Genomic DNA, 144179 nt, shown 5'->3' with positions numbered 1-144179 from the left:
AAAGAGCTCAGGTAAGAGGAAGGGTCTTCAAAAACTTTGGGTTCGCATTAACACAGAGGTTAATGAACCTGGTACAGTTTCAGCACCAGAAAGTCTTTTTTCAACTGACAGAGGCAACTTGAAAGAACATTAGGTAAGTGCTATGGTCAGGTGCCAAAATAGTTTTAAATGCAACTTGCAATGGACTTCCTGAAAGGGATTATTTAGCAGAAAAAAAGAGGCAGGATTTCATCCTTGCCTTTTTTTTATGGTCCTATTTTAAATGTTTCCATAAAAATACTATAATCTAGGTCTTCAGGCCTGAGAAAAGGTTTTATATCTGCACTGTCCGACTTTCAGAGGCCTTTTAAATATTTTGGCAATTGGAGCCATCATTACAGATTGGAAGTCTGTTGAAAAGATACCTTAGAGACTTCTGGCTTTACTTTACATTCTTACAGAAAGAAACCATTCTGAAGAAAAAAGGGAAATAAAATAAAAAGAACTTTACTGTCCTGCTGAGAGTCACTTTACCTATTTTTCCCCCGACCAGGCATCCTATTGGAAAAGCATTGCAATGGATACCTGGAATCCAATGACACCTTGAGCAGAAAATGGATTTTGGCATTTTCTCATCAAAGTCTTGCTTTTTTCTTTTGACACCTTCTGATAATATCACTATAGAATGGTCCCTCGCTCTGAACAATTGGACACCCAATGGTCCACAGGCTTTCTTTTAGAATTGAGATCATTCTGATGGGGTAAACAAGGAGTTGCTGCTAGATTTACATGGAAGCTTCAGCAGATTGAAACACGGACTGATAACAAGATGAACTCCTTCCAAGTTCCAAAGCTATTCTCAGGAGGTCTGTGCGGCCTGGTAAGCTCTGATGTGATAAAACTCCATACCACTATCAACTCCATAGCAAAAAGTGTAACTCCTTGATTTCTTAGCCAAAGTTGTGGCATAACGTTCCTCTAAACCATGAACAGCCTTTTCTTGTCCTCATGTTCTGCCTGATTTGCTATCTGATGTCACACTGGGACATCCATCAGCATTACCCCTCACTCCCTTCTCCTCATTGATAGCAGACTGCTTTTCCCTAGAGCAGAGGCTCCTGAAGTTTGGATGGCCACCAACTTGGACTTCAGTTAAGAATTGTATAATGACTAATCTGAAAAGCAATACAGTGCAGCAACTTTTAAAAGTCTTCTGTGGTCAGAAGACTCAACGTAAGAGTTGACAAACTTCCAGTTTCCTAGGCTGTGCTATCAGACTATCCTCAGGAGGAATAATATTGCCCACAAGTTGTATAACTCCTTTCATTTGTACAATGTTAACTGCTTTATACTGGTGAGTATCATCATTAGTATGAGAGGTGGAGGGCCTCAGGGTGCCAAGATATGAAGTGATTTGCCCAGGATCACAGAAAGTCTGGAAAAGTCCGGATTTTCCCCTTGGTCTAATAATTGTGCTTCACATATGTGCCTCCTACCTGCTGTTACTTAATACTTTAGAGAACAAGCCTGCCCCAGATCTGCTGATTTTGATGGAATTTTTTTCTATTAACATCAACAAGTATTGGATAAGACTCAGAGTGGGAGTGAGGACAGGACTGCTATGAAGCAGAAAAAGCAGAAAGTCAAAGAATTCAGGAACGCAATATTTTTGACTGAAATATGAAATGACTGAAATGTCAGTTAGGAAACAGAAAACAAAACATGGAGAGATGTCATGGAGGTAATCAAAGAATTACAAAAGACTGTATCCTGAGAATTAAAAAAAAACCCAAATTTATATATATGAGTATATATACATGTGTGTGTATATATATATATATATATATATATATATATATAGGCTTAATTACCTTAAAGTACTTAATCAAGATATCTGGTTACAGAGTATGAACTATACTCTTCACAGCTGCTTGAGAAAGAGCCTGATTTTCCCCAGATCAGCAAATATGCTGGGCTTGCCATCTGTTAGGTAAGAAAGAACCTCAAATCATAATCCACTTATTATTTGTAAATGTTTTGAGATGTTTTTGTTTTAATTCTATGACCTTCTTTTGGAAGCTGGTTTGAGTTTTACAAAATATGTAGATCTCTATTTTGCTGACTTTTATATGGAAAAGTCAGACAGCTGCATCCCAATATTTGGCACCTCTGTCTCTTTCCTTCATCTACACTTCAGTGGTTTGGCTCACACAGAAGCAAGCCAGCCAGCCGAGGGACATGCTCCATGGAGCCCTGTGCTGGAGTTCGTTTTCCTGCTGACTCCAGGAACGGACTTCCCAGACACAACCAAATATTTACACATGAGCAAAACAACTGATGGACTTGGTTAATTCTCCTTGCTCCCCTTCTTTTTGTCCTCCCTTATTTTTAACCTCCTTTTCCTTACTTTCCTCCTCCTCCTTCCTTTAGGCTCAAGTATCTCATAATTTTGCTTTCAAAAAAGCTTGTGTCCCCCTCCAATGCAGAGAGCTCCTTATTAATGTGGGTGACCAAGATGTTAATCTCCACAGGTTAGGGTAATTCTGGAGGTATTGGCTGAAGCACTTACACTGGAACTGGGAAAAGGACCAGTACTTACTTCACTGGGAGCAGTGTTAAATCCACAGGACAGCTAGAGAGGATTTCCATATCTAAATTTTTCCAGCAGCTTTGAAAATTAGAGTGAGATTTGGACAACCAAAACATTTGCAGTAAGATATAATAATACTTCATCCATTCTTCACCCATGAAAATACTCAAATAGAAGGACTCTGATAAAAATATCTATTTGGGTAAAGTTAAAATCTGGAGAATAGAAAGAACAAAACAGATTGTGAAAAATCTTACAATCATAGAATCATAGAATAGTTAGGGTTGGAAAGGACCTTAAGATCATCTAGTTCCAACCACTCTGCCATGGGTAGGGACACCTTACGCTAAATCATATCACCCAAGGCCTCGTCCAACCTGGTCTTGAACACTGCTGGGGATGGAGCATTCACAACCTCCCTGGGCAACCTATTTCAGTGCCTCACCACCCTAACAGGAAAGAACTTCCTCCTTATATCCAATCTAAACTTCCCCTGTGTAAGTTTTAACCTGTTACCCCTTGTCCTGTCACTACAGTCCCTAATGAAGTGTCTCTCTCCAGCATCCCTATAGGCCCCCTTCAGGTACTGGAAGGCTGCTATGAGGTCTCCACGCAGCCTTCTCTTCTCCAGGCTGAACAGCCCCAACTTTCTCAGCCTGTCTTCATATGGGAGGTGCTCCAGTCCCCTGATCATCCTTGTGGCCCTTCTCTGGACTTGTTCCAACAATCTTGGTTAACTTTGAAACCTACAATGTGAAGACATTAAAACCATTGGTCTTTAGAGTATTCCTGGGTTTGGAAATCAGATGGGAAAAAATAGAAAATATATCATTAAAAAGAAAAGTATTTCCCCCAATAATTGCATGCCACAGAAGCAATTTCAAACATGGTATATATATACTTTGGCTGTTGAGACTGTTAAGAACTGGCATTTGTTATAAAACAGGATACTTCGGAGCTATTTCAATTTTAAGTCAATACAGCTTCATCAAGATCTTGCTACTTAAAAAGCAGGTTCTTTAATTTCACAGAAAGATTTTCTCTTGTATGAAACCAAGCACGAACATTTTAATAAGTTATAAAAATATTGAAGCCATCACATACTTTGTGTGAGAAAACAGTGTATTTTTACTTGGAGAAAAGGAAAAAAACAACAATGGTTTTGGGCTTTACTCCATGCAGAATCAAAAACTGAGCTGACGGAATAGAACTCAGATACTGATCATATAATTGCTTAACATTATCATATAAAAATTCCCTGAATAAAAGAATATTTATGGGAAATCCTACCTCTTGTCCCTGGAATTCCTAGGCAGCTGGGCAGTGGGGCAGTGAAAATCCTCAGGTGGATCTAGTTTCAGATCACTGTGTATGTTTAATGAAAGCAATGGAGCATCACTGTATCTAAACTATTCTGCTAGATTTGGTGAGATGGAGATGCGTTACCAAGGTTTCTGCCCTAAACCCCAGCCCAAATTTACCACTCCAGGCCTTGCCCTTCACCATACTATGGCAAAGCCAAGCAAAAAGAGATGTCTTTCTTTTTGATGGCATTTTAATGCAGAAAGGTTACCTAAAGCACAAGATATGAGAGTATACTTTGAAGCAGATTTGTGACACCTATCTCAATCTAAGAAGGGCTTTTATTCAATAAATTATATGAACTTTATATGAAACCTTATATTGCATTGAGTAGGACTAAAAATCTATATACTTCAGTGTCTTCTGTCTCTAAGTGCAAGTTCATCTTGTTCTGGTGATGGAGCAAGGTGTCTTTACTAAACAAATGGCATCATTGTCAGTCATTGCCTGCACTGCTTTCTTCCCTGTCTTGTCTCATCTAATCTTTTATTTAACTTATTCAAAGCTTTCTTTCTAGGTACCAGAGACTGAGAAAACCAAGAAAGATTCTATCCTGCAAAATCTGATAGAAAGAAAAATTCCCTCAAGGAGATCATGTGGTGTTATAGAGGGTTACCACTTCAGCTAGTGGGTCACTCATTAACCTGTGGATCTTGGAAGCCCAGTGGACCTCATCAACTTGCCACACTTGCCACAGTACAGAAACATCTGGGTGAAATAGCATTGAGCTTACTCACTAGGAAAATACAAAGATGAACACTCATATACCTTCTTTCTTATGTCCATGGCTGAAAGCTGAGCTGAAGTGTGAAACAGATTAAACAAACCACTCTGGGGAGCTGTTTTTCACTCCTTCTGCAAGACAAACTCCCTATTGGTTGACTATGAGATGTTTCTCCATTCATATTTAACATGGTCATAAATGTTTTAATACCTTGTTTATGCAGATTTTAATACCTTGGATTAAAAAAACAGGAGTACAAAGAGAATCCATGAAAGGGGCTTCTTCCCCTTCTTTTATTATAAATCATAATTTGAATGTTCCTGAATTATCACTGAATTCCCTAATGCTCACTGTATCATACTGTTACTTGCTCCATGGATGCTGAACTAGAGTTTTATGTACATTACAAAATAATATATTCCTTCATAATCATTATAATCACCTAAGCAAGACCAACAAACATGACCAAAATTTTGGTTTGAATCTCATCTTCTAATCATACATAAAATGGTTAATGCCTAAAATTTTCTATTAAACATTAACAGCATAAAAAATGGCTACACATAATGCAGCTTCACTAAGCTTTTTTACAAGCAATCTGTTTAATTGACAGTACAATCCTTATTTACTAAAGAACACATTTTAGTTATTAAATGGTTTGTTAACCTTGGAATGTAAAATTTGCATAATCTAGGCTATGAATTTTTATACAACCTGGCACTACCTTTCCAGTTATTCACTGGAAACACTTTTATCTCTTCAGTAAATGTTTTAGAGTCTAGTTTGACCATTTTTGACAAACATGACTTTGAGAAAAGGTATATTCTTAACTGCTGCCAGGGTTTTTTTCTGCTCACAAGGAAAGTTTTAAAGGTCTAATTTATACTTTACATTAAAAATTATCACTCTTACATGTATATCGAATGTCCTGAATTATGTTAATAGGAGATGTAATCAAATTATTCAAATTAAAGTATTTTAATTCACAAAAAAACATAATCAGAGTAGAAAAGCAAGGAATTTCATTATATGGGGAAGAGAGCATATAGTTTTGTCAGAAAGAGGAAGAGAAAAGAAATCACCTACTCTGCAAAGAACTCACAAGCTTGTTTAAAACAAGCTGATATTGCTGAGACAATGTTTGGATGAACAATGCTTGCATGGTGCAGTGCACACATTGTTTTTATCCTACACTATGAAACCTCAAGTGCTGAATACATCAGTTTAAGGATGTGGTGCAGAAAATATTTAGCATGCTCATAGATATGACTTCTGCTTCCAGTTTCCATTACTATCCATACATCCTTATGAGGAAACAAGCTTGTTGATTTTATTTATGTTCAGGGCTGTCAGGATTGGGGATTGTGTCTTTTTCTATGTCTGTATTGTGCCTACCACATAATATTCTAGGAATCTACAATGATAACTGTTACAAGAAACACAAGTTATTAATTAATAATAATATGTACAACATCAGTGAATGACTTCTGCCAAAGCACTACTGAACTTGCTAAGATGCCAGTCTAGCCTTCAGTTTTGACAAGACTATTTTTGGAGACCAGGTTTGTATGCCATAACAACCAATTAAAAAGTTGCATTATTAATATAATATATGTCTCTTTCCTGCCTGTATTTCTGCAGTCTCTCTTTTCCTTTCTCCTGGTTTGTCCCTGACCTCCTTTCAGTTCTGTTTCCAGTTTATAAATTTTTTCCTTTCCTCTTGGCAAGAGGAGCAGACTTGCGGCCTAGAGACTTTAAAACATACTTGTGTAGCCATGGGTTTCACATACCCAGCCTGCAGTCTGTGCAGCATTTCAACTGAAAAGCTATACCGAAGCAAATATTTCTGGAAATTTTTATGGACTAAAAGAACATTACAGCCATTTATAATTGCCTGGCATAGGTACTGAAGGACAGACAGGTGCCAGTGAGCAGGACACACCAAAGGTCTTTGCCAGTCTTGTTAACACCTATATGAGCTGCTGCAGAGATGAAAGAGCAGAGCAATCAGAGGAAAGGAAATGGGTCAGCACACAGCTCTGCTTTACTTTACTATCCTCCCTTCCTCTCTCCCCCTTTTAAGGCTGCAGTACAGGAAAATCCAGTTGTGCACAGGTGGCAAGCAGCCTGGAAGAAGGTGCTTTTTATTCCATTAAACAAACAAGTTAATGGCTATTTGCTGACCAAATGCTTCAGTCTTTCTCCCTAGGCAGAGGTTTCTTAACCCTTGGTCATCTGTATTCACAGCATGCTGGTGCTACACTAAGGTAGCACCTAGTAGTAGTAGCTACGCTTGCTCCATGTAAAGATTTCATGTATTGAAGCCTGAGTGTCAGTTGTGAATGCACCCTGTTCTCTGCTGCAACCAAGTACAATACCCTACTAGCATCATCCCTCACTTTTCACCCTTGCAGCTACTAGCTATTGTAATATTTTGGCTTTTATCTAGACTTACGTTTGTTGAAGAACCATCATTCACCAAAGTCAATAGATATTAAGGATAAAGAATCACTGATTAGTGCATCTGAGGTTTTGCGCTTTCTAAGAGTAAGGAATATACATTCAGATTGATGACTACATCCTTATGGTTCAAATTCTAAATTACTATTTTATTGTGGCAGTGGTACAGTACAAAAAAGCAATCACTGACAATCTGATTTGATATATAGGGTATGATTTTCCGTTCTTGGGTCATCTACATTTTAGAGTCCCCTGTTTCTTCCAACAAAACAGGATGTCCTGTACGGTACTTGTCATGGGTCTTTCAGCCCAATCTCACCTATTACAGATGTATGAATTCATCAAATTACTGTCTTGCTAATATTTATTTGGAGATTTGCCCCTTTTTTCCTTGCAATCTAGATTTAGTGATAAGATGGGCATTAAGCAGCCAATCACTGAAATTCACATTGATACTCCAGTTCTGCAGTTTTTGAAGTGTTGTTTTATATTTTGCAGGACTAGACAACAGACCTTTTCAATGTGGCACAGATATGATTGTAGTGCGAATGCCCATGAATACAAATGTATGCGAATCCTATTGCAGGGTGCTCCGGTTCTCTGTAAATTTTCTTGTCAACCCTTCACACAAATGTTCAGAAATCACAAAGCAGGAGGTAATGTGAATGTCAGTAATGAAATCATTTACTACACTATCAGGAATGCTTTTCAATCTACTTCCTCAGCTCTGTAGGCTCTCAGAAGACGTCTGGTAACACTTTGAGCACATTGCAAAATTTACCTCTATATGTAGTAACAATCTAGAAAATTTCACATTTGTATTTGCTGAGCATTTGCTTTTATTTATAGCTATTTGCTACCAAACTCATCAACCAAATGGGATGATGTTCCATTTCAGAAGTGTTGTGTCTTACTCCATGTACCTCTGCAAAAATTTTGTGTTTGGTTATAGTGTTTCAGAACAGTTTTCCATGTCTAGCACTTATTTGGTTAGGCTATCAATTTCTTTCAAGGCTAGAAGTAGTTGCTAAATTCTCCCATGACCCAGCATTATGCGCCAGATCAGCTGGCCTCCACCCCTCCTTTCACCTTGGTAAATTCTTCTGGTACTCTCCGGCTTTGGCAGAAGCAGCAATTTGAAGTTGCTGCTCCCCAGCTGCGCAAGCTATAATGGTGTATGGTACATGCTATTGGGCTGAGCTCTACCAAGGAATGGAGCTTCCCTTTCCTATGATGCAGGACCACTTCTCTTCCAGGAATTTCTGCATCCCCCCCAGATCTCATCTTTGAATAGAAGAGTAGACAGTAATCTCAGATTTTACCTATGGGCTTCTGTATCTTCTGTCCATTCCTTGAATTCAGTAACATTTATAGAGCAAGTGATGACAAGGTTGTGTCACGCTGATCTTGGTGAATATTTGCACTGAGTTTGTTCTCAGTTTAGAAGCATGCATATCAGCAAGCACATGTGTCCCAAGGAGAAAGTATATGGAAAAAAAAAAAAGTTATGTGAATTCATATCCAGCTTCCATTTCCACAAAAGGGAAATCAGAGGGAGTCTGTCCTGGAAGCCTCTTATAGGGACCAAAGAAAGGAAAATGGGAAATGGGAATGAACCATGTTAAAGCACTCTATAAACAAGCCCCTGACTTTGATTTGAAAAAATGGCATGCTGAATTAATAGACTTTTTCTGCTCCATGGATTGCAGTAGGAAAACCTGGACAGAATTTAGAGAAACACAGAAAAAAGCCTGAATGGATTGTTTAGAAGGAATATTGAAAGTATTAAATTATTTGAGCTTGGCTAAACAATGACACAATAACATTTTCAGTCCACAAGTATTTTTAAACTTTATTTTTAAATGCTGTTTTTACAATGAGGCAGCTTATAAGGGAAACAAATATGGGTACCACTCCTTTTTATACAGTATCTCCCTGGCAACCAGACCAGCAAAACCAGAAGAGATTAGATGACCAATCGCTTCTTCCATCTCTCATATCTTCGATTTCTTTGCTTGATGGCTGATAAAGCGCTCGGACTCAGTGACTCCTCTGGATGGGTGAAGCTCAGCTCAGTATGTTTCCTTTGGCATGAGTCAGTACATGCAGTTAGATGGTATGCTGTGCTGATATCATATGGCTGTCTAAAGGAGAAAAAAATCTCCTTGGAGTGCCAGCAGTAAAGGCTTGGCTGTCACAAGAAGCCCAAAATTTCAGTGTTTCCTTATAAGTATTTTTAAGCCCTAACTTAGGGAAACCGCAAGGAGATTTTGTGAAGATCAGATAATTGGTCCAGGAACTATGGACGGGAACTGTTCCTTGGTAGGTCCTCTAGGTTGCCAGCCCCAAATGGGTTACTCATGGACAATGTAGGAACTCAGAACAGATGATGGGGAAAATGCAAATGTACTACTGACTGAGATAAAGGATAGATGCTCAATATCACACATCTGAACTGAAATGAATGGTCTTCAAAATTGTTCCAGCTAGAAGGAGGAACACCTCATGCCAGGCATGTCCCTGATACAACCCTCTATATGTGAGCTCAGTGTCCTTGCCCAACTCACTCTGAAACAGGATGGCTGTCACACACTCTTGAGACCCCTCACAGAGTGCAGCAGCTACACAGTGTGCCAGAGCTTGTTAGGGAGTATTCTTCTGCAGGGAACATACAATTCTTGCACTTCTCTGTCTTTACCAGCTAGTCATTTGCTCTATGAGCAAAAGATAGTTTTAACCTTAAAAACCTTAAATGGTGAAAATTAATTCTGAGACTGCCTCTACACCTGTGGCACTAAGCAGCAGCAGAGATGATAAAAAGTGCTCAAGCTAAGAGAGTTCAACTTAACTGTACGTCATTTGTTTTCCTTGCTGCACATTCTCAGTAGTTTACAGTTTCCAATTCAGAGCTCTCTCAATTCAAAACTTTGAGAACTGCTCAGTCCCAGGAACATTGTAAGTTTTTCTTTATTCTCCCAAGCCTTTTTTTTTTCAGTTATGGCCACAAAAAGAGTACAACAAAAGCATATTGGAAAATAAAATTAAAACTATAAAATATGTTTTCATTACGTATGGCCAGATTATTCAGCACTTGGCAGAGACCAGTGAGATATGGGAAATGGGCACAAAGGACAGCCCTAAATCATGTCATTTGCTAACAACACTTATTTGGAAACATCAGTTCGCTGAATTAGGATCTCATTAGCAATATCCTTTTCTCTAAGACATGGCCTAGGAAAGGCTATTCTTTAGAGAAGGAAAAAAAAAAAGACAAGGAAACCCAACTCTGCTGAACTAACTTTCAGCTTGCAGAACACCCATTTTATCACCATTGGGTTCTTAAAATTGCCAGCCTCTTCTCCCAACCCACACCTACACAGGTATTCTTACTCTCAAAAAGCAACCTGAGAGGCAACCATTTAATAGCTGGTTCGTCAAGGAAGAGCCAAAAAAACAAGTGTTCCACATGACCTATCCATGTATCTTTTACTGAAGCTCTTCAAATAGAAATTAGATGATACAGTCCTCAAGGACCTTACCGGCCCTCTGCACCAAAATGAGTTTCACTCCATGAATGAAGAAAGGAAAATTTCTCCAATCCTGTTTATCCATTATAATCTCATTCAGTAAAATGGACCCAGTTTACAACCTCAGAAATGTGAGCCTGGGAATTTCAGATGCAAAGCACAACTATACATTTAGGGTTAATAAACTTTAAAATGAAATGAAATAAGCAAATAAAGACTACTTCATTTCTTTTTAGTGCAAACATGACTGACCCTTTTCTGGCACAAGCGTCATCCCTTTGCTTCCCAGCTTTGCAGAAATTGGTATGAGAGCACATGAGTACATGTTACTGAATACATGCACCTGCTGCCATCCTGAACAGGAGCAGGCATCCATACCAAATCCCATGGCATGCAACACCTTCAGATTCCTTGTATAAAAACATAATTTTGGTGCACTGCAGCATAGCCCTGTTGTTACTCCAAGATCTTTGTTCATTCATCCTGCCTTCCCCAAAACAACAGTCATGTTTTATGGCCATGTGGGTACAGAGAATCCCAGAGATGAATGCTTGCATTTTTTTAATGCTTGATACATACCTAGACACCTCTGGATAGGAATTGGATCAATGACTAAGAGTTAAGCCAGTTTTATTTGTAACCTCTGGTTCCAGCCTTATAGATCGAGCTTCCTTCAGCGTTTTGATTGTAAAACATACATAACCCATCTGGTGATGTGGAAGTAAACAGGATGGGTGAAAGTGTTACTTCAGTGTTTGTTCCCCTCCATAGCCCCTAGTTAGCCTTTTAGGTACTTACACAGGTTATGGTCCTAATGGTCAGAAATTACAGACTATACTGGCCTTTTTCCTCTTACTGGCTACCAGTACTTTCCTTGCAGCACTTTCCTTGCCTGCGACCTTGGTGCAGGAAAACCTTTAAGCACATCCTTAATCCCTGGACTCTGCTGCTGGACTCTGTTCCTGAGCTTACACCTCTCAGCACAGTTCTTCAAATGTGTCTTCCTGCAGAGCAAAAAGTGGAGGTTAATTTCTTTACATATTAGGAGGGATTACTCTTTGCACCAGCTAGAGCCGAGGCGGCAACCCAAATATTAACTCACTTAAACACAGTTCTTTGAAAAAAGCAAACCCAGAGAAACTAAAATATTTATTTGTACCGACTAATTTTGTACCATGAATAAATGCTATTCATTGCCAGCTGGGCCGGCATGAAGCCTCTCCACCTGATCATGATTTTATTCTATGAGGAGTAACAAAGGGTACTTTCACATGATAAGAAAAGTATGTCACCCTCTAAAAAGTTGCAAACAAGTATAGACAAAAAGGTTCACTGTTAGGAAGATGAAGCAGCATCCTAGAACCAGTAGACCCCAAATCATGCATGCTTTGGAAGGACTGAAATGTCTGGGGAAAGGTATTTGGCCCTACTGTACTGAACTGCAGCATCACCTTATTTTTGTAACTGATATTTTATAACAAACAGGGCCTTAATAAAGTTATTAAATGATGTGAAACAGTTATTTCTTGCAAATTAAGCATGTTGGTAAATATTATTCTAGTTTCTTTGATTGCCTCTGCAGCTTTATATGGTGAAACATTTTTATAGACCAAAAGATATTTAAGAGTGGTATGAAATAATCTAATTGGAAGAGAAGATAAGATAACTTTCAGTGGCTGTGAACGCTCATCAGCACTGAAAACACCAGATTCACACACACAGGGACCAGCAAATCCAGGCCTCGAATGTGTCCCTCTGGCTTACAGCCCTCCTTCTGGGAAATTCCAGGGACAGCCTTGCTTCTCTTTAGCAAATCTTCATGCCTGGCCATGCTGTTCAGAAGCAAGGTACTGCAAAATGTGGATTTGCACTGACTGCCTAAATCAGAGGCAAGTGGCAAAGAAGCAGGGGGGAAAGAAAAAAGAAAAGGAGATAAGGAAGGTGAAATACCTGTAAGGCAGTGGATGACTGAAATAACCTCAAACCCATGTCCAAGCTGCTAATAAGGTTTGAAAAGCCTTATGTTCCCCTTGGCTGCTCTTGCTGTTTGTCAGTGAGAAAACAAAGGGCCAGAACATGACTGGAGAGAATGTGTTTCTGTACCAGTGAAGTGACAGAATGACAGGCTTCTCCAGAAACCCTGCTGCTGCCACTCAGCATCAAGAAAGGAACAGTGACTTTTGCCCAAAACAAAAGTTGTATTTGGTGATTTTTGGTTTTGTGCTGAGTGTTCTTTTGGCATAGGGCTCGAGAAGCCTTGTAAATTCATGTGTACCAGTTGTGTCATGTCTTCAGCTTAGAAGACATCTCGTTTTCACTAGTCTGTCTACAACTTCTGTTTATTTTTCAAACATTTTCTCTTTAACAAGCCACAACAGAATCCAGCACATATTATTTGCCCCAGACAACCAGGGATAGAGAATATCTGTATCCTAGCAAGACACAAAGTCCTGCCTTGGGCAAAAGGCAATTCCTCACAAGTAAGACCTGTTAACAGATTTAGTCTCCCTTATGATTGGCCTAAATCCGTCCAGCACACACAAAAATAACTGCAGAGGACAGAGCACTGGTTCTCCAAAGCACTCCTGAGGCCTGACATGTCAGCTCTGTATCTCCCATGATTGCACATGCCATGGGAGCACTGGGGAATCTGTTACCCTATCAACTCATTGTGCGTACAGAGCATGGAGGGCTCCTTGCACAACTTCTCTTTCCCATCAGCTGATGCACTCACAGCCCCCTGGTAATGAACAGCGCCCATGACTTGAAACTGAAGAGTTTAATGAGGAGCACACTTCACCCCCACAACCCCTTGTCATCACAAGGTCCATTTTCAGCCTCTGTAATGCCCACAAGCTCAGGAGGCCTCACGCCAGGGCCAGAAGCAGTGTAGCCTTGAGAGACGGTTGCGTTTGGGGCAGCCAGTCTCAAATGCCAAGCACTGCCCAACCATACCGGTCGTGCCAGAGGCCGTGGTGTAGCCCCTCAGCAACAGGGGCAGTATCGTGCTTCCCCACAACTGGCCGCCCGGCACCAACAGCTCCCGTGGGAGATGCCTGCAGGCAAACAGGGTGGGTTACGGACTGTAGGGACGGGCTAAGGGCGCATCCCCGTCCGGGGCAGCCCCTCACCTCGGGCGCTCCGCCGGCCCAACCGCACGAAGGGGCCGGCTCTGTCGTCGGGACTCCGGTCCCCTCTCCACATAACGCCTCCGGAGCCTGGTTGGGCAGGGCCGTGAGGGGCTGGGGCGGGGGGAGCGGAGCTCCCGGCCCGGCTCTAACTCCAGCTTCAGCTCCAGCTCCCGCCCCCGGGCCGTGCTGCCCATCGCGGGGGTGGCGGCGGAGGGGGGTCCCCGACGGGCTCCATATAAGCGGCTACAATGGCTCTGCCGGCAGAGCCGAGCGGCGCGGCGGGGAGGCGGCGGCCGGGACCATGGCGACGGGCGCCGGGCAGGGCCTGCCAGCTCTGCTGCTCCTCCTCCTGCTCCGGCCGTCCGAGGCAAGTGCGGGGCGCCTGGCGGGTGTGTGTGGGGGGGAGCCGGCGGCCGGTCGGGCTCCTGTGACCCGGCCCTTGGGGCCACTTTGTCCCCGCAGGTGAGCGCCCGGGAGTCGGCTTGTTCCCGTCCCTGCGTCGGGCGCTGCCCGGCCGAGCCTCCGCGCTGCGCCCCGGGGGTGCCCGCTGTGCTGGACGGCTGCTCCTGCTGTCTGGTGTGCGCCCGGCAGCGCGGCGAGAGCTGCTCCGCGCTGCTGCCCTGCGATGAGAGCAGCGGCCTCTACTGCGACCGCGGCCCCGAGGACGGCGGCGGGGCCGCCGGCATCTGCATGGGTAGGTGGCGGCGGGGCTGGGGGGACCGGCAGCGCGCCTCGGGGCGGCGCGGGGACTCTCTCCGCAGGGGCTGCCGCTGAACCGCTCTTCCTCGCTCTTCCCGGGGGCTGCGTGCGGGCAAGGGCGCTGTGGATGTGCCAAGTGCGGCCCGCTGGCGGGTAGAGTGCCTCTCAGTGAAACGCATTCGCTTTGCTCGCTAGTGCTGGAGGGAGACAACTGCGTGTTCGACGGCATGATTTATCGCAACGGGGAGACCTTCCAGCCCAGCTGCAAGTACCAGTGCACCTGCCGAGACGGACAGATCGGCTGCCTGCCCCGCTGTAACCTGGACCTACTGCTCCCCGGCCCCGACTGCCCTTTCCCCAGGAAAGTCGAAGTCCCTGGAGAGTGCTGTGAGAAGTGGATCTGCGACCCTAAAGATGAAGTGATTTTGGGAGGTTTTGCTATGGCTGGTGAGGAAATGAAAACTAATTGTCATTGTGAGGAGGAGGTGATATCACACTGGAAATATCCATGGGGTTGCCAAATCTAAGACACAGTGCTTTGTGCAGTCTTTTTTTTTATGATCCTTTTTCTCATCTAGAGTCACTAGTAAGTATAACAGTGGTTATGAATAAAGGCAGAGCTTGATAGGTAAAAGGAAATATAAGCAAAGGATGAATGTGCATAGCAGTTTTTAAAGGTAATTAAGTTAGTTCCCAATTCAGAAATTGCTGTTTATGCAAGTAGAATAAAACAGGGATGAGATCATAATCCTCCAAATATTACCCCCTAAATCAAAGCTGCAGTCTTGCCAGTTGCTGGGCAAGAATATCATTACATCATAAATATTATTGTGATGGCTTAGTCTACAAGAGACTTTCCCCACCCCCCTAATTCCCCAGCTCTTACAAGTGGTCAGCATGACAGCTAAAATGCCAACAAATTCCTGCCTGTCTGTGCTAGAGCTCTCGCCATTATTGTTGACATTAAAAGCATTACAAAGTGCTCACAGAAGCAGTGGTTATGAACACAGTGAGGGAATCTGAAAAAAAAATCCCATTCCAAAACACAGACCTCATAAAGTGCTTTTGTAATTGAAAAAAGCTACATTATATTTTTCCCCTGTTTTCTTACTGAATTAGACTGTCAGTAGAACATGAATTTTCATAAGCTACTTTTACTGAGGGTTGAGGGCACTGCATTCTCTTCCAGTCACTGCTCTTAGTGGTTTTAAGTGGTTAGTTATGCTGAAACTCAGCTAATCCATTTGAAAAACAAGTAAGGAAGGATCCAGGAAGAAAAGCCATAATAACTTTTCAGAGGGCTATGAAGTGTTTGTTGTGAGGGACATAAGGTCTAAACAAAAAGCTTGCCACCTTTCTACTGTCTTTCCTTTGATTTATCTGACAGTGACAAGCTAATCCCTAAAATGCCTATGTATGGATTATCTGCGTTCTTTCAAGCAACAGCCATCCCTCTTGAGAGGCCACCCTGGAGCTTTACCATGCAAAAGGCAGAAGTGCTGATATAGAGAAGCTTAACCTCCAGAGCTGTAACTGGCAGCTCAGTTGTGTTGCCTCATTCTCTTTACTCCGCTGATAACTGCTGGATCAAACCATACAGTTAGTAATATTTCCAGAATACAGCTTAACACTGGCATGAGGGCAGGCTGATGATCAGACATGGGTTGGCTTTGAGTAGCTGTTGTGACTCCTGGAAATTACTCCATTCCTCCCACCCATCACCCTGGCTATAGTATGTCAATAATGGAAAGGATCAGGTGACTTTATGACTCTTGGAATGCAAGGCCTTTGTTTCCATGCTGATTATTAGTTCAGAGGATCATTCAACCTCTCTCAAAACACATCTAATTTATATATATTTTTAATGTAGCTTTAGAACAAATTGTGAAGTATTTCCATTTGAAGAATGAGGAAAAGGGAGTTGCTATTAAAGCAAAGTTCTAAACTGGTTAAAAATTTGGCAATGATTTTTCCAGCTGTGGACTTGTGTGAACTGGATCTAAATGCTTTGCTGATTACTGAGTTGTGCACCTTTCTGTTCTTTTTAGATGCAGGAAGTTGCTATCCAGGGTTCCTAAAAAGGCAGCTTTTAAAATTCCTGAATTCTGACAAAAGCATGGATTTGGACCTTTCTTTGTCTCTTTGTTCCTTCCCAGATATTATAAAACTCAATCAGATACTGGGTTTTCACACAAACTTCTAATAAAATTCTGTGGGATTTTGTCTCCAGCCTACAGACAAGAGGCCACACTCGGGATCGGTTTGTCAGATTCAAGTGCCAACTGTATTGAGCAGACCACAGAATGGAGCGCATGTTCCAAAAGCTGTGGAATAGGCTTTTCCACCCGTGTTACCAACAGAAATCAACAGTGTGAGATGGTGAAGCAGACACGACTTTGCATGATAAGACCTTGTGAAAATGAAGAGCCACTTGATAAGGTATGCTGCAAAGAATGGCAATGGAGCAGAGTCTATTCGGCTGTTGATTCCAAGGTTGCAATATTGTGGTCTAGAATGCAACATGTAGTAGATGCCCCATTGCTGGCAACATTTAAGTCCAGGCTGGATGTGATTCTGGGCAAACTGATCTAATTGGAGATGCTCCTTGCAGGGGAGGTTAGAGTAGATGACCTTTAAAGACCCCTTCCAACCCAAATCATTCTATAACAATTTGAGCCATCCCAAACAGATCAGATGTATTGTGTGTGCAGACTATTTCAACAGCTCACGCAGTCTAACTTCTCCCACAAATGCAATTGTGCTACCCTTCCATGTACTTGCTCCAGTCAAGCAGAATGGGTATGTCAGATTTCTAGTCTGTTAAGCATTTGGAGCTGCAAAGAAATGTGTGAAATCCTGAAAAATCTGCTTGGGTAAATTAAGCCTCATCTTAATCCTTTTGATGCTTTTTCCAAAAACAAATCCAACACTGACACTTCAAGTGCAATAAATGTGTATCCAAGGAAGCTGTCTCTTTTGCTGCTTCTACACGTGATATAAATGTTACTGTCAGGGAGAGTAACACAATAAGAGGACCATCACTTCACATAATGTTCTGAGTGTTGGAACCATTGCTAAGGCCTTTGCTGAATAGTATGTGCAGTTTTAAATACTGAGTTTGAAAAGGATTTGAAACATTTGGGAAGATTTAGGTAAACTAGCAAGAATGATCAGAAGTCTAGAAAACATGTCTAGGGAAAAACTGATTAAACTGAACTTCTTCTGAATGTAAGAGAAATGTTCTCATAACTCATCAGATATTGCAGCCTGTTCTGAGTCCATGGGGATACAAGAAATGGTGAGTTTAGACTGCATAAAAATTAAGACATGAGTGAAAACCTTCCAAGCAGTAAGAATAATGAACTGTTAGGTTTGTCTGGGGCAGATGTGGAGTCTTTGTCACTGAAGATTTCCAAGGATAAGTTAGACAACCATCTGTTAAGAATTAACATGGATAAAGCTGGTTCTGCTTTGGTTCACAAGAATGGTCTATGACTCTTGGTGTTAGTTTTAGCTCTCTTTTTATCCCACTGAATCTAGTCCTGTAACTTGCTTATTTGGCTTCCTGACTCTTTGATTCACTAGCCTGAGTTTTCCAGCAGAGTATATTTTCATAATGAATGTTGATTTGACTTGTCTTGCATGACAAGAGTGAGCTTTAATTATTTGTCATCTTTTACTGGTCCAATAACACACTGCTGTCAAAGGGCAGATGCTGCAGGAGCTACCTGTAAGTTACTACTAAAGCAGCTGCAGAGTCTTACTGCTGTTGAATGAGCAAAGACAGCAAATTTAAGTTTTCTAAGTAAACCTATATCCTTGCATGTCAATTTTTAACTGCTTTCTGTTTTCTGCAGTGATATATCTAATATCTCTTAATATTTCTCTTAGAAGGGGAAGAAATGTATCCGAACAAAGAAGTCCCTGAAAGCCATTCGCTTTGAATACAAGAACTGTACTAGTGTGCAGACATACAAGCCTCGGTACTGCGGCCTCTGCAATGATGGGCGATGCTGTACCCCACACAATACCAAAACGATTCAGGTTGAGTTCCGCTGTCCTCAGGGCAAAGTTCTAAAAAAGCCAATGATGTTGATCAACACCTGTGTCTGTCATAACAATTGTCCTCAGAGTAACATTGTTTTCTTCCAGCCATTAGATCCAACGTCTAATGAAGCAAAAATATGAAAAGCACAAATTCGATAGCCCAAAAGATAGAGTTTATACAAAACTTGACCCACAATCAGGTGAATGTAACAGTTGCATACATAAAATACCTGAGATGTTTTTCAAAACAGTCTAGGCTCTTTTGGTTTTCCTGTAGTTTATTAAATACCTCATTTTACATTTTCTCCCTCCAAATGTCTTTTATTGATTTGAAGGAAATGTTGTACCTTGGACAGAGCCTTCTTTTCTTGATGGTGGCATAAAGATTGCAAAACTAACAGCTAGACTTTCTCCTAGAGCTAAGGGGATCATGCCTGGAGTTTCAGTAGCTGTAAAACTGGGCTCTTTAAGAGTAAATGGATTCCTCGGGGAATGCATGATACCATATCACATAAGCTTCCAGGTTTTTAACTTCACTTTGCATAATGCATATAAACACTTATGCAGTGGGGGCTTTTTCCCCCATTCTAATGAAACTCTTTTTCTGATGACAGTAAAAATCTTACTGATGAAAGTGTTGCATGCTTGCATCTTATAAAATACCTTCTATCTATACCTCCAGCTTCCTCTGAGGATTAAGTTTGCACATAGCCCCTGAAACGACACAGCTAAAATTTCTTATCCTTAAGTACAGCAGATTGATAGCTGACAGCAATTTCTCTTTGGTAGCTTTACTAGCAGTCTAATCCAAAACGCACTGAAGTCAGCATTGTAGGAGAACTTGGTTCAAACCAATGTGTGTCTGTAGATATAACTAGATACAAAATTCCTGTAAATTCCTCTAAAATGCTAACTGTATCATATGGTGCTTTGTATCTTAGAAAGGTGTACATGTAAATAGAAACTGTATATATTGTAATATAGCTTTACTAAGTAAATAAACTTTATATGACTAAAAATAATTTTTCCTAAAGTTGTTCTTCTGAAACGACCAACTTTTAACAGCTGAAAACAGTGGGAAGAAAAGGGATCTGCAGACTCCTAAGATAGAAGGCCCTATCTTGTGATGTTCTTAGTGTACCTCATCCTAATCACTGTCCTAACAGGTATGGAGTGTCTTGGTGCAGGAAAGGATGAGTAATTTGTGAGGCACACGTTAGAAGAGAGGTCTCTTTCAGAGTCAGTCTGGGAGATAGGATGATGCAAATAAAGTTAGGTTGGGATGTGGTGTGCCCTGAAACATAGTGGTGGTGGGGAACAATAATTGTGTGACTTGGAGCTTGGGTTTCGGTCTGAAGTACTAACAAAGAATTTGAGTATTTCATCATTTCATGCTCCCCAAAACAGCCTGTGACCCTGCTTGTGCTAGATACTGTATGGCAATAACCCCAGGAGATACGGAGCCTGAGGGGGGCAGTCTCATGTATGCTAAAGTATGGATGTAACGGGATTGTGCAAACAGGTCATAAGCACAGGTGTGCAGACATTCAGCTGCTTAGACTCTGAGACCAAGCTTAGCTCAGTGTGTGTCTATCTTTGTTAGAGAAACCAGAGTAGTACTTATGTCACAACTGTATTTACAACTGTGTGGTAGGAAATAATACTCTCTTAAGAAAAAAAGGCAGAAGGCCAAATCTCACCATATTTGGCCTAGCATCCTTCTTCTCTGGAGGGAGCTAGGAACCTCCAGAGGTTGGCAATACACAACAGGGTATTTAGCTCCAGGTTAAGACTCCTAAATTTGGTGTCTACAGGTAGATATCTAGATGCCCTTTTTAGCCATTGAAGCCTAAAGTAAAATAAACTGTAAGCAAGCATCAGCAGCTGAAGTTTTTTTAGTAACTTAAGTCATCCTTGAAAGCATGAGGCCCTGATGCTAAAACCCATACTGGTTCAGTTAAGGTTAGATAGACCTTGGGTCCTCACCCAGATTCTTGCTTGGCTTCCCCCACTAACGATACCACTGATAAACTTCTTTGTAGCCATTGCAATTGTTTTCAACACATCCCTGCCTACCTTATGCTGTTCAAACAGCTGGAACAAGACTAGTCTTGCCCCTCATCAGGAGTGTGCTCATGCACACATGCACACTCCCTGCCCTTCCACTGGTGAATTCCCAATCATAGAATCATAGAATAGTTTTGGTTAGAAGGGGCCTTTAAAGGTCACCTCGTCCAATCATGCCTGCAATAAGCAGGGACATCTTCAACTAGATCAGGTTTCTCAGAGCCCCATCCAACCTGGCCTTGAATGTTGCCAGGGATGGGGCATCTGCCACTACTTCGGGCAACCTTTGCCAGTGTTTCATCATCCTCTGCATAAAAAATTTATTTTGTAGTTTCAGTCTGAATCTCCCCTCTTTTAGTTTAAAGCCATTACCCTTTGTGCTATTGCTATAGGCCTTACTAAAATGTTTGTCCCCATTTTAATTATAAACCCCTTGAAGCATGGAGAGGTCACAATAAGGTTTTCCCCAGAGCCTCTTTTCTTCTCCAGGCTGAACAACCCAAACTCTCTCAGCCTTTCCTCACAGACAAGGTGTTCCAGCCCTCTGATCATTTTCATTGCCCGCCTCTGGACCCACTCCAACAGGTCTGTGTGTCTCTAATGTAAAGAGTTTGTAATGTTCTTCTTCATTTTGCACCCCAGCACCTGCTGGAAAATGCCGAGTTCTGGAAAGCATGTGGCCAAGACTCCTCTAGGTGGCTGAGGAGTGGTTAAGAGGCAGGTTGAGGGAAGGAAGATTATTTAAAACTACTCTCTCCCCACATCTTTACCTGCCCCCTGAGAACCAGGCTGGTTTGTGCAGTGATTTCCAAATATAACGTTACCTTTATTAACAACAGAATTATTGCAGCTTCAATGTGTTTTTACAATGCTGTAGAACTTTAGCAGGGAAAATATCTTTTGGAAATGAACACCAATGTATCCTCTGGACAAAAGGAGCCAAAGATCTGACACAGTTCTCCACTGTCTTTTAGACTATATGCATAATGCCAATTCTGTGGCTATTTTTACCTCAATTCACTCGATGAAGCTTTTCATCTGGTATCAGTTTTGTTATATACATTTGTATTTGTTTTACTTGAATACGATGGTTACTGTCTTAGTCTTTGGGCTAGTTCCAGTATGTTCCTGCAAAAGGTCATGACACTGATTTAATTAAAACCCAACAGTGGTGAGCCAAGCCTGTGACATTTGCATAAATAAACCCCAGTGATAAAATCCTGAGCATTTATGATTTAAGATTAGTGATGTTCCCAAACAAGCAAAGTTAAATCATTCAGATTGAGAAAAATTAAATCGTTCAAATGTCAGTGATTCATTTTTCATATCTCCAAGGATACCCATCTGAGCATTTCAGGGAACATCACTTGGCATTCACTGCATGGGTCTATACAATGCCATGGTACTTTGATGGAACAAGCACAAAATATGCTGGTTGACTTGTTCATTCCGTGCTCTCTGAACAAATTTACCTTTTCTTTGCTAGTACTGTCCAAAAAAAATAAGCTTGTTAGAAACCTTAACTATCTATCATCTATCTATCTATCTATCTATCTATCTATCTATCTATCTATCTATCTATCATCTATCTATCTATCTATCTATCTATCTATCTATCTATCTATCTGTCATCTATCTATGTATTTAACAGTTTTTGATTGTAGGACCAGGTGGGCTAGGTACCCCTTCAATAAGTTGGTGCTGATGATCACCAGCATCACCCCTTATAGCACATATGCCTAGTAGAGATATTTGTAGCTACTTTCAGCTTCCAGGACCATTTCATTTCTAGGACTTCATTAAAGCAACATGCTTTTTGAGTTTAATCTACCTTAAATTTCTCTAATGCAGCAAATACATTTGCTGCAAATGTGCCTTCACTGACCAAGTAAGAAGACCATCTGTCTTATGCGTGACACTAGAGTGAAAACCTCACAGTGAGTAAAATACTACAGTTGATTTCATTAAGATTATGGGTTCACCCTTTCTGTTTTCCACTCTAATTCTAGGAGTAGTACAATAAAATCTTCAGGAAAAATAGAATTTTTTTCTTTCTAGTCCAAGCTATAATTTGCCTTCATTCTACTTTTATTAATTTATATCTGTGTGGGGAGAGGGACAGGAAGAAATTTAGCCACTGTTGCTAGTCCCAGTATTTATATCTTATGCCAAATCAGAACTTCATGAAGTAACTTTGTATTTCTCTCCTCTGGCAACTTGCTACACTGGAATTTATTTTTCTCTTTTTTTTTTTTTGGAAACAATAATAAAACAATTCTTTTATACCAAAGCTTTCTGTATGAACTCTGGTTTCAAAAAGCTATTCTAGTTATATCTGCCATGTTAAATTTTGTAATATGAGCTTCTAGTGCAGGCACAAAACTTAGCATGACCTGGGGGAAAAATCTGCTCTGATTGTCCCAGTACCAATCCCCAGTTTATGCATCACACGAGTATGAACACTTGTTTTATGATCAGAGATACTATGCTGATATCAGTCAAGATACCTACCATGCAGCTGTGAGAGGAATAATTTACTTGAAAATATCTAGTAAATATGTTTTATATTTATTTAAATCCCTGCAGTTAACAACATTACCCCTATAAATGTGTAAAGTTAGAACTCACATCCTGTTTCTATATGATTGAGCCCATCTTTAAAATCTCATGTTCCCTCCATGGACTGCAGAGGGAGCCCAGTAGATTGCCTGTTAGGGAGCTTGCTGGAGTAGCATGAAATTAATCTCACACTAAGCCTCTCCACTCAGAGAAGCCGTAAGGAATAGCCATTGATAATCAATTTATTTAGTTGAATGATCTGTAGGCTCTTGCAAACAGGAAAAAATACTTATTTATACCACAAGAAATAGATTTGTCAGCCCTGGACATATGGATAGTCACATTAAAATAACGCAGAAAAGTTTCCTACTGACCTAAAAGGCTTCAGTGTTCATGGATGTTGATGTGGTTGTTGTTATTCTCAGTGTTAGAAGAAAATATTGCCACCAGAATATCGTGTTTCAGTTCATACAGGGAGACATGTATATCTCTTCTCCTAGATTGTTTCTCCTCTTCATTCGATCAGCATGAGATGTTTTCCACCCTTTTCCATATTTTTCCTGTATTTTTTTCATAAAATGATTTTTTTTTAACCCCAGTTCTCAAAGTCCACTCCTTGTTATTGATTTCTACAGTGCCCTCATGCAGTAAATTAAACATACATATCCCGTTGCCAGAGGCCTTCTCCATACACCTCATGCACCCTGTGCATCCCGCTTTCTCCCTTTCTCCAAGTCTTGCAGCCTGCAGGGTACATAATATTTGTGTCCATTGTGATTGCAAAAACACTTCCTTGGAGCTAATCAGAGCTTTTTGAAGCATATAAAGTCTGATTTTGCTGGAAGTAAAGAATAAAGGGTATTTTAAAGGATATAAAGAGGATATTCTAAAGAGGGAAAGACGTGTTACGGGGCAGGGGGAGATTTGGTCTTCTGCACTTCTGGGTCTGGCTCATTAGAAACCCAGGCTCAGCACCTCATGTTGCCTGACTCAGAGGAATTCAGAAAGAAAGAATTTATCCATTAGGCCAAACAGAGACTTGAGACTGCACATAAACCAGGGCTGTGCTCTGGCAATCAGGACAGAAAAATAAGCACATGAAGCCCCTGTCAGGATCGCTAGTTTGGGTTATTTTTCATTTTCCTCTCTCTTCCCCCCCCCCCCCCCCCCATTTTTAATTAAAGAATTGCACTTCAATGGAGATCTATTTCTTTTGTGCAAAAAGAAGCAAATCCCAGAAATCCATGCACAGATTGAGGAGAAATTAAATCCTCCGAACTTCCTTTGTAGGCAACTACAGTCATTGCTTGTGCTTGAAAAGTTGCACTACCTTCATCACTTTGCAAAGACTGTGTTTTCAGCCTGTAACATGTTAGGCTGTCTGCCTCACAAACAAAGTGCATCTCTTCGGAGAAAAGGATAAGACCTTAAACATTTCGAAAGCATATACCTTTAGCACTCTGCAGCTGATGTTCTCACTCTGTAGCATATGAGCTTGTGACTGTACATTAACCTCTGCCATTCTCATGCCAGGACCTTGCTAAGGGCCATGCTTTTGCCACCACTGCATTAGAGGGAAGGCGAAAGAGTCCATAACTGGAGGCCAAAATTACAAGCAGCATTTCAATACAAATTTACAATAAATGATGGGTTTCAGTGGGATGCCCCAGATCTCCTCAAACCACGGAGAAGGGGGACACCTTGTGGTTACAGCCGTTTTCTGCTGTCAAGGGTGGTACACTTTGGGGCTGCTCCTGCAAATAGGAAAGCGACTGAAAGGAGAATGCCAACCGATGTTACTTATGACCACTGTGACTGGTTATGGGGACATTAACAGTGGATAACTGTCTGTTTTTTGAGAGTATCCAAATTACTGTTAGCATTGTGGGAGGCCCTTGTTTGCTTGGTGTGAATACACGATGCAAAATAAAGTTTCTCTTCCCAGAGGTTTTCCAGTTAAGAGGCAAAGACACAAGGGATGAGGGGGAGGAGAGGCCCTTTTCTCTGGTCAGCACACAAGGCACTAAAAACTCAGAATATACAAGCAGCTTCTTCCCCACCACATGCAATTAGTGGCAAAACTGGGAAACGAGCCCATTTCTCTTAAGTCACCATCCACAGACTTAACCACAAAGGCTGTGCTCCTTTACCCTTTTGAGTCCATCCTTCACTTCAGAGAATCATGTGGCAGAGGAAATGAAGTAATATGCGTCTCTTTAGAGAACTGGAGGGGTCTCAGACTCCACATGAGAGCTTTACAGAGTAGAAGGACAACAGGCACAGGGAAAATGATGGTCTCAGGAATAGTGACTCTTTAGTCCACCATGAAGAGCCTGTTTGCTGCATATGATACAGGTGTACTTACTTAATTTAATCTTACTTCATCTGAATGCATACTGCCATGTTTTGGGTTTCACATTGCCTGCTGGAGTATGGCTTTACACCTCTCTTCCTTGGGATACTTGTGGAGGAAATGCTCATTTTTCACTTGCACGGACCATTAGTGTGGTTGCTGTAGTGCTGTAGTGTGGTTGCTGTGCAAGCTGTAGCGAACATTCTAGTTTCCGTACCAGCGTGCAAAACCCACAAAGCCCAGGGAGCAGTATTTGCAGCCCATGTAAAGCTGCAGAACCACAACTCTGGAGAGGAAGGGAAGGGAAGGAAAAAGGGAAGGGAAGGGAAGGGAAGGGAAGGGAAGGGAAGGGAAGGGAAGGGAAGGGAAGGGAAGAGAAATTTCTGCTGCAACCTTCAGGCCTGCCTGAAGCAGGAGGGGAGAGGGAAGAGGGAAGGACAAGAGCACAGTTTAAAGAGGTAAAAAAAGCTTCAAGCCACTTGCAGCTGTTACACCAAGTTCTTTGAGGTATCTCGTGGTCTTTTGTTTAAGCTGACTTTGGCTTTTGGTTCCTTGAAAGAGCTGACGTGTTCTTGCCTGAATTCACATTTGTCCTGCATCTTAAAGACCCCCTCCAAAAAGTAAAGAAAAAAAAAAAGAGAAGTAAAAGGAATCTGTTGGAATGCAAGCGCTGAACTGCACCCAGGTTTTAACCTTTCAGTATTTCCATAAGCAGAGGGTTTCCAGATTTACCACAAGGGGGAAGCAGCTGAAAAATTATCAGAAAGCCATTCTTAGAACTCATATTTTTATGAAAAACACAGGGACATCTACAAAAAGAATGCAGCAAATCTGTCTTCAAACTGAACCTGATGAGCCTGTTCATGGCTGTTATCAATACATATCTGTTTAAGTAAAGGTTATTTTTTTAAATGGTATTTATAGCAGTTAGAATAAAATGCAGCATTTCCCCCAGGAAGGAAATCTTCTGATGGAAAAGCTGCTCTTGCTTCTATGTATGGAGTGAAATAGCAGAAACAGTTTCTCCATTATTTAAATCAACCAGCAAATGCATGTTGCATGTTTCATATGAAGTAGATCAAGGAAAAAATCTTTCTGAAGTTCAGATGTGTTATATATTACAGATTGAATGAAAAAATACAAACTTGTACTAAAAAAAAGCATGAGTTTCCCCTTTCTAATAAAATATTCTCCAGACTCCAGATCTGTTCCCTAACCCAATTCATCTTCTGTGTGTCTGAAACAGAATTTTCAAGGACACAGCTACCAAAACCTAACAACACAAAAAGTTTTAGAATGATTTCTAAGGTCACCAAAAACCTTCCACTGCCCCCTGTACCAGCAGTCAAGGCAGACAAAATAGGCAGAGAAAGGTCAGCTCCCTTCCCTGTGCTCTCCAGCAGATCAGTGGTACATCCAAAAATACAAGGTACTAACAAGGTATCTCTTGGGTAACTTCTTTTTTCAATTGATAAAAATAAAGGAGGTTTCTCTTTCAGTGTCTCTGATGACTATGCTCCAAGAAGCTGTGGAGCATTCAATGTTTGAGGTCACTGTGAGTGTAGAGCTATGAAAAGCAGCTGGGGAACCCTTTGGGAACACTAATTATGAGCGTGTGAGAAATGGTCTTCTCCCCTGTGTGAGACATGAGTCTATCAAAGATTGGCATTCAATAGCAGGCTTGCAGAATAGGCCACCTTTGAAAGCTATAATGAATAACCTCGAAAGAAACCCTTATAAAATCTTAAACATGCACAAGATACTAGCCAAGGGCTTCATAAAATACACAAGCCCCACACGCAAAATAACAGACAAAACAAACAGAAACCTATGGCAACTCCAAACATAACAAGATGGACCTCATAAGGAGGAATTAACGGTAAATCTCTCAATAACTTGCCTTTCGTGGCCAGAGGTCTGCTATCTCCCCAGGGCATGGAGCACAGAGAAACCAAATTAAACTGTGGTTATCTGATGTCTCTGGTGAGATTCACTTCGTCCCACGTTAGAGCTCAGTGGGTAGCTAAAGCCCAGGACTGGGAGTCAGAAAGTCTGCTTTTGGTTCCCAGCTCTGCCACAGGCTTGCTGTGTAGCACTGGTCTACTTAGCCCTTGTTTGCCTCAGTTTCCACTGAGCATAGGAAGCCAATTGCAATGGTGCCGCAGTGCAGGATGATGCTGCAAAGCCCAGAGCAGGGCTGCTCTCACACCCACCAGGTCAAGGGGGGTAACCACTGCCGTGCTAGTTTCTAGATGTTCATCATCACATATATTTGAGTTCCCAGGACCCCTGGTAAGGAAGGATGGCTTTCAGACCAGCCTTCTCTATGGATGGTGGATTAAGTGATTGCTGGAAGATGCGGCATCTCTTAATTGCAGGAGGTCGGTGTGCCTGCATGCTGAGCAATGTGGTGACGGGAGACCACACAGTGGCATGTGGTCCAAGAGCCCAAGGCTGTGTAGCATAACACAGGGTTGGACAAGGGGCTCTGCTCCCTCAATACCCTGCTGAGCTGCCTGTGTTTTCCACCTATTAATGACCATGAGTTGCTCAAGGCGCAGCTGTAGGGGCAGCCTGCTGAGCCGCGGAGAACCAGAACCATATCATATGGCAGCTGTGATGGGGACCAACTGTATAACCTTTGTCATATGTCAGCACTGAAAAGGTATCTTCACCCCCACAGATATGTGAAACTGACCGCAACACAGCCAAACCCAGACAATGTGCATTTTATGCCCCCTGTGACCCATGCAGTTTACAGATGGTGTCTCACAGCCTGGGGTAAACTCAACTTCATAGAAAAGAAATCTTGGACGAAATTCTCAGACCCTAGTTCAGATCCATAATGTCACTTGGCAAGGTCTCACCCCATTAGGCGTAGTTGTTTTCCATATTACCACAAAATGAAAATCCCACATCCAGCACAAATTCTGATGGAGGTATACGTAACCACACAGAGAGGAATGTGCAGGAAGCCTGTGGGAAGACAGGGCTGCAGCCAAGGGCAAAGGCTAGGCAGATGGCATGTAGGAACATGGGACAACAGTGAGCTAGATCCTAGCTCACACTGGGACTTATCCCAATTACTTATCCCAATTACTTCAAATCACACAGAGGAAAGTCAACAGAGCCCCTCCAATTAGGCAGTCAGCCTGCAAAAACGACAGCCACAGAAGGAAGTATCTGTATTAAAAGCTAAATCCATTTAAAAGAGAACAATTAAGATTACTGCAAATTCAAGCCCTCCCAATTTAGGAATGCCACTGATAAAGCTGTCCGTGTGAGTGTGATTCAAACAGGTCCTCTCATCAGTCTCACCCTTTATTTGCTTTAAGAGTTGAATCTTGATGTTACGATCCCCACAGCAGAAAGTAACCAGGAATTCACGTTTTACCTGGGATCTGTGATCAGAGCAACTACTGTGAAACCCAAGGCCCCCCCTCTGAATAAACTGGGGGTACTGCATATAGCAGCTGGAGGAGGCTCCATGATGGCAAGCCAAGATGACAGGGAGCAAGGGAGTGGGAACCGGCTTCCCCTTGCAGACAGACAGCGAAGTAAGCTGTATGAGCCAAACAATCTGTGCTATCTCTGAAATTAGGTGAATTCAGGCAGACAGGAGATGGAATAGCTGTAGTGATGTTCTTGACTATAAAGCAGGTATGGGAAAGGTCAGTGGACACCACTGTGATCTTTTAAGTTGTATCTGTAAGATTTAGCAAAAACTAAAGTTCCACAGCATCTCAAAAAAGTGCAAGGAAGTTGCCACCAGAAGAAAATTGCCTGTAACATGACCATGTTGTAGACACTTCTAAACTTTGAACTGTTTTGGCTCTGAGTTTTACTGTTTCAGTTCTGAATTGTTTCAGACAGAGTGAAGGAACAGCATCAGATGGCCACAGGTGCTTACCTGAAACAAAAATTGTAATACTTACAAACAAAGCTTCCAGAATAAGAGAGGGAAAAATCGGCATAAACTTTCTGCGGGTATTTTTCAAATATTTGTATCACTACTTGAAAACAAACCTAATTACCTGTGCCCAGCATGATGGGGCTCGTACTTATGGCTCTGATGCAATACAGGTCATGACAAATTGTAATAATAATAGATCAGATGTGGGATTAAACTCCACACAAACAGCTGGAGCTTTTGCTACTGAGATAGCACTTGTGCCTGACCAGCAACTAAAACCATCCAAACTATACGGATTCAGGAAGAAAACCACTGTGCTTTGGCCAACCCTTCACCTTCTGGGCTAACCAAAGAGCATTCTGGTTTGGGCCAGACGAAAGCAGGATGTGAGTCTGCATGGGAGTCCATATAAAGTGGCTTCATGCTGCCTTGCTTTACCATCCCCAGATGCTAATAGTGTTAGGACATGTCACTAACAATCACAGTAAGGTGCAGATGCTCAGTGCATCTGGCCTTGCCTTACACCAGCATGGGGAGCATAGCAGTGAACCTGGCTGATGGATTGGAAGTAGCAGCCCTGATCAGCCTTCAGGAAGAGCAAAGCAGTACCAAGGGAGATTTAGATGAACCCTGGGGGCTGAAGGAGCAGAAACAGGATGAAACTGTTTGGTATACGACACAAAACTGTGCATTTCAGGAAATAAGGAGAGTACTTGACAGAAAACATGAGATTGTGATTTAAGAACATTAGAGAAGGAGAACGACTGACATGTATCATAGCTGCTGCAGTGAGGCAGCCAGGGATATGTCATGGAACATACAGGGAGAGATATTTCTGTGAGTACAGAGTATAATTGATATTCCAGGATTTACCCAGAACAAAGGATTTTTGGGGAGGAACAGTATTCAATATGTTGGGGTTTTTTTGTCTTAAATACCTAGTTTGAGTAAATGTAAATTTCAGGCAGAGGAGCTATAAAGGAGCCAGAGGAGGGGAATGCCTGCCTTACAAGACACTATTAGAAGAGTCTGGGTTTGCCTGAAGCAAACACTCATGGAGAAAAACTGTTATTACTCTCTATAAACACAGCAAAGTAGACCAAAACCAGAGAAGGGAAAGAGCTAATAAAGTAAACTAGAACAGCTCATCCAAGAACACATCGGCACAGAGCGGCAATGAAGAAGTTTATGCTGGAAAATTAAAAAGGGCTCCTAATGCAGAAAGTCAGTAGCATATTCCAGTAAGAAAAAGCACAAACCCCAACTTATTTCTAGGATAGTGCTTGTAAAATTCATTTGAACCATCTGTTTTACTGCAGTGGCAAAGGGCTTGAGTTTAAGTTTTGATTATTTTACAGATCTAGGCTTTGGACAGTCTTGGCTATGCACAGTCTCACCAGAGGAAGTAGTTGAGCAACTCATTGACCCCTGAAACTAACTAGAATGACAAAAAATGGTCTTTTGTGCCTCCTAAACCCATTCAGAATTTCAGGCTGAGGTTCCAGCTTTGCTCTGGGACCACCACTTGGCAGTATCAGTCACCTGTACACACACAATTGCAATTCTGCTTTTCCTTCAGGTGATCTTTCCTCTTATAAAGATCAAGCACAGTCTCACCAGAGGAAGTAGCTGGGCAACTCATTGACCCCTGAAACTAACTAGAATGACAAAAAATGGTCTTTTGTGCCTCCTAAACCCATTCAGAATTTCAGGCTGAGGTTCCAGCTTTGCTCTGGGACCATCACTTGGCAGTATCAGCCACCTGTACACACACAATTGCAATTCTGCTTTCCTCCAGGTGGCAGGGGCAGGGGTGCTGCTCTCCCATGTGTTGTATCTTAGCCGTGAACGTATTCATCTGGGAAACAGGATGCACAGACCTGGTGGGAACTCACCCTGACCCATGTTCAGTGGGGGTAAGTACCACATGGCTCAGCAAGACAGAGAAGGCAAGAGGAGGTCAGAAGTCTGTGGGCAGAAAGAACTGCAGATCCTGTCCCTGCTCCCAGGAGTCTCTGTAATGTTACCAGACATTGGATAAGATATGAAAACAGCTCTGGGAGCAGAGAGGAGAAGCCAGGCCACTTCCTTCCCAGCTAAATGCCCTCTGCCCTGAACTAAAAGGTCATGTTTGTGCTCTTCCTCTCCTCCAGTGCATCCTATTCTTCTCTGCAGTTTCCACAAGAGCAATGCCGCTTGCTCAGTCCAGAAGAGTGACTAAGAGGCTGCTGTTTGAGGGGAGCCAAGGTTCTGAATGATGATCAACTGTTGTAACCACCAAGGTATGGGAGGGGAAACAGCTTTTGCTGGAGGTATAGCCTTAGGCCACTCCTAGCTGATGAATCTGTAAACAGCATTCTTTAAGAGCTGTAAGCCTCTAGCCCCTTATAAAGATCAAGCAAACCTTGTGAACAGATACTTTCCTTTGCCTAATCTTAAATATCCAGCCTAAGCTGGAGTACTTTCCCTTTTAGAGAGTTTCACAGTTTTTAACCTAAGGAAGCAATAAAGGAACCAAATAGAACTTCCCAAAGAAAATAAGGTTCATCTCCTTATTCACTTGCCTCAGCTTAACCTCCAAGAGCAGACTGCAATGACTGTTTCTCCAAAGCCTTTCTGCTACTCAGTTCTAGCCTCCACATCTGCCCAGCTCCCACTTCAGTGAATGAAACATGAAAAACATCCTTCTTGTTTTCCTCCCAAAATACTACAGGGTTTGGGGCAAATACTTCTGATTTGTAACTATTTGTACAGTAGTACATATGAAATTATGAGCTAAGTAAATCATGAACTGGGAAGACCAGACCACGGAGAATTATCTGTCACTCCACGACATTTTTATTTTGAAAACTGACAAGCAGAACAGACAATGCAGCTCCTAACACATGAAAAGAGAGGACATGCTGTGACATTTAACTTCAAACAACACCACACTAATAGACTGTTAATCTGCATGGTTGTTTAAGCCAGCTAGGGTAATGGGACCACCATTAGTGCTAATGGTGGTCCTCTTGTGGAGCACCACGTACTCTGTGCCATCAAACCTTTAATTGAAAACCTGACCAAAAGCTGTTCAGTTTGGTTCTGCAGCCCAGCTGTGGACCACTTACCATAAGCTCGTGGACCACCAGTGGTAAAAAACCATGATTTGGTAACTATCAGTCCAAGTGACTCAGGGCTAGAAACATGCCAGAAAAAGCAATGGTGGGGCATTAATGTCATTACAAAGATATTACACATAACTAACCATATGGATACAGAGCTCTTTCTACCACCCGCAGCTTTCCATGTGGGAACGCAGTTCCAACTCCTGATTGTCTTCCTGCTAATGCTTCCCATACAGTGCATTTTTTACAGTACATCCTGGGACTTGTTTATATGCATGAGCTTTGTGCCACAGCCAGTAGCTACAATTAAGGCATAATTATAAATGGTAGGGCAGGGAGGAAAACTTGGCTACCAGTAAATTTCACAATCAATGGTTCTCCTACATCTAATAAAACAGTTTAATTGGGCTCCTTGTTGTTTGCCTCATTCGTTAACTAGTTACAGGCCTGAGCTGCTTTTCCAAAGTCTCTGAGTCTTGTGGGTCTGTATTTTAAGGCCTGGTTCTTCTCCTTACATAGAGGAGGTGGAGCAGTGCAAACCAGAGATCTCTAGCCACAAATGACTACTTCGAGTCTTGCCCAAATACAGTTTTCTTATACGTTTTGGACATTCTTGAATTCTTGGTTTATGTTTTTAGGTCCATCCAAACTCTAAATACACATTGACCTTTGAATAGCAGATACTTGTTTAATCTGCTGCAATACACATGTACACACACGTACTCACATACACAGAGGGTTTATCTACAGGACACAGTGAAGTGCTGTGCAGAAATGCCTTAACTATCTATAAATGACCTTGCTGAGGACTGCACAGCACTGCACAGAGCCGTACTCAGAAACCCAGTGGACCTTAAAGGCCAGTCTCTTCGTTTCTGGTGTCAGTGGATACCACAAGCTAGAGAAGCACAAGTTGTCCTTAAACAAGCTTACTCAGATACCACAAACAGTGTAGCCATAACCCAATGGAGCAATGTTGGCATATTGTAAGTGACATATTCTTTACTGCTAACACACTTTCAGGTTTCCATAGTGCCTTTGAAAAGACATTCACATTCACTCCTTACTCTCTCATGGAAGTTGCAAAAACTCTGTTAACAAATTAGATTGTACAAAGTCCAAGGAGGCAAGAAAGAAGGATTTCAGCTGTCAGAAGGGGTGAGTGGGCTTTTTTGGAGGTTCTTGACGATCCCTAAAGTGGACCCTTGCAAATGCGTTTAAAGGCTCAGAAGACATTTTATGTAAAACTCATCTTGGGCACTTTCTGATTTGGACTTGTTGAAGGCTTTTTGGGCAGTATTTATGGCTGCTTGTGAAGCAAATGGCATGTTACCATCTGAACACAGAAAGGTTGGGTCAGTTGCTCTAAATGGCACAGCAAATCAGTGTCAAGGCCAGAAACCAAGGCAAAGAGTGCTGATTACATGTTCTGTTCTCTTGACCCTGTGCCTGCATCCCAGCACTGCGAAAGGCATCTTTCACTTAGGCAAACACAGAAGAGGGAGGGAGCAAGAGAGGAGTAAGATTAAAAACTCTGGAAAAGAGATTGCAGAGAGAAGATGTTGCATACCACCCCTGGAAAGCTGTTTGTCACATGGAAACAGCAGCAGTTCTTCCAGGCCAAGCCTGTGGAGACAAATTTATCTTCTGCGCAACATTAGTGAAGGAAAGAGACAAAGTAAACCAAGTCATTTGTGTTTGGTTGTAGCAGAAAATTGTCTTATTCTTCTTTATCTCTGACCTTTTATTGCGAAAAAAATGAAAGTAGAACTGCTCAAAGCTGTACTCTGGGAAAAAAATGTATCAGGAGCATATGGCTTCACAAGATGGAAGAGCCATGGAGATTTGTTTTTTTATACAGGGAAGATCATGTAGATATACTCAGTTTACACAAACACTATGCTGATGCTAATGCTGCTGATGCTTATGCTTGCCGTTGCCCCTGGCACCCCACCACGACACACTGTTCCAACACTTCTTGGCCTCTGTGACTGAGAAATGAATGTGACATCTAATGAAACAGCCCTAAGTCAGTGGGAAGCTGCGTGTGTGGACATGGTTCTGTGCTACCAGATGTGGCACAACACTGGAGCACATGCCTCATGCTTGCCACCTCCAGCACGCTGGGCTGGGACACCTCTGCAGGGAGATGGAGCAAGGGTGCTGGGCTTCCAGGAAGACAATGGCTCTGTGTCCTTCTGCAGGTTTGCAGCTCTCCAGGAGCAGATGGCCAGCTCTGGTCTTCCTGACAGAGGCAGACATGTGAACTAGCATTTACACATATATTCGTGTCATGTTTTTCACAGAGTGCTTTTGGAATCCAGGAGCTTATGGGTCTGAAATAGCACAAAGTCTGTTTTTCTCATGATACCTCAGATCCTGCCTGGAGGAAGTACGGCAAGAAGACTAGACCTCATCTCATCTTATTTCATCCTGGAATCAACTTGAGGAACTCAAAAAGCCTGTGAAAACAAAAAACAGAGGAAGGAAAGAGAAGAAACCCACAAACAAAGAAATCCAGCTTTATTTGGGTTTCCCCTAAACACATATTTCTCAACTGCACAGCACTGCTTACTGAGATATTTCCTCAGATACCTTATGACTCAGAGCTACATAAGCTATGTTTGCCATTCGTTAGGGCATTAAGTGGTGCATATTTAGTTCATCTCTATCCCTTTGCATTCTTCTTCTTATTTATGTTTTCCAGCTTCCTGACCAGTAACTCCTTCCATTCCTGACTATACCCATCATGACCTTTCAGGATAAGGAGGTACACAAACTAGCTTCTTGCTCTGTGACTTTATCTTCTTGTTTCAGGGCAGGTTTTGGATGCAAATGTTCACTCTGTTTTCCAAAAGAAAGCATAAGTTTCCATTCCTTTATTTACAAATGACCAAGTCAAGTAAAAGGTACTGATACTGTTCTTGACAGTGTAAAGCAAATGATCCCACTGTTGTTTTAATTCTTCCACTAAGCCTGTTATTGCTACCCACTTTCTAAAGCAAACTTCTCATGTTCCAGTGCATTTAATGGGTATATCTGAAGCTGCATTATTCATGCATTAGAAAGTCATATGCCCATAAAATAGCAGCGGCATCATCCAGTCACAGCACATCTGGAGGTTCAGCTGCTGAGAAAGGTATTATATAGAGGGAGTCAGATTAAGAAGTGGTCTGCAAATGCAGATGCTTTCATAGGAAAACAAGTAAGTTTTTTTCCTCCAACCAGTCCCACCAACTTATTCAGTGTACAGTGGGGTGTCCCCACACTCTATCACCCATGAACAGCGCCTCTAAAGCCTGTTTTCACAGTAGTTTCCTCTTGAATTATTTTTAATCTGGGGGGGAAGAAAAAAGAAATCATCAGAAGAAAGGGACTGAACTCCAAAGGTGAAGTTTGTTTTCACTCCACATAGAGCTTACAAAGAAATCTTTTTGAAGTCCCTCTGTGGGACTTACCTGTCCCCATCAGCATAGGCAGGATCTTCAGATATACCTCCTCCCCCTAACACTAGAATACCAAGAAGATGTGACATATTGCCCTGAGTCCCCATATCATTCTGTTCCCTGTGCCAGAGCACAGGTTGGGAAATGCCTATCCCTACTCCACAGGACAAAGGAAAAGCAAAGGCTGACTTTGAGACTCCTCGTGGAAGTCTCCTATCTAGAAGGAGAAACTTCTGTCCTTAAATCCAAATCCCAGTTTGAATAATTCCTTGAGTCAGCAGCTTTCCTGTTTGGTAAGGGAGCTGCCCAGGACATGCTACTTGGCACCTCAGAACTCTGCTTGCTCAACACCAAGTCACAAAGCTCCTATGTAAACCCTACTGGGAGCCAAAAATCACAACCATCTACCTGGACGGACCAGCTCTTTCTGAGCCCCTTCAGCAGGGACATCTGGGCTCTGATACATACTAGCAGGATTAGGCCTTTCACAAAAGGCAGCTAGAGCCACTTCTTCCGAGGAAGCATCACGAGTATGGGGTGCAAGCACACCCCACCTGCTCTGTCCATAAAGAAAGCATGTGTCCGGGAAGTGGAATCTGAGGCTGGAGACATTCCTCAACCTGAAGTGATGCAAACCCAATGCTCTTACTAAATACCAGTCAACCTGACATCAGCCAAAACACTGATGTCAGGCAACTGCCTGAGGTTGCCTCTGTTCACCGTCAGCAGGCTAGGTTTGAATGGTCAGAAAGGTCGATGTTGCAAGTCTCAGTTCAGGAGACAGGCTTCATCTAGTGTCAGACCCAGAATGGCACTTTGCTTTTCAAGGGCTGGCTCAAGGCTGCTCCCTGTTCTGTGCTTTGTTTAGACACAGCTCCATAGGTCATTTTCTCTCTCCTTCCACTGATGAGAAAGCTTTAACACCCATCTGGGCTTTTCTCATCAGTCTTGGGCAAGTCACTTGGCCTTGCCACAGCTTGATGTAACCTCAGTGGATCTTGTGAGGCTCACACAGAAGGCCTGTGGAAGAGGAGGAGGCTCAACATGGGGTACAATATGGTCTTCTTCATCAGGCTACAGCACAGTCTTGTGAAGTGGGATGGCACATAGTGACATCTATGACAGAGACCAGGCCAGAACATAGTATCATATGTTACGTGTGGCAGGCTATGACATGCTATATGGACTAGGCACCTGGCTCAGATAAGTGAGACATCATCAGTCTTCCTTTAACTGACTAGGAGTGGAGGGCAGTCTGTTCTTTGCAGGATCTGAACCAGTGACCTAAAAGTGAAAGGCTCATTTTCCCATGCTAAACCTACTATTTTTCCCATCCATGAGTTTTCATATTGGCCTCAAATCAACTGCTGCTTAAAGAAAAAAACATTTTGTTTGAATATTTTGAGGTTTGGGGAGGAGGGTTTTGGCTAAATGTACAAAAAAATTAAAGCCTAAAAGAATTAATTACTGAGAAATAGCAGTAAGATTAAGTAGATTTTTTTTCTAATGAAAATGGAAAAAAATCCCAAGGAAGATGGAATCAAAGTAACACACGGCTGTCTTGTCATTTCTCCTGTGAAAATAAGCTACAGTAAATATGAAAAGAAGTCTGATATTAAAATAACTAAAGAAAATTGGTGAAAACTGTAACATACAGCTATGTGAAGTCAAGAAATGCCTAGTCCAAGGAATGTTTTGATATCTAAATATCAGTTTTCTTTCCATATCATTAAAACAATAGTCAATGTTTATACGAAAAAACATTTTTAAAAAGGCATTCTGGAATCATTTTTCAATGAAATCACCTTGTTTCATTAGAGTAATAATAGCATACCACATTTAAAAACATGGTATCAATGTTGAAGCTGTCGCTTTTAAATTAGAAAAATAAAAAGTTCTCTTCCAAGAAGGTGAAGCAATACATTTCAAGCTTTATCTAAACGGCTTAATTTATATTTCCACAAAATAAACCTTTTTTAAAACAGCCATGTTCTTGAGCAACATTAATGATTTTGAAATTTGGAAACATGGGAAAACATCTTCCGGTGGAAAGGTTTCAACCCATTCTCCTGATGAATGCAGATTGAGGCACATCACCCATCCAAAACTGCTGAGCAAATCTCCCAAGTTTAAAACACCTCACTGCATGTAGTGCTTAGGCCCTGCTTACACTTCCCTCCTCCTGCGTATTATATTGCATAAATATCCTTCAATCCATGTATCCAGGAGAGCTGCTACAGCTGAATGACCAGGTCAGCAAGTTGACATCCCTCAGGCTTGGCCACCAAGCTGTGGGCAGCCACTCCAAGGCAGGTTACCCCTAGGCTGCCCCTACTGTCTTGCGTTTGTCCTCACCTTGCACATCACCTTGGACCTACGGCAGCCCAAAGAGGAGGAGAAGATCTCGGCCATGACTGAGGGGATGCTTCCCTCCATGCCTTCTCCAGAAACAGCAGTGGTGAACAGCCTGTCTGGGCCAGGCAGGAGAGTTCAGCAGCTCCTGCCACTGTCAGGGTGGCTTGGTGGACAGTCAGGGGCTCAAAAGCCAAGATTCAGCTCCTGCAGCTGCTGTGGCTAAACCATCTTCTTAATTACACAGGGAGATATGCTTGAAACCACAATTTACAGCCATGGTTCAGCTCAACCCGGTCTGAAACCAGGGAAAACTGGGCAAGAGGAAATCACAGCTCATTCATAGCAGATTTTGCCTAGCTGCACCAGCCTTATCAGGACACATGCACACTTGGCAACTGGGAACCAAAGGGTTTTTCTGAAACAAAGACAACCACAACCTCAATGTTCCTTAAACCACGCAGATGTTTTTTTCATAGTTCTCTTTATCATGGTTCATATTAGCTGCTGCTTATTTAACCCACTCTCTAGGAAGCTACTGTTGATGACACTAGTGTTTAGCAACCACTGAAGCTTTCCCTAGCATGTGCTCAAATGATTATTTATATTTTTTTACTTGTCATAAGCACTTATGTCCAGAAACTCAAAACCAAGAACAAACTCTGAGACAAATCAACTTGCAACTATTACAGTTGTCCTTGATGTGTAATGGTGCTTAAACAATACAAATTCAGCTTTGCGAATGTAGGATAGATTGCTTCAGCAACTGTGTTGAAGACATTGTGGACTTCTTACTCAAAGCACACTGAAAATTACTTTCATCATACTGTTTGGAAAAAATAGCCAAACCTCAGGGATTAGTAATGATGGGTAAATAAACCAAAGTTAGCATTCTTGGGAAGGAGTAAATAGTAGCAGTGCTTGAGATCCCACGTAGTGACCCAGGCAATGATACTGATCAATGCCTTCCCGGAGGAGGAAAAATTAGAGAGTGCGGAATTAGAGACACCATTCAGTTTAAAATGAATAGAGCCTTAAGCAAAACAGAAGGGAACAACCTTATAAGGCTGTAAAAGGGCTTTTTATTTGCCCTGTACCATACCTCCTTTCATTGTGCAAGGCTATTATCATCTTTCATTAGTGGTCCTTTTAGCATAAGATTTTTCTCCCATGAAACATGCAGATTTTTATGGACCAAATTAGGACCATTAAATTAAAATCCTGGATGCTTGGCAATGAAATATGGCTGAGAAGTTTAAAAGCACACAACAAACAATGGAATCACCTGCAAAAAGAATAAACATATACTTCATGGCTGGATAAATGTTCTGCTGTGTTAGCCTTCAGCAACATCCAGGGACATAAGTCCAAGATGGACTTTAAATTCTCTCCTAACTCGGAGGCAACCACATGGAGCTCTAGAATGGGGTCTCATCTTTAAAAACACATACACATGTCAATTTATTTTACTGAAATATTCACTGTGTCTGTATCCCACATAGCCACAACTACTAAGCTGGAGAATGACTATTGCTTCCTCTCGCTTCAGGAATCCTGTAGCATTTCCTGAAGTGGAACCAGCATCAGCAACAACATGGGGGACATCCTGGAGTGGTCTGCCCATACCATGAGGGCCAGTGTATGTTCCTGGAGAGAGGCACCTATAGAGAGGAGGTACAGACCTCTTCAAGTGGAAGAGTGAACTGAATGTGGGTCCTTACAACCTCTACAGTTGTCTCCACCACCAATCCATGGGAACAGGTTCCCCTACTGATCACTTTCCTGCCTCATGTGTCCTTCCAGACCATACTTTCTGCAGTTCTTATTTGTAATAGGTGCTAAAAAGGAGGGCTGGGCAGAAGGTTCAGTCCCAGGATCAAGTCAGGCTGGCAGATTAACAAGTAATGATACTTATCACTTTGGTGAATCTCATGGCAGGCCCTGCTCTCCTGCAGCAATAAAGCAAAGAGAAACAGTAACTTGGCTTTTGTCACAGATCTTCCACTCTTCTCTGAGGGCTCCTTACTGGCACTGAAAAAAGGCAGATGGAAGGGTATTTCTTAGTCACTTCATCATGGTAGAGAGCATCAAGAAACACTTTCAGCTTGAGAAGGAAGAGGGGAATTTCTAAGGACAAGTAGGAAAGTAGGAAAATACAATGTGAAGGACAAGACTGAGCACAGGACTTACATGAATGGACATGTAACACCACCTACAGTAACTCCTACATAAATATGTAAGAAATATGGCACCCCACTGGAGGTTAGCATTAGTATTATGCTTGTCTTAACAGTTTCAAAGTAAGGAATCAGAGAGGCTCGTTTGCACAAACTGCATGCAACCAGATTGAAATCCAAACCAGCAATTCTATATACTTAGTGCTTTCATGAAGTCAAATTACACAAAGCTGAAAACAGTTATGAGCCAAATTATTTCAGAGAAAGAATTTAAACAGAAAAAATGTGAGTGATAATTGGAAACTATTCAAACACAATTTACCAAGTGCCCCAAAAGGCACATTCTCACATTGCACAGAAGAGGTCAAGTGGAGTTAAAAACAAAAGCAAAACAAAACAAAATCACAAGCTGGCTTAGAGAGGAAATTAAATCAGCTTTTGTAGAAACCTCCACAAACAGTCCCCCTCCACCATTCTCCCAGCAACAAAATATTAAACAAACCAAAACCTCATATATCATAATGAATAAGGAAGGAACTACTGATAACAACTGTGTATCAAACACCAGCAAAGGTAGATGACAGGAACGGGAAGCAGCAGAATACAAAGGCAGGGAGTTATGGTCATTGGAATGACAGTAGGAAGGGTCCTTTTTTCTTAACTGTATCAGAGGAGTAGTAATCATTCACTGTTACATGGTAAATGTGGAAAAACTATGAATCACAGGTTAGGATTTTAATTATTTTTCTTTTCCATTTGGGAGGAAAAGAATTCCTATTTCTGTGCTGAGCTGGCTGGGGGCTGGTGTATGGAACCCTTCAAAAAGGGTATGAAAAATACACCTAAATAAGTGGCAAGAACACATCACTTTCAATCAAGTATCTCACCCAGAGCTAAGCTTCTAAACAGTGATTTTCAGTTTGTTAGAGTATGAAGAAACATACAGGACAATAAGAATGTTTAAGTTCAGGCAGCTTTCAGAGGAGGTGACCAAGGGCAACTGAAGGAGTTACAGATTTACCTGCCTGACACAGAGTGCAGGCAAAATAGCAATAGTTGTGATGGGGCTGAGCTAGATAGTGAAGAACTCTGAGTGAAGGAGAGGCAAGAAACGCAGTGGCAATAGATACATGAGAAATAAGCCTTGTCAAATGAGCACACATCTTTCTATGGAGGTTACGAATGCTGTTGCTAAAGATGTTAATGTTGTCACTGTATACTTAAATCTCCACAAGCAGATTTTGATTTAGAACGGAAGAACAGGAAATAAGTAATGCAACAGTAGAAATTCAATTTGGTGTACATTAAATATATTCAGAAATGCCTACCTAAAGGAGCACCGCTCCTTTTGGGCAGGAAGGTGTGAAGATGGACCTTTTCTGGCTGTACGCAAAGCCCTGTCCCACCAGAGATCCCACGTCAGGCATACATTGCCCTGGGGTCTCACAGGATGCGTGTTAGGAGGAAAAGGCCACATCGCTCAGCTCTGCAGGCTGATAGAGGTGTTCTGCAGGACATCCCTCTCCCTTGCTGCAGATTTGTCCACCTTTATACACCATACCCACAACAGCACAGACTGTGTGCTTGGTTACAAAGCTGGTCTCTGAGCACCTCAGGAGCCCAAAAAGCAATCTAAGTATGATCTACCCAATGCTGTATGTGTTAAACACTGAACCCTGGCCTCTGAATTGCATGCCAGTGCCTGTTCCCCACAGTCCTGGGGTCTGTTCTGAGGCGAACAGCATGAGTGTGGCCAGCACAAAGCATCCTTCACCCTCTATGTCCAGTTTCTTCACCCTCTACGCTCAGCTCCCACAGTCTTCAACTTGGTGGGGCCTGTGACCTCATGCAGGCACAGAATCTCTTGGGTTTTGTAGGCTTTCTGCTGGTTCATTTAGCCTTTAATGCAAGCTCACACCCCACCCTTGAAAGAACATTGACGTCAGTGTAGTGCTCACTGGAAATATGCTCAATTGCCTTTGTTACAGAGGCATCATTAAAATGACTGCAAAGTCCAGGCTCCTATGCTAACTTGGTCCATGGCATTTATGATGACTTCCAAAGAGTCAGGCCATGAGAACAGTGGTTTGAAATTGCTGTGACAGATGGTATGTGTTTTGCTCACAGCTGGTTGCATGTGAATATGTTACGTTCTTTTGAAAGGATTTGGCTGAGTAACAAACACTACCAGTTTGCCTCATCCTGGCTGCTGTGCTGCGGGTCAGGCAGAGTTGTCCATGGGGAAGGGAGATGGCGTCTTTCCCGAAAATCCTGGGAATAAGAGAAAACTGTCAGGAAGGACGATGTGGTGAGCAGAGGGAACATCCCTCCTTTGGCAAAGGGGAGCCCTTCAATGGAGCAGAAAGTGGGACATGAAGCGAGGTGCTTCTCCCAGATGCCTGGAGGGGACTGGGAGGGCTGGATGCAATTGGAGAAGCTGGAATGAGGTGGCATAACTAAGCAGGCTCAAAGAAAAGGACCTGAACTTAAGGACACAGTGAGAAAGAGCCAGATTTATTTACAAATCTTCTTAATGTAATCCCAGATTTCCTTGAAGCTTTCTTGTTGTAATTTCTCTTCCAGTAAGACCTGGGTGTGGATTTGACAAGCTCCACTGGCGTCCAGGCATACTTGCTCTCAGGAAAGTCCATAAACCCCCCTGAGATTGGTGGGTATCACCCACTCTTCTCACAGCCAACATCACTCAGAGCCAAGGCTCAAACCTAGACTGAGGGCTTTTAGCCCATTGCCGCAATTCCACCCTCTCCAGACGAGTTTTTTTACATCGAATATTATTCAAAAGATTGAAAACAAAACCAAAAAATACACATTGCCTAGTTCTATGAGAAGCTTTAAAATAGTATTTCTGTGGCTCATCCTCTTCAGGAACAAACGAGGAAACAAAAAGGATATGAACAACCAAAGGAGTATAAAGATTATTGCTGTCTAGAAAAGGAAGATATGCAACCACAGAAACATTTCAGCAAAACAGGGGTGTGCTGCCTGTTTCTGCCACATTTAAGGGACAGTCCAGAGAGGAAAGAGCTACTGGAAATGATCAATACACTGAATTCAATGGTCTTAAAGATCTTTATGATTCTATGACCTTGCAATGCCAGGCTGAGGCTGAGGCTGTGGCTGAGGCTGTGGCTGGCTGAAGCCCCTGCCCTGGCTCTCCACTGCAGAAATGCCCTCTGGCAATCCTGCCCAGGAGCTGTGGATTTCACACAGGTTAGATGCAAGGTCCTTTTCTTCTTTTGTAAGAAGATGAATGGGATTCCCAAGCTGTGGTACAAGCACCTATGGAAGTAAATCATGAACACTTACATGAGCATGGTTTGATCCATCTCCTCACTGCCTTGATGCCCAGCTGGTCTGGGTGCCAGTGATACTCCAAAAGGGACTGGAAATACAGCCCTATTTCCATCTATTTCCACACAGAAATAGAGACTGGAGGAAAAGCTCACCGTGTTTTTATTTGCAGCCACTGTGTTGCTTCAAGGAGTGATGCTGGTGCGGTCTGCTGCAGGGGCCTCCCTCACCTCTTAGGATTTTCTTCCCCTCTTAGATCATTTCATGACTGGTCTCTTCTGTGAGTCTCTCATCTCACTCTCTTACCTTGCCAAGCTGGCTGCAACAGCACTTCCCAGAGAAAAACAATGAGATGGGGAAGAAAAGTAGCTGGGCATCTCTTTGGAAACTGTTCGGACATGCTCCCAGATTCAAGTCCTATTTAGGCACACAATTATCTCTCATCCTAGCACTTATTTCAAGGATCATTGCTCAATGAAAATTTAATACCTTCACTTACACCATGCATTGCTTAAGAAAATTTTAGCTGGGATATTTGCTAGACTAAAACGTTTAAAAAAAAACTAAGGACTTTTGTGTTCTGAATTCACTTTTTAACCTGAGAAAAAGTTGGATTTAATTTGAGCCTCCCCAAGCAGAAAAAACCTAAACCAAACCAAACCAAACCAAAAAACACAAGCTGCTACTGGATTTTTCATGTTTTAAGGTTATCTTATTTTCTTAAAACATTTTCTTTGCTCATATATTTGAACAGATTTAACACAACAGGTCTAAAGTAGACCGAGCTGTATATGTAAAACAGGTTAATTGGTGTATGAAAAGATGCAAGCTTGATATTTATTTCTCTGGTCTAGATGCTGCTGAACATTTTGCAACTTTAATACCTGTTACAATTGCATTTTCTCTTTTATCTCATTTCCTTTTATACACTATTTTGCATAATTGACAATGTAAGAATTTACTGCAGTTTGGCATACATAAAGAACAACAAAATGAACAAACAAGAAGCCCCCTAAACCCATGCATTATGGAATAAACTCGAGGTAATGGAGCTAATAATTACTATTCCAACATTCAGAAGTTATACAGAAATGTGATGGGCAAACAAACTTATACACACTGTCATGTATAGATGACAGACAAAATGCTTACTTATAAAAATCAAGGTTGTTTTCAACCATACATACCATTTCTGGAAAATCAATCTACATTATTTTTAGTACAGGTTAGGAACTGGAGGAATGACAGTGATTTGCCAAGGACATGATTAGACAGACTCGGAAAGCTGGAAACTGTGATTTCTTTCCAAAGGGAACATAAGCATTGTCACAGCTGGTATCACTATGTAGAATAGTTCAGTCCTATAATTCACAGTGAAAGAGACCAAACATATTTTAATGCAAAGCCTCTTATTATCTCAGTAGCAGGAATTATCCTTGAGCATACTTCAGTCAGGTTTGGGACCTACACTCGAACTGCAGTAGGACACAACATTCTACACTTAGGAAGTGCAGTGCAGCACTGTCCAGTCCTCACTGCACTTTGGAATAAGTTCCTGAGATTATCACTCTGCTTTGCAGAGGGGAAGGCAGACACAGCAGGCAAGCCAAAAGATATGACAGGATTTGTAATTTATAAACCGACAGCCCAATCTACTTCTCCCCCAAAGTAAAACCCAATGTAGAAAATGCTTTACAGCTTCAAACACATGCTCAAGTGCCCTCAAAAATCAAAGGGATTTAAGTACACAGATGTGAGCTAAGCGCACACTGAAGTATCCTGCTGGGTTACACACTGACACAGATCTGGTATGGCTGATTGAATCCACATTGTTTAAAGCCAAGGCAGTCGCATGGTTAACATATCCATTCTACTGTAACTCAGTATGTCCTCCAGGAATTGTTCTGAGAAGGAGTAGATGTCTATACAAAAGAATTAGAAAAGAGCAGAGACTGAGAAGAGTTTTCTCCTTTGCTAGCGTCCTGCTTTATGTAGAAAGACACAGCTTTTTAATTTCAGTTTAATTAGAGCTACCTTAAATCCACGTTTCCTGCAACACTTCATCTCTTTCCAGCTGGGAAGCTTTTCCAGGCAGCTTCCATACTGAAGACTTGGTCAGTGCTGCCTCTCAGTTGTGGCTTTCAGAGGCTGTGGTCCTAGCAGATGGTAGATGTGCCATACTCATCCTGTGCAGCAGATCTGGGGCCCTGGGATATACTGGGATGCTGTGCTGATGACTTTGGTGTTCAGAGCATCCAAGAGTACCAAGCAGGCTCTGGGTGTGCCATAGATAGTCTGTTTCTCACTACAGCCACCTTCTCAAAACCCAGGCTAAACTATAGAAGACTTCCCTGGAAATAAACAGTATCAGAGGAACAACGTAACTGGTTCTTCCTCTTAACTTAAGCCTTCAGGACTCCGGAGTGTTGAATAACTGGCCAATCCAGAAAGTGATCTATTTTCTATAATAGTAAGTGTTCATCTATCCTTGCAAAAAAGTATGTTGTGCATGATTAAATATTCATCTTTCCAAGAAATGAAAGCACTGAGCACTGAAATTCCTTTTGGTTGGAAAGGAACTTCTTGGAACTGTTACACTTACACATTTACTAATTTGTACAGCTTGGGTAACCGGGACAATCCCAAGCTTTAACCACATGTAGGACCCGATGTAAAACTCATCTCCTTGTACCCCCAGTAAATGTGGTTAGTAAATGGCTTGGCAATGGTCTACCGGGGTAGGGAGGACAAAAAGTAATTCACAGTGGAGAATCATGATCTAAAGATAATTCAGCATAACACCAGATGAAAGACAGAAAGAGATTAAGCACCTTTCAGAGGGAAATACTGCTCTTTACATTGCAAATAGAGGGTATCAGAGAAAACACAGATGAATCAGATAATAAGAGGAGCTTTTTCATTCAAATGTTAGGCACATTTTGAAGAAAAGAGCCTGCATACACGGAGGCTGGCAGTGAGGTCCTGCAAAAATGGCTTCTTCTGTTCTTTCAGCCTGGCAAATACACCCATTGAAAGGGTAAAAAAAGTGAACAGGAAAAAATAGCATTGCCTAAAAGGAGCTTGGGAGAGTTCAATGAGAGGATCTTCAGCTGGAAACAAGGTGTGAAACGCAAAGAAAATGTTGGGTGCAGGAAAAAAGCTTGCGGAGAAGGGGAACAGACTGTCAGGGAAATGGTTAAACCCCAGCCCTTGGGTCATTTGAACTGAAGTGAGAACACACTGCAGGGAACATTTGTGCAGGCAAAAATAAGATCAACAGGGATTTTCCATGAATAGTATCTTGTACAGTGGAAGAGGCTTAAATTGCATTCTGTCAGATCCCCCTCTCCTCATGTCTGATCGTGTTCTTTCAGACAAGTGACATATATAGGATGCCAAAACATCCCCCCAGTGTTCGCATCTTCTGCTTCCTTTCTGACTAGTAAGACAGCGATCCACCAGTTTAAAAGGTACTTTCCCAAGGAAAGCACTGAGGGGACCATCACTTACATTTATGATACCTGTCAGACACAGATTTTTCAGACCCAGTGGTTATATGTGTGGAAAAAAGCCCACGGAGATGAAGGTTGTTAAAGGGAGGAGATCACACAAATGATGTGATCACATTACCGCCCAGAAATACTTGGCACTGTGGAGAGGAGTGTATTTTTCACACACAGAAGTTGCATCAAGCACTGACACATACCTGGACTTGGGCAGCTCCTGAACTGTTTGGCTGAACAGAGAGCTCAGCAAAGTCAGGGCCTTATTTTCAGGTCTTACGAGCAACTGAGGAATCCTACTGGAGTCACTGAAAACAAGCAGCACCATTAAAAATCGAGTCATGCGGCTAAGTGAGCAAACAGGTAGTCAGGCAACTGCCTGGAACCACTGTCAAATAATTACCTCAGCACACGCACAGTCCTCATGCTTTGGACTGAAGTTTTCTTAAGCAAGAGATAGTTAGAATCAGCATCATAGCAGGGCTTGGGTTGGAAAGGATCTTTAAAGGCCATCTAGTCCAACCCCCCCTTGTAATGAGGGGTGGTAAGGCCATACCTTTGGGGAGCAATGTGTTGTTTAACAGGCTCAGCTGCCTCATAGGACAAGCCTGCACCAACCTGGTTAACTGGATTAGTTCGAACCATTAGTAAAGGTGATTTGAAATAAGCAAGCTGCTTTGTGTCTGAAGCAGACAAGGGCCATGAAGCATCATCTCTCCTAATTCCAGCTGTCTCAGATGAAAATATTTATACTCCCTACTAAATCAACTCAGTCCCTTCATCACTAGTTACCATTCTTTTTGGTTTTCTAACTAGGCGTGTGCTGTGTCCCTTTCCAACCCATTTCCAAGTAAATTGAGCCATATGAGTAGATCTTCAGCTTTTAAACTGCTCTGTGAAATAATCTGTTACTGAGTGGGTTAGTGGGGAGCAGTTCTGCAGGCACAGAGGAAACAATTACCCTTGCAGGGGGAGGAGGCAATAATTTCTTCAGCCAACTCAGTGCAGCTGAAATAGTCTGTGTCCAAAGCCCAGGAACATCACACGACCCACTTCTACAATGCTAAGAAATTTAGCCTTCTGCTGGAGGTGGTGACTTGTGAAAGCATTCTGGAAGGTCCCACAGGAATATATCCTTAGGGGAAAACCAACACTAAATTATGTGGAGATGGACTAAGTGGCTGCTGGAGAATTGTTATCTTTGTGCAAGCTTTATTTGCTGGGGTACATTTAATTATGAGAATGGAAAATACAGTCCTCTCTATGACACCCAGATTGTAAAATTAGAATTAGGCAAAGCTGCCCAGGGTATAAAATGTAGGTGTGTGCTCCCATGAATCTAAATCCATAAAATAAATACAAAAACTAAACAAGCCCCTTTTCCAGGAATTAGAATCATAGAATCATAGAATAGTTAGGGTTGGAAAGGACCTTAAGATCATCCAGTTCCAACTACCCTGCCATGGGCACAGACACCTCACACTAAACCATCTCACCCAAGGCTTTGTCCAACCTGGTCTTGAACACTGCCAGGGACAGAGCATTCACAACCTCCCTTGGCAACCTATTCCAGTGCCTCACCACCCTTACAGTAAAGAATTTCTTCCTTATATCCAATCTAAACTTCCCCTGTTTAAGTCTGAACCCATTACCCCTTGTCCTATCACTACAGTCCCTAATGAAGAGTCCCTCCCCAGCATCCCTATAGGCCCCCTTCAGATACTGGAAGACTGCTATGAGGTCTCCACGCAGCCTTCTCTTCTGCAGCCTGAACAGCCCCAACTTTCTCAGCCTGTCTTCATACAGGAGGTGCTCCAGTCCCCTGATCATCCTTGTGGCCCTCCTCTGGACTTGTTCCAACAGTTCCATGTCCTTTTTATGCTGAGGACACCAGAACTGCACACAATACTCCAAGTGAGGTCTCACGAGAGCAGAGTGAAGGGGCAGGATCACCTCCTTCTACCTGCTGGTCACACTCCTCTTGATGCAGCCCAGGATACAGTTGGCTTTCTGGGCTGTGAGTGCACACTGAAGCCAGCTCATGTTCATTTTCTCATCAACCAACACCCCCAAGTCCTTCTCCTCAGGGCTGCTCTGAATCTCTTCTCTGCTCAACCTGTAGCTGTGCCTGGGATTGCTCCGACCCAGGTGTAGGACCTTGCACTTGGCATGGTTAAACTTCATGAGGCTGGCATCAGCCCACCTCACAAGCGTGTCAAGGTCCCTCTGGATGGCATTCCTTCCCTCCAAGGTATCAACCGAACCACACAGCTTGGTGTCATCGGCAAACTTGCTTAGGGCGCACTCAATCCCACTGCTCATGTCAGCGACAAAGATGTTGAACAAGACCGGTCCCAACACCGATCCCTGAGGGACACCACTCGTTACTGGTCTCCAGCTGGACATTGAGCCATTGACCACAGCTCTTTGTGTGCGGCCATCCAGCCAGTTCTTTATCCACCGAGTGCTCCATCCATCAAATTGATGTCTCTCCCATTTAGAGACAAGGTTGTCGTGTGGGACAGTGTCGAATGTTTTACACAAGTCCAGGTAGATGCCATCAACTGCTCTACCCCTGTCCATCAGTTCTGTGGCCCAATCATAGAAGGCCACCAAATTGGTCAGGCAGGATTTCCCCTTAGTGAAGCCATGCTGGCTGTCACCAAGCACCTTGTTGATTTTCATGTGCCTTAGCATGCCTTCCAGGAGAATCTGCTCCAAGATTTTGCCAGGCACAGAGGTGAGACTGACTGGTCTGTAATTCCCCGGGTCATCCATTTTCCCCTTCTTGAAAATGGGGGTTATATTTCCCTTTTTCCAATCATCGGGAACTTCACCTGACTGCCATGATTTCTGAAATATGATGGACAGTGGCTTAGCAACTTCATTCGCCAGCTCCTTCAGGACCTGCGGATGGATCTCATCAGGTCCCATGGACTTGTGTATGTTCAGGTTCTTAAGATGGCCTTGAACCAGATCCTCTCCTACAGTGGGCCCAAGGTCTTCATTCCCACAGTCCCTGTGTCTGCCTTCCAAGACTAGTTGCAGAAGTTTCTTTTCTTGTTCAAAAGAGATGTCCCTGCAGCTTAAAAGAAAACAAAACTAAAAAATTTGGGAAGGAGTGGGTGGATTATTTAAATACCAGTAAGAAGGCGAGCTTGTCAAGATAAAAATGATGTTGACACAAAAGGGATAAGAGGATATAATCTGACCATGAACACGTTTAGGCTTGTCATTTCTTATCATTACAGTTCTGGACACTGGAACTGCACACAGTACTCCAAGTGAGGTCTCACAAGAGCAGAGTAGAGGAGCAGGATCACCTCCTTCAACCTGTTGGTCACGCTCCTTTTGATGCACCCCAGGATACAGTTGGCTTTCTGGGCTGCGAGCGCACCCTGAAGCTGGCTCGTGTTCAGCAGACTTTCTCTCCTAGTCACTCTGTGCAGTGAATCCAGCATCTCCAATGGACCATCCTGAGATCTGTGATGTAAACCACACACAGCCATGATGCCATGGGTGTTAGCAGAACTGTGTGGCTGTTTCCCCTCTTTAGTTATAAAGCAGGGAAGAACATACAGCGTCAGTCCCCACAAAGGCAAAAGCAAAGGGACTATTACTCCTCTTGCCCTTCCTCATCTTCACCTCACCCTTTCCTATTCCCTCATAAGCTTGCCCCAGATAACTCACAGTTTTGACTCGTGTACAGTGAAAAACCGTTAAAAGCAACTTCCCACCATGTGGAAACAGAATTTTCCAAGGGGCTGGACGAAGACCACAAAATGAAGTCCCCAGGGAAGCATAAAACTTCTCCATCTTGAGCATAAGATTAAAATTAAGCACACCAAAGCCCTGTGAATCACGTACATCTACAACTTGAAGACAATGAGACAATAAACACTGAATTTATGTTAATTACATTATTTAATGCAAAATTGGATGTCCTTAGACAGACTGGTGGTGAGAACCTGGCTAGATCAGAGCAGAAAAGGAGAAGCCTCCAAAGGACAGCAAAGAGGGAGGAGGAGTATGCAGGGAAGAGAGATGAAGTAATAGGCAGCTTGTCAGGCAATTCCCCAACCTTGGAAAAGAGATGTGGACAGCATTCCCAGGGGAATAAGGTGTAATGAGGTCACCCCCACGAAGACCAAGGAAACTATGTAGATTTATTTTTCAATGGATTGAAACTTTTCTCAATGAATATTCCAAGGATAAGTTTAAAACTGGGTTGACTACAACAGATCTGGGGCAATAACCACAAGAATAGCTCATGATTTTGACCACAGGAGGGCTCCCAGGTTTCATGGATGCATATGGTAACCTTTAGAGAAAGGCTAGAAATAGATCATGAGGCATGGAAGATGAAAGCCATGGAGATGCACCCTTAGTTCAGACTGGAGGCCTGCTAGGCCAGCTAAGCCCGCTATATGGCTTTCATCTTCAACAAAATAGAGAAATAAAAGGAAGCATTTGTTCTGCAGACTTTTCTCTACTGCCATAAAAGAATCATTATTAAAGTGTCAGGTGTTAGATCCATGAAGCAGCAGTGTTTCTTCCAGTGTTACCAGCAAGGAGAACCTTTGAAATTCAGGGTGACTGCTAGTGAACAATGTTCAGGGATTCAGTTTTTCTCACATGGGGAAAGACTGCCAATCTCTGACCAGGCTGCAGCCCACACAGGTTAGATACAGCCCGCCAGAAGCAAACACATCATCTGTGACCTGCTTCCCATTGTCTTTTCCACTAGACTGCAGATGCAGCCAGTAACTGACCTACAGACCCTGAGTTCAGCCAAGGGCCTTTGGGCAGCAGGAGACAATGGTGGGCAAGGCAGATGAGCATCTGATTAAGTGAGGTGAGTAGGGACAACTGTTCATGTGATTCTACAACGGAGGAGGAAGAGGATGGTACATTTCCTGTTGACCCAGAACACCATGGCTATGCACCCCGAAACACAACAGCCAGCTAGAAACGTGAAGACGACTTACAGCATAATTGACAACGTGCATCAGGAAGAGAGGAGGTGAAACTGCAGCTGTCACCAATATCCTAAGGACTTTTTTAGACGAAAATGGGCAGATGAGCCACTGAAGTCAGTGCTGAGACAGATCCTCACCACTGATGTGCCTGGATTGGTCTGAACTTTCCAGTCCCAGAGGAGAAAATACTGACATTAATAGTTCATTTTCTGCACTGTTAGTCAGTCATGGCCTATATGGAGAATTTTGGTTGATTCATCAGATCTTTGACACCCTACCCTCAATGACATTAAATGCCTCTGTACAAAGACACACACAAAGGCAAATACCATCTAAAATTCTCTGAAGAGGGTTTTTACCTTCAAAAGCTGTCCCTGGGGTTCTCTAGCTGTACTAGAGAAGAAACCAGCACTATATCATGGTCTTCCATGTCCTTTCTGCAGGAGGAGTGTGTAAGACCTGATGTACCTAATAGCTGGGAGAGCTGGTGGCAGTGCACACTGTAGAGATATGCTTGTGCACGGAAATTGCACTGGCTAGGCTGACACTAAAGCTCTTGCAGATGATGAACATATCAAAGCTGAAATAAAAGAGGAAGGCAAAAAAAAAATAATTAATTATAAGGATATAAGAGAGAACTTTTCCCACTTCAGGAGGGAGAAGAGACTGAATAGATTGAAGGTCTTGGAGAGACACCAGATGCTGCCAGAAGGAAACCAGGGCAGGTTTATGAAGTCCCTGTTCCTCTTCCAATAGATCAGTCCTTCACATCCAGCAGATGAAATAACTCCCTACTTTCTGCACAGAGCAAAGAAACAGAAAACTTCTCAAAAAATTATCACCTGTAAAAGATTTTATCCTTTTCCATTGAGGGTTTATGATGACATGTAAGCTCACCTCTTTTCTAGTAAATTCCAGCATTAGAGTCAATCAGTTACAGCTGTGCTAATCCTCAGTTACTAACTTCTTTACCTGCTGATCTCTCCATGGTGAAACCTGCAGATGAAACCAGAGTGGTCTACATCTGCCTTTCCCTCCTGTGTTTAGAAAGCAGCAGGTATGGTAAGGCTGCAGAACAACTATGCATGTACTGTGGATGCCACAGCAGGGCAGGGATTTTCCGTTGTGAGGGCAGGTCTGAATAGGTTACATCCCAAACTTTTGACTTGTAAAGACAAAGAAACCTGTGGGTTTATTTACCACGGCTGACTGCAGCAATGCTGCTTTTTATGTCAACATACAATGTTAGCTTGTACTCTGTAGTGATGGACTGTTTGTGGTAACCTTGGGAATACTGCTCTTATCTTATATTTACACAACAAGTGCAAAGAAACGAGATTAGGTATTTTGTCACAATGTTTAAAATGCCTTTTTTGATCCTGTCTTGAACAAGGGCTGAACTTTAAACATTTAAAACACGTGGTCTCACTTGGAAAATGTACAGTTACCACAGTACTCATCATTTGCTGGCAAGTCTATCCTGATCAGAGTACACTTGTATTACCATGACTATCTATCTCAGGTCAAGTGCAACAGTTGTCTGGGAGTGCAGCAAGGGAAATGGATACTAGAGTCACAAAACCAAGCTGGACTAGGACTACAGACAGGATGGATGCACACACTCTGTGTCATCCCTCTGGAGACAGGGGAGGACTCTGGCAAGGAACCAGGCCTATCACAAGCATTTGAATGGATGGGATTGATAGAAAACTGAGCATGATTTACTCTCCAAAGGGAGATTTGCTTCTACAGCCCCTGTATTCAAATTTTATTTCAGCGACATGATTCTGAGGCTTCTGCTTTACAAAACTTCCCCTGTGCCCTACCACCAGTGGTACCACTAACCAGGAATTATTTTAAAACCTCACATATTAAACCCAACACAGGAGCGCTGTGACCAGCTTTACTGGGCTTACTGTATGCATGTCCTTAAGCATATTGTTCAGCCTCTCCATGCCCCAGTTTTATCCATGCCTGTGATAGAAACCACCTCCAAGGAAGGCTGTGAAGTTTCATTTGTCTCCCTGTGCCAAAACAGCAGTATAAACCACACTGCCATAAGTGCAAAACTGGTTTGAAGAGCACTGGACTGCACCAGAGGGGAGGTGGCAGCTCTGCAGCACCCGCACATTGCCCTGCTCATGGAAAGCAAAAAAGGGGAATTTTCTCAATTGCACCACAAGTAGTATCCCCCTCTGTCACCTTAGACAGCTGCTGAGGTAAGCTGCACAGCCCTGTAATGTGAACTTAAAGATGTTTGGGTTGCACACAAGTCTGAAGGGAAGAATGGATGGAATGTGAGATCCAGCTGATATAAATTTGTTTCCTTCAGGTCAGGTCCTGCACTCTGCCCTCACTGTAGAGGACTCCATCCTTCCAGAGTCCTTGTTCTGCTCCTGCAACAAGCAACACCTTCAGGGGGGAACTCCTTCAACTTTCCTGAGAAGTTTTCTGTTTCCTGGCTGTGTGCAGAAAGTAGGGTATTATTTCATCTGCTGGATGTAAAGGACTGATCTATCCGGAGAGGCTGGATGCAGGGGAAACAGGGACATCATAAACCTGCCAAATAAATCTTCTCCAGCCCTGGTTCCCTTCCAGCAGTATCTCCTGGACCTTCAACCTGTTCAGTCTCTTCTGTTTCTGGAAGTGGGAACTTCCTCTCTTATCTCCTCGTGACAGCTTTTGCTTTCTGGCCTCTCCTACAAGACCTGTGTTTTCATTTGTTAAAATATCTTCGCACCATCAGCTGGCTGACCATTACATATACAGCACTTAGAAGCTGGAAACTATGGCAGGATTGTTTCAGAGCAGTATCCACAGCAGGGACACAGCAAGACTGGCTTACTTAAAGATGGGTATGTAAATTTACTTCCTTTGAATACTGGGAAAACTTCACAAGGTGGCACAGACCTGACAATCACGTTTTTTAATTCTCTTGTTCATCTGTATTGTGTTGTAAAGTGTTTTACAACACAATGCAAACTCTGTTGCCAAAACAATGCCAGTGTCCAAGTGAGTGCAGAAACCTTGCACCTAACACCATGAAGGGAATAAAGGCTGGAAATCAAGAACAGCGAAGTAGCAGCAAGCAGGAAGTATCAATCTATCCAAGCTGTTAGCTGATCAGGATAGAATATAATCAGTAGTAATTAAATATGCCAGTACTGCCAGTATAGGATGGTGACTTCAGCTGACTTGTCATCATGGTAATGCTGTTGGTCAGGTTACTTGACCTGCTTTCAGTGTTTATTTGTTCAGAATAAGTAACTATGAAAAGGGGTTAAAAAAGGTAACAGTTTCCCGTTGCAGGGATATTCCAGTTGTGTAACTGCCTCTGAAGGGTTTCTCCAGAGCAAAAGGACTTTGTTAGGTGTGCAGGACACATACGGCTTTTGTTGCCTTGACAACTGGTCAACTGAACTGCCTCCAACCCATTAAACATGCCTCAGATTTACATCACCCATTGCAAACAGTGATTACCCAAACCCTCAAAACTAGTGGTTGCTTGACAGAAAAATTCAGAGCTTGTTCTCCTCAACAGACCTCTTGCAGAAGCTGGAGTAATATCAAGGAAAGGAAACATGTAACAGAAGCAAGTGGTATTTCATATTTTCAAAATGGTTTAACAGGAATAGAAAGCAGAGGGGGTCCTTCCTACACATGGCCCTAAGCTAACATTCACCCTGATGAATACCAAAGGGAAGTTACAAGTTTCCTTTAAAACGTCTGTTGTTCCTGCAGAGGCCATGCTGTTTAGAGGGATTTACAAGGCTTTAGCTTTGCGCTGGAACTTTTGTGTTGATAAGGTATCTTTCAACAGGAAAAAAACCCATGCAATTCACAGAAGTCACCAGCATAGCTACTTCTGCCAGCATGGTCAAATAAATCAGCAGTGCCATACAACAGCATGGGACAAGAGCTGAAGAGAACTAAGCAGAATAGAAATAAACTACTAGTATTTATTCTCACAGCAAGCAGCTGAGTAAGAAAATCACATTTCCTACTCACCAATCATCATTCTTTAGTGAAACTGAGGTAAACAGTCTCTCCCAACCATCATCCAACATCACTAACTATTTCAAAAGCCAGCTTCTCTGAGTGTAAGAATATCTTTCAGAGCTTAAATGTTCCTTTGGTATAAATATTTTGGGAGAAAATAAAAGAATTACATCATTTGTTAGATTAAATTAGAAATAAAAAAAAAAAAACAAAAAACCAAAGCAACAGATTAATGTCAAAGCAAAATGGTAGTGAAGGTCTTGAGTTTAGTTTCTGAACAACCACATTATATAATCACTAAAGTTGGTGTTGAAGGAATTAGGTCTTAACTGAAAACGGGTTTAAATCCAGAGGAAATACCCTTTGTAGCACATGTAAGAACGTAAAGTTTATCATGGCAAGAAGCCCTGCCAAAAGCTTAGAGGAAAATACTTCTGTGCTACCAGACAACCACAAGAGACAATTTTTAAGTTGCAGGAATCAGATGTTTCCCAGAGCTTTATGCAGTTATTAGAATTCCTACCCTAACATTTTGGGAGGGATTTTAAAGCCTTCAAATTTCGTGCTTTTCTAATTTAATCTAAAATAATAAAATTTTGTCTACTGGTCACAAGAACTTTATCACTGGTGTTAACATGATTAATTCCTGTTTGCTGCTTTCTCTTAAAGAGATGTTACAGCGCTGCAAGTTGCTAAAATTGTGCCAGATTAATTTTACTTAGGAGACCTGGCTACTTGTCTGTGTACATGGCTGAGATGCTTTCCAGCCCTTTCCACTTCCCTCCAGGATTTCAACCCTTGAAAATAGATGCAAAGCACTTCAGTAGAGAGGGAAACCTGTAACCCCAAATGATAGCTTTGTAATAGCACCACTGGTGGTATGAGTCTTGAGAAGAATTCTAACCAATAATTTAACTTTTACATCAGCTAACTACATTAATGCTAATGCTTCATACCATATACCTTCTGTAGAAGCTGTCCATGACAAATAAGGCTAGCATGCAACAGTGTCTCTTCCATTGGCTTAGGACTGTGCCATCATTGTCACTTGGAGGGGCTTGCCAGGATTACGAGACTGTCGTCTCTAAGTCAAAGCAGGTATTGGCGATGGCACAGGTAATGGAGCAGACATTCCCAGGAACCAGCCAAGAGCAGCAGCAGTGCAGAAGAATGTAACACAGCCTTACCAGTGACAGCAGATATTGTCATGTCACAGCCTCCCCACAGCTCCCGAGCAGGGCCATGTATGGGGTACCCCAGTGGCTTATGACACCAAGCAAACTCCTCTCCCAGCTTTGCTACTATGGCAAAACCTAACTAGTAATGACATTCTGTGGGTGTCTGGTTTACGGACTCACTGCTGAGCAGTAAGGCAGGGCACCTGTAGTCCTGGCAGTCCTCTTACAAGCAAACCTAAGCTCTGCCTGGTGAATAAGAGAGATGTGGCAGCACTCAGCTGCCCACAGGCCCCTCTGAATGTCCCTGTGAAAGCAAATCAAAACACATTAAAAAAACTGAATGTGTGGTTTATTATATTTAAGATGCTATTTGTCTATAGGGTTTAAATATGTCTGTCATATAGTTAACAGTAAATGAATGTAATTTTACATGTTCAGTATTTTGATACACAGTACAGGACTACAAGTGTGGTAAAGGAACATGGGAAATTAATATTTCCGTGATGCACGTATCAAACCCTGCAGCACCACTTAAAAGCTCGGAGTAGGGCCTCAAGCTGCAGTATTACAAGCGCTACTAAATAAACCAAGAGACATACCTATATTAAACATTAGAGAAACAAACAAATGACACAAGGGTTTAATATTTAAGATTTGATACAGGATTAAAATACTAATATTTTTAATGTCCTGGTTTCAAATTAATAAATATAAAAACAATATAAAAATATACACCAGTTGATAAAAGGATGCACTGAGTAAGGTTAGAAAGCTAAATTTCACTTTCAAACGTATGCAGGTATGTCTTTAGGGAGAGGATTTCTGTGTAGCTGCGACTGGTCTTTCGGAAGAAGTCCAAGCTTGTGAGCTGTTCGATGTCACGCACACGTGCAGTGTGCATCTTAAGGAGATCTTCAACCCACTTCGATTCATCCTCCAAGCTCTGAAAGGTAAAATAAAGTTTTATCACATGCCACATCAAAAATCAGCTCCAAAAGCAAATGCAACTTTTCTAAACGTTGGGTCCATCTGAAGAATCTCTGTGCCCTGTTCAAGAATGACTGAGGTAAACAAGTTCCAAGAAAACAGATTTGAAACATACAAGATGATTCCTATTTTATTTTGGGACCCATTTTATGATGGGATAGAGACAACGACCATAGTCATCTAGGAAAAGCTGGACTGATGCTGCAGGCATTGCAGAAGAGCAGCCATATGCTTTTAGAATATCCATTCGTCCCTATGTCTTTTTTTCTCCCACAGAAGAGCTCCATATTCATCAATTGTGTGTTACTAAAGCCCAAACACCAGGCTGTTTAGCTTTGAACCCTGCCTCTACACATTATTCTTATTTGACCAGCACCTCTAGCATAATATTCTTTTAAACTTTCCACTTTAATGTTAGGATTACAATTCATTGAACAGTTGGGATTATGGTTTTTGTTGTACCTGTAAAATCCTGTTATTGGAACATACATATTATGCACTGATAGAAAAGAAGACTTCCACTAAGCATTTCCCAATATGAAAAGGCAGGTGATGCTGCCAGAGTGTGTGGTTTGGGTAGGGTTGTGTGGGTGTAATCTTTCTTAGGAGGCTGCTCCTGCTGCATACCTTGTGCCAGATCCAGCACATGTTGGAGCCATCCACCAACTTAATGTAACTCGTACATCAGAAAATCGGCCCTGCAACACACTGCAGTTCCTGGCTCTTTTGAGTACGTTAACAAGCCCAGTGAAAAGTCCTATGAGCATCGCAGTCAGCCCTGCACAGCAGGAAGCAGACGTGGGAAAAGGACAGAGCAAACAGGACTTTTCCCCCTTTGGCCTCTCTGGCTGGTACAGTGACACCACTGCTGGGGAAGCAAGTTAGGAATGGAGGGTTGTGCCTCTGGCCATTTGGACTCCATGTGTGGTTTGGAAATCTTGCTGATAAAAATCTATTTCTGGGCTGACTCCTGAAAATGGGCCCTTTTCTGGCTGTCTCAAGGTCTCCCTGCAGAGTGGTCCTCTCGCTGATCAAGGCTAAGCTTCAGCAATGCCACAGCCTACCCAAAGCAGTAGACGAGCCATGGACAAGGCAGCGGGTTGCCCTGCAAGGGCCAGGAGGGCGAGCGTGATCATTTGCAGAGAGAGGTCACCAGGTACCAGTTTAGGTCACTGCTGGCTGCTCTAAAGCAAATTGCCATGACCCAGTTAGTGCTTGTCTGGTTTGAAGTTTCTTGGCTCAGAACAGACTTTCCTCTCAACCTGAGGATTAGCAACCTGCAGCTCAAAACCAGGTCTTGGAGCATAAGAAGATGCATGCAAACTAAGAGTGAAGAGAAAGGAAAGTGCCCTCCTCACACCCTGCAGTGCTGTGGCCGTGCTGCAGGAATGCCGCTGCTTGGCAGGATTTGGCTGAAAGAAGCCCCCGACTCAGCCTTTCTTCTAACAATCAGGTTGCTACTGTACAAAGGAGCCTCAATAGCATTATTACTACATTGCAAATGCAATCACTGTGACATTTTGTTGTATTCAAGCCTTCCTTCTGAGCAGGAAATCTACATTTTACAGAGCCCTGAAGGAAGTCTCATTGCTACAAAGCTTGCTCTTTTTGAATATAAGGAGGACTCCTCTAAATGTTTGCGAAAGGTCTGTAATATGAACATGAATAAATCACACAACTGTGAGGTTGGTTTAAACCAAGTCCAGCAAGACAGCTCCACAAAATCAATCAACTGATCTAGATTGTAGTTTTCCCTCTTCACAGCTGGCCCATGAAACTTCAGGTCCAGCAGGAAGAATTTTAAACATAATAATCAGCTAACAGGGTATTATATTACTGCAAAACAATGAATTAAGTATATATATTTAAAATGATATTTTTCTCCATCAGTGCCAGATAGTAGCACCTGAATAGTAGAGTCTTAGAAGGAAAAACTAACAATTGAAAACATGGAGGTAAACATAAGTAGGCAACCAATTAGGAGGCTAGCCTAAAATTCACAGGAAAAAATACTAGATATTCTGGACAAAAGATGGATGTCAGATTATTAGTTGGGAAAATTGAACATGATCAGAATGTAGATAAGGTGGGTGAGGAGCCCGCTTACTAAAAAGAGAAATTTGAAAGAGAAAATTGTGGCCTGGAGGAGGTTTCTAGTAGGGTTCCTTCAGCTTTGATACTGAAAAGGGGTTTGTGTAATGTTTTCATACATGCTTTTTGTGCCAAGGTGTGCTAGTAATAACAAACCAAAAAACAAAAATTGTGAGCTCCTGTCAATGCAATGGAAGACTATAAGGAAGTTGTGAATGCTCCATCCCTGGCAGTGTTCAAGGCCAGGTTGGACAGAGCCTTGGGTGACATGGTTTAGCGTGAGGTGTCCCTGCCCATGGCAGGAAGGTTGGAACTGGATGATCTTAAGGTCCTTTCCAACCCTAACTATTCTATGATTCTATGATTCTAACACTGTACTGGAGGATGAAACCCAGTCTGAAACACTATTGCTTAATGAATGAGCCCTGCAGGAAGATACCCTTCTGTAATAACCAACATGCTGGCTGAGAAGTGGCATCAATGAACCCAGATTTCTGACAGAAATTAAGATTAATTTAAGATTTAAATTTAAGATTGCTATAGGACAAGAGGAAACAGCCTCCTCAACGTGCACCAGGGGAGGTTTAGATGGAGATGAGGAACAATTCCTTCCTCAAAGGATGCTCAGGCATTGGAACAGGCTGTCCAGGGCACTTGCTGTCCCTGCAAGTGTTCACACACCATGTAGATGAGGCCTTCAGTGCCATGAGTTAGTGGTGGCCTTGGCAGTGCTAGGATAAAAGTTGGAGTTGATGATCTTAAAGGTCTTTTCCAACGTGGTTATTTCTATGATTCTATGCAGATGCAGTACAGTATGAAACTGGGTTATCCACAATGACAGCGAAAATTTCTGCTAAGCTGGGATTTTCTCACGTGAAAAGGCAGGCAGAAGAGAAGGACCTGGGTGTATTGGTTGTGCGTGACTCTGAGCCACCATTATGAACACAGCTATGGAAAAAGCAAATCCTAGATACTATCAAAGGAGCTGTGTTCAGTGGAAAGAAAATCACTTTCATTTTGAGATCTCAGCTGGAGTGCTTATCTCCTTCATGTTCCAGGCGGGGTAAAAAAGAGGAAAACAAACAGTCTGGAACAGATGCATGGGAAGGCTACCAAAGTGCTCATCCTTTCTTACAAACAGAGCAAAAAAGATCCTGGGTCTCCCATGAACAGAGAGAAGTATATGCCTTGAGAATCATCATAAATCATCACTAGAGTAAATCCCAAAGAAGCCCAGTGAAGGGCTATTTAAGCCATAGAAAAATGTTGACACAAGAATAAATGGGTATAAGCTCACCATGAATAAACACAGCTTGGAAATGGAACAAATTCAAATAAGAAGAGTAGCGGTGTTCTCCAACAGCCATGTAAAAAGAGAGAAAGTGTGTGCAACAAGGGCAGAGTGGGGGGAAAGCTAATATTTCTTCAGATCTTATAAGAAACCTGTGGAGAGGTTAAGGAAAAATTCTTCTATTACCCCATTCATTTCACCCATTAAGTATGTAAGGTTTTACAAAACCACTTCTTTGAACAAATAAAATGGAACACGATGGGCAGAAGTAAGACTGATGCTGAATTTGAAAGGCAAAATTTTGTCTAACTGTATTTTCATTTGAGAGCTACATTTAAACAATTTTGGAGTGTTTCTTTGCCATGTAAAAAGCATAGACCAGTATCTGCTAATAACCTTGTAGTATCACTGAAGTTCCTCCCAGAACTGCAAATACCATAAGTAGTATGACCTATAGGAAAAAGAAGCCTGGGTTGGAAATATAAGAAACCAAAACCTAAAAGAGTCCATTACTCTAAACGCCTCATAAAAAAGATTTCAGCATTTTAAGAGGACTGTGTCACGCAATATAGGAGAAAGAAATAATCGACTGTCATAAAATTACATACGGGCAGAGATACAAGAACAGAGGCACAAATAACTGCCAGATTAGTAACTTCAGGATCACCAACTGTATCTTGATTCAGAAGAGGAGTCCAGAGAATAACCACAATCAAATATATGTAGGACTTTCTGAGACTTCTGATGGAAGACATCTCCGCCCAAGGAAGTTAAGAGTCTAAACAAGGGGAAGCCAGATCTGCTTGAGAGAGAGCGATACTGCTTCAAAAGCATGGTTTTAAAATGAGGGACCTGAAAGCAGGCGATGTTTGATGAATGAGAAAGAGACAGTGTTCCAGGTGAATTGTGTACAGAGTTGGAATGACTATTTCTGCCTGTAGCTGGAATAGGAGTCTTCACTTTTTTGTGCCAATACAAAATTCATAACGTTAATGCGTTCATTCAGGAAACGGCCTCCTGGCAGCCTATAGTGAAGTGTCTGTGTGCAGGAATCCGCACAGCTGTGTAATGGGAGAACAAGTTCAGGCGGAAGGACAAGTCTAAATACAGCTGCCTGGGAGGACTGATGTCCTTGCAGAGCATCAGAGCTCATGGGGACCTGACTGCTCTGCTCCTGCATGGTAAGCTGCTGAGTGTGTGTTACTTTCTGTAGTGCTGACCAGACCAAAGCCTTTGTATTTCACAAAGATTCTTACACTATAGGATCTTGCAACCTAAAGGAAGATAGGAAAGGAACCAGAGGGTGTCTGCTCGTCTCTGTTAATAAGAAACCCAAATTTTCCCTTGAATCAAGACATATTCTGGAAACAGCAAGAATTGACACTCTGCCCTTGTCAGGTTTTAACATATAGTTTTAAGACTGTGTGGGTTGAATGTAATCATGCTGTCTGATGCACCCAGACTGCCATAGCAGAGAGACTATACTGAACCTACACATGGAAACAGACCTCAGTAAAAACATCAGACCACTCCCAGCACAATACACCTACACACACAACCTCCCCCCAGTCTGCTCTGAAGTTACAATGACAGTGTCTGCCATAATGTAGAAGCCTACAAGTTGTTTACTGCCAACCTACTGTATGTCAGTTGTTCCAGACAATTTTAGGTGAAGTAATAGTTGAAGACATCAATGAGCACTAGCATCTAATAGTAATGGGATTTCACATGTCCTAGGATTGTATTACCACAGGGCTACAGTAGTGCAGCAGAACTTACATTGCAGCTCTCATCGTTGTCAGGCCGGTGGGGAAGGATGTATGAGAGAACGGAGAGTGGTCCATCACACTTGTCAGCTGGCTGAGTGAAATCTAAGCAGCTGGTTATGATGGCATAGTAATGAGTAGGAATGGGGATGGCGCTGCCTTCCACAAACCTGAGGAAATAAAGCAAACATTTATCCACAAAGGATAAACTTGTTTGGAAGAAGGTTACACAAACAATATGGTCTTTTCTCCTCTACGTGAGAGGACACATGTACACTGTTGAGATGTGTTTGATTCCTAAACACTATCTGAAAATGAGTATTCAATTAGCTCATGTTTTGATACTGTGCTATAGAAATACCACACACCAGTGCTGAAAGGTTACTTCAGTTCAGGGACAGAGAGGAAAAAGCATTACTGAATTAAGGAAAGACTTGAGTATCTAACTCAATAGCACTGCTACGGCTTGCTATGGTTTGCTCTGGTATCCAGTTGTTAGCTCTTAAATTCTGACGGATTTTATGGAAAACAGATTATTTGGAACATATTTCAGCTTCATCTCAAGGATGAATGAGCACTTAATTGCAAAGTCAAAGTGAACAGTTACCTACAGAATTGTCAATCACTTATTTTAACCACTGTCCTACCTACAGGGGTATTCAGTCTTGATGGACAATAATTTTAGAAAGAACTAAAAAATTGCATCTCCTCCCAAAAATCTAATAATGTGCAGCTAATGAACTGCTTAAGACAAAGCCATCATTTAGACAAGCAACAGGAAACCAATTTAAAGACAAACTCTTACTGTTTTATTTTGTCAGGTGTGTCATGTAAACCATCGAAGTCATAATCAAAGATTGGTCCACTTATAACATTGACTCCATTTCGTTCAGTGGCATATCTCTTCACCAAAACCCTTTGGAAATAGTTCCATACCTCTGTAAGGTAAAAAAAAAAACCAAACCAACAAACAACTGAAAATAAAATACACCACAATTTTTAGATGTCAAAACAAGCCAAGATTATAAACAATTCTTCTTTTCTCCTGAAAGTAAAAATCCAGTGGATTCTTTTTTTCCCTACCGCATTGGTAGGGAAAATCAAGGACTAAGCATTATAGATTTACTGCAGTTTCATTCAGTTAGGTCAATAAATCCTATTCAGGCTTCTTTGTTCTCTGTTGACTATTTTTCTCCCCAACCAGTGATAAAGGAAATGCATGGTACCACTCCCAGGCTAGCATTGCCATAGACATTGCACAGAGAGCCTGCTGTTCCTTCATCAAACAGCAGAAACAGCTATTCACATGCTTTTGATGTCCCTGCAAACACTTCCTTTGTCTTTTTTATCTAGTTACAGGGAATGGCGCTGTGGCTTTTTTGTTGTTGCTGTTGTTTAATTCCAGAAAGGAAACAGCACCATGATTAAAAGTAAAAACCAAATATTTTAAAGGAATGGGGAACACAAAGGCATTTACAAGGGAGTTAAATGAATATAAAATGACTAATTTTTAAATGAGGTGCCATCAAGGATGACCAAATTATGGCATGGCATCTCATTACAGCAGCTTATGGGAAGAGCATGACGCTTTCTCCCACCACACCCCCCTCAACTTTACAAGTTAAGATGCTTGCAGAACACACTGGAGTCTCCCATTACATCATTCTTTTCTGTCTTCTTTCCAACACTAATAGAAGTGTGTGTAAGCAAAACATCTCAGACTTGTAAAAGTTTAACTTTTGTCTTCTTGCCAGCTCAGTCCATTAAGTCCATGATTCCCTGGTGGTGATGGCAATGCCAGCAAGTTCCCCAGTACACCTTGTCCTGAGAGTCCTCAGAGCCACATGAACTCCCTGCTGGAGCTGACGCAGAGGGCCCCACAAGCAACAGTCTAACAAGAACCTCAGCTGTGGTAAGCACTTGGCAGTACCCCTCCTCCAACTGCTTGCTCCTCCAATGCATCAGAATAAAAATAGCCCAAAAGGAAACGTTTCCCCCCTCAGTTTTCCAGCTGAATCAGTGCCCAACATAGGTACCTACTGCAGCCACAAAGACAGCAATGCCAGTGCAACAGGGGGCCAGCCCAAGGGCATCATCTTGGAGCTCCTGGAGCAGAGCAGGAGGTGCTTAAGGCATACTCACTACAGAAAACATGGATACAGAATTATTGCCTGGGAGGGATGTGATGGGACAGTGAATTAAAAAACCCAAAGAGCAGTGGGCCTCTGCAGCCACCACTGCCACCAAAGCATAAAACTGCCACCTTCTATTTTCCCTGGTGTGGAAAAAGCTCTGTGTAACACGCTTATAATCAGCTCTCAGCATTGCAACCTGCACACATGCAGTGGTTCATAACAGAATGGTATCAGTTCCAGCATTTTTTCTTAGGGAGTCCTTCACCCACTTGTGATGAAAAGGAAGGTCATTAGACAAAATAAGCTGCTAGTGGTGGGTTGTTCTCCTGTGATTAGAATTATGGCTAATTTACTTAGACTAACATTAGCATAAACAGCATTTTTATGAAGTGATTTGAGTGGGAAATCCCCAATAATTTTGCACTCTGTAATCAGTTAAGTGCCTTTGCTTAGATTTCCAGCAAACATCACCGCTTGTTCCTACTCAGAGGTTTTTCAGTTAAAACACTTTTCTGGTTAAAAAGAAAAAGCTTCCCATAGGCTTTGATGTTTATCCAAACCTCTCTGGCCTAAAATCTGAATTGGAAATCTCACAAGAACAGGCTTTTGAGATTCTTCCAAGGCTTCCCAATTCCTGCCAAGCCAAAAATGCCACCAGAATAGTCTGATGGTTTTCCTACCTCTTGGCAAAACTAGAGAGAAAAAGGATGTGCAGACAAAAGAAATGTTAATACTATATCCCTACAGTGCTGAAAGTTTCAGCCAGGTTAAAGTCATTCCTCATTTATTTTCCTTTTGCCTTTTCCTTATAGGTAATAAATATGTTAGGTCTCCCTCTAAGGGCATGGAAAGAAAGAATTAAAAGTAACCACTTGTCCCTGAACTACAACAATATGCTAAGTGCACATTCCCAGGTTTGAGAAGTAAAAACATGTTGCTGAAGTACGCTCTTCACTAGCTTGAGCTACAGACAAGAAAGTGTGAATTGTCTTGCACAAACTAAATTACTGTGGCATGAGGTTCCTGAACTACATCAAGTCTGTGCTCTTCTCTTAACCCAGCTCAAAGGAAAATAAACCGTACTTACAATGTAAGTCTTTCTTGCGGTATTGTGCCTACCCATACCTAGAACTATACAGGTGCCCACATGCATTATCTCCTGGCTACAGGGAACTCAACTTTGTGTTCTAAACTTGTCCCATCAATTTATTTCATAGTCCAACACACATATTAGGCAATAAGTTGGGAAAGAGAAGTACAGCCATGAAAAGGGTACTTACTTTTGAAGGCAGGATACATTGGAATGATATTTGTTATTAGAAAAGCATCATATTTGGCTTCTGCAGAGGAACTTAATTCTGAAAATAATAAAACAGAAAATATTAACAAGATGAAATGTCAGAAATTCAAAGAATATAAAAATGTTTTTAGGAATGGCTTTGGAGACTAACCAAAGGAAACACTGTCATCTAAACAGCAATCTGGATGCTATATTCATAAGTGTGCATTATATGCATACAATTTGTCTTCAATGTGACAACTGGACGTGGAAAGTGAGGATGTTATCTTTGCTTCAACCGTCAACAAGTTCAAATACTTTTATAGCTCATCTATTTTTGCAGTTTTCAAAAGCAGAGAGCGGCTCTGCAGGATTTTACAAAAGAGGCAATTTCCAGGGAGAGGAGTGCAGGATTATCTTCTAATTATGAGCAAGCTTTTGCACCAGTAATTCCATATCAGAAATCCACCATAAAATATTTCAGCCACTGAGTGAGGAAGCAGAGCAATGAAGTTCATAACTGTGAGACAGTTGTGCGCCTTGAACATTATCTAGCTCTGGAAGACTGTTGCTCCAAGGCTGAATCAGGACACTCATTTATGCAAGTGTTCTACTAGCATTATCCCTGTGGCATGGTTGAAATTTTTACAGTATGCAATAACCTACTTTGGATTTCTAAATTAAATATACATTTATCTTATTGCTGTTTGAATTAAAAATTAAAAACTCTGACTAGATTCCTAGTTCGTATAAGCTGGTATCTACCTACTGACTTTAAGTGGTCAGGTTTTGAAGACTGTCTTCTAGCTTGTACTCCTATTCTGTGCACTTGTTTGTTCACCTTTATTAACTAAACTGGGACACTGCACTCTTTACTGCATGAAGCTGGGCATCAGTTTGGAGCATCTTTCATGGAGATGAGGGACCACAGCAGTGGCATTGGGTCCTTGGTCCTCCACAAGGACCAAGCAGCAAGAATAATGTATCAATTCCTTTGGGGCCCATACATGATGCAGGTGAAGGAGCAGCTACTCTGAGGTGGAGACATCACAGAGGAAGGAATCACCCTGGAGCAGGGGGAAATTAAACCATTCCTACCTCTTCTTTCCCAACAATCTCAAATACTCCTTAGTCTGATTATATCTGGAGGAAGCTGTGTCATACCTAAAGTTTTCTCTAACAAAAAAGACCATTACAAAACCTCTAGGTATTAAAAATCTCTCTGAACTTACGAGGAGGGAAGAGGAAGCCATAGGAGAGCTGTTTGTCTCCTCTATAGGCTGCACAGCTCTGGCTGTTCCCTGGAGAAATGCGGAGGTCGGGCCTCACACAGCTGGCCAGGTGCTCCGGGACACCAGATACCTCTGCCTGAATTGAGGAATATAGACAGAAATGACAAAGAAAGCAATTCCAGCATTTATAGCTAAAATAAAACTATTTCATATAGTCAACATTACATGGAAGACCTTGTGTGGAATAAACCACTTAGCTGTGCAAGCAAAACCTGCTCCTGTATCTGCTGCAAAGCCCTTCTTTCAGGAATCAAGTCACCATGGGAAATAACCCCAATGAAATTGCTGCTTATTCCATCACAGTAAAACAAACCCGCATCAAGCAAAACTTAGAAAGAAAATGAAACAGAAAAGAAATATACAGCCCTTTCTGCCTTAAAACTCTTTTCTCCTGAAGGAAAAGAAGGTTTTTGGCACTGTTTACAACTGTGTTTCTGGAATTTACAACATAATTTCTGGTGGGAAAAATCTACTGTCCTGGGTTCAGCAGTAGCAGTCATGTTTCTCCTTGGTAGCTGGTGCAGTGCAGTGTTTTGACTTTCAGCTGGGGAACAGAGCTGATAGCGATGTTTTGGTTTGGCCAAGGACTTTGTGAGCCTCATGCTCTGCCAGGGGGGAGGGGAAGCCAGGAGGAAGCAGAGACAGGACACCTGACCCAAACTGACCAAAGAGGTATTCCATACCACAGCACGTCATGCCCAGGATGTAACTGGGAGTTAGCCGGAAGGGCTGGGAGACTGCAGGGTTGGAGGAGGTATCAGTCGGAGCTTGGTCGGGCTTGGGGGGTGAGTTATCGGTCGGCTGGTGGTGAGGTGTTGTATTCTCTTCCCTTGTTATTTCCTTTATCATTATTATCACTGGTGGTAGCAGCAGTGATTTGTGTTATACCTTAGTTACTAAACTGTTCTTATCTCAACCCGTGGGAGTTGCATTCTTTTCGATTCTCCTCTCCGTCCCTCCGGGAGTAGGGGGAGGGAAAGAAGGGGGGGGAGTGAGCGAACGAGTTACCTGACTGGGTTTAAACCACGACATCTACCCAGGGAAGGGAAATTTTAGGTCTTCAAGAAAAGAGGTACTGAGCAGATTTCCCCAGGAGTTTTTAAGCACTTTTTTAAGGCCAAACACAGAACTAACCTGTTTAGATACAGTGTAGGATGTCCAGAGAGGCATCAGGAATGTTTCACTGTAGCCACTTTCAAAGTCATGGTGATGCAAGATGTTGTATTTTGTGCGGTACAGTACTGCAGGGCGCCCATAGAGAAGATGCTTCTCTACAAATCAGAAGAAATTACATTTACATTTATTACTGAAAACTTTAAAGGTCAAAAGGAAAAAAGTGTCTTCTTTCCAACTCATGCTGAATTTACAGTGATCCTTAATCGAACACTGATGCTGAATAACAGCTAAGGAAATCTTTTAACAGAGAGAGCAGCAATTCATCAATAGTTTTGGATAGGATCCCCATTCCAGGATCACAACCCCCTTTGAGGTTAAAAGTCCATTTTGCACGTCAAAGTTTGTTGGAATCATAGCATGGAAAAAGGGTATTTCTCCAAACACAGGAGACTCCGCAAGGATCTTTATGTCCACATTTCAGTCACACATGAGGTGATGACTTTTTTTGTACCTTTAAGTCAACCCCTATCCTATCACTCCTGCCACTATTCTTCAGACTTTCCTTCCTATGTTTATTCTAAAGTCTCTCTCAAAGGGGAAGCAAAAGTGGTCACTCAGTAGAAGGGTATTTTTATCACTTACCTTCTGTTCCCTTAACATGAAAGCGCTTGTTGAGTTCATCCAACTTGTTCTTCTCAAGCATAAAAAAAAAGGAAACAAGATTAGGATCACTGGAGCGCTCTGACTTCTAGTATTATTAGACAGCTAAGCAAAACGTCTAAGCAAAACAAAACTAGAGATATGAAACACTGATAATTTTTTTGTTTCCTGTTTTACAAAATGCCAGAATTGTTCCAAAAGGGCACAAACACTTCACAGGAAGGATCTGGGGAATTCTTACAGATCAAATCCTCACAAAAGAGATAAAATGGCCTCAACTTTACCAGGCAACTGTTGCAAACAGTGGAAACTTCAGCAGATCCTAAACACCTACCTTATCATCACATGTACATCCTATATCAAAATCTGAAGCAGAAGGTAGAGCAACAGGATAGAGTGGTTTAGCAACTTCATCTGGCACAGTTGGTTTATAAACATTGGCTCTCAGCAGGTGATTTAAACTTCCATGGGTGCCATTATTGGGAGCAGGCTTTAATCCAAGCAGATCTACGAAACCACCAAACACAAACGAATGATGGTTAGGTTGTAAATATGTATTCAGCAGCATCTCCACTTATAAGCATTTATTTGCAATACTTTTTACACCCAAAACAAGTAAATGAATGCTTTTAATGCAATAAAAATACTAACATTTTGTCCACACCATAAAACTGCAGATGCTGGCTGAATAGTATGGTAGCCTTTATGACAGGAAAGTTTGTTCACATCAAGACTGGTAAACAATTTAACTACTCCTGCAGCTTCCAGTGCAAACCTACAGTCAATGTATAATGACCTTACACCAGCCAACTGAAACACAGGGTTATTTAAGTCACCTGCTTTATAGAGAAGGGCTAATTACCTTCTTAGTATTCAATATTTGAAACAAAAAGTTTAAATAAGTGACATACACACACCTTTGGCTTGGAACTTTTATTTCACTGGAAAATCAGTATTAAAGTTCCTAATGAAAATACATCATCGGATTCTTCTTTGCTGTTATAGTATGAGTTCAGGGAACACAATCATACCAGGAGATGACATAGAAATCTAAGTGATGTTCCTTAGCTGCTCCATGAGAACTGCGGGTTCTTGCTAGACTGCTGAGGTGTGGACACCACGCACTGTAGTGGTGTGTATTTGAACTTTGCCAAGCTGCATGCGGCAAAATTATGGGACCTCCCCCTTTACTGGCCAGCTGCTAGAGTAGAGCAAACTGAGGTCCTGAAGAAGAGCCTTCAACCCTCCTTGATAAAAGACAAACGTTTGGGACTGGGGAAGGGACACTGGGAGGAAGTCAGGGCATGTGCTCATAGGTGGCTAAATGAAGCCCTCTTAGTTAAAACAGCATGTTTCTCAAGTAGGTAGCTTACCACACATGACGTTGTAAAGTTCAATATTTTCAAAAGGAGGTACTTTGGTCTTATATTTGAATGTAGGGCCATAACCTATAAAGACAGTCTTAAGGAAAAAAAAAAAAGTCATTAAAAGGTAGGGTTTTTCAGTGAATATTTATGTTTTAGAGACCTCCAATTTCTTCTGCCTTTAATGACCCTCTCACAAAGGTTACTGCATTACTCATACCTGCATGCTGTTTATCTTGTTGTCATAGCCATGGTCTCCATGGAAGAAACATTTTCCTGTTGGCTTCTTGTAAACATCCACAGCTTTCCTAAATTGAAAAAAAAATTAGAAAATTTCCTCAAAGGTGCAGGTGGTTGACCTGATAACATACAACATAGGTAGGAGGGATAAGGTTACAAAGCAGTTCATTGCTTATCTTCCTTGAATAGCAGTAGTGAGGACCGCAGGCTCATCCAACAACCTCAGGGTTTCCCCCTCTGCTCCCACTATAAAAGGGTGCAAATCTAACCCAACTCTTACTCATTGACAACAACCACAGCATCTGTTTACTTATCTTCTCAGTTTCTCGTATCACTTCATTTCCTACAAACTGGAGGTATTTTGGACCATACTCTTCCAATCCTCGAAAGACCAACAGAGGCTTCTAAAAAAGGACTTTTGTGATGTTACAATGCTGTAAAGCACTTTTACCTGTTTGCCTTGCATCCAATAAACTAAAAATGGGGAGCAGAAACAAAGCTGGAAGGAAAACGGAAAGATTCTAATGAATAGTTGAGGAAGTAAGTGCTGTATCATAGGAATACTAATCACCAGCTTGTTACTGGTAGTTTTGGTTTGTTTTTTTTTTTAATACGTGGAAAAAGAAGCATTATGTCATAGGAATTATAAGCATGAGCTTGTTTGGAGTACTTTTTTTTTTACTCTTTTATGAGTGCCACATGCAGGCAATACATACAGTGGAGCACATTATCTTACAAGTTAATTTCTTCATCTGCAATAAAATGATGCTCATTTTGGCCTGGTAAATTACTAGAGTTACAGCAATCAGTTCTGTAACTGCCATTTTCCTGGCTGTGAATATACAACAAATTGCAGTTCATTAACAAATGAATTACCGGTGAATGTAATTTCAGAAGAACTAATGCATAAATAAGCCAAAGAAAGTCTGATGTAATTAATAAGAAATTACTAAATGTAAATCAACTTTGGCCATCCCATCAGTTCCAGTAAAATCTGTAAAACTGAAACTTTTATAGGCCTAAGTATGATTCTTTGAAATGTATATAAACCCTAGCCACAGAAACTGCACAGGGCAGCTGGCCAGCCAGCTAGTAGAGTTATGCAAGAAAACAATTGGGGTTTCTCATTCACTGCTTCAGCAGAGTGATCTTTGCATAATTCATGGAAAGATAAGCACAGATGTTAAAAGACACTTGCAACACATTGTGTGTTTGCCTGGCAGCTATATGGGCAAAAAACCCTACCATAATTTAAAGCTTATTACAGTTTACCATCAGCCAAAACCTGTGTCATCTTCCAAGAACCACTGAGTCAATTTTATGCATAAAGACCCAGCCATTCTTACACTGTAATACACAACATGTGTCAAAAGATCGAAGCAAGAAACAGAATACATACTAAACCTGAAAGGGGTGCACAATTCATATACAAAGGCTACTCCTCTCCTGTTCCCCCTATATATATATGTGCCAACTTGTTTTTCCTCACTTGATTTTTAGCTGAGTGGGAAAATTTAAATTTGCCCATATTTTATAACTGAAAATCCTGAGGCGTATGGGGAAGAACAACCCAAAACAGGGCTTTTTTTGAGGTAATGCATCTTGGATTTCTATGATTTTGTTTTCCAACTCAGTGAGCTGCTGGCACTTTGATGGCCACCCTGTCATACCCTTCCACATGTTTTCAGGCATTTACCCACTCTGCCAATAACTGTTTCCTTTCCATTTACCTATTGCATCCACTCAGCCTCTTGTTCCATAATATCCCTGGTCAGTCACATACAGCTTCCCCTTCCTTCCATATTCCCTGCTTCCCAATTTGAATATGCTTGCATTAAAAAAGCTTATCAGCTTCTATATTTGAGCTAATCAGTCAAGAAAACACAGAGCCGCTTGAGGAAACAAATCTGGGTTTCTGCCCTCTGTCCAGCTACTGATTTTCCCAAAACTTAAACCACTTTTGTGTCCTCAGACCCATAGCCTGCACCAAACGTCACTGAACCTTACCATGAGTTCAAAACTCAAGACAGGGCAATCCCAGGTGTTTCATTCCTTAGAGAAAAAGGCTGAAAATCAGGACGGAAGCAAAAGCAAGAGTTTACCTTGCCACATGCCATTTGCGATCCACCAGTAAATGGACATCCTCAATTCTTCTGTTGTAAGCATAGTGCAAGCGCTTAGGCAGATGCTGTTTCAGGTAAGGCTTGAAATGCTGGTCTGGCTTTCTACACTAAAAAATGAACAGTTACAAATTACACTGCTGTCAGTTGGTTTAGACGCACATAAAGCCTTGAACTACAGAAATCAAGCTGTTTAGGTCATTACTAATGTGTTGAAAACAAAGTGTACATCTAAAGTATGTGGTCCACCCCTTCTGTGCAGTATTTACGTAAGATCAGGGCCCAGGGAGTCATTCAAAGATGTATTTGGAAAGCTCCATTCTCATGACAGTCTTTTTGAAAGCATCATGCAAAACATCACACTTATTTAGCCCAGGAATGAAGAATTTTATTCTAACTGGACCCAAACTTAAGTTTCAGAGGAAAGCTGAATGCTCAAAATATCTCTCATCTGCAGATATATTTAAAACCATCTGGTTACAAAATCAGATTATTTTTTTTAATCAGCTTTTATTTTAACACTTTTTTCCCCATTAAAAGCAAGGTTATAGTTGGAGGCTATCAAATGAACTTTTTTAACATCTTCAAAGTGCTAATAAAATATTTACCCTAAAATATTAGTTTCCATTTCTGAAGGAATGAATAAACAGACTCAGTTCAGGGAGTCAAGGTGGTCAGAGAGATTCTGGCTCTGCACTACCCAAAAAGGTTATAAAAGCTCCTACAGCAGCAAACAGTGGAATTTATGACAAACATTAATCTGTACTCTTGAAGGGCACCATTTAACACTCTTTATTCATGCTTGGTTTTCCTGCCTAAAGAGCGAGGAAAGAATCCTGAATAATGCACCAAATTAAGATGTGAGCAGTGCAGTGTAGACAGAGATACCTCCAAGTCCTAAATACTTACCGTAAGGTTGGCAACAATCACTTTAGGGTCATCTGTTAAGCAAAGAAAAAAGAAAAAAAAAAAAGACAAAAATATAAAAGATGAACAATTTGCAGAATAAAATACAAGGAAAAAATACAGTTTTACAGAAGAATTGTTCCTTAAAGTTGGCTAATTTTACTAAAAGTACAGTGGATATATCATGCGAAAAGCCACAGTAAAACATTCTGGATATGTCTTTGGACTATTAAAGGGACATGCAAGATGTAGAAGGTCTAAAACCAGCAAAGGTCTAAAGAAGGTCTAAAACCACAGTCCACACTAACTCTGTTTTCTTCTAGGGGGCAGGGGTGTGTGAAAAGGTTGGGGTGGCATTTATCAGACCTGAGAGAAAAAATAGGTTAAGAGAAGATCTTAGGAAATTAAAATCTCTTGCTTAATTATTACTGTTTTGGTTGCTTAAGTCATTATCTTGCTGAGCTTGAAATGAGCTCTACTGAATCTCAAAACATTGCAAAGGTGTGTCTGCAGTATTGAGGCAGTATTATGGAATGGAAAAATGGACAAGGAATAAAAAAGTTCATAATTTGCCATTTCAGGGGACAAACCCAAGCTCTAAAACTAAGGAATATCTTTCTGTTTGTTTGTTTGCAGATATTCAAATTAGGAAGCTGCAGAGGAAAAAAGAGGAAAATGGTATTACGGGAAAACCCATAGTTTCTCAGCAATTTGGGAATTCAAGGGTTGAAAGATCTTAAAAAAACCCCATCAAACAAACAAACAAAACCACACACAAAGAAAAAAAAACCCCAATGCCTGGAACCGAATACAAGATTTCAGTAGACTGCAAAGTACAAGAATTCAGTCTTTATGCTAGTCTAGTAAGTTTTATCAACATGCGCAATATTTTCAACAGATCTTTACACACTCATTCCATATTCTTAGAGCATAAATACCCAGTTAAATTGTAGTAAAATAAATGCATGCATAAATCAGATTCTAAGAAAGTTTTAGCACATTCTTATGATTCCTGCTACTATTCTGAAAACATTTACTCTCCAAAGATCTTTTTGTCAAATCTGGCCTCAACCAAAGTATATCTGAACTGTTAGGGTAAGTCAGTTGGCTGACCTTCCCCTCTATCAAAAGTTGTCATCCTCGTAGCAAATGTTGCAAAAACCATAGGTTCTTATGGTTAATTTATGAGTTTCACAGTTTGCATGGTAGCTTATGCTGCTGACAAAGCCAGATGTGCCCTGGCATGCTGAACTAGAGCAACCACAGTGCTGGCACAAGCCCCGTCGAGGTACTGCTGCCCTGTAGGTGATAGTCCTCAAAGGAGCAGTAGTGATGCAGCTGGGTCTCTGATGCTTTAAATCTCAGAGTAAGCTTCACCAGAGGACTCCTGCCTGAGCCCTGAGTGCTCTCATCAAAGACCAGATAATCTCAAACACCAAGTCAGGATGAGTTTCTAACAGCACAGTACAAAAAAGCAGCAAGTTTTACTGTCAACACTGGCCCTGAATGCATGCTCTAAATCTCCCTTTTATCCTTCAACATCCCAGATCTGTTGCTGTTTAGCAACCCGTGTGTTCTCATCTGTGCCAAAAGTATGAAGAAGCTCCTAGATTCAAAATTAACAATTCATTTCTTTTCCACTAGCTCAGAAAAGGTACCAGATGCTTTTTTTATATATCAAATCCATGCATGGCTGAGGTACCCCAAATCATGCTTGTTGGCAGAGAGAAGTGCATGCATAAAGTCACAGTGACATGTAAAATGATGTGTGAAACTCTCTATGAGTACTCACTCCTTGCTACAAAAAGGTGGGTTTTAACTCTGAATATTTCAGCCATCCTCTTGACACAGCTGTGTCACCATGGGGTCTGTGAACTACAGACTGCGAAGGGAGCAAGCAGCTGGTTTCCAGTGGGCTTCCATCTGAATGTCCAGCCAACATGTACACTTTTTGGACAACATAAGGAAGGGATGGAGTCTAGTTCTCAGGACATAAAGGGTACAAGTAACTTACATTTTATGCTATTGCTAGACCTGGGGCGAATTCGCCCTAAAGATCCAGGCAGCAAAATTATATCTTCCACATTAGTGAGATAGTTGCTTAAAAATTCAGTTCTTTCACATGTAGTGTCTTCCATCCCTGCAGAAGGAAATGAAAAATTAATCCAGCTTGAAAATAAATATGTTTTCCAAAACAGCACAAGAAGAGACTCCAAACAGCCTATGTATTCTTCCCTTTTGTTTGACTCATCTTGTTCTTTCCAGTGTTTTAATTCCAACATCAGACACTGGTAGAAGTCAAACTACGGGTGATTTTAGCACTTGCCTTCACAAGAGAAATACCAGTCTCAGCACCACAGAAACAGTCACCACATATACCATGTGTGCACTGACATATCTCCAAACTAAGCTCATGGAAAAATGGAAGTCTGTTTCTAGTTTAGTGTACTACTTTGGAGATGTTTGGGTTTTTTTAAACAAAGGATTTTAAGAGAAACTGCACACAAAAGGTATTGTCTGTTGGTGGTCTGTTCCAAGGCAGCCGCAGATAAACAATTCTCTTCTACAGCCGTTTGTGGCAGGGAGGAATGTATTCCCAGTCACAGGCGTTTGTCAGCGCAAAACTGCCTCCCCTGGAAATCTTCCCTGACCCTTGTGCTCTCTCCCCACAGCCAGAAAGGAGACATACGCCATTTTATTGTCAATGTAGTAGTTAGTGTGAGACTTTATTAAACAAAGTTCTAAACAGAAAAGGACCTTTGCTACCACCGCTAAAATGTTATGCAGAAACAGGTTTATCTCAAACATGGTCAAATTTTTCTTTAATAAAGCTTTCTTTTTTTCTTTCCTAGTATTTACTATTCTGTTTATTGTAGAGTTTCTTCTGATGCCTGAAGGAATGAAACCTACTAAAAAATACCTCTGCTTTTGGGTGACTCTCTATCTAACCTTGACCCAATATATCATTTTACCATTTTCCTCCTTCCCCCATTATTTTGATGACATTTCCCACCCAAGCTGGACACAGTCTCTTACTAATATTCCCCAGTCTTTCTCCTAGTAGGACAACTTGACTCACTTGGCCATGGAAATGTCTCGCTCTAAAGCCCCTGTCTCACCCTAAAGCCCCACTTCTCTCCTCATGAAAAGGAGAACAAGAACCTTAAAGATCATCCAGTTCCAATCCCCTGCCATGAGGAAGGGCGCTTTCCACTAGACCATGTTGCTCAAAGCCCCATTCAACCTGGCCTTGAGCACTGCCAGGGGTGGATCATGCTGATAAAGAATATTGTTTATTTTACCATGATCACCAACAAATATGACATTGACACATCGATGTAGTTTCAACTGTTTCAGTCCATCCATTAGTTGTCCTACTGTCTTGTCAATCTCTCTCAGAGGATTCACCATCATCTGTGTAAACATGCAGATAGGAAAAAAGGTTAATGCTGTCATTGCAATGTTCCCATTCTACAAATGGAGATCCTTTGGCAAAATTCTGATAGGAAAACCATCCAGGTCAAGAGGCAAAGCCTTGGCTGAGCTGTTACACCTACAATTATAGTCCCATTTCCTTTCCTATATCCACACTGTGATTTCATCATTAGAAAGTCCTGCTGAAATTCTGGTGCAAGACAGCAAAAGATCTTTATGGCTGATCCTAGTCCTCCTATGGACGCATGTAGATTTGGTAAGACAATAGATATCAGAAAAACACATGTTACTTTGGGGCATGGTTTGTTTCTCGTAGATAAATAGCAAGACTTTTAAAAGCTATTTTTTTGTGACTAGTTTAGTCAAAACTTGAAGGTGAAGTTTTGGGCTTGGGATTCATACGCCAAGTCACTTAATGAAATTCAAGTAACAATCTGATACTAGGATGACAATATGCAAGTCACTTGAGCAGCACATGGGGCTCAGAGGGAGCATTCTTCAGCTTCAAAGCCAACAGTTTTCAACATATCAAATGGCAGTTTTGGCAAAATTGTCAACAGGCCCCAGAAGACATGGATGCAGTACTGCAATTTCTTCATTTAAGTTTCCTTTCCATCAAGCAACAAAACAGAAAACACCAAGACATGTTCATAGGACTTTGTTTTCAGCTATATGAAAATGAAAGATCTTTTACCAGATGGTGCAGAGAAGGGAAACATTTTAAAGTAAGACTTTAGGCAGAGGACTCATATTTTGTTTTGGCTTTGAGAAGAAAACATTTCTTGTCATTATATGCCAACTTCCTCTTTGCTTCTCCGTTTGATTTGGCTGGTCCAAGTCTCCACAACAAAACATCCTCCCATTGACAAACAGAATGCTAACAAATTTTGAATCAGAAAAACCTAGACCTTGGCAGAATTTTCTGGGAAGAAAAAATAAACATCATGTTAGTTTGACCCAGAAAGAGACGGTTCAGAAATTCTCCTTCTGCATGAGTCATTAAGGGATGGATGTTAAACAAGTCTGATAGGTTTTGAGACAGGATATGTCATCTCCCATGCGGCACTATAAATACAGAGAGAAGAGGCTCATGAGAGATGGAATCACAGTGGGGAACAAGAAGAACAGTTTCTGCAACATATGGAAGTGGTTCAGGCAAAGAGTAAAATTTTGAAATACTTCAATTCAGGAAAGCCTGAGTAGTCAGTTCAGTTAAAACTTTGAAACTTTTCAAGTTTAGAAAAAAAGGAAATTGTCTGTTTCAGTATTCTTCCACTCTGAAATGAATTTCTTCAACAAATGGGAATTCCATCCAAGCTGTATTTGTATAACATCAATCATATAAGGAAATACAACTTTTACTCAGAATCCAAAGCTTATTCAAGGAAACTGGAAATCCAGATGGATTTCCCATTAATGTTTACATTTGTCAGCAGGCTTGAGTCTTCTTTTAAAAAGTAATCAGAATAAAAAAATAGAGCAACAATACTTCCAGAGATTTCAAGGATTTCAAGTGATGGTAATTTTGTTTAGATACCCTCTTCACCAAATTAATCTGTAAACCTGCAGACACATTTCTAAGTAAGAAGATCAATATAAATGAAAAATCTTGGTTTTAAAAGAAACAGAAAAACTCACGCAGAAAACCACAAAAAAAAACACCTTCAAATCTGCCATCTTCACTACTTGACTGTTCAAAGCAGCCCTTAGAAAGGCCTCACTTATATTTCTTCATTTCATTGCATTCTGTCTCTCTTCAATTTTAAATTCAGCTACCTTTTATTATTCTACACAGTGCTCAATTTTTTTCCCAGTCTTCGCAGCCTAAGTGTGGCTGCAGGTGGCATATTCAGGCAAGGATATTTTGTGTGGACATGTTGCTCTTACAGTTCATGTTGCTCTTACAGTTCATGTTCTTTCCGAGATGCAACCACCAAAGGGTTATTGGGAAACAAGTAAAACTCTTGCATATACCTTTCTTCAGCTAGTATGTTGATATCAAGACTTTGGAAGCCTGTACAGAAATATTTTCTCTTTCAGGATATCTCTAAGATGGTGCTACAATAAAGTTTCACTACTGTGACAGCTCTGAGTATGGGATCTGAGATACACACCATTGGATTTTCTCCTGAGCTTTTCCTTAGAAGAAGCTTGATTAGAAGGATGAAAGAATTTATAACTTTGTCATTTTTTTTTTTTTTTTTAATTAGTAGGATCCAGCCTGTATTATATTCCATTGCTCTCAAACAGCACCAAAAGATTAACTTGCAGATACAATGGGAACTATTGTGAAATATTAGGATTTTTTTTTTTTCTGGAATAATAATTAAAAATTTTCATATTTTAGAACAGGAAGAGTTCTTTAGGGCTAAGTTTGGGTGACCTTTTCATCCAGAGAAAGCAATTAAAATAGGAATGTTACATATGCTCATATCAGCAGGAATGTTACAAGCTATACTTCATGACAGAAGGGTATAACTTGGAATGGCAAATTGATCAGTAATAGCAATATCATCCATCGCAGTTCTCAATTCTCCTCTCAGGTAAATCTGTGTCACAAGTTCTCTGGAAAATTCCTGTTTTCTTATACTTGATCATTTTTTGCGTGTCACTGTCAGTCATGACTTTACACTTAATCAGTCTCAAAACAACTGGTTTAAGTTGAATCACGCAACAAGTCAAGAAAACACCCTCACAAAAAAAAAGTACTGAGAAAAGTGTTTATAGCTTCTTGTAGGAGAGGGTGGAGTGTCAAGGCTTTTGTTTAAAGCCTAAAGGAGAAATATCAGGTTGCTTATTTGAAGAGTTTTTTAATTATTTAGTTCAATTTTTGAAATAAGAATAATACTGAAGTTGTCTATAACCCTTCCAGGGTCTTAGCGCCAGCTGGAGACAGATGATACACTAAGGAGTACCCTTTTCCTCCACTTGCACCTTTTCGTAGTGAGCAATTTCCATTTGACATTTTTCTTGTGAAAGCAGGCTTAGGCACCACTTCTATTGCAAATGCAGAGTTCAGAAATCATGCAATCAAGAATCTCCTCCCAAGTCACAAACTGGCTTTAAAATACATGTTCTTTAAACAACTTTTTGAAGTTTTTTTTCCCTTTAAGATTTTATGAGTCACATTTTCAGGACTTTTCCACAACCACAATGACTACACATAGAAGCTCAAACAATCACCAGGCTCCCATGAGCTGGGAGTTAAGGAAGCTGCAATATATTGCACAATTTGTAATAGCTCAGAAGGGTTAGCAGCACTGGTAGCATCTTCGCAGGGATTTGTTTGACAGTGCCTTCAACTGATGGCTGGATTTAAAACTATAAAGAGATTACAAAGAAGACTTTCCCTAGTACAGAGTCTGGAACAAGAAAAACATAGCTCCCAGAAGACTTGGTCGGGTTTGGCCGCTTTCTTTGGGTCCTTCAGTACATTTACAGAGGTTGTCTGCCAAATCCCAACCTGAAGCATGGAGTGAACTCTCAAGTCAAAAAAAAATAAAGCTAGCATAGTGCCTAAAAAGTGGCACTTCCATCATAACAGTTTGGAACATATGTAAACTTACTTTCTTCCGACGAGCTTCCGCAGCATATTGATCCACGCTATGTACTTTTCCTCTTCCTTTCTTTGGAGCTGCAACTGGTCTTTCCTGTCTCCTCTTAGGAGGAAGCTTTCTCTTAGGTCTCTTAGGCGCAGTAAGAGGGGAGCCATAACTACTCTCCTGTACTGGCAGGGAGAGATGTCTGGACTCAGAAAAAAAGCCTGTCTCAGCTCACATCAGATAGTAAAGCTACCTGTGCCAGATAATCCTGAAGCATAAATGCTGTGGCCTTTTCAAAAATTTAGGCTTTTGGACAATTTAAGGTCTATCTTTTCTTAAGGAGGAATCCACCAAATTGTACTGAAAGCAGAACAGCAGTTACAAGAGCGGGCAGCATACAAGCAAATTAAATTGGTGTTTCGAAAGATAGGTGAGGCTTCTGGTTTTGAAAATATATAGTTATATGGGGGGAGTTATTTATCAAATGTTAACTTATTAATATTAGCAAAATCTAAGTAAACTTAATTTCAATTTAAGTAATCTTAATTACATACAATTTAGCAAGTCTGGGGTAGAGTGCTAGTGGAAACGCAACATTTCACTTGGAGGATGGTTCAGGTGCGAGTACTAGAGCCTGTCCAGTTCAAATGGCTTTCTGAAAGGTTTTTCACACTGACTTTTTTTGGCTGAATCAGTGACATCAGGTACCCTAAACAGTAGGATTAACAGGTGCCACCATTGTGTGCCAGCCGTGCACCCCACTGATATCACCAGAACCCCACTAGCCACTGTTCAGGGACTGCAGGTCTGCAGGACAAAACTACAATGCAAGACTCAGCATGGAGCTGCACTGTTACCTGCCTTATTACCAGCTTTATGGGCAATTTTAGAATTTAATTTCCTAGCACTTTTGGTGTTGCATCTCACTGGGTAATGTTACTGTTCATAAATGCACAAATACCTGGGATAGACTTGTAGAAGAGGAAAAAATGAAGACATGACTGGAAAAAACTACTGTCCCATTAATCAGCTTGCACATAATTTTAAACTGCTGGCTGGGCTTAAACCACTACAAACTGTACCACTCTCACTGACTTTAACACAACTTGCAGGCTCTTGGCATTGCTCAGGATTGCGTGTGAAGTGCTGATAGATGATACCTACAGGGAGGCAGTAACTACAATATGCTGCATATTACAGAGCACGTTGAACGGGCTTGAGAAAAGTCAGAGATTTATGATGATATTTAACTTCTATGTACTTAGGCAGCTTCTCACAGTTGTTCAGTTACAGAGCTATGTAAACAGGGAAGGGAAGGAAGGGGATGTTACCATCTGCCATGCTGTTTCATTGCTTCCAAGGCAAGCAGCTGGAAAGGAGATTCTAGTCCAGTCTCATTCGTCTCTCTCCAGAAAGGCATTTTAATAAAGCAGCACCAGAGTTTTCTGTTTTTAAAAGGCTTCAAGCTTTGTGCAGTCCTGATGAGAGGAGCGGCAGGGAAAGGAAGGATTCTCGGTTTACTGTCTCTGAATCAGCTCAGACAGAGCTCCACAATGCCAGAAACACGCGAGCGCAGGAGACCCAGGTCTGAACACTGAAATTGGCCGTCTCAAGACAGTATGTTAGAGGAGCAGCAGGAACGGCTTAGCAGTGCCAGATTTCGATGTGTTTTAGAGCTCTTATGGTAGTATATTTCTAGAATATTCTATTTTCAAAAAAATGTTAGCTAGGAGAAAAAAAAAAAAAGCCAAGTTCTTATTAACCAGCCAAATCTTAGTCTTGCTTGAGAAGAGTCAGAACAGAGTTATGGAGGAGGGAAACGAATCCCTCCTCACTTACAGAAGGGAACTGTAACATCACAAGGGTAACTAGCCAGCCAAAGCTTTGCTTCTTGACCCGGACGGAACAACCTACCAGAATTCAACTGCAGAAGCACAGAGGGAAAGAAAAACAAAATGCAGAAGTAAATCAAGAGCAAGCATATATTTGATAACTCCCATAACTACTCCTGAAAACATAATGGAACTCACTGAAATACTTCCTGTGATGTTTATTCATGTCCCTCCCCCCCCCAAAAAAAAAAATACCCAAATCCTAGACAGCCAATTCATTTACACTGAAATTCATAACGCTAGAGGACATGCAATGTTACACTACTGGACACGGGCCATAATTTGTATTCTGTTTTCATCAACAACACTGGCAATTCACTCATAAAGTTTAAGAGCATCTAAGTGCCTTTATTTCTAGCTTTTAAGACACTCTGCTGTTGTGCATGTCCTGTGAAGCTCTAAGTGCCATCTGATGAAGTCTAGAAGATGAAGATTGTCAGTAATAGGTAACATTAGATTATATGTTTTAAATGCATTTAGAACATTATTTGGTATAATAAACTCTAGTAAACATTCACTTTAATGATCACGTTTCCAAAGTGTAAAAATATTCCTCTAGCTACTAAAAGCAGCAAGAAAACTCAACATAAAATCTTCGCTCTTCAAAAGAAGAAGTAAGGAGCCTATCTTAACCATAACTCAGAATTATTAAGAGCTTGTTTTCAAACATTATTGTTTGGCTGGTCTGCCTTTGCCTGGGGAAAATGAAGTGGCCAGTAAGTATTACTCCAACTGTCTAACTGCTGCCAGCTGTATACAAGAAAAGAATGATTTCATAGAGAGGTCGTGCTGTTGGTATCAAGAAAGCAGCTGAACGGGATCCCTTTGAGGACTTTCTTTCCAGTTGATTTACCTACATTCATAGCTCCTAAAAATTATATTGAAAACAGTGTCAAGAAAAACAATATAAACTATCTGTCCTGAAACGAGGCCCCCAGCAAATTTCAGCATCTGTGTACTTACACAGCTGTATTCATTTATTTAAATTTCCATTCACAAAGTCATGTCCACTGTCTGAACTGCAAACCCATACATGCTCATCTGCTAACTTATCTGTTCTCAATTTGCTAACAATCAGTTTCATGCTCTTGTGTTTAACACTAATGGCATAAATCAGTCTATTTGTAAAATTTTCATAAGCTATTAATTCATGCTTATTAAGAGCCTAAGCTTTGCCTTGCAATTAGAGGCAACCTTCAGATAACCATCCAGAAGGGCCACCAAATATTAAAATGCTTTGGGGTATTTTTGCTTTTATAGTGACTTTTTCTATGAAGATACAATTAGACTTCAATTTTAGACACTTATAATTAACCTAAAACCAGATTACCACATTGGATGCTAAACTGGTTAAAGACAACAATTTAAAGGACAAATTCAGTGTCATCATGTTCATATTCTCCTCAAAGTCCATGTAAAGAGTCCCAAAACTCTATTCAGAAGGAAGTGACTGTCTACAGATAAATAAAATTAGAGTGGTCAGTCATAAGTCACACATAATATTTGTAACACTTCAATGAGAGGAACTATAAAGCATCACCAAGCAATAAATCCTTGACTCAGAAAGCTCTCATTACCAATACCTCACTTAACTAAATCAGACGTCTCTCCTGGTTTAAGCAAAATGACAACATGAAGACATATCAATGCCTGTCAATTTAGCAAGAGTGTTGGCAGATTTGAACTGCCACTTATCCAGAGAAGGGGACTACTTTCTATCCAGTGCAGTGTTCCAGTGCTGGTTTGGAATAATTCGTTACACTCACTGCTCTGTGATCATGGCTCAAAGCTCTCCAACAGCGATGCTACCCACAGCAAGTTCATAACCACTGCAAACTTATTTAAACAGACTAAATAGCTCTGAAATATTAAAAAATACTATTCCTGCTTCTCTTTGCTCTCCAGCAGAGTTCAGCTCTCAGATGTATACCAAATAAGTAAGAAACTACTGCTGTGTACCTGACTGCTCAGGGAGATTTGTATTACCTTCCACAGGGTAAGTATCTGACACACTCCTCTGTATTTGAAGATTTGCAAACATTTGTTTACCCTTTAAAAAGCATGTATAAAAACTCCTGAAGTCTTGTGATGGCAATCTGCAGGCCTATATTCGCACCGGAACTTTGCAGAGGACCTTTGCCAGATGTCAGAGATCATCAGAGATGCCAGATCCCAGCCACACAAAGCAGATATTCAGGTGCAGAATTTACTTTCCCTCCCTACAAAACCCAAACAAGTGCATGATCTTGTCACCTGGACAGTGTTGGCAAGGAAGCAGTACCTGTCAGTCCCAGCCACCTACCCAAAGTTCAAACAAGGGGTTAAACTACTGTAGTGTTTTGCACATCATTTCTCATTAAAATACCTTACAGTGCTTCAAAACTTTTTCCGAACTCAACAGTATGGTCCTGAGGGAACTGTACTGGCAAAGCTTTCAGAACCCCTGTAGGGCCTATATGAAACTGGAAATAGCAGCTTTTTACAGTTCATGACAGACTGGAATTATTACTTTGGCTACTGCAGGCTGTCAGCTTCAAAGAAAGCTTTTTCTCCTCTGCATTTTTCCTTAATATTTTCTGCATTATATTTTTATTACTTTTAAGAAGGATAAATCCTTAGGGGAAAGTTAAATTATGCTGTTGTACCTAAATATACTCCTGTCTTTGACAAGTAAATGTTTCCATTTGCATTATCATATCACACAGAGCAACAGCCTTCTGAAAGGCATGGGCAGTTCCTTCTCTCAGTAGGGAATCTCACATGATAAATCATAGAATCAGAGAATCATAGAATCGTTAGGGTTGGAAAGGAATCCTTTAGACAACAACTTTGCTCTCTGGCAGAGGGGAAACATATTTCAGAAATGGGTGAAAAAAGGTTGCTAGAACTGTTACTCCTGAGCAGTGGCAATTATTGGGAGAAAAAAAGTAAGTGTATTTCAGACACATGGTTTATCTGCAGAAGAAAATCTGTACTAACCTCTGAGTTGAAAGGACCATATCTATGACCAGCAGCATCTGGTTGCTCAGAGTAGAAAGCATAAACATAAGGCCTGAAAGAAATAAAGAAAGAAAGGTCTTGTTCAGGATAGCTTTCCTTCAACAACAAAACCTCAGATCTGTTAGGTCAAGTCAACCTTCCAATGAGAGTTGGCTTTACGGAAAAAGAACTGTTTCTCAATCACAAAATCATAGACTCATTTAGCAGTCATATGTTCCCATGGTACGATTAAGCAATTAGTTGTTCTACAGTTTTATTAAATCCAAGAACACATGCAGGGAGGCACATGGGGTACCATCTGAGGACACATGCTCTTTCTAAGTCTTGTAGGAGAGATCACAACAGCAGCTTGCCTGAGCTTTGAAGCCAGTAACGTGGGAACTTGCATATTAAAAAATACTCATAATTAAAATCTTAACATTTTCCCACTGCTCAGGATCCAGTCCTGCAACTGCCACAGCCTGTAAGGTTGTTAAACCATATTAGACTCAGTAGGATAAGGACAATCTAAGTTAATCCATGTAACTACATGCTTTTTGATAAGAAATAAATTCAAACCATGCTACACATTTATTGACAAGAATGAAAATACTGACGGTTAAAAGCTGAGACTAAAATAAAAGATTAAAACTAAACATGAATCCCAAATAAATCCTTAAATCAGGGATATCATTTAACAGACAAAAATTATTTTTAGAACTAAATTTCCCCTTGCTCTTCCAGCTACTTTTAAGAAGAAGACAAGCTAGCAGTTATCCAACAGCAGATGCCAATAAGTGAATTACCTTTCATTGTCTGGAAGAGTTAGCCACTGCAGTATTGTTAATATTCTGCGCTCATGGGGGATGACACTGGACCACAAAATACAAAAATATACCTTGTTATCATAGAATACAAAAACTATCAACACAGTCTTGCTATGAACTGATTCTAACATGATTAAAAACAATTATAACAATATTATTTGCTTTTAGTATGGTGTGTTTTGTTTCTTGTTTGATCCTGATTCTTATTTTGCAAATAGAATTACCTCCGATCTCCTGGATGTCCACATATGCCAAAAGAAAGATGACCAAAGGTTGTGACTGGAGTCAGAACTAAAAGCAGTAAATCTAAGTGTTCTAAATAGAAATGAGTAACATTCTGGTAGCTTTAACCCAGATGGACTTTTTTTTATGTACAATGGTGCTACCATTGGATAGCTGGCATGAGTAAAAACCATTAATTTTCTCACATCAGTACAGGTTTAAACTATCATCCTGCTCTGGCGGTCCTGAAGGCTGTTCCCATAGAGTTAATGGTAACCAAACTGAGGGCTAGTCTGGTGTAAATGAAAACAAAGCCATCTGATACACCAGGCCATCAGCATGGTGACTTGCACAATAACTTTGACGGCTTCTCACTCTGCAGAACAGACTCATCCTATTTCAATGTTTGTGTCCCGAGACTTTTCACTTGGCTGCAGAGGCCAAGTTTATGCTATGCAAAGGACTAACCTTATAAACAGCTGTTAAATACCTCATCCTAGGAAAGCTCTGCTGGTCAGTGACCATGCAGCTATTTTAATACAGTAGCATAGTCAGTCCAGATTCCATCAGATTAATTGGGCAGGAATCAAATACAACCGTCTTGGATTCACCGTGCTGAATTGAATTAAGCACTCTTTGGAAACATCTGACAGAGAAATAAAAATGCCAACAGCCATTTTAAAATGAGTTCATTTTTAATGCCATGTAGAGCAGCAGTGGTCCTCAGTCTCTAACTACAGGGAAAACTTTAGGTTGTAAAACAGCTATAAAAATGAGAATTTGCACTAAAATTTGCAAACAAGGCAATATCGTAAAGCAGAACAATCATCTTGGGTATTGCCCAGCTTAAAATTTGTATTAATTGTGTACTAAGAAAAAAGCCATTGTTTCAATTAACTAATTTGGGACTAAGATGGTTTTAACGCTTCTCTTTTCCAAAAAAAAAATAGTTTGCCTGAAACTCTCCAAAAAATCATTCTGTGTCTCAAATTAAAAAATAAAGTTTTAAGACATATACATTCACCTATCTCATTTGTACCTGAAGTGGCTGTCTTGCTCTCGTATTATTGCCATTCACATGACATATCCTCGGTTGCCTTCCGTAACATTTTATATCCCCAAGCATTTATTGGCCAGGGTGTTTATGGTGACTATGTAGTTCTAGAGCTTAGGAATCACATTAATTTCTTTGTTTTGTAGAGCACCAGACTGGAGCTCTGTCAGATAACCATCCTGCAAGCCTAAACCTACCATTAGGCTCATACACAATATATTTTATTTTATTCCTTCCGTATGCCAAATGATATTTAGAGTAGCAAAGAGCATTATTCCGAATGGAATCACAAAAAAATAGGCAAAACTCCTTTAGTACTTCAGCCTTGACGGTCTGCTCATTTTCATTGCTCCTCCAATCCTTCCATTAAAATGAAATAGAGAGACTGACCCATACAAATTCCTCAGAACTCAGAAATTATCAAAATTTATTAATTGCTTGGTTGGAAAGATATGTTTGGTTAGAAAGATATGTTAGCTGGGACAAGGGAAAATAATTTGGAACCATTAAACAAAAGAATAGACAGCAAAAATCCTCAAGGCTGTCTTTTAGGAAAGGGAAATTGGATATCTTACTCAAAGGTCAGACTGGATTGTAAACTGAATGAGTCAGGCTTTGAGTCAATTAGGCTGTTGATGTCAGATGACATAAGAGGACAATAAAAGAGTCTTCCACAAACACTCAAAGGACTAGGAAACATTACTAGCAATACTAACGATGTGAAATAACACACCATGTAATGAAAGTAATTTATTACATATTCACACATCTATTCTTCAAACAACTGCTAAAAAACAGTGTATGAACTTCAAGCAGCAAACTGTAGCATCAGAAACATTGCACAAATGAAACAAGGGAGGCTTACAGATATGGTCTCCAAGCTGACAAATGCTTAGATTAAGAAAAATGACTTAATAAACCCTTGTATCAGATTAATTCTGAATTATTAGTTACAAATCTCCAGAAAACAGGGTGCACTTACACAGACCAGAAGAACGTGCCAGCTTTCACCCCTTGCTTGGCTGCAGTAATCCAAATCTAATGAGGAAAATATAAGAGGATTAGAATGTGTTCAGATCTTTAATTACCCTCTGAAATCAAAAGGAAATGTTTTCAACACACATTCTTCTACCCTGAGCCTAGAAGTGAAAATTGCAGTTTTCAGCCTGTGTCCCCAGTTCAAACACGTGGAGTGACAAACCTATGTAAGTTCTGTATTGGTGGATCAGCCACTGTGCTGTGGACTTTCACCCCTAAAACTCTGTGTTGCTTTTAATACAAAGCATTACGATCCATGGCCAGGGATTTCTCCAGTATTCTATTTGATTTTCAAAAGTAAGTCATTACTCCCCTGAGCTTTTTAAGACTCAGGTGTTGGAGGATACTCTGCAGGAAGGAACACAGCTTAACACTAAGCAGTGCTTGCAAAAATGTGCCTCTTTCCCGATATTCTACCACAAGCAGCCATCAACAGAAAACGTGTTAGAAAAAAGAACACAAAAAAAGGGAACAGATGAGTGAGCAAGGCTATAAAGAAAGCAATGAGGGACACCTTCCTCCATAGATGTTTAATTTTGAGCTCATCCCAAGTGCTTGATGGAAATGATGGAAAAAATCTCCATTAATTTTTCAAATCCTTTTTTCAGTCCTTCAGATCCCATGTATTTTTCTGCCTACAAATCAGTTTGGAGCAGAAAGTTCCACACTGTATTCGCACACTGCATCAGTGTATTTTTGGTTTTGTTTGGTTTCAACATGCCAGTATCTCTGGGATTAGGGTACTGTTCTCATACTTTGAAAACAGGCTATTAATCCTTTCTCTTCCCACTTCTGTACAACAGTCATGATACTCTCCTCTATTTATTACTTTCAAGCATGAGTAACCCTACAGAACTAAATTTTTCTAGCAAGGAGCTATCCAAATTATCTCAAAACTCACCTCAAAAGTGGTAATGGCTTAAAGGCCAGCATCATGTGTACAACTGGATTATTTCTTCCCACTACTTATGCATACTTATCCGTTTCATAAGCAGTTACACCAAAGTGTAGTTCCCTTACTTCATAACTGCAAAATCTTTGGTTTATTTTATATCAACTTTCTGAAAATAGATTCCTCTACCTTGCTCAAAGAGGCACTTATAAACTGTCATCTGGGCATGGACTCCTCAAATGTCATGCCTGAACTATTCATGCATCAGTCTTAATTAAATAAGTTTGGCACAGTCTAATGGAAGATCATTTGCACACTGAAGCTATAGTTAACAGTAATTAAAATTGGATATTATGTTATTTATGGGAAAATTGGTTATCTTTGCCTTTCCAGTGCCCTGGTCACACCCTTTAACTGATCTCTCATCTTCTACTCTTCAAAATGTTACTGGACTCAATCCAGTTAAATTAAAATCACAGCTATAAAAGATCTTTTGTTTTTATTGTATTCTAACTTTTTAGCAATGTATCCCCTTTTTCAGACAAAAATACATCCATGTTAGCTCTATAGAAACGTTGGTTTACCAAATGCAGCAGGAGCAAAATGGCCACAGATATGCAGTCCATCCTTCTGTTTTCAAGTGCTTCTCCTCGAGAGTCTGATTTCAAGGTTGGTTCATATTAATCTATGCTCAATCTGCCACCAAATGAGGAGTCCCTCATGTACCTCCCCCAGCCTTTTCAGCCTCAGCCTTCCACCAGCACTGGGGTTTGCATGGTGACAATGACCACAAGATGATGTGACTGCAAAGTATCTACTGTAAAAAAATTTTAAGATGACTTTGCATTTATATTGGAATTTGGTTTTGAATTGTTGAATAACAGGGATATTGTCTTCAAGTGCTCACAGAATATTACTCCTTATGGGATAGGGCAGAAGGAAGCAGGTGAACAGGAGAGATGAGGAAGTGTGCCTACAATCCACTTATCATGTCACTGAGCCTGTATGCTGCAGTCAGAGATGTAATTCAAGGATGCATCCACAAGCTCATTTGTGTCATATAAATCAGCACAGGTTATATACCTTCAGCCTGCACCCTGTGTCTAACTAGGGCAGGAGCTATTCCATATTCCTTAGTAGTTCATGGACTTTCCAGGTGAAAAAAGGCCCATACTTTAATCAATTACATTTTCCTTTGCATTGCTGACTTATTCCTAGAGTAGAACCCCACTATGGCAAAGAAGTCAAATACAAATTCAGTATGAGGAGTGCCAGCTCCACTGCTGTTATGCTCTTTGGTCTTGCAGTACTTGGAAAACCATTGTTCCTACAGAGCTGCAGCAGATTTCTTTTTCTTTGAAAGTGTTTGTGTTCCTGCAGAGTTTAAATCATTTTGCAGATATCTTTGGGAAGGTATCAACAAACTGAGTCCAGGGAATTCAGCATTTGGATTTTACCATATGTTAACTCTAGTTTGACTTTCTATTGTTTTGCCCTGCACAGGTCCAAGTGGTCCAGGCTGCCTCTTTGGCCAAGTCACACCAGCTAAGTTCCACCCTTAGCAGCTGAAGCTGTCCTGTGCTGCTCCTCACTGTTAGCACTGCCCAAATTACATGTGACTCTGTCTATTTTAGGCAACAATTTTATACACGTACCAAAAGACACCCTCCCTCTGGCCAAGCAAGTAAAACGCCAGTCATCTTGACAGATGAATGATCAGGCCCTACCTACATTGCCAAGGTGTACCCAGCATGCATGCAAGAAGGTGTTAGGTGGGTTTTATTCCTTTTGAGCATAGAGCGTGCTTTATGAATGCCATGTGGAAACAGCACTGAACACTTTTCTGAAGCAGGAGCAATGCAAGTAAATGGAGACCATTCCTAGTTGTGCAAGCTTAAGTAAGCAGTAAGGACAGTCCAAAGGCATCCAGGGATGGCTTCAGACAGGAAAACTGTACCCTCCCTGCTCCTCAGTATTTCACCTCAGGAATGCAGGCATTTACATCGGCATTAGCTATTTGGATAGGGGCACGTTTGTTGCACTTGAAAAAAACTCAACAGCAAAGACAATGTTCTGTTGAAGTCAAAGGCCAGCAAATCAAAAGGCCACTATCTGACCATAACACCTGAGCAGTGAGTCTGAATGACTTCATCCTGACATTGCCAGGCAAAGCCTGATTCAACTCAAGGTTATAACAAAATACTACTGGGCCTCCCTCTTACTTTTTTTTTTTTTTTAAAGAGGTGAAGCCTTTGGTTTATTTGAAATTAAAATAAGAAAACTCAACAGTATTCAACATCTTACCTAAGGCTCCTACTTACAGCTATACATTTGCAGAGATGTCTTTGAGCATGCAGATTAGCAGCAGTCTTGTAGATGGAGGAATTTCTATCAGCATTGAACAAGCTTTAAATCAACTTTTCAGTGTGTTTTATAGTTGTGACAGTTACTGCTGATGAATCTAATGGTAGCAATCTCCCAGAAGTGTCCGTGATCAGCCAGGCCCTTTACTGGCTAGGTAAAATTAGACAACAAACTGGAGCAGCTCATAGGAGCACATAAGTTTCTTTATTACCCTCAGCTATGAGATAGTAAGTCCACCAGAAAAGCCTGGCAAACTGTTACTGCAGCCTAATCACCAGTGAACATCTCTCACTGTCTAAATTAAATTCATTGTCTTTCAAGTCAAGTTATGCCTCTCACAGGCTAACATGGCTCTATGCTGTCAGTCAATGTACAGAAAATTAAGTTATCCAATGCTCACTCAACCTTGCCCATCCAAACCAATTGAAATTAAGATGGGAATAGGAGTTCTGGTTCCATTTCCTCTCTGTTGGTTAGTCACAGTCTTAAAGTTGATTAATTCTAGATGTTCCAGTACGCAGCATGTAACTGCAATACATTACATATGCTATGTGGCTGGTCACATCAGTTCAGGTCACTTATAAAGTCTGCTGTCTTAGGTGTTGCGAGGTCAGTACCATTTGTGAGCTTATGTAATTTATTTGCTGTATGTAAATACGTTGGTTTTAACTGTTAATACATTAGAATCTTAGAGTCAGCTGTTTAACTATGTCAGACATGCACCCCTGCTTTGCATATGGAACAAATCTTATTGTATTACAAACTATATAAAGGCCGTATTTCTGAATTAATTTGCTTGAGCAGAGAGGAGGGGAATAAATATTAAAAGATTTAAAGATTAACCATTCTGTCTTCATATCATGCCATAGGAATTAGAGAATATCTAATTTTTATAATACAGACCTGTTAAATTATGGAACTACAGATTCAAACCTAGTACACTGGCAAATGTCACAGGAAATAATATACATGTTTTTCTAGATGTCTATGAAACATCCTATACATTGAATTAGTAATTTTTATATCCTATATGTTGAATGACTACAGTTTTTCTCCCTCATTTGTGGATAAAAATAGACAGGCTAAGCAATAGTTTAAGAGGCAATGCCATATGGAACATGGAAGCCCCAAGTTTTCCCTTCTTCTGACTGCTAGACACATTTTCACAGATACTACATACAAAATTATTTGAGGTAGCTGATGAATTCTTTGAAAGCCTGCATAGGAAGTAGGGCATCTCCCTACTTTTAATCCTCTATGAATAAATAAGAGCCCATAACTTTGCAGAGGCTGCCCTGTATTTGTTGCATTATGATAGGACTGGCAGCAGCACATCTCAGGTCAAGGCTGATGGGAGGGGCAGCTCTGAAGTCTGGCCCTTGGGCCAAGTTACACAAACCTGCTGACCAACCAGGGAAGGAGGCTCATGTCAGAAGCAGGGGAAACACATACAAGAGTTAGTAATCCATGAACAGGAAATCCTTTCCACATCCAGGCAAAAGTGGTAAAGGGGAAATCACAGCATTTTCCAGGAGAAAAAACATCTCCAAGACTGGTGCAAGCATGGAGAATTAATACAAGGGTGGTGCCACCACTGTTCTACTCCTGCACTGTTTGCAATTTGTCTTCCCAACAAGGTAAAACATGGAGTAGCACCTTCAATACTCCTTACTCTTTAACAAGACACAAATGATTGTTGAAACTAAATGGAATTAGAACTAGATGAAATTAGAATTGGAACTAGAACTTCCAACCATGACCATTCTATGATTCAAAAGTAATTAGACAGACTCAGAGAGCCCTGTTACTTGTTTATGGATCAAGCTGTATAAAAAGAAATGCTTCTAAAAAGACAATTATAGACATGCCTCTTTTTATGTCTCCACCAAAGTGATTGCAAAATGTGTTCCGGACAAAAAGGCAGATGACAGCTTTCTGCAAAGCTGAGCCCAAAATTTGGTCTCCTCAGATGCAGCTATGCTGCCAATGCTCAGGCTGAATAAGTAAGAAAATTAAAATAAGAAGTTCTTTCTGTAATCTTTAGATACTTAAAAACTAACAGAATTCAAACCAACAAGTGAGAAAAATGGTTTTATCCAACAACTGATATAGAATGTGAAATTTAGATAAAATCAGGAATACTCAGTTAAGCTGTGTAACAATGATGAAGGTTGTATTCTCTTTAAAAGGTTCATAGTGAAAATAAAGCCTTCTACAAGGTGCCATAAACAAGCTTCAATACTTTCATAATTAAGATATTGCTGAAGAGAGAGTCATCATCAGAGCCAAACTCGGGTCCAAGCTGGATTACTTTCTGAATGAAGGTCTCTCCCCATTAACCACAGACCCACAGTTCTACAATTCTGTGATCTTCTGACCTTGGGAAGGCCAATAGATTTCTACGGATTATGAAAGATCACCAAAGAAAAGCAATATATTTTCTGTAGTATAAGCTTAAGTTTGCAACATCAAACCATGATATGGAAAAGTACTGCTTAACAGAAGCCAAAGGCAGCTGAGGCCTAATTTAGTGCATGAAATTACTTGGGATGAGCAAAGAGAGCCTCAGTGTCATGAAAAATGAGCAGTAAACTTAGTTTCCCCTCTGGGACCATGGGCCCTGATGCTGACTATTTCTGTGAGATGCTGTGAAAGGAGTGGTTTTGCAGCTGTTTCTTGTCAAACACTTTTGTTTTGAAAACAAGGTGGTTTTAAGCTTGTATAATAAATCAAGGTTGTATGCTGAATCAGAAAGATTGGATTTCATGAAGTCCCACAGCCAGCTACAGCACCTTGAAATACTTCCAAACTACCTTCTTCCCCTTTCTTTTCCTAATGCTCTCAAAATTAATTTCACATAATTCCTGCTGTAGAAACATTCAGCTACTCATCTTTCAAATCCCACTGAACCTTCCACATTTTAATAAAGCCAGATACAATAGACCAGTTTCCAGGAGCAAGTACTTCAGAAATTATCAGCATTAAATGACATTCTCTTCTAGGCAGTTTCAGCCATAATATGAGGCTGGGGGTTTCAGACACTTTTTATGCCTTCCTGGGAAGAAAAATAATAGTTCCCAATTGTGTGCAAACAAAGTACCACTCTGCAGTTGTTTGAGTACTCTAGTTTGAGACCCAAGACCTACAAAGAACCAGATGGATGTGCTATGACAGTAAAGTGGGTGTTGGTCGATGAGAAAATGAACACGAGCCGGTTTCAATGCGTGCTTGCAGCCCAGAAAGCCAACCGTATCCTGGGCTGCATCAAAAGGAGCGTGACCAGCAGGTCAAAGGGGGTGATCCTGCCCCTTTACTCTGCTCTCGTGAGACCTCACAGAGTATTGTGTGCAGTTCTGGTGTCCTCAGCATAAAAAGGACATGGAACTGTTGGAACAAGTCCAGAGAAGGGCCATGAGGATGATCAGGGGACTGGAGCACCTCCCGTATGAAGACAGGCTGAGAAAGTTGGGGCTGTTCAGCCTGGAGAAGGGAAGGCTGTGTGGAGACCTCATAGCAGCCTTCCAGTATCTGAAGGGGGCCTATAGGGATGCTGGGGAGGGACTCTTCATTAGAGACTGTAGTGATAGGACAAGGGGTAACAGGTTAAAACTTAAACAGGGGAAGTTTAGATTGAATATAAGGAAGAAGTTCTTTCCTGTTAGGGTGGTGAGGCACTGGAATGGGTTGCCCAGGGAAGCTGTGAATGCTCCATCCCTGGCAGTGTTCAAGACCAGGTTGGACAGAGCCTTGGGTGATATGGTTTAGTGTGAGGTGTCCCTGCCCGTGGCAGGGGAGTTGGAACTGGATGATCTTAAGGTCCTTTCCAACCCTAACTATTCTATGATTCTATGATTCTAAGACTTCCGTGATATGCAGAAAAGGTTTTCCTTCCTCTCCCCTTAGTTTTACTGTCTTGTCTTTCAATACCTAGCTATTTTTGGCAGTCTATGTCAATGTGATAGTTAGAGAAAATTATAGATAGCTAGAACAGACTGTATCTAACCCATGTATAGATGGAGATAATTTTTTCCTCTTATAAAATTCTGAAATTCACTCATCATATGTGCAATTCTTCTATGTGCAGGGTCCATGTGTATCAGGTTTCTGGAGATCTACCAGCTCCTCACCCAACCACTACAGCCACTCAGTCAGGTTTGCCCAACTTACTGGTTGCCCTCATATTAAATGCTTAGGATTAAATTACAGCTCTTCCCCTATGCATATTTCTCGTTTCCCAAAGGCATTTCCAGTTTATTGCTTGCATATTTTTCCTATTTAACACTTGCTCGGATCAGGTGGTTGATTTTATTGTCCATACTTGTTTAAGCAACGCACTCCCTGTCCTCTGAGGATTTCATCCAACATATGGTCATCCACTGTTGTGTAACTTTCTTGAACACTTCTCAGCTGTCATTTTTCATGACCCTTGCTTACAGTCCAGAAAAACTTCTTTTTGCTGGAGCAGCATAACTTTTTAATGGACATGTGTGGGAATTACTTGTATTCCCCACTCAACACAGCAGGTGTGAAGTATTTATAGACTTTGACTGGTATAAATATCACAGTTTAAAAATAGATACATTTGTATGGTCCCAAACAGTTACTTCCCCTCTAACTCTTACCGAATTGTGATTAAGATGCACAATTAAATATGCAATGTATAATTAAATTACAGCTGTTTAACAAGTTGTCACACAGCAGTTGAACCATGAGATTGTCTGTGAGCTTGCTGCCTGAATGCAGCAGGAATGATTTGTTAGCTGTGTGGCTCCAGCTGTAGCTGAGGTGAAGCAACCCACTGCCACCTTTTCACTGCTGCTAGTTTTGATCCTGTTTCTTTGCTCGCATCTAGGAGGATAATAGCTAGTAAGGTTCCTTGACTACTCCTCTTGACACAAGCCGTGCTTAAAGCTAACCCAGGTCATAGCTGGGCAAGGGAGTGTCTATGCTTAGTGTTAGGCTGACAAATTTTATGAGGGAAAAAAAATACCTCATTTTGGCTCAGCTACAGCCATACACATCTGCCTGTCACATCTGCCTGCAGCTTGAAATTGCCTTGTCTCACATTTGTTGTGGACTAAAACCACATGCAGACAAATAACACACACACTTGTTAAGCCTAAAATCATCTGAGTAACTTCCTTTAGTCTCCTGGGATATTTCTGTTTTAGGGGATTCGGGGGATAACACTTATCACATCAGCAAACAGCAGTGACAGATGATGGTGTTCCTAAACCCCTTCCAATTTCCCTGCTCTGTCACCTCACTCTTTTGTCGGTTTAGCTGATCAAGAAGCTGCTAAACGACAGTTCTGTAAGCAATCAGTGCAATGATGTGTGCCTGCACCATGGTGGCTTGCACGTAAAACTTGTTAGTTTAATTTAAACCCACTTTTGTTGGCAAAGCAAGCCACCACAGCATGCAATAATAGAGGAAAAGAGCAGCTGAAGCAAGGGGACTCTTAGCTGTACTAATAAGGAATATTTTGAAGGAGGATGTTTCTATGCCCAGAATAAGGAATCAGAGCTAGAGAAAACACCAAGTCCAAGACCAAGAGGACCTGGTTCAGCCACTGCTGCTATGCTCAAAGCAGAAATTAATTCAAACTTCTACAGCCTCTGCAGCAAGTCAGGTAACAGCAATCGCTTGTGGACTTAATTATGAAGTTGTGCCACAGTGTGCTGACAGAACATTAATACTGCCACAAGGACATTACAAGGATGAAAACCTGAGAAACCCACAATGAAAAGGAAACATTATGCCACTGTGACGAAAATACAGTGTTAAACTGCTGCCCAAAGTGAGGGTTTTTTCCTAGCCACATCTAATTTATACGTATCAATGCAAGCACCTTTCCATAGTCAATGGCTTTATTATTCTGAAAAGCAAAAGCCAACTCAAAACATGAGGTTAAATTAACAGACACAGGGCCAGCCAGGGGGGAGATTAGGTACAAATTGTTCACAGATGTATTTTTTTAATTATTATTATTGGCTGTGTTCCACAGCACAGGGGGAGGGGAGGAGAGGGAGGAGGAGAGGAGGAGAAGGGAATCTGAAACTTACTGGTTGACCTCCCCACCATCTGTGATTGAATTTCTCTCGCCCTCGAAGACTGAAGCTGGCATCAAACACTGGGTCATACATCGAATTGCCAACGATTCCATGTGATTCAGGATAGAGTCCCTTTGTGAGAAGTACACTTATTAGTAAAACCCTAATGCACGCAAATCCAGTTCTCCACAGCTATCTGCAAAGACCACTGAATTATTGTAAAATAGGTATCTTTGTAACTGCACACCAGAAAAAGTTTTAACTTTAAGATAAGCACATTTAAAACTGGTTGTAGTAACGAAAGCAGTAGGACATGATTGAATGGTGCTAAAAAGCATAAAAACTCCTGTTACTTGATACTTCAAAGTATTTTCACACTGGTTAAAAGTTAGTTTGAGGCCATCTAAAGTAAGCAAAATTTTATGAAAAGATTGATTTGGACTTTCAGTTCCCTCTCTGGAAACTGTAATTCATTCTCTGGTTGCAAGAGTAACACTTAGCATTTCCATCTTATAATGTTTTATCTTCACCAGAGCCTCTGTGAGATAAATTATTTCCAAGAATTAAAAAAAAACAAAAAAGGCAAGGCAACCAAAGCCACAGAGCAATTTGTCCATCACTAAAGGCAATGTAAGAAATTTCTGCTCTTCTCCCTTTCTCCTGGCCCTCTCCCATCCCCAGCTATTTGTTTCTCCATCCCCTCTTTTCCCATTTAACATTTGTGCAGAGGCTGCAGGAAAGAAAGGAAGGAGAAAAAACATGCAACTGCAGGTAGGAAGTCCCTCATCCCAGTTTTAGGAGTCCTGTCACATGGGAACATTTGCATGCCAGCATGAGGACAGGCTGGCACCGGAGTGCAGAAGGGATGGCTTGCTGTACTGCAGGGCCAGCGCAGCATCCAACACACTCAGCAACTGTAAACTGTAAGTCAGCTGCTAAATCAGCCCCACTGAGTTCAGCTACCCCAGTGAAGGAACAACTGCTGTTTGTATTCTGGGTAGGGTTTCAGGGTGGTTTTTCCCCCTCACCCCCCCCAAAAAAAAAACCACAAAAACTTCAACCTGTAATTACACAGCAGTACAAATAACTGCAAAAGCAGGCATTAGAAAGCACACAAAAGCTGTGGCACAGTGTATAATGGTGAGATACATTATCTCAGAACAGCAAAATGATGAAGAAAATACTTAACTGAGGACTGAAAAGGATGGACAGTGAAGCAGTTTTATTAAATAAAACAAAACCTTGCTTCCCACAACCTACATTTCTGTTGCAGTGCAACATTTTATCATCAAAAAGTCTTTCACAGGGACTTACAGTAGCAAGGGTGTACAAGTTGGGGAAGGTTTTTGTAGGGTAGACAGGTCTCATGTAAGGAGAATGTGTTCCACAAGATCCTAAAAATTCAATAGCAGATATAAACATTAGGAAGTGGAGCTCTCAGACTTGGAAAACAACAACAGAAATTGTCATTTGCTAGGACTCAAAATGCTGCAGAAACTGGTTAAATTTTAACCCATTTAAATGAACATTCAGCTGCTTAACAGTGGCAGATCTTCCCATGGGCCAGTAGTAAATCCACTCATACGCACTTTGTACTTCACAATAAGCAACTGAAATGAAGCAGACAGAGGACTACGGAACCAGCTGCATTTCCATAGACTGTTTTACTTTCTGAGCTACCTCCTTCCAGAATCCAGAGTCACTGGGAGTATCTGGCTAAGTAAAACAACATGAGAAAATGCAGGCTACTTTTGAATGATAAATACACTAAAGCTGCAGTTTCACAATGGGCTATCTTCAATATTTCTGAATCAACTGGAAATTTTTTTGGGTACCTCCCAACTAGCTTATAAGTGCATGGTACACATAACATACTGAAGATTGCTTTGTTCGCTGACAAAACCACATGAAAGCCACTGATTCTGACCACCATTCCTGAAAGCAGCATCTCTCTCCCCACCCTGATTGCCGGGTGCTCCTTTAGCCAGCGTGCTTTTCAAGTCACCACTTGATGCCATCTAAACCAAAACAGACTTTTCTGCCATTTCATGGGAAAAAGAAAAGACTTAATCTTTTTCAGTCAGAGGAGCCCTGCATTTGTTGCAGCCCTTCTACCCACCAGCTCACACTTACGTCTGTTGCTCAATAAGCCATGGAAACAATGGGGCTGCAAGAGATTGTCTTTCAGTTATTGCAAGAAAACAGATGTACTCACTGAGTTTTTCAATATTGGGCATGACCTTGTTCCCTTTCTTCATATATGATGCACGGAAACCATCAACAGAGAAGATGATCAAAGGGGGACGAACAAAGCTAAAAGCAAAAGCGGCAGGAGTGTAATACAGCATTACAAAGTGATTTTATTTCCACTTGCTCACTAAGACTCCAGAGAATCTACAGCTACTACATATGATATATGCCTATAATTATTTTGCTTACTTAACAGACCAGCACAAATCTATAATCTTCACACTTAGTAACATCCATTGTTCACTGACAGTCAGTGAAAGGGCTGAACTCCAACATAAAAGACAACTTCCCTGAGCAGCTAAAAGCATTTAGCCCCAAAAGGCAAGTGTTTATAGAAGGACAAGGAGAACAAAGAAAAATAGTATGCATGAGTACCCACCCTAGCATACAATCTGTAGTTAAAAACCACATGGCTTGTGACAGCTGGTCTCCCTTCACAGACAAAAGCCTGTGTGGCATTTTGAGGGAGCTCTTGAGGCAGAGCCCATTCTCACATAATAAAGATAACAGTATTTCATGTTATTTAATTACATTTTTATTTAGTACTGCTACTGGGAGTTGACCCTAAGTGGGCAGCAATGGGTGCTGGAAACCTGCTGTTGGGGTAAGCACTCATCACTGTCACCAGGAGAAGCAGGCACTCCTATCTCCTCCAAACTATCTTCTTAATAGCACAGACTTTGCAGCACCTGACCAGATGCTTACCTCTAAGGCTAACAGTGAGCCACCTGGTTCCTGAAGTGCTTACTTTCTCAGTGTTGGCCATGTGCTCAAATACCTCATTCAGTCAATCCTGTACTCCACTGCAATTTAGAAATCCTTTCATTTAGGAACATTAATACAAAATTAAATTTAAAAAAATGGCCTGAACTATGTTCACATATGGACCAACCTGCATTTTATTGCAGCCAAAAAACCCTAAACCTTTTGGTTAGGTTAGAGGAAAACAAATAGAGTTTGGCTACCTTCCTTACATGGCAAATGAAGGAGGCAAACCCATCAGCAGGTGATCAAAGACCGAGAGTTCAAGCCCACCATTTCTCATCTAGCAGCTCAAAGCATACGTGTTACAATAGTATCTACCTAATTGTCCAAATGGTGAAGCACAGGAAAGCATCCAGACCACAGGCATTCAACCTATGAGATGGGGCAGTGAAGAAATGCAGCACTCAGAGGGCTGGGGCAGAGCTGGGGACCATTGGCTTTGCCGCTGCATAGGAAATACTTACCCTGCTGGACATTCAGGAGTCCTTATCTCTTCACAGTCATCATCCACCCAGTGGGTTTCTCCTACCAGAAAAGTCACATTGGAGTTTGAAAAAAAATAGAAAATAAAGTCTAGCTCCAGGTAACGGACTCCCTTGTCATAGTTCCCATGAATGATGAGCAGGTTCCTTCACAAAGCTGAATGAATGATCTGGTTTTATTCTATTCAACAAGAATATCCCAACTAGCACTCCTAGAAGTAGCTCTTAAAACTGGAGCTAAGAGTGTCCTTTTGAGTGCAGGAAACAGAGGTTACACTTCATGCTCAGCGGTCATCTATTTCATTTTTTTTATATTCAATCTGTCAAAATCATGCAGCGCTGCTTCTGGCAGTGAATTCCCACCCTCCTCTCCATGAGCTGATGCAGCTGGCTAAAGCCACAAAACAAAAATTCATTCTGGGGAAGAAAAACAACTCTAAATAGTTTCCAGCTGATCAGCTCACAGATCAGGTGAGACCAGACACAGCTAAAAAAAAGCATTAATACTCTTTCAGAGCTAGATTAGTTAAAATTACCTTATGTAATCAACTATTTTCTTAAGGGTTTCATCACTGAATGCTGTGTATAGAGTGGCTCATGACTTGCACTTTCACAGGTCAATTGAAAAACAAATTATTAGCTAATGAAGCTAGCTTCCTGAATCTGGCACTATTAAAGGAACTGCAGTTCAATTAAAAGAACAAAACAAAAAGCACCATAGAAAAGACCTGCAGGAAATATGTCCTGCAGCAATGCCAACTGACCATGACAGGAGGTGGAGGGACTATTTCCAAGAAGGAAAAAACCAAAACAAACAAAAAAACCCCAAACACACTATCCTCAGATAGGCAAAGGCATGAAAGAGGAAACACTGTTCTCACATAAGGCTTGCTCCTGTTAGAGTGCCAGGGTCACTGAGATCATTTGTTATTAGCCAGTTCAACAAAGATTATGTACATTAAAGCGGGAGACATGTAAATTCTTCTGTCTTGACCCTTGTAAGAGGGAGTTCACAAAAAAGGCAGGAACTGAAAACTATACCAACATTTAAGTGGTCTCAGCCTTGGGTTTCTTTGAGAAGGGGAAGAACATAATCTACAGTGCTTGCTGGGAAGTCCATGTTTCATTTGGATTCCAAGCTCAAGAGAAAAAAACCAACCCAGTTTTCAGTGTATGGATCTGGATTATTACATTTTTCTCAACATATGCAGTTGGCCAAAATTGTGTGGAAGGAAGACTTTTGAACTGTAACCCTTCCATCGGTAAAGTTAATGAATAAAAATCTAAGAACTAGCTGAGGCAAAAAAATAGGAACATGTAGAGCACATTAGGAAGGATCAAAAGATCTGCTCTGAATGGGAGACACATTACACAAGGCAGGGTGTGCTCCAAAAAGTCAGGGTAGAGGATCAAAATTAAGCCCTCAAAGTCCATCCACCTACCAGGGCATGGTGTGCATAAAGGTGGCAGTTATCTAAAGCCCATGCCACCATCTGCAAATTACCACCATTCTGTATTCTCACAACTCCAATCCTACAAGAAAAAAACCCTGCAGGTGTTATGCCAAGTAGTTTAAGAAGGAGTTTTTGTGGTGGGGGTGGGGAGAGGTCTTTGAAACAGAGATAACATATCTAGGAATGCTTCATTCCTTCCCAGACCACCAGATATCCCTGCTTTCCCTGTGATGCAGGCAAATGCATCTGAACACTTGTGTGTTTTGCTTTAAATTCTTGTTCATCCACCTGCTCCTCTTCCTGTAATTATCTCTACAGGTAAAGATAATGTCCTTCTACTATCAATAAATTAGAAGCATTAACCCCAGCTAATTCCCATGCAATTCCCCATTCTTCACCCCATCCTCCGAAAAATCAGAACAGAAGATTCCTCCTTTAAAAGAAGACTCTTTACCCACAGGGCTGCCTTCTATCGAGTTTGGAAAAATAAGAAGTAGAAAGACCAAAGATGTACCTTTGCAAACGACTTGGTAATTAGTACAACAATCTCCTCTACTTAAGCAGTCTTCAGAGCAGTGACAAGCATTGTCATCATTCCTGGTTTCTCCACAGCGATCTTTGGTACATTCCCAGCCCCGAGCTAAAATATTCATAAAGTAAGCAAGAATGAGAGATTATAATCAAAACAAAAAAGTACTCACTATACGCATAATGACAACACTCTAGTCGTTAAAGTGGGAGGTAAAGTTTATGGCCCCATTTTAGTGATTTCAAGACCTCTGAAGTTGGCATGTCAACCAGAAATGAAAAGGACCCCTGTATCCTGCAAGTGCAGGAGGGCTCCTCCACCCACCCACAAGTGCTTTTGCTGCCCTCAGGTTTTGTACTCTGTCCTTTATACAACCTGAATGCCAGGAAAAGTATGGAAAGCAGAAGGAAAGAAAGGATCTCAACAGAAAAGCAGTGAGGCCTGAACCACAAGCTAAGGATTCTGATGTTTCTTGGGTAATCCTGTTTTTTCTCCCAACTACCCGTCCTTGATTCAATGTATAGGAAATAAGAGAAGACTGAAAGGTAAGACTATGTGAGTGCAAACTGATGCTTTCCTCCCATCATTTCCTCACCCATAGGGTGAGATTCAGTATCAACCACAGAAGGTATGAGTACAAGAGCTGTTCTTCAAGGAAAAGCATGGCACAGCTCCTGTAAAACACCCCAGACCTTCTCATCTTATAAATTAAGTTAGGATCTAAGCATTTGTCTAAATTTGGGTGCTCTTTCAAGGACAGTACATTGATATATTTTGGATTAGGGCCTAAGGATGTAAGCATATTGTTTTCCACATCCTAGCTCAACCAAGAAGAAACTTTAGAATCACTTTAGACAACATGCAGCCAGCAACAAACACACCACATAAGAGCAATGACTTTTACCCCTTTTTCTCCTTCATTTGGGACCTTTTTCTATAATTACGTAGTATTTACAGATGTACATGTGATAATTGCCTTAATAAATGCCTGTGGGAGTGTATGACAATTCACACACCAGTCCCAAGGTCCATGCAGGTACCCATACACATGTGGACATGGTGCACTGTGGACAGGTGGCTGAGAAATTTAGTATCTGTCCTTTGGTAACAAACCTCTTGTATTGCACTGAAAGTCTTCAAATAGAGCCGCTCTTTCTGCAGACATTTACACCAAGAGCAAAACAGCATCAGCCTAAAAATCAGAAGTTTTTTCATACCAGATTAGCTCACTATTTTTTTTTGGTACTAAGTTATTAAAATGATACCATTACAAACAGAACTGAGGAAGTCAGGACTTTCAAGCATTGCACATCCATGGGCAATGATATTTTTCACCATCAGACTTCTGGCTGTTTAATAAGTGTAATTCTTTGATAAAGCAATCAAAATTTTAATGGCAGAAGTATCAGGCACCTGTGTCAACTGACCAATGTGCAAACACCCAAGGAGATGGGTACAACTAATAATTTAAATGCACTATACTATGAAGTGAAACATGGTTCCCTTTGGTGCTCTTTGAAGATTTTCTTGACCATGACTCATGCAAAAAGCAAAATGAAAATGAACCCAGTGCTGTATTTCTATCCTCCAGGGTCTAATGAATTGAAGTCAAATGTTTTTACCAGTGTGTTATATGCATCCTGACATCTGGAAATCGGAGACTGGAGCAAGGGTAACAAGCCCCACCTGTCACCTGCAGCTCATTCCCAAAGCACCCATGCTGTTTCAGTGCTTCCAGCTTCTGAGCTGCTTCACAAGCAACCGTTTGCCCACAGGCATGAATTGCTCCAATATGAATTTATCACTTGGGAGAAAAAAAAGGATGGCTGACACAGAATCACCAACCCTCCAGCCTTTACCATGGCTCTTATCATTGCAACTTGGAGGTCAAACTGGTGCCTGATCACTGAGTATTGCTTTTAGCTGAATACCAGAAGATCTATTTTTCAAGTAGTGTGAATAGTACCCTGCTTTTTGTGCCCTGGAAACCATGGCCGAAGCCCAGCAATGAGGAGCAATAGGTGCGCATCCCTACTGCTTCTTGCAAAGAAACATGGGCTTCACTTTGGGCTGAGCTGAGCCTGCCCGGCAAGGCAAGGTGAGGTAAGGAGGAGATGCAGGTTATGTCAGGGAACGCTGGTTCAGCAGGCAGGTCCCGACTGCTGGCAGAAACCAGGTATCAGCAGCGCCTGGCAGTGTGGGACAGGAGACCCATCCTACCTGTCTTTAAGCACAGCTCATCAAAGTCGAAGCAGCAGCTGTTGTAGCTCTTGCAGAGGTTGTCACAGCGGCAACCAGGAGGCTCTGCCTCTTGAAGTTCAAAGCATCTGTTTTTGCAGGAGCCAGAGGTACTGATCCAGGGGGAATCTGACAGGACTGTGTGGAACAAGAAACAGGGCAACATCTGTCAGGCTGGCAGCGGCGTTATGGGTGGCTCAGACCTGAGCCACTCAGATGAGCAAAACCTTGGCTGCCTGCTCTGGGGAAGGGAGCAGGGAGAGGAGAAGGATTGCTTGAAGGAGAAAAAGAAAGGAACAAACTCCAAAAAGGTTGCTCTTGCTCTTTTTGGGGGAAGGAAGAAAGAGGAAGGAAGCAGCATGCTGTGATAATGTCCTGCAAAGAAACAGGCTTTACCTCTGTAACAATCAAGAGATCATTAGCAGAAATGTATTGAAGTCTCCAAGGCCCAATTCCAGGAGCTGAAGCTATTCCTCAGAAGCAGGCCTTTGTTTTCAGAAGCCAAGTGACATTTTCATGGCTGGCTGGGCAGTTTGCATAGGAAAGGACTGCAATTAATCTACACACAGTCAGCAGGACTTGGTTTGCTACACTGGAAAGTGCCAAATCAATGTCAAGCATGAAAGAAAATTGTAAGATGCTCTATCTTTTGGTGGGCTTCTGCAGAGCATCAAGTCATAAAAACAAAATTCAGAAATATGTAAAAAAAAAAAATCAATGTATTTAATGTGTATAACTAAATGAAGGACTGCCAGTCTGAAAACCATGAATAATGTATTAGACTTCAATAACCTGTTTATTAGTGAGGGCCTTTACTGTCAAAGCTGATATGTACTTCTCTGCTCTCTTCTCAGAACTTAGTATTTTACACACTTGATATAATTTATACACTTTTCCTATGAGAGAATTCTACACAGCAGCTTACATGAAGCAGGCAGGTTGTGTGCTACTTTTAGTGTTAATCATTTTTTATGAAATAAAATAAAAATTGTTATGTTATTCCTTAGAAACAGAGGTGTTCCAAGGAAAATTTCACAATGCCTTTTGCTCCTTGAGAGACCTATTAAGTCTTTGAAATTTTCTTAGGGTTTGGTTTCTTTTAGACCACGGTTTGGTTTTGGCAAACCTCACCATGATTAGCAGTATGATTTTAAGAGGACTGATGCAATGGCACTTTTGGGAAACAGCTGCTCTGATCTTTTCTTATATATTTTCCTACTCTTTACGTAGTTAAAAGTTTAGTCTCCACATCAACTGAGAGGAAACCCTTTCCCAAACAAGATGGCATTATCCCATGAGAATGGGTGGAAAAGATGATGAAAGGGGAGTTTGAGGTGACATGGATGGTTGATGTTCCATCAACTCCCATCCCCAGCACTACTGCTCCACCACTTTCCTTGGAGAGGCACTGGCACTAGTTGGACACCAGCACAAGCCACTTCAGGGAGCAAACCTGGAAACAAATCAACCCTACAGCAGGATAACGGGTAAGAAACTCAAACCAACCACAGTTGCAGTCATGGACCATAGCACTGGCAAGGTGCATTTGTATGAGTGCTGGAAAAGGTACTAGTAGACAACTGTGTCTCTCTGCTGTTGGGTTTGGGTTGGTTTCTGATTTTCAGTAAGGTCAGTAAAGCTAAGAGCAAGTAACATCACATACAGAGTGAAGTTTCACTCCATGGTACATACCATGCAAACATGTTCATATTGAGCCATCAGTATTTTGGTCATCTGGAGTTCTAAGAAGCTAAATGTTGTGTATCTATGCTGGCAACACACAGATCAGTATTTTCTTTACTCACATAAATAGGCCACAAAGCTACATTAGAAAGCAATCACACAAGAATTGTTTCAAAGCATGCCAACACTGGGATATTTTCAGAGATATGAACTCTTGTTCCTTATTCTTAATGACAGCTGCTTCCTGACAAATACTTCCGAAAATCTGTTACTAAATAACGTTTCCATGTTATTTAACCTCTTCTATTACTTTCCTTTTTGGAGGCTAGGTAATATACAATCACACATTCAGTAAGCTGCAAATCAAAGACATTAGGGACTCAAAGGTATTACATACTAGCTCACACTATATATCACTCATACTGGCATTGCCCTCTTCATTTCAAAGGAATGAGAGAGATCATTTCAGAAGGTTAAAAAACACATCAACATGTTTAGGAAAGAGAAGGTTTAAATCTGATTGCAGATTGCATAAGGGACAGAGTCACCTGCAGCTCAAGGAATGCCTAGCCGTTGTAAAGAGCAGCTCATTTATCTAGAGCTGGAACAAATTGCCCACCAAGGCTGTGCAATCTCTGATCTTGGAGATTTTGAAGAACAGGTTAAACCAAGATCTATCAGGAGCACTTCAGTCATAACTGACCACATCTTGGGATATAGAGAAAGTCTACATACCTGTTCAGGATCCTCTCTAGATCCATTTTCTATAACTGCAGGTAGAGTTTCCATTTCACATAAGAATGGTTTAGCCCAACTACCTTGTGTGTTATATTTTCACATCTCTTTACAATCACATTATTACTGATGTGACAAATTATCCTAAATTACTTAACAAACTCAGGTCACACCTCCTGAGCCAATGTAGGACACTTTCCATACAGCAATAGGAAAAAGGACTTGTTTTAATTCCTGTGATCTCTGAATACATTAAGATCATTCCTTTGTTTATAGTGCTTGACCTTGCTTTTGCAGCCAGACCATGGTTTTCAGGTCATGCACAATGCCATGGCAGAATAGTCTGAAAATACATCATCGGGAGTTCCAACCCTGGCGAGCATTTTCAAATTAACAGAAACCCCTGCACAGAACAATCCTGCACAATTTCAAAGTCCTTTGCAAAACGCCTGCATCCCTCCACAGCTCCTGCCATCAAACCATGCAGCACAACAGCAACATGAAGATCCTCCCCTCCTTATTTAATACATAAAGCTCTTTATGTCCTTTTCTATACATTCTTTTTTTTTTTTTTTTGGCCAGCTGAGCTCAAAACAACCATCTAAGGATTGCCTCATGTCATAGATTCAAAAGAGACATTACTTGGGGCAATAGTGCCATATCCAACTACTTGCTCTGATTCTATCCAATTACAATATTAAAAAAAAACAAAAACATAAAAAAAAAATCAAATCCATTTACTTTCAGTGGTATTTTGGTCATAGAACCACACAACATAGATGTGCTTACATAGTCATTACAAGAATGACACTACCTGATAATATTCATATTACGAATTCTCTTTTTGAGAATCCAATTGCAATGAGTAAAATTCCAGTGAAAAGCCCATAAAGTAGAAAAAAAAAAAAAAAAAAAAGAAGTCCTAACTGTTGTAATACAAGAAAGATAGAACTCGGTTTCTAATGGCACGTTTAAAAGTCCAGGCAGAAAGGGCAGAAAAAAACTTTTCTCCTTCCAGATTTATAGCCATCATCCTCTCATGAACAAGGAACATGCCTTAGGACACTAAGGCCATTTTCCCTGCAAGCTCTTACAGAGCTATCTAAAAAGCTCATAAAGCAAATCACTGAGTTATGAAAAAGTGGGGGCCTTGGTTCTTTAATGTCTTTTAGAAATTTTAAGTCAAAAAGCTATTTCAATGGCATGATTTGCTGGGTACAAATATTAAATATCTCAAAACGTATAAAGGTTTATATACCTCTACAAAGTAAAAGTAGAACAAGAAGGGGCGTTCAGGAACTATGGTACTTCTTTGACACAGCATTAAGAAACAAAACATGTTGGTTTTGGCTCACAGAGGAGGTCTATGCCAGATAAAAACTGAAATTTGCTTACAGTCATGGCAAACCTCTGGAGAAATACCTGGTCTACACAGTAATGGTTGGTAAAGAGTTTGGTCAATTTAATAATTAACTCCAAACACCAAGAAACTTGGAACAAATAAGCCAAGGGAGGGTGATGTTGCAAAAGAATTTATACCAATATTTTCTTCTGGATACTTCATTGCACTGGATTTCTGAAAATATAACTGGAAGTCATGCAATTGGGAGAGCCTAAATAGCTTCTTTGATCACTCTGCTTTTCACTTATTAGAAAACCAGCTCTCCAGTGTTACTTTTTACTTTCTCCTTTAGCCAGATGACACTGTAATACTTTATTCTTTGCTATCATATCCTGTTTTTTTACTGCAATAAAAGTAACCAAGTTGCATAAACACAGAAGAGACAAAACCCTCCATCACTTTTCCATCTCTCACGACTGCACCCTCAACTGCACTACTTCAGTGCCAAGTGCTGGTCCAGTCCCACTTAACAGCAAATTCTCCACAGAGTACCAAAAGTACCTCATCTCCTGCTCTCTTGCAAGAGATTCTGTTTGCTTCCTATTTTTCTGGAATGCTGAGCTAAAACTCCTGCTATTGGAAACAGCACACAGCTACTGATCCCAGAAGTGATGGTGGTACAGAATCAGAATGGTTTGGGTTGGAAGGGACCTTTAAGATCATCTAGTTCCAGCCCCCTGCCATGGGCAGGAACACCACTGAACAGTGCTGGTTGGCTTAGCAGAGTTGGCACTGACCAGCTGCAATGGGTTCCCAATCTCAGACCTTTGGGACTTCAGTACAAATCAGCTGAGCAGCCCTGCACTAAAGCCTAGATGATCACCAGTGAAAGCAAGCAACTGGCAGTCAGGTGTTGAAGACATGAAATATAGATCTTTCACATCACTATTAAACACACTCTGCAACTACGCCAGAAGATAAAAATAGAAATATATTTGGTTTCCAAACAATTTTTTTATTGTTATATAAAGATCAAAAGCAATGGATGCTATCTTTCTGATTATCTAAAATGCGTTTGCTCAGTGATCAGCAGCCCTGATTGTGGTTGTCATTAAACACCAATTCCCGTGAAAGAGGACACAGATACATTACTAGGAACACAACAAACTTTGGCCACAGTAAACAATTTTGTAATTAAAATTCACAAGCCATCCTTAGAGACAGGCATTGCACATGAAACCCTTTCACTTCAGTTATATTAACCAGCCCTAAGTCAACGACCACAGGTTTCATTTTTCCTGCCAAAGGGAACAGACACACAAGTCAAGCCTACTTTTTCTTTAAAGAAAAAAATTACTAGTTTTCCATTTAATGTATTTTTCCATTCGGACTCTGCCCGAGCTCACAAACCCCTATCCTGCCCCAGAACACAAACAACAGTCTTCCCTGTGGCATGTTCTTGCTTTCCTCCAAATCAAAAAGGAGGCTGCAGAACAAAACCAGAGGACTCGGCGACAGCACATCTGGCTGAACACCTGCTCTCCTCTGCCCGGCCCTCCCCGCCGTCAGATGTCTGCCGTCTGCTGTTCGCAAACCAGCATGACCTCAGGAGCCGCACAAATCCCAGCAGCGTTTCTCAGCAGCGCCTCTCGAAAGCATTCATCAAGTTTCTAGAAATCGCTTCAATAGCTACCAAAATAAAACCAGGACTCTTAAACCCACCGGGAAGCTTCTCCGAGCTCTTCAGGGAAAGTGTGTGAAGTGCAAAACATGACAAATGCTATGGACGTGCTCTGAGAGCAGTCTCTGAGAGACTGACAGCACTCAGTCCTAAAATAAGGCAGATTTTCCATAGTCACATGCACACAGAGCAAAAGTTTAAGTAAATAGGAGACCTATAGGTGAGTCCCAAAGGTCAACTGACCCAGGCTCGGCGAGTTATTTCTTCCCCTCTATATCCTAGAGGGAAAAGGAACAAGCAAACTACTGTTTCGGAGTAGGAGTGGTTTCTAAGTACACTATATAACATAAGGGTATTGTGATGTACAATTTATGTCTGTTACTGTACCTGAGATCGGGCCCTCATCCCATTCTTCAGATCTCCTAAATCGATTTGCTGTAAATCCCATGCAGACATTTACTCCAAAGGCAAAAGCAAATAAAGATACAACCTGCAAAAGTAAAACAGCAAAGTAAGCAAACAGTGCAAAGCGCAGTGCTTGCGTGCTAAGAGCACTACGGTTAAAGGGGCAGAGATGGTCCTCTGTACATTGGAGCTCCCCAGCACTGCAGTTCCCATCACTGGAGCAGCAGCTGACAGCGTCACCCTTGGAGAGTAACACGAACCAGGAGGGCTTTATGAATAAAACATCTCTTGCTGAGGCTGAAACGCTCCTTTTTGTAGGAACTTATTCAGGAGAGCAGGGCTACTCCTCCTCTGAAAGCAAACACGCTGCTCTCCTCCCTACCTGGCGCGGGCGGACGCAGCCCTCCCCAGCCATGCCAGAGCCTGCTTGAAGAGCCTGCGCGCACCCTCGCCTTTTCCTTACGGGGAGCGCAGAGCTCTGTTTGCTCGGGGAGTTGGGGCTATTAGCTACAAGTAATCCCACCTGGTGAGGTTGACAGGCTCGTGTGATTTGTCCAGGGGGTGATTTCATCATGTTTCACTCACAAATCGCAGCTCCGAGTGCGAGGAGCTCCAGGCATCATCCCTCACTGCGCCCTCCCCCAAACACACACACACGCACACACACATACGCTTTTATGTGGTTTCCTCTGGCAAAGCAGGGCTGTCTTGTGTTGCTGCGGCCAAGAGCTGTTCCTGCTCATTTTATTCTCCTCGCAAAAGTAACATGACTAAAAGAGAAACCAAATGCATCTCCATCTGGCTCAGAGAAGAAAAAGTGGAGGGGGAGAGGCTCACTGAGAGCTGAGAACTTAAAATACCCTGGTGCCACTCTCAAACGTCACCCGGTGTTGCAGTGTGGTGGGATCGGTGCTCCCTGTGGGTTTGGGGAGCTTGGGCACCCGTTTCATTCTCCATGGGTACTCCTGAAGTTTCCAACTGTGTTGCAGAGCAAAGTTTCCGCCAAACAGGGGACACCTTCAGAGCAGGGGTGTATTTTTCAATGCTGTTCTCCCGTGCTTCTGTGGCAGTGCAAGGCTTGGATTGATGGAAGCACAAGCAACTTTATCTGAATAGCTGGAAACCATAGACTTCCAGAAAGGAAGGGAAGTGACATGTTCCTTCTGCTCCACATTTTCCCATTTTCATCAACAACAGAAAGCTCGGCTGTTTGGATAAACACTTCTATTTACAAAGCAAATGATAACGCTGAGCAGAATTACAGTTCAGATCAGTGACTTATATATTATCTGCCAAGGCAAATTACTTACCAGTGTAGTTTGGCACTTTTTTCTCTGATGAAAGTTTCTTTCATTTAAGTGTTTACTAACAATCACATTTAAAGGGACAGAGTCTAGATTTGTAAGCCCTCAGAAGGTCTAGCGGAAGGTATCCCCCTCATGGCGGGGGGGGGGAACTAGATGACCTTTAAGGTCCCTTTCAACCCAAACCTTTCTATGACTCTAGGATCTTACGATTCTATGGTCTGAGCTTCCCTTGGGACCTGTCCCATGTTCTATACTGGAATGAAGAGAAACACAGGTTTGTTTTCTTTAACCTATCTTGCAATATTAAACACATATAACTTTGAGGTTTGTTTAGAGGCACCTTTTACCTGCTGCAATATCTCTCCTTCCTCACTGTGTAGCTTTACAGAGCAGAGGCTAAAAAGCCCCCATTTTCCTACCAACATCTTACCAGCCCACCAGCCCTTGCTAAGAGCTGACCCTTTTTCAAGCAGTTTCCAACTCAAGTGGCTCCATTGTGCAGCTGCATCTTTGCACTGCAAGGCTCCCGTAAATGTAATTAGCCTGGAAAGACCTACATCTTAGCTTAGAGAAGAGTAAGAACATCATGCTCCTCTCCCTTGCACAGACCGGGGCTGTGAAGTCAAGACCCATCTTCTAATGGTCACTCCATCACTAGCTGGGGTGGGAATTAAATAGGTTGCAATAGGCAATATTTTTCTAGTAAAAAAATATGTGCATAGAGGTCTAGAGAAAAGTAATCACCAAAGTTTTTACTAGCTGTTCTGATAAAACTCTTCGCTGTTAGACTCTGGTACATCCTATGATTAAACAACTTCACACCTAAACACTAGGTAAGTACAGCAGTGTGTGACAGCAGCAGAAGGGAAACCAAAAGTGTCACAAACAAAATCACTCAATGGTATTGCCTACATAGCTAATGGAATTCATGATTCCACAGGCAAAACATGGGAATCAGCAGCCCAAAGCTCTCCTCTGTCCTGGGACCTTCGGGTCACTGAGTGACCCAGGCAAAACACAGTTGAATTTTCAAATCTGGTTGCCAGTTTTGAGTGCCCAAGCCAATACGTCCATTCAGAGGTGCTGAGCCCTTGCTGTTCCTGCAACTCTTCCTTACACACAGGTGCTCTGTTCTTTTGAAAGGAAGTTCCTACATAAGTTAAAAATGGCCACCCAGAAAATTAAAGCAAGAAAGAAACCCCCAAAATACAGCAGCATGGATGACTTCTACTGATGTGAAAATACATATTTCATTTTTCCATTCATGTAACCTCTCTGGACCTCTTAAACAGCACAATTCTACATAAGTGGAGGAGCTTGTTTTATGTTTCCTGGCCCATGTTGCAAGTATATTACATTAATTAACTTCCTTTGTAATATCCTTTAGAACTATAGATGATGCTGACTCTGAAACTGCTAATCTTTTTCATATGTGTTATGTAAGACACATTTTTCAGTAGCTCTGAACTGACCGCATACCCAGATGCACAATCATCTTTCTGTCACAAGGGTTCTGCCTGGAGCCACCCCGTAGATGCACAAGGAACCTATTAGAATAAACAAAGCCTAATGATTTTGTTCAGGCAAAATTTCACTGCTGGGATCACTGGCAATTAACTTTTTAAGCAATTACTTGCTATTTTACTCATCAGAACAGGAAAGACTTCAGCTGAAATAATGTATTCTCTGCCCAAGAATGCAGCAGTTCAGTGCAAGTTTTAGGGCATAAATGAAACACATTAAAAAGGAATTTTAACCAGACCAACGGAATATGAAATACCCTTCATCAGTCATTGTGCTTAAGAGTTGGTCTTTGGCTTTTATGGCTTATATGATCATACTGATTATTAATTCGGGATGCAAAACTTCCAACCAACCACTAGGTGACACTTTACATGAGAAGTTTATCCTGTAACACTTCCACAGTTACAAGCATTCATAGGATCGTAAAATCGTTTAGATTGGAAAATACCTGTAAGATCATCAAGTCCAAAAGTTGACATAACACTGCCAAGTACACCACTAAACCATGTCCAGAGCCTTCACCAGCTCCATTGCCTTTCTCTGGCCCTGCTCCAGCACCTCAATGTCTCTCTTGAGCGAGAGGCCCAGCACTGAATACAGGATTCAAGGTGCAGCCTCACCAGTGCCCAGTACAGAGGGACGATCACTGCCTCGGCCCTGCTGGCCACACTATTTCTGATGCATCCAGGATGCTGTTGGCCTTCTTGGCTGCATGGGCACAAGCTGCTCGTGTTCAGCTGTGCACCCCCACATCCTTTTCTGCCCAGAAGTTTTCCAGCCACTTTTCCCCAAGGCTGGCATGTTGCAGAGGGTTGTTGTGGCCCAAGTGCAGGACCCAGCACTTTGCCTTGTTGAACCCATAGAACTGGCCTCAGCCCATAGATCCATCCTGTCCAGATCCCTCTACAGAGCCTTCCTATCCTTCAGCAAATCAACAGTCCCACCCGGCTTGGTGTTACCTGCAAACTGATTGAAGGTGCACTTGATCCCCTTGTTCGGATCATTGATAAAGACATTAAACAGAACTGGCCCCAGTACTGAGCCCTGGGGATCACCACTTGTGACCAGCCACCAGCTGAGTTTAACTCCATTCACCACCATTCTTTGGGCCTGGCCATCCAGCGGGTTTTTTACCCAGCAAACAGTACACCCATCAATCCATGACTGGCCAGTTTCTTCAGGAGAATGCTGTAGGAAATGGTGTCAAAGGCTCTTCCACACAGTTAATATAAGAGAAGCAATATTTACAGTCTGATTAAAACTACTTTTTGTTAATCATTTCTTTTTAATTGAGACAAGAAAATGCAGAGAAATTAAGTATACTGGCTGAATCAGAGGCTGGGGAAGGAGTGGGCTTTAAAGAAATGGGCCTTTTCACCTGCTTGTCTCCACATTGCACTGGGTGCTGGATGCAGCCACATCAGGTGACTGGGCAACTAGGGTGAAAGCCTCCAGTATGCCTGACAGCAGCATGAAAGACAGAAAGGTGAAGGACTTCTCCAAAGTGACCCAGAGCTCTCGCCACCCACCATCTCCCCCTAGAAGGCAGCTTCCACATGTAGTTGTGGCCAAGGAAAACAGTTGGGTACATGAAATAGCAACTCAGAGAACAAAACCTTCTGATAAACTATAGAAATTCAAGCAGTGCCAACATCAAGCTTCCCCAGATACAAGCTCTATGAAACCAAATAAACCTCCAGCAGCCAAAGTGAATATGGGAAGATGTGAGTACCTCACTGAAAACACCCTGAGCGTTCTTAGCAAACCCAAAGAGGCACAACATAGCAAGAAGAGCCAATTTGGTGTATAAAGGACTTTTAACTTGTTTTTTAGACTTCATATATCAATAGCTCAAAACCAAATATCTTTGGCTCTCAGCTAGTGCAGTGACTGATAAACAAGATAGAGAAGGAAGTGAAGGCAAGTATGTGAGTGCAAGGACAGCAAAACCAGCCAGGTTGACAAAAAGAGGGGCAAGGTGGGTAAGATTCAGTGCAGGAGGGTGATGATCTGGGATGAGCAGTCTCTCAGCAGAGATCAGCCCAGGATCCAGGCTACAGCCACATAGAGGAGTCCAGAAACATGATTTCACAACCCATGTATGCAAGACACCGGAGTTGCTGAATGACAAAGGAACTGTATCTGCTCAGCTTGTAAGGGCAGCACTGAAGACCCCAAAAGAGGGTCATTGAGAAGTCCTTTTTTACCTGATGGAGGCAAAACACTCCAGCAAGTGCTAGACAGCAAATGGCTTGGGAGCAAAAAGTTATGATCTGGTCACAAAGGGTAGGAGAGGACACAGCTGTTCACATGGATGCATTAAGGGATAAGCAGGATATAGAGGAAAAGAAGCTGCTAGCATAGGCAAGGGTCAGCCTGTCCCTTCCTTGGCCTGCAGGACATGTTGTGAGAGTTGCAGCAGCTTCGGCAAGTATTTTTTGTTCTTAGACACATAAAAGCTACGTTTTGTACCTTTTATAATTATCCCCTGGCAGGGGGCACAGGACTGACTGCACCACCATAGCCACTGCTACCCCGTGAGACTGGGAACACCCACAAACCAGGCTGTGCTCATGAAAGTACACCCTTCTCATCACGGAGCCTGAACACACCACCTGTCAGCACCCTGAGGCTTGAGGAACAGTCACCAGCTATCTGTCTGCTCATCACCACCCTGAAGGGAAAGGTATGCAAACCGTAAGGCCTGGTGCGCAGGAGTGTGCTGAGAATAGCTTTCTTAGCCAGAAGGATCCATAAAGGGGTGCCAGACCCTCGGGGACTTCGACAGACAAATTAAAGTCTTCAACATTGCAGTTTGTTTCAGCCCAGCCCCCGAGGCACAAAGTGCCACAGGCACCTCTATGCCCATCAGCATTTCTGAGCAGCCTATATAACACCTGCAGGGCTCACAGGGCTCACAGAACTCACTGAGGACAACCAGCAAAGCACGTCGCATCCTTCCTTTCCTCACCCTTGTCACATCCCTTTCCTCACTCTCCTGTAAGTACTCTCCCAAGACGGCTGGCAAACCATGTTCTGCACAAAACACAGGTATATTTGGTGTATTGAGTGCGTGCCTGTCCGAAACGGAGCCTACATGCTCTGCCTACCTGGAGAGAGGAGGAACCGCCAGACAAGGGAGTACCTGAGTGCCAGCCTCTGCTTTACCCTTTTATATGTACTGTGATGAGGCCTGAGACCCAATACCCTAGTGAATAAAAGGGCAGCATAATGGAGTGGAGAAATAAATTCTCCCCCACCCCACCTCAGATACAACGGTTTCAGTGGCTAAATGAGGGCTGTGGATTTGGTGATAGCACTGCGGCTCCTGAACCTGCCTCTGAAGCCTGCGGGGGGCCTTGGCTCAAGTGCACCCTACACACACAGTCACCATTTGTGCCTGCACGCAAGCAGAGCAAGGTTTATCAGTGAGATCACATCTTTTATCAGATGTCTTTATCTCCTGATAACGAAGTTTTCAGTGACCTGAAGAAAGCTCTATGTGCCTGAATGCTCGTCTTTCTCCTCCCAGCAGTACTACAGCTGACAGACCAACCACTCCAACGCAGGGTATTACACCTCTCCATGTGAACTGCACATGTCAGCAACAGTATTAACACTAGTTCAATATGTATACCTTCTTTTCCTTCAAAGAAACAAATATTTCCCATTTCAGTTTCTGGACAACATTATTAATATGAAGCAGCAAAAGTGCTTCATTAAAATGCACTGAGCTCAGAACTATATTTCTTAAGATAATCGTATATAAAAATTCTAGCATGATGCAGAATAAAAACTGTTCCATAATGAAAAATCAGTTCTGCATGGAGTGGGTGAATGGGTGAAACATGAAGCCAAAAAGCCCATATATGTTTTTAATGCAGCCCATGCAAGGCTAGATATGTCTTCACATCCTCATCCTTGCTTTCCATTGCTTGAGATGGTGACAGGTGTCACAGGTGCTCATCAACAGATTTACTGTAGGTTTCAGTGGTGTGAAAATCCCCCCACCTACCCCTTGACAGTAATCTTGCATGGTACCTTGAATGTGCCACACACATTCACTGTTAATTCATTTGAGTTTTACAAGCGATACAACCTATTCCATCCCACAAAAACCTTAGCCCTTTAGAAACAATGAGTTAAAGCTGGAAGAGAAAACCAACAACTAAACCCAAACAAAATCAAAAAAATGAGTAAGAAACTACTTAAAGATGCAACAAAGCAGGTTTTCTAGACTTGGAATCATAGAATCATACTTAGAATCATAAAATAGGGTTGGAAAGGACCTTAAGATCATCCAGTTCCAACCCTCCTGCCATGGGCAGGGACACCTCGCACTAAACCATATCACACAAGGCCTCGTCCAACCTGGCCTTGAACACCACCAGGGATGGAGCATTCACGACTTCCTTGGGCAACCCATTCCAGTGCCTCAGCACTCTCACAGTAAAGAACTTCTTCCTTATATCCAATCTAAACTTCCCCTGTTTAAGTTTTAACCCGTTACCCCTTGTCCTGTCACTACAGTCCCTGAATTCAAATTATATTCCTAGCTTCATTCACTAACTTGTATGTACATCCTTCACCATGTTTGAGCCTTTCTCAGTAGACTATTAGCTTTGAATCTCCTGGGTATATAAAACTTCTTGGGGGGACTTCCTCAATAACCCTGTCACATACCTCTCCTGCTTAATCACTTTTACCCTCAGCTCAAGCTCAATTTTGGCACACTTTTCAAGCTCAAGGCTTGGATATGATTAAAAAAATTCCAAGTGCTAATCTCACCCCTACAAGTAAAATGTGGATATAATTAATGCTGGTTTGTTGACTTTGAGTTTGTTTTCTTTGCGAAACAAGAGTTCCTGTTTGTTTGTTTGAAATACCTTCTTTTTTACATGTTTTTGGCCCTTGGAGCACAAAAGAAGTATTATAATCAACAGTTTTCTTCTTGTTAATCTAAAAAAAACCCAACCCACTGACATTTTCTAAATAGCAAAATCCGATTTGATTTCAGTGTAAAGAGATATGTCCCTAAGAATATTGTTCTCAGCTTGCCTGCAGCTGAGGCTGTGGACATTCGTGGTCTGGAGCACCAATGCTTCTTCTGGGGAAAAAGTGAAGTGTGGTCAGGCTGGAAACAGAGGGCTCCTCCACAACAAACAGGGACATGCTTTCATATGGGCACATTTTCCTTCTGTTTCTATGCATAAAGAGGCATCTCAAGACTGAAGAACTGGCTGCTGTTATAGTGACCTGTAAGTGTCTGCACCTAGGAAAGCTTTCTTTGGCAGTGTAAATGACTGCATGGACACAGAACAGGCTGTGGCAGTGTTAAGACAAAAAAAAAAAAGGCTGAGAGCCTTCTGGGGCTTGAACCTATTTCACATGAACACAAGTCCGATTCAAGTGCAGAGCTATTTGCATAAGGACTGCAAGACTGCACCACTAAATGCAATTAGTCCAGCAGAAAGGGAAGGAAATCCTCCATTAAAAAGAAATCCTGAAGAAATTGGGACAGCTGATGCAGATGGCCTCTGGAAAATAGTTATTAAAAGCTGCCTGATCAGATTCACTGAGTGGACTCATGAACATTTATATGGAGGAGAATACAATAGGAGCTGTACAGGCTGTTGCTCAAAGAAAAATGCATAGACACACCTAACGCTGTCACAACCTTAGTCCCATCTACAGCCCCTTTTCTGGGGTACTGATTTACCTCACAGTTGAAAGACATTCAATTTACACAAGCTTAAGCTACCTCCAGCTGTTAGAGGGGGGAGGTATTTGATTCACTTGGAAATAGCTGGATTTTCTGCCCTTTTCCTTCAGAACAGAAACAAAACCAGCACTAGCGTCCAGATATCAAGTGTCCACAGCAGTCCTGACAGACCAGCTAGTTCTTGCCATCACTTCCAACCCTCTCAACCTAACTAATCATTCCTAGGGCCACAGTGACAGTCAAAACAGCTTAAAAAATTCAGGTTCTGCAGTTGGATGAGGTCGCTGCTCTGGTCCTCAGCTCTGAAAGCAGCGTGCCTGTGAGATACAGGGAGCTGCCAACTGCCACTGCTTCTGAACCCTGAGCTGGGTACTGGAGATAAGCAGCATCCCATGGCCAGGGAGGAGGAGGGCAGAGCACAGACAAGCTCTTACCCCTCTCCCTGCTGCTCCCAGGGGAGCAGTGCCACGCTCAGCTCTCCCCATTTCCTAACAGGCATCTGCTGCTGCCTGTTTTAATGGCAACGCACAAAAGGTTAAAACAATTGCATGTTACTTTTGGGGTCATTTCGGACAGATGGGCCACTTTCCAAGCATCACAAATTTTCCTGAGTTGAACCGTGTCACCGCCGCTTTAGTCCAACGCCAGCTTTTTTTTCTGATTACAGCCCAGTGCAAAGATGACAAATGTAAGTACAAAGGGAAAAACATCCTGTTGGAACAGTACTCCCTGTTTGCTACGGGTGAGAAAAGTAAAAGCAACATGTCAGCAACAAAACAATGTGGTCTGTTGCTGGATTACTTCTTTTAAACCCATATTATAATGTGTAACTGAAGAAATGTCAAGCTCTGCAGGAATGCAATATACAAAAAAAGTAAAAGAAGGAAAGTGCTAAAAATCAAAAATATGCTACTCTGAGCTAGCATGGATTTGCATAAGGATTATCGGGGTTTTTATGCAAATACTTTTTTCACCTTTCAGCATAAAACTTTGGAAAGGAATAAAGAGTCATTTTTTTAACAGATTAAACAAGTAGGCTTTAGGGAAACTGGCCACTTAAATATCAGTAGATTTCTTCACTATTTTAAAGCAAATAATCTAAGCTATTTAAGGTTTATCTTTTTTTTTCATTTAGCAATACAAGACTTTCAGACAGAGTAGGCTCCTCAGCTTAATGGTTGCTGACTGCTGTAAACCAAAAGCAGTTCTGCTTTGCTCATCCATCACAGAAGGCTCCCCACCCAGTAAATCTCTTTCACAGCAGACAACCATGCAGTCAGCTTGAAATCATATTTGTTGAAGTTTCTCAGGGCAGAGGCAGATGTTCCCGGGCATCCATAGAGAGCCTGCAAAGCAGCTGGGACTATTTAATTTAGCGTCCTTTCACTGCCCCCTTTCCCAGGATGCTGCAACCAAACACCTTTGAAGGCAGCATCTGATCTAACCCTCATAGAAAGGACTTTAAACTACCATTCTGGTGAAGAGAGTGGAGACACCTTTTCCAGCCATAGTTTTGCCCTTGAAAGGAAAGCCCTCTAGTGCATGCTGTCCCTGCTCAGGTGTGCAAACTCAACATTTCGTCCTTCTGGGTGACGAGTTGACCAGCCCAGCTTCTTCTAGCCCTCTTCTTTGCCATGCTGACCATGGGAGCTTCACTGCTCAGGTTACCTACCTCCAGCTTGGTGCTGAGGGCAGGCTGGTGCTGAGGAACTCTATGATTTAATCACCTCAAACAAAACATATCAGGAAAAAGAAAACAAAAAACCCAACACTGAGAAAAAAAAGTGAGGATGGAGCAGGGGGTTGGAACTTGGTGATCTCAAAGTCCTTTCCAACCCCAACTACTGTATGATTCTATGGAAACAGGCAAGGAGCAGCGGTATCTTCAGGTGGCAGCTGAATTCAGCAGAGGAGGAGCACCACTACCCTTGGGGTGAACCAGGTTCACTTTGCACTGAGACAGAGCAGAAGCACATAGAATCATAGAATCAGCAGCTTCAGCAAATAACCCAGGTCTGATGCTGCCAGCAGCAACTGCCAGGACTGCACAGTAGTAGCTGAAGGGCACCCAGTATCCCATGATTGTCACAGCCATCTCCTGCCATCTGTGGGGAATGCTGGGCTGGCTGGGCAAAGGAATAGAAAGGCAGAAAAAGACATCTTAGTGTTGGGGGTGAACAGAGACAAAATGAATCAGAACAAAAGTTTGGAGATTCCAAAATGGAATCTTTCCTTCTTGTTGCCTTGTTGGTCCTTCTTCTTGAGGGGCGTGGGGGAAGGAAACCATGCTTGTGATCTCTGAACAATTGTAAATGTTCTGTTTCAGTTGTACTCTACCACACAAGTCCAATATAAGTTAAGAGACGTCAGAAAATTAAAGCCTATTTAGGTGCATTGACTTTATCTGGTCAGGCACAAATGACCTGAGTAATGAATCCTTTTGGACTCAGCAGCCAGCTGATATTGGAACCCTTCAGGCTGTTTCCTTTAAAGGAACTTAGAGGACTTAGATTGTGGCATCAAGGGATTTTTTGGTACACTCCTGTCGTTTACAAAGAATGTACATAAAAATGCTGCTTCCTTGAGCAGGGAAAGGAATGCTATTGTTTTGGATATGCAAGAGGCATTTAAAATCTTCTCACATTTATCCTGAAGGGCCATCATCTCCAAGGGAATTTCACCTAATTTTATAGCAGCATCCCTGTCCCACCCCAGGGGGGTGACCTTGCCCATTTGCCTCTTTTCTTCACTGCCAACTTAGCTGTGCAGCCTCAGCGTGGCAAGAAACAAAAGCAAGCATTTACAGGTGATAGCAATGGAATTATTACAAAGTGTCATTTCATCAGGACATTTTCTCCTCACCCCCTCATAGCTGCCATATTTTCATTCACAGATGCTTTGTCTTAGCCAAAATTCCTGTTGAGGGTACAAAGAGAGCCTTTGAGGAATGTCCAGAATGACTGAGGAAGTTGTAACTCTCCTAGGCTGAGCCACACACTTCCAGTATCACCTGCTGCAGGAACCAGACCACAGCTGCAAACTCACATTCTTCATTCTCCAAAGATGTCTAAGCCAAGCCTTATTTTACCTGTATACAGCTTATGAAGCATTTAAGTACTGCACTCAACATCCTTCACTGATCCTGATACAGATAAGCCTGGGCTGTCATTGGCTTATTCCCACTATCCCGCTCACATCTGAGGCCAATGCAGACATACCAAGCCACTAGCAATGATGTTACAGTTCCTGCGGTTGCAATCAGTGTTTCTGTGTCCCAGCTTTGGCTGCCCTGACACTGAATTTACCGCAGGGCTGATGCTCGCAGACCCTCTGCTGCTGCCACAACACAGGTTCCTCACCACCATCCTGTCCCTGCTCCAGTAACCCCCAACAGCCATTGGCCATCCCCCTGCTCCCCTGTCTTTGCTGGGTAAAGGTTTTCAAGCTGTCACGTTCATCAACGGCACCAGGGATGTATAGATGACTAAAAGGGTTATCCTGCCAGGGGAAATACATAACAATAGGTGAGCAAATATTCTGTAGATAGTAACTTTTACCTTGAAATTCACTTCATTGTTGTCCTGGTTTCAGAAATCGGGACAATCCTCTTTGCCTTTTCTTCCTGCTATTTGCCAAGAATGCTGGTGCATCCTGCTGCACCAGAATCTGGGCCTGCCTCAAGGACTTGCACTTACATACGGCAGTTTGGAGCAATTCTGCAGAGCTGAGCTGCTGGAGTCAACGCATTGAAAACACAGGGAGTGTGATGGGGTGACCCTAGGCTATATTCCTCCTCCTTACTTTGTTATGCTGTTTGCAAAGTGCTGAGGGAAGTGTTCAGATCCTGTCCTAGGTTTGCACAGGGCTCTGCCTAAAAGCTGGAGTGATTCCCTGTGGAAAACACTTGAAGAAGTCACATGGATTTTTCACATGGAATTTTAACAGTACACATCAGCAAAATAGTTCTCAAATGTTGATAGAGCCCATATGCATTTATTTATGTATTTAACTTTTTTGTGTGTACCCAAATGACAGCGATCCCTTCTCCTTTACTCTAAATGCAAGGAGCACAGAGTTTCATGGGGTTTGAGACAAAGGAAGTCTGTGAGATCATTTGGTCTGACACCCTGCAATCATAGTCGTCATCTCATCCGGTGATGAGCCCAAGGGAGACTGCATCCCAGCTGGACTGGGCCGGCGTGGGTGGTTCAAAAGCCCCTGTCCAGCAAGATGCAGCACAGGTCAAGGATGCCACCACCTTTGCAAGCACATGAAACCAGTCTGTGTTACTGGTGTGTCAGCAATAACAGGTTTTGATCCATTTCCATAACGGACCCATTAATCTGGTGAGGGGCCATAAACGAGCGCTTACATTCGTTGGGAATTTGGACAAGGTGGTGCTAGCCCCAGAGCAGCCTCATGCCACCACCTTTCATTCACCTCTCAGAAACACTCATTCCCTCCACTTCCAGTTGAACTGATGTCAAAGGATTACATTTGGCATCATTTAGTAAAGGCTGCTGTGCAAGTGCTGCTAGTAACAGCTATAGCTTTCAAGAATGATGCTGGCATATCTTTAGCTATCTGGCATTCTAACTCACCTGGTGTCCTTGATGCATAACTGGAAACCTCCCTGCTGCAGTCACTTTAAACTTATAGTTTAACCATTGTATTACGTTCTCTGAAATCAGGCAAGGTGTTGCAGAATATACATTGCTTCACAAATGGAGCACTCTTTTGTTTTCTTAACATCCTATAGAGGCCAGCCTCCTAGGAGAAAACTTTTTTATAGCCTTGGACTTCATGAGAAGCTCTTTCACCCACCATGCGTCCAGCGGGGAGGGCTGCAGCACTTGTGTAAGCTGTAGACAGAGCCCTGACACCACTTAGGTAATGCAGTGTTTCAAACCTGCTTTGCAACAAAAATGCCGGATTTCCTGGTGGGGATCTTTTATATCAAACAAATCAATCCCCTGTTTTGACTTGCAGAGCTCTGCATTTCCATCACTAATGTGGTGGCAATAAGAGCAGCCTGCACAGCCCTGATGCCGACAGGAAACTTGCATAGATCAGTAGTAATTTGAAGTAAATCACAATTAAAATCTAAGCAAATCAGAAGCAAAAGAGACTCAAAACAGGGACCCAGTGATTAATACTTAAAAATCAGAGCAATTAAAACCATTATGAATCCAACCAGAGGGGAACTGCAAGGCATGCAGGAGTTTTAGTAACTCCTATCAACTTGCCTCTCTAGTCAGCGCTTTACATTTGTGGCATAGGGAGTTATGAAGAAATGATAGATCCTTGAGGTGTAACTGCCCTGATTAAAGAAATCCATATATTTCCTCTGGAGGAAAAGTCTTAGGTAGAGGTGCCTGTAATGGGAGCCCTGTTTAGACAGACTGCCTTTAAGTCTTAAGCACATTAAAGTTGCCCAGGAAGCTCCAGACACTGGAAATTTTAATATAAATCAAAAGCTAAGTGATGTGGGAGCTTCAAACTCAGAATTATGTACTTGCATAATATTAGTATTGTAGGAGGAAAATACAAGCAAAACACAAGATACTTTGCTTCTGTCTGTGCCAGATGCCAATTTTAACATTCATTGCTATAAGGTAACAATATAAATGAAAGGCAGATTAGATGAAAATGGTCAAGAGAGAAGCTATATTCAGAAATCAAAACAAGCTATAAGAGGTCTAATATGGCTTTTAAAACACATTTTCTTCTTTGTGCCTTACAAATACTTTCTACTTTCCTTATGAATCAGAGCACTTCTAACATCACCCCTGAATGCACACTGAAAGGATTTCTAACTTGCCAGATCCCAATCCAAGTTGCACTTGGCAAAAACACATTCTTGCTACTTCATAGCCTGACTTTCCTTGCAATTATATTTATTTAAGGCTACTTTAACGAGCCAGAAAAACACAGGGGGTGGGAGGGGAGGGAAGATGCGCCTACCGTACCAGCGGGTCTTTTTTCTCCATGACTGAACCTTGACATGGAAACATCGCTTCTCCTTGGCCTGGCAATGGCTCCTTGCAGAGGGATGTGCTTGCCCGGGGAGGTTGCAGGCTGCCTTTGGCCCTGGCCACCCCGGGCCTGGGTTCCCGGCGCAGCACGGCTGAAGTCAGGGTGCCAGCTGCCCTGTGGGACAATGGCTCCACTGGGAGATAGCTGCGGAACAAAGGCGCTGCTTTCAGGAATGATTTGATATGCACGCATGTGACCTTTGCCTGAAATGACTCTATGGAAAGCGTCCCTGTCCTGAAGCTCTGCTTTCAAATGCAACAATCTGAGGCACTTGCTTAATCTGTCCTTTTTTTACTTTCCTTTTTCACTTTTCACCGCAGATGGCTCAGGACAGGTCATGTGCAGATAACAAGGTGGTGCTGAGCTTTTTCTGACCACTTAGTACAGCTATTCAGTAATGGATAGGATTAGTATCTTCACTTTTCAAAGTGCTTCACCAGAATCTACTAACTAGAGTGCTTTTAGCTGCTTTTAGGAATTTAACTACAAAACCAGAGTACCCTAACTTCCAATACCATATCCTGAGCCATCTTTTGAGCCACTTCCAAGCTCAGGCCACTTTTGCTAGAGTACATATACTTTTACATTTGCACATCCAGATTAAGAAGAGCAGAGCCTTTGGATTTTTAATGGATTTGAATGATTTAATTGTTGATTACAAATCTTTTTATTGCAGCTGATTTTTAAGTATTTGAAGGTTTCCTACTTGAATGGATATAAAATAGAAGCTGTCAATATATAGCACACATGGAACCCAAGTATTGCTATAGCCAGGCTGGAGGTGGGGGGGTGAAGATGGAGTTTATCATCTTTACACTGGGATATGGCAGCAAATGCTGCAGCTGTGGTGGGTGAAAGGAAGGTCCCTTTAGAGCAATTCTGTGTTAGGCCGTAAGGAAGGCCAATAGCAGTGTGTATCTTCAAGATTAGCCAAACTTTCCTTTGTAAAATCTCAATTTTTGCTGTTTATTGCTCTGACAGACTAACATTCGCACTGACATTTTTGTGCTGGAAAGAGTCATGTTTTTTAATCTATTTTTAATTTAAGGTAAAATACACTGAACATTTATCAGACTAAAAGGAAGGTTGTGTACTTTGTTATTCTAATGTTAAAGAAAGTTGTATCTGTCCTTCCCATAAACAGATCTCAGGCTTACATGCCCTAGAGAAACAGGTTGGACTTTGGGGACTAGGGAAGAATGGCCTTTGTTAAGTGAATAAGTGCATCCATCCCTACCTAATTCCAGCCAAATTTGGTCAAGTTATAAATCCTTTAGGGATCTTTGTGTATGTTCAGCACCCTGTGCAACTTGTTCACACTTAATGGTTGAGCTCTCTGAAGATCATCTTTGAGTGTCTTTGAGCCCCTTACAGACCATGAGTCACTCTGTGGGTTTATTTAAAGGGAAAAGAGTTTTAAAAGGTGCTTACAGTCACAATGGGATCCAGGAGTAGGGCCATGTCTGTTTGTGCATCACACACACCCTGCAATAGCACAGCTGCACGCAGAACTCGCATCTCTCCTGTTAAAAGCATGTGGTTTGTGCAGGCTGGGGAAGTGGATTCCTTCTCCTTAAATTAATCTAGGCCCCCAGACAAAATCAAACTCACTGAAATCTCCCCACAGACTCCCCATCCATCCTTCCTGCTCCCTACAGCCCCTTCCCTCACCATCAGTCCTTCAAGAGAAGGAACCTTTAAAAAAAGCAGGATAAAATCAAAGCTTTGAGGATCTGCTGAAGGGGTAGCGGGTCCTGCTTTGTAGATGAAATAGGGCTGCTGCTGGAAGGGCAGCACAGAGTACCTGATAATGCACAGAGGCCATGGAAGCAGGCAGATTTCAACTGTTTGATTTAGAAATCTTAGAATACAATGTCAGTATTTTTGCGGGTCTCATCAAATAATTTTAGATGCAAATTCAGTGAGAGATACAGAAGTACTAAATGCAAGCAATTTAAGAAATATGTATTTTGCAGTATCTCGAAGCAAAATATCTGAGCTTCTTAACACAAGGGAGGAAAAAAGCACCAAAAAAGAAACAAATTAGCAAATTCACAGGTCTCCCACCTCATAACAGGCTGTTCTCAGCATTGTGCTCCCTGATACTTGTTTGAATTCCATTTAAAAGATGCTTCTCACTTCCCTTAGCAGCTAATGTGCAGCCTGCCAGGCCGTTAGCAATTTGTTATCCTTTGATCCCTATCTAACTTTAATGTAATTATTTTTTTCTTAATTTCATTTTATAATTTCTAATTATTTGTTGCCCTAGAAATACATTCTTCTACAGCAGAAGGGTTGAAACTCATTGCTACAAGTGCTCTGCTGAATAAGGGCATGTTTACAGAGCATTATATGCTACCTGTATTTGGAGACAAGCACAAGCTTCCCCACTTAGCCCTGTTGCAGCATGGTTCACGGGAAGTACCATGATTTAGTATTTCCCAATATAGTCTAAAAATATTTTGGCAGCTCTTTACCCCCATTTAACACCACAGCATTCTTGCTCATATGGCTATCGACTCCTTTGAGTCATGCTCAGTTAAAATAAATCTTAGTCATCTCTCATTCTGTATAAACAAACTCAGGCTATTTAGCAAAACAGACGCTGCTGTCTCTAGATGTCATGGGGAGCAGTGTGTATTGCTTTAGATACTGCTTTGTCAGAATTAAGGCATGCCAGCAAACACAGTTCAAGCAGGGGCAGCAGCCCCAGGCAGGGCACGGTCAAAGAAGCACACAATGCTGCAAGTGGAAGCCAGTGACCATCCTTCAGGCCCCAAAGGCACGGGAAAGGCTTTAGGAGTGGATTTTAACCCATAAACACATCCTTCTTGTATGTATCCTGGGCTGCATCAAAAGGAGTGTGACCAGCAGGTCAAAGGGGGCGATTCTCCACGTCTACTCTGCTCTCGTGAGACCCCACTTGCAGCACTGTGTGCAGTTCCGGTACCCTCAACATAAGAAGAATGTGGAGCTGTTGGAACAAGTCCAGAGGAGGGCGACGAGGATGATCAGGGGACTGCAGCACCTCCTGTATGGAGACAGGCTGAGAAAGTTGGGGCTGTTCAGCCTGGAGAAGAGAAGGCTGCGTGGAGACCTCATAGCAGCCTTCCAGTAACTGAAGGGGGGCTATAGGGATGCTGGGGATGGGCTCTTCAGTAGGGACTGCAGTGATAGGACAAGGGGTAATGGGTTCAAACTTAAACAGAGGAAGTTCAAGCTGGGTATAAGGAAGAAGCTCTTTACTGTGAGGATGGTGAGGTGTCCAGGGCAGAGCTGGACATGTACAGGAATATAGCTGCTGCATTTAGGAAATCTCCAGGTGTAGCAGGTAGCTACCTCCCACTTGAAGGGACAGCTCAGCTGGACAGACCATGGATTGCAAGTCCTGGATGAGGAACTAAAAATCCACTAAAGTCCTATTTTGATCATGCATAGCATCCAGTCGAATGGAAACCAAACCTACAACTTTCCAGATACACTAGGTTCAGAAATTAGTATTCAGGAACCTGATTTCACAACAAATGCAGTAAGGAAAATACTTACAGAGGGGCATGGTTCCATGCTTTCATCCGTAGCCCAGCCCAGCCCAGGCTGTACTGGAGGATTAATGAAAACAATAAAAAATATTCTTTGTTTTTCAATATTCAGAATGTAAGGAGATGATAGTGGGTGAGACTGACCCTATGCAGGAGAAAAGATTAGATAGGCTCAGCTTTAAAACAACTGTTTTCCTCATCAGACTCAGAAATCTGAACATCTCTTGATCTTGTGCAATCAGAGGGGGTAGATATAGACTTAAATCAGGCCACACACTGAGCACCTACGTACTTATTTCCAGAGCTAACATTAAGATCTTGTTTTTAAAAGCTGTGTTTACAGCGGCCCCAGCCTTCTAAAATAAAGACTTTTTGAACATTATTCCTTTTAATCCCTGCATTTTCTGCATTCAGCTTTGAACAGTATTGTTGTAAATAAACTCATCAGAAAATCATCCTGGCATTTAAATATGTCTTGGTTAGAATAGCACCAAAATCAACCATAAGAAAGAGTGCTTCAAAAAAATCACTCTGTAGATAGTCATGAATAAAAGAAGATTGTGATTTACAAGAAATCTACAACCCCTCCTCCTGTTAATCTGTTCCATATTTGAGGATTGAGCATGAATTACAGTTGAAAAATACCCCAAGGGATTACTTAATATGCTGCCTAATCCAGCCATCCACCCCCTGCAAAGCACAACCTCATGCGGTTTTGCTTCATTACGAGTTTCTCTGCAGCTCCAATGTCCCGGCTCAGTTTCACCTCCTGCAAACAGGTCTGAGCATGAAGAAATGGCTTCTGTGGCCAGAACTGTGCAGAAATATGTAATTCTCTACAAGCGTAATTGCACGAGCTGAGCTAATGGAAAAAGCATACTTTGTCCGGCTACCTTCTAGGCATGGCTGCAGTTACCCCTTCTGCAATCTGAATGGGTGATGTGGTCTTGTATCTCTGTCTTTGCTTTGGCATGTTTTATTTTTCTTAACCCTTAGTTTACAGAATTACATCTGGGTAACAGCTTTGCTCCAACTCCAAAGGTTTGCCACTTCTCCTGTTCAACAACTTTAGTCCTGCTATGAAATGTCATCTCATTTCCACTAGACGTTGCCTACCAATGGGGATGTTACAGTGTCCTTTATCTTCAGTTTATGCCAAAATGTATCTTCACTTTGAAAAGTTGTCAGGCCCAGGGCTTCCAGAAATCCTGTCAAAAGGTTAATCCTCCCTCCTCATCACTGATTCCCACAGTACATGAGGCTGCAAGCATCTATGAAATAGCACAGCTCCACAAACCTACACCATCAGGATACAACTCCTTGAGGGTATCTGCTATGGGGAGCTTGGGTTGGAAGAGAAGTAGCTGCGAGTAAACTTGTGCAGGAAGAAAAAACATAGATATATGAAGAATTGTAAAGATCACAAACTAAAGCTCTGTTCCCCTTGACCAGCATGAAAAGGCTCTGCATGGGCTGAATGTTTCCTCTGAGAGAGTGCGAACTTGCTGAGATAGACTCATAGAACCATAGAATAGTTAGGGTTGGAAAGGACCTTAAGATCATCCAGTTCCAACCCCTCTGCCACGGGCAGGGACACCTCACACTAAACCATCTCACCCAAGGCTCTGTCCAACCTGGCCTTGAACACCGCCATGGATGGAGCATTCACAACTTCCCTGGGCAACCCATTCCAGTGCCTCACCACCCTCACAGTAAAGAACTTACTCCTTATTTCCAATCTAAACTTCCCCCGTTTAAGTTTTAACCCGCTACCCCTTGTCCTATCACCACAGTCCCTAATGAAGGGTCCCTCCCCAGCATCCCTATAGGCCCCCTTCAGATACTGGAAGGCTGCTATGAGGTCTCCACGCAGCCTTCTCTTCTCCAGGCTGAACAGCCCCAACTTTCTCAGCCTCTCTTCATACAGGAGGTGCTCCAGTCCCCGATCATCCTCGTGGCCCTTCTCTGGACTTGTTCCAACAGTTCCATGTCCTTTTTATGTTGAGAACACCAGAACTGCACACAACACTTCAAGTGAGGTCTCACAACACAAGAGCAGAGTAGAGGGGCAGGATGACCTCCTTTGACCTGCTGGTCATGCTCCTCTTGATGCAGCCCAGGATACGGTTGGCTTTCTGGGCTGCAAGCACACACTGCAGCCGGCTCATGTTCATTTTCTCATCAACCAACACCCCCAAGTCCTTCTCCGCAGGGCTGCTCTGAATCTCTTCTCTGCCCAACCTGTAGCTGTACCTGGGATTGCTCTGACCCAGGTGTAGGACCTTGCACTTGGCTTGGAGATAGCTTAAAGCTTTATCACTTGGGCCATCATGCAGGGCATCCCAGATGCTGGACAAAACCAGAAAGGGGCCACAGTGGGGAGCAGAGAATTACCAGCATCGGGCAAGATTCTGCTCCTTAGCTTGAGGGCTGACACCACAGCTTCTTTATCTACTTTTCATTTCACTAAAACATTGCTTTCTACACCTCCTATCCTTCTCTTTCCAGCACTGTTTTTCTTATCTAAGGCCAACTCTCTGTGCCCTATCCCAAACAACATCTCTAATCTAACACAGATACAGCTCCACCTCATTCTGAAGTTCCTAGTCTTGGTCAGTATGTAGAAGTTATGTCAAATTCTGCATTCTGAACAAGATGTACAGATTTCTTAAATGAAACAATGAAACAGTAACTTGCAAATTGTAACTAGGGAACACTAGGAATTTCAGTGCTAATCTTATCTGCTGCAGGAAATCTAGCGTTGAAACCTGGTTTGCTAAGACTTGAAAAGAGATATTCCACTAGGAATAAGGGATATGTAGATTTTATTATTATTTTTCTTTTAACGATGAAGCAATATAAAAGTTACACAATCCCCACAAATTGTCCCCTTTCCACCAAGGAGCGATGCACCAGATGATAACACTAATCCGTAAGTGAGAGTAGCCAACAATCACAGCCACGAGCACAGCCGACATACCCTAGAGAATTGAAAAGTCAAGAAACTCCAGAGAAGGCTTACAGAGGAAGGAGTGATGACTTCCAAGGTGTTGGGCACACAGATGGACTTGCAGGTCATGCAATAAGAGCAGCCTTTGAAGCACAGTGACGAATTCTGACCACCCACCAATTGCTGTGCCAGCATGAATCTGCTGGTCCAACAGCCGTGGCTTGGCTTGGTTATTCATGCACCGTTTGTAATCCAAGACCAGCAGGTTGGTCTCCATCACTATAGTGCCTGGATTTACATCTTCCTGGAAAGAACTTAAACATTTCAATCTTTTGAGGGCCAGGGAAATTGGTTGATTTTTTTGAAAGAAAAGAAAAAACCTAAATTCTTATTTCTTATTGCCTACAATTAGGGTATAAAAGCTATTTCAAGTGAGTGAACAACTCATCCCTGAATTTCAAGTGAAACCCACAGAAAATCCATTCTGAAAGGAAGCTATGAGCCCAATTACGGTGTGGATTAGGGTCTTCTAAGTACTAGACTGAGCAGGTAGTGACAATCATAGCTGCTCCTGCATCGAAATGCACTCAATTCTGGAGAAAAAACTGAGAGCAAACTGGCCTGTTTGGGTTTGGACGCTGCAGAGAGAAGCCACTGTGCAGTGAAGGGTTTTGGGCTACACAGATGATGTTTGACTTGAATTTTACATATAACTGTTTGAGACTTCTGAAAGAACTTCAGTTTGTTTCCAAAGCTTGGTTTATATTCCTGTTTACAATTTATCATCTTCTGCTTTTGATTCCTTACAACATCTGTGTCCTTTTTCCAGACCCCCCTGCATGGTTTTATTCACTAAAGCTTTCGGAGTTTTGTTTTTGTTCTAATGTTTTTGCCTTCTAAGTTGTTTTTATTATGATGTACACCACAGAGTGCTCTAGCAGCCTGCGAGGGATGTTTTCTAAGAAGAATAAATTATGGACATTAATAAAACAAAGCACAGAGCTTTTGAACATTTGGTTTCAACGTGGAAGGATTCTCTTTCATATGAGAATCATGTTGAGGATTTATTTCTAGGGGGACTTTTTCTGTTATTAAGATCTAACAAAGCAGTATTTTACTAAAGGCTTTTTGTTTTTTCCTTGCCCACTCTTGTCATGGTTATTGCAAAGCTCTTCTGCTGTTTCTCATTTCAGTGCAAGGTACCGATGTGCATATGAAAGGTACACTGTGCAGGGTTCGCTTTCAAGTTTTCAGCTAAGGGGAGGAAGGGAAGTTTTGGAGGTTTTGTTTGAGCTTCTTTTGTGGAGAGGGAAGAAGTTAGGATACGGAAATCGGGGACAAAATAGTCCTTTAAAATAAATCCAGATCTCCCCTCTGTACAAACAAATATACAAATGATGGCGAATTGGTCGGCTGTGTTCACAACTGGGTTAGTGCTAAAAAAACAAGAACACTATAAGTGGGAGTTACAACATTTCTTTGGACCTCCTTGAAAAGTCTTCCTTTCAGTAGGCTCAGTCCTGCAACATAAGCAATTTAGCTCTCATGAGTAGTCCTATTGACTAAAAGCAGGACCTGGATTTACAAGGTCACCTAAACCAACAGAAGAGTTTTGAATGCAACATTTTCCCATAAGTCACTTCCCATTATACCCTTTTGCCACCTGGACTCCATCTCCTTAAGTCTGCTTTATTGGTCCCATATGTCTTTATTCAGTGAAGTGCTCAAGCTTTGATGGAATAGAAGGGATGTAAGCAAGCACTGAACAGCTTTCCTGAACCGGTGCTGCAGCCGCGCTCCTGATTAATGCCTCCTTTCATATAGCTGTGTCCCTGCACTGCATGCATGGAACAGCCTCCCATGTGTAGTTCCCAAACACGCTGGCTTTCTATTCCAAACCCACTTGCAAAATCCACTGCATCCCAGCTGCCTCTAGCTTGTAGCTTTGTCCTTTACGCGATGGAGGCACCAATTGCCAAGTACCTTTGAGTTCTCAACACCACCAAGTGCTTAAACTTCCATAGGGTTCCATCCCTTCTGGTTTCCCAGAGCACGGTCTCACCTGCAGCCCAGAGGTCTGGGGGCTGGCAGCACCCTTGCCCGCTCCTTGTACTAACTCTGGCCACCACGGGGTATAATTTATGTCCCCAGAAGATACAAACACATTTACACTTACACACACACACACTTTTGGTTGGATTTGGTTTCTGGCTATCAGCAAGCTGACTTGCCCCATCAAGGTGAGCCTCTGGGCTAGTGCACAGGAATCCCCGGAAGTGGGAGGAGGATGGGAGGACAGACCACTGCATCCTGCAGTACTGGATGAGCCGAATCTAGAATCATACCCTAATTAGGAAGGAGACAGCATCAGCTCCATATATCCTTCCTGCAGCCTATCTCCGTGCACATTTTTGTTTGCATTTCACAATGCAGAAATAGGAGAAAATACTTTGGTGCAGATTTCATAAAAGCAATGGCAATTTTTGTACCTGGACAGATTTTCAGCAGCACCTAAACATATTTTAAAGCTAATGTATATTAGCTATACACATAGTTTTACGTTAAAGATACAGTTTGATTACATCATGCTCCAGATCAAAAAGCGGGGGTTGGGAACCATAAACTCTGCAATGTTTGATTTGAGCTCCAAAGAAAACATCTGACGGCTTTTATGGGTATTTGCATTTCTCAGTGACAGGAATCAAGGTAAAAGCGCCTTGATTGTTTCTTTTTATCACTTTCCAGCCTTGGTCCAAAACTGGGAATCTGTTAATTGCTTCAGACGCTGGTGGGATAGGATTGGCAGCAACAAGCAGCTCTGAGCCTTTTCCTTGTAACTGCTGTTATGAAAAACTCCCATGTGTTTCCTTCCTCGCTATGTCTCACACAGAGATTTACAGCTGTGCTTTAACCATGCGTCAATGAGCCAGTCAAGATTTACAGCAGCGAATTCGGAGGCTTATCTGCCACAGAATTTTCCCACTGATATATAATCCAGGTCGTAATTTATAATAAGTGCTTTTATATTTAATGAGTTGTATGATGAGATGAAATACTACAGAACAGTGGCCTAAACGAAGGAGGCAAATCAATGGCTCTGTATCTCTTCCTAGGAGGGTGAGGAGTAAGCAGGACCTGAGGAATGAGATCAGATTTCTTAGCTGTACCATGCTGCTCACAAGCAGCACCAAATAAATGCATGGGAACACCAAGAAGTGGATGTTTATTTGCATGTCCTGAGGTTTTGCTTCAGTTCTTGGAGGATCTCTTACCATCAATGCTACTTCTGTCGATTTGTTTTCAGCTGGGCTCCCAGACTCACTAGCAGAGACCAGGACCTATACAGTGAATTTAAGCTGGTGATTATGTTGACTTGTTTAGCCGCTAAACAAACTGTTTAAAAGCCATATCTCCAGCACAGGACTATGAGGCTGGAACAACAAGAGGCAATGAGCTTGTGAGGGGATGCCAAAGAAGAGGCCTGGGGCAGGTGAGACCATAACACCCGTATTTTCTTTACATGTCATCTCTTGTCTCTTGGTGCTGTGTTCCTGGACAGCTGTCAGTGATTTAATGAAACACATGTCGGGAATGGGGACAGCAAAGCAAAGAGTCCCTGAAGATGGCCTAAGCCATACAGTTTCCTGTTACCAAAGCTTAGGTCTTCTCCCAGTTTATTACTTCTCAGCCAATAAAAGCTCAGTGCCAGCTCCTCCCTCTCATCTTTTGGCATGTGCCCAGAGCATAATCTTCCTCCACGTTTCAAATGACAAACCTTTCATTAGGGCTTTGAGCATTTTCAGTTTCAGTTGTTGTAACTCTTCTGCAACATATCCACGTAGCCAAAAGAGCTTATACAACTCATCCACCAAAGCAACTTGCCAGGCTATGTTGAGCTCAGTTTCCAGTTCCATTTGGAGTTTGCTGTTATGGATCACAATATCGAAATAAGCATGTGTCAGACTCCATTAATGAAGAGCTGTTGAGCTGACTCAGAAAACAAAAAAGGCTCTCTCTCTGTCCCAGTCTGATTCCAGGTTAGATTCGTTTGGCCCATCTCTTAAGGCTCACGAACTATATTCAGGTCCATTATTGATAGCACCAGTGCTGATATCACCCCTTTTGGCTCAAAAGGTAAAAACACCTCCAGGCTCAGCCTGAAATGACTCTTATGATCCCACCTATAAATTCATTACTTCAAAGAGAAAGAAACATTTAATAGAACAAACCCAGGGAAGCCTGACCCAAATGAACAGGTGACACCATCCGTCCTTCTTCCACTTTCTCTTGGCTCACCGACAGTCACTGCCATATAATGTTCAGCACATGAAGATCTTGGTGCAAAACCTGTATTTTACGTTTTACAAAGTGTTCATAGCACCTTCAGAAAACACGTAATTATTACCAAAGTGGAATTTCGCTGTTTGAACTCTCAGTCCTCACACACCTTTCAGGGGACCAATATGAACTGCAAAAGTAAAGTACAAAATATACTTTAAAAGTCAACTTTTCAAGGTGCTTTCCTGCCTTTTAAAGGATTTACAGAGCACAATGCCATTTTTTTTCCTTCTCAAGTTACCTGCAAGACAATCAGAAATTTTCAAAGCACAACGAAAAGCCAAGTTAGGTATAAAAACCCCCACATGAACAGGAGAAATAAGACAAGAGCTCCATTTTTAGAACTCATTAGTGAAGCATGTACTCTCCAGCAGGTTTTCACCCCTCTATTAGTTCAGCTCATTCTTTATCAATAGGTAAAACCAGCAGGATCAATGTGGAACTGTGCGAATAAGAGCAGTGATAATATAGCTTGCAAAGGGTTCTAAGAAGGTGTCTCCTCTCTCTTGCAAAGCAACAGTCTTCTGTCTCTGATCCCTTACGCTTTTGCCATTTACCTAAGGTTGGAAGTAAGACGAAATTGTTAAATCAGAGGCTGGGGAGCATGCCAGGCTCCCAAGCCCAGGCTGTGAAAGGCCCCCTCTGTCCATTGCAGAGCTTTACAGGGACTGCAGACAGCAGACCTGAGACAGCCTTTCAGGCCTGTCTTTATCAGTCAAATCTCCTCTTGCGCTCCACAGGAACCCCCTGGAGAGGCTTCATCCTCCTGGTTATGCTGGCAAGATGGGGCTCAGCAGTGCATCCCCAGCCAGCCAGACCCCCAGGCTGCCAAATGTTCCCTTCACGCAGCCAGTTGGCTCTCAAGCAGCACCAGCCTCCCTCTGCTTGCAGGACTGCTCTTTTTTACACCAGTTTCGATGTATGGAAAAATGAGATACCTGTCAGGAGAAGAAATTAAGCCCCTTTCAGTTTTATTACATTCTTTCCATTTTATAGGTAGGCTGTTTCTTTCTCATTTGCTTTGCAAAAGACATTATAATGATAACTAACCAGTCAAAAGAGTTTGCTTTTGATTCCATTGGATGAATTGCCTTAGAGCGGTTATGTCTGAAGTAGAAGAGATTAGTACTGTATTTACTAACACACCACAGGCTCAGTGAGAGGAGGGGGGAGTAATCCCTCAAAAAAGGGCTGTTTGTTATAAAACCCACCACAAGTAATCAATATACCCCAAAAGAGCAAAGGCAGGGATGGAGCAAACCCTTAATGTGAACCAGACTGAATAGCATGAAACAATCAGCTTGATGGGTGAAGTAGTGATTTGGCAAATGTCCTGACGCTCCTTGCCATGGGATTTCCGGACAGTCATGGTGAAAGTAAGTAAACACGCCTCATCATTAGCAACAGGCACAGCAGTAACACACAGCTGGACCGTTCATTCGAAATAGGGATTCCTTCCTTTACCTGATACTAAAGCTTCCCCTCTGCATGGTGCCACAAAGCAGCTTGGAATCAAACTTCATACCAGGAATGCACTTCCATCAAAACACTTTTGAGCTGGAGGTGCAATGATGTGATGGCTGAGTTCACACTTCATGACAAAACCAAGAGGTTCTCTGAATGAATCCATACCCATAAGGAATGTTTGAGGAAGCAATCCAGATGCTGGCACTTTCTGGCTCCCAATCTCATGCTCTCTCTCATTCTGTGACAGGATTAGCCAGGCCTTTCTGGGGAGTTTTAAGCCAAATCGATTTTCTCACCCAGAAAATGAATAAGAGGGTTAAAACACGTAATGGGCTTTCAGCATTCACAATGAAAATGCTAATTACTGTTCTCCAATAGCGACTGAATCTTGACTTTTTTTGTTTATATTTCATTGAAGGAACTCCTCCCATCCCTGGGGACCGTGAACTGTGTGTGCAGAACGGAGAGAGGCAGAAAAGGGATGCCTTATTTTTTTCAAGAGAGGGATTCGGTCCCTCCCGGAAAAGGAATAAAATACACAAAATCACTTTGTACTCATCCAGAGTTCCTTTAATGTCTTCAAGGTCAGAGGATATCCTAAAGCCGAGCCCTTCTTTCTGATTAGCTGTGAAGAGATGTGAGCGTTTTTGGTGACACCAAACTTGGGGGGGGATTTGAGACAATCCCCTAGACTGGAAATCAACAGCAACAATTGTATACAAAGGTTTAGATTGCTGGATAAAACACCAGGGCCCATCGGGAACATTCCCGCATTAAACACAGCATTTGATTCCAAAATTTGACATCTCCAAGATGCTACAGAGCTTTCCAGAAAACAAGACCATCACTCAAAGTGTGACAGGGGCTTCCAACTGTTTCAACATCTTCTCCAACAAGCACTAATGCTAAGCCTTAAACACTGAACACTGGGGTTTGATGCAGCTCCAGGAAAGTGCTTTGCTAAGCTTCGGAGAGGATGTGCTAAATTTGGAACGTTGTCCAAAGAGAAAACCAATTATTTTCACCAGAAGACAAATCTAATGTTTTGCAATGACTTTAAAGCAGGCAGATATAACAAGGGATGGCAAGGTGCCACTGACATGAATTATACTTCATCTCAGCTCCAAGGTCATTGTCAGATACAAATAGTCGTCAAGTACTGAGGAGACACATGGTATTCAACATGCAACACAAGGCTGAAGGGAGCTTGCAGTATGGCTGAACAACAACCAGCTTTAGCATGCTCTTAGGGGTATCAGCATGGTCACCTAAATGCAAAATGTATCACCCAAAATGTACTGAAGTCATACAAAACAGGTTAGATTCCCACTCCTACTGGAGTATGTCCTCTGGTAAGACATGATTCATGGCTCTGCTGCTCTGACTCCAGCGTGTCCTGTTTATTCAGGTGCCTTCTGCACAGGGACTGGAGCTGTACACCCTTGTTTCAAACTGCATCACCCACAGTGACAAACAGAAGTTCTTACAACACCCTTGCTCCATCTGCTTCTCCACACCAAGAACACCCTGTGAACCAAGGCTGGGAGCTGCTCCAGATCACAAATGTTGAGCCAGCTTGCTCTCGTCAGAGTGATTTTGCAATGCTAAATGCTGCCAACAAGAAGGGGGCACAGCACCACACCCTTACTGCTTGTGTGCTGCATAGATGCACATTGGGGCTGCAGGAGCAGCTAAATCTTCCAGGTGCTACCAAGGATATCAACAGCAACACAGAGCAGCCCAACATGGTCACTATATACACATTCCTGACTTGTTTATCTATGGAGCACCATTCAAAACTGTTCTCTGCACAAGATAATCACAGAATCATAGAATAGTTAGGGTTGGAAAGGACCATAAGTTCATGCAGTTCCAACACCCCTGCCATGGGCAGGGACACCTCACACTATGCCATCCAAGGCTCTGTCCAACCTGGACTTGAACACTGCCAGGGATGGAGCATTCACAACTTCCCTGGGCAACCCATTCCAGTGCCTCACCACCCTTACAGTAAAGAACTTCCTCCTTACATCCAATCTAAACTTCCCCTCTTTAAGTTTAAACCTATTGCCCCTTGTCCTACTGCTAGTCCCTGATGAAGAGTTCCTCTCCAGCATCCAAAATCAAGAGATGTCTTTGCAATAGAGTCCAAGCAATTTCCAAAATACTGTGGCAACACTCTTTTGGGATAAAGCAGCGTTACCACCATTTTCATACGAAAAACAGAGACGTCAGCTAACAACATACACTAATCTTAAGAGTCTGCTTTAAGACTTCAGGAATCCCAGATTCTAGATTTCATAGCATTATATAGAACTACTACTACAGTCTGTAACAGGCACTACCAGAGGCCTGCCGACTGGATGTGTACAGTACAGACCCATTATCTCCAGATGGAGCCATCAAGAGTCAGCAGTTCCCCTCATTAGAGCTGTGTGCTTCAAGCTGAGTGCTGAACAGAGAAGTTAAAAATGACCTTTTCTGAAAATGATAGCTGAAATGACCTGCCAGCTTCCCATAGCAACCCTGTCTGTGGAGACACAGAAACAGGACTCAGCTCTCCAGAACAAGACTGAGCTGATTTGAGCTTGATCTGATTTCTCCTGCAGTTCATTCTCCACTCAAGACACTGCTTTGGGATCATCCCATCATACTTTGATGCCATGGGGCTGAGTACGGTTGCCCAGATGGTCTTATGTGCCCGAATCATATTCTCCAGAGTACTTCGTGATTTTTATCAATGCCCAGCTTCTCCTCCTTGCTGCTGCTCCCTCTCAGATCTTCGTCTTTATTCTCTGTCACCGGCTCGTCATTCCAGTTCTTGAACACAGAAACTCACAAGGCTTCAATTTCACCACGCTGGAGTCTCTTCTGGAAATTGGGCAAAGACTTGTAAATCACGTGGATGGTTTGGCCAGTTCTCACATCCACTGAAAACTGCGAGTCTTTTCATGATTTCGGGCAGATGTTAGTGGATGATTCAGGGAGCAGATACACACAGTTGCCAGCCACTGAGCTGAAGAAGTCCAAGAGAGAGTCCAAGAGATTATGAAGTTGAGTAGAACGGAGTTATCCCCAAACTTGTAGCTTGTGCTCAGCTCCCTTGGGAACACAGCACACACTGAGCAACGGATTCCAAAATATTAAGAAATAAGCTAGCGTGTAAGAAAAATAAGGATCTCCTGTTGAATTAAGGAGTTAGGTCATTAATGCTTGTTCATGTTACATTACTCACACTTGAGACACAAATAACTATCTGTTGCCTCACTAACCCACATATTTATTTGAACAAGTATTTCCCAAGAAGTAGGGAGAGAGAACCATTTCAACAGAAAAGTTCTATATTATGGTCTTATCATAACAAGCCACTTCACAGTACACTGATGTGTATCATATACAAGCATCCATTGTAAAAAGCAATTAAGTGTATCTCATGTTACGGTGCTGACATGTTCGTTCATTCACAGCGGTCATTAGCTCACAACAGGGCCTCTCATTTCCATATGCCTTACTGAGGTTTTGCTATATTTCAGAATCAAACCTTAGTACGGGCATTATTAGCTCAGAAGGACACGAGCAGTGCCATATAATGTCAATTTATATTGAAATCCTGCAGTCATTCAGAGCTAGTTTTATGCAAGAAAGTCTACAGTCTGAATGGAAAGGACATAGGACATGATCAGCTCAACTTCACACGCTCTCTATGTTTAACACAAAGCTGTTCTGCTAAAAAGGAAAAGAAAAAATACCTAATCCTAAACAAAACTGCCTATTTTCCCCAAGGCTGAAAGTGCTGCTCTGGTGCCTGTTTACAGACTGGCCTGTGAACACAGTGTTGGACACCAGCAGTGTGTGGAGGTGAATCTCTGCTTATACTTTGATCAAATACAGCAGTCATTGCTGATGAAGTGCCAACGTGACCCTTGGCCCAGCAAACTGAGCAGGGCCAGGTGGCACCGCTGCCCCTCTGACGCATCACACCAGAGCTGTGCCGGGCAGGACACTTCATCCAGGCACGAGAAAACACACCAGAGAGTCAAAACCTCTGAAAAAGTGAATCTACAAGCAATGGGAGTATACCGTGGCTAGTTAGCAGCCTCCCCTCACCAACAGTGTGCCCTTGCTAGGTTCTCAACTAACACCAAGGGATACATCTCTTACATGAAGAGATGTAGGAAAAAGCCTTGTTTTCTCTCCTCCTCTGTGTCTTGTCCTAGCTTGTAAGTGCTGAATGTCTTATTAAGCACTTTATTAAGGAAGATTTTCAGTGCTGTGGAAACAAACATCTATTTTTAAAAATCTGGGTCTTAAAATTAAAGCAACTGGAAGTGTTCAGTATTTTGAAATCAGTTGAAGTACTCGCTTAACTAATAAACATATGAATTCCAACACTTAAAGACAACTGAATCCCTTGATAAAATCATTTGAGATAGAGAAACATTTTTTTCATATATACTGCTTCAAACACAAGGAAGATGCTTGCACAGACTCTGCCACTTAAGATGCCCATAAGGGACAAGGAACATTCATGCCTGGTCCTTAGGAGAATTAAGCTGCAGTAGCCTGCTGGCCACCGAGCTAGGAACAGACCATGGAAAACCAAGAGACTCAAACCCCCAGGTCCAGGGTATCATACGCCAAAAAAGCTTAAACCATCTACTTTGGTGGATGTCTTCAAGTGGTGTCCAAGCTCCAACTCTCAGATGACGATTACATCAATAAA

The 144179-nt window shown here is 41.9% G+C and overlaps 2 protein-coding genes and 1 long non-coding RNA gene across 9 annotated transcripts; 2 read left to right on the top strand and 1 right to left on the bottom strand.

The window, feature by feature from the left end:
• Positions 1-13865: 13865 nt before the first annotated feature.
• On the top strand, positions 13866-19541 carry CCN3 (cellular communication network factor 3). The gene is made up of 4 exons (XM_061447798.1): positions 13866-14467; positions 14668-14919; positions 16703-16911; positions 18364-19541. The coding sequence occupies exons 1-4, from the start codon at positions 14464-14466 to the stop codon at positions 18658-18660; spliced, it is 762 nt and encodes a 253-aa protein (XP_061303782.1). The 5' UTR covers positions 13866-14463; the 3' UTR covers positions 18661-19541.
• A 32408-nt stretch (positions 19542-51949) lies between these two features.
• Positions 51950-53940, top strand: LOC133266306 (uncharacterized). Of its 2 annotated transcripts, none has more exons than XR_009742316.1 (4): positions 51950-52163; positions 53044-53174; positions 53290-53344; positions 53810-53940. It is a non-coding gene; the product is annotated as an uncharacterized LOC133266306 (long non-coding RNA). The 2 variants fall into 2 exon arrangements; XR_009742317.1 differs by having other exon boundaries at positions 53290-53349.
• Positions 53941-57796: 3856 nt separating this feature from the next.
• Positions 57797-127354, bottom strand: ENPP2 (ectonucleotide pyrophosphatase/phosphodiesterase 2). 6 transcript variants are annotated; one of them, XM_061447815.1, is made up of 26 exons: positions 127091-127354; positions 112556-112658; positions 106710-106865; positions 104475-104600; positions 102489-102549; positions 101225-101322; positions 100324-100403; positions 99022-99141; positions 89645-89700; positions 87366-87431; positions 86560-86632; positions 81713-81868; positions 78014-78125; positions 76726-76851; positions 74715-74746; positions 73788-73915; positions 71666-71753; positions 71455-71542; positions 70416-70588; positions 70064-70115; positions 69440-69576; positions 68246-68381; positions 67015-67092; positions 64405-64537; positions 63613-63769; positions 57797-58407 (listed from the first exon to the last, which is right to left on the bottom strand). In XM_061447815.1, exons 1-26 carry the CDS (start codon positions 127352-127354, stop codon positions 58237-58239), a joined length of 2970 nt encoding a protein of 989 aa, XP_061303799.1. In that variant the 3' UTR covers positions 57797-58236. The 6 variants fall into 6 exon arrangements, with proteins under 6 accessions (XP_061303799.1, XP_061303797.1, XP_061303793.1 ...); XM_061447813.1 differs by having other exon boundaries at positions 127096-127243; XM_061447809.1 differs by lacking the exon at positions 127091-127354 and adding an exon at positions 113097-113230.
• Between the last annotated feature and the right edge of the window lie 16825 nt (positions 127355-144179).

The sequence above is a fragment of the Pezoporus flaviventris genome, unplaced genomic scaffold, assembly GCF_033815535.1.
Source record: "Pezoporus flaviventris isolate CSIRO_AGI_PZ_B2104156 unplaced genomic scaffold, CSIRO_AGI_Pfla_v1 ptg000007l, whole genome shotgun sequence".
In the NCBI taxonomy this organism is placed as follows: Eukaryota; Metazoa; Chordata; class Aves; order Psittaciformes; family Psittacidae; genus Pezoporus; species Pezoporus flaviventris.
This window is presented reverse-complemented; position numbering and strand designations above follow the sequence as displayed.

What these genes read in the sequence shown, in the direction of transcription:
- ENPP2 (XM_061447815.1), bottom strand. Translation starts at nt 127,354, where the DNA reads ATGCGTGCATATCAAATCATTCCTGAAAGCAGCGCCTTTGTTCCGCAG. An exon ending in GGCACGTTCTTCTGGTCTGT is followed by an intron (nt 87,432 to 89,644) that starts GTAAGTGCACCC and finishes TTTGTGGTCCAG; the next exon opens with TGTCATCCCCCATGAGCGCA. An exon ending in ACACCTGACAAAATAAAACA is followed by an intron (nt 63,770 to 64,404) that starts GTAAGAGTTTGT and finishes TTATTTCCTCAG; the next exon opens with GTTTGTGGAAGGCAGCGCCA.
- CCN3 (XM_061447798.1), top strand. An exon ending in GGGAGGTTTTGCTATGGCTG is followed by an intron (nt 14,920 to 16,702) that starts GTGAGGAAATGA and finishes TTTTGTCTCCAG; the next exon opens with CCTACAGACAAGAGGCCACA. An exon ending in ATGAAGAGCCACTTGATAAG is followed by an intron (nt 16,912 to 18,363) that starts GTATGCTGCAAA and finishes TATTTCTCTTAG; the next exon opens with AAGGGGAAGAAATGTATCCG.